We start from the raw sequence: 104,798 nt of genomic DNA on the forward strand, positions 1-104,798 counted from the left end.
CAGGTGAGCTAAAAAGCAAAACGGACAAAAAGCAACGGACAAAAAGCAAAAGTGTCGGACAAAAAGCAAAATTATCGGACAAAAAGCAAAACGGACAAAAAGCAACGGACAAAAAGCAAAAGTATCGGACAAAAAGCAAAATTATCGGACAAAAAGCAAAACGGACAAAAAGCAACGGACAAAAAGCAAAAGTATCGGACAAAAAGCAAAATAATCGGACAAAAAGCAAAAGCGGACAAAAAGCAAATCGCGGACAAAAAGCACCGTATCACTGGGATAAGAAAATCCTTAGTTTTTCGGAAAATTCAAAGTATTGCAATTTTATAGTAAATTATATATGAGCCAGTGAGTAGACATTTGTGTATATATTATTTTTTTTACATCACATCAATTTTGTATCTTTTTTAAGCCAATTCCTACCTTTCCCCTTTACTGGTCAAATCGTGATTGTTATTGTTGAACAACTTTTAAATATGCATTGCAATTATTATTGACGAAAAAAAAACGGATATAGAATTTGATATATGAAAATCAATGACGGTCTTCTCAGTATACTGTAATATTGTGCAATGAAAGGAAAACTTGTGTATGCTTTAGCTATGACGTTGCGCACGATATTGGTGTCACTTTGGAAATATGGGTTAGATGGCGGGTTATTCAAATTCAAGCTCTTATCCTATACAATAAATAGCCATGTTATGCATATCATTAGAAAGGAAATAAACCATAGAAATCAATAACATAGATGAATTTGTGCTTTGTCTATTTCTTAATGAAAAAATTTGCTCATTTCGATGCCTATAACATCATTTTAAGGGTGTCCCGCCGTTACAATTTTGTTTTATGTGCGTCTTTGAAATCCCAGTGCGGATTCATTAGTAAGTAGAATGGTTTAAAATTTTACAACTATATTGTATACATTTAACGTTAAATGAAGTAATAGACGTTTTTAACTATAAGATAAGGAAGATCGTCAGAAAAGTTTAAACAAAAAAGAGAAAAAATGTCCCAATTTGCTGCTCAACCCGAAAAAAACTTTCTGTCTTCAATTTCATAATATATAACATACGAAAATGGATTTTAATAATATCAGAAAAATTATACATGTTCCGAAGAAGCTATCTGAAGTCATCATTATGTAACTGCGGTCTTATTTTAAAAACATCGTCATTTTTCCCGTGTCCAATAAAATGTCCCGATGGACAAAATAACACAAAGAATAATTCAGAGGCTTTTTATCAAACGAAATTCTACTATATCTCAAATTTTTATCACCTTTTAACTGATATGAATGGAAAATACATTTATTTTCCTTTAAAATGATATTATATGTACTTGTGTTTGAGTTGCAGGTAGAAAATCCGAAACGATCTAAGATGTCCAATGAAATGTCCCCGTAACCGTTATTTGACGTTCGTGTTTTGATAACGTTATTTAAACTGTTATACGACTTTTCTTGCATATTTGGCATAACATAATTTAATGAAATGGTCTGATCTATATAAAATAAAGTTCTCATTTAATATGCATTAAAATGTAGATCTGCATTGTTTCAAGGATATAAGATGTTTAAATATTTAACTGGGATACTCCATAAAGACAAGGCCCCTGAGCTACATGTATAAGTATAACAAAGAGAAAACTTACTTATGACCACACCCCCACATTATAAAAGCAAGATACATTGAAAAAGGAAATGCAAACAAAACTAAAATTATAATTATCCTCCTCAGCCAGATAGTATCTGTAATTTCTAGCATTGCTATTAAAAAATTCGAAGCTATACACATGAATGAAAATTCTCACAATAAATCTTATGAGAAAAAGTACTCATAAGTCATGAACATTTCAGTAAAACGTGCAATCATTTTTTGTTTTTGTTGCATCGACTCATTTAACAAAAAGTTTTATCAGAGAAATACTCGTATGCCATAAAATTACAGTATAGCTATACTGTGAGTACATCTACCTAGCAATGTGTATGAACAATACGGTTATTACTGTAGAAGTAGTGTGACGGAATGAAGTTTATTTTCTCGAATCTCCAACAGAACTGCCTGGTAAATAGGCATGTATATGAAAATTAAAACTTTTCCGTTTTACCATTATTTGAGAAAGAACGAAAGAGAGAGAGAGAGAGAGAGAGAGAGAGAGAGAGAGAGAGAGAGAGTAGTTGTCCGATATAAATGATGGATGGCACACAAACATGTAGCAGCTAGCTCTAAGGTATTCATTGACAGACACTCCAAACTCATTCGAGAAAGAAAAAAATAACAAATCAATCTTTTGTGTGCAAATGTTTTTTGTTGTTGTGTAAAGTAGATCTTTTTTATCTTCACAAAACGCCACAAAACATAGCTTGAATATTGATTCTTACATCGCGATGACCGTGAGGGGATTAATTCCGATGTATTGTTGCCATAGAGATTTGACTTTCGTTTTTGACTGGTAACCGATCGTATAAATACGCGGATATCATCGAGTGCAAAATAACATATCTTATCTCTTGTTATAAATTCATTTCTGCAATGAATACTCATAAAAACGGAAATTAATAATACAAAGATATTGTGTCGTTTGAAATATTTATATGCATTAAAATCTATGCACACGTACAAAAGAAATGTGTTAACGCATGCGGAAGAATATCACAAGAAAGTTTTGTAGGAAATTATGAATGTCTACTCAAATCCAATCTATTGAAAAAATCGAATTGTGATTGAACAGTGTCCACCATGCACGTGTACTGCACTTTTATTAGAATCGTAGAATAGAATGATATACAATTGGATGAAAATTATACCTACATGTAACTGCTATATACAAATATTAATATAATATATAACAACACATCAGAGTATACTGATTTGTATCACCACAATATAATAGATATGAAAGCAGTGAAGTTGAATTCCCTGTCATTTATTCGTCATCCACGCAGGAACTTTTCTCAGAAAAAAATACATAAATCTCAGTTTCAGGTATAGAAATGTGATTTTTTTCTGAGACAAGTGCTTGTGACCACGCACAAGAACTTGCGGTCATCCGATGTTCAGTACTTCAGTACTTTGATTATACTTGTAAAACAATGTAAACTCAAACCAAAAAAGATTAAAACCGAAAACATAAAAATAATCGTTTGGAAACGTTTTTTTTCAAAAGTCAAAGAAGATTTAGTGTAAACCGATATACTCTGGTATATGTTGAAAATGGAAGCGCTGAACCAAAAATAACCAATAGTATATAAAAAGTGCATGGAATGCATTCCTGGTCCATAGTTGTTCGCTTGAGAAAAACAACATTTATCCATGTGAACATGCATGCACATATAGCAAATACTTAAAAATACACATCTAATAAAATGAAAATAATTGTATCATTTAAAATCGGATTTTAACCTGCTGGTAATCTGTGAGGTAGGTATTGGTCTATGTAAGAATTTTTTATACTTTGCCAAATTCTATAATTTCAAATATTATTAAAAAAAATATTGATCGCCGACCCTTTTTTGAAGCTTGAATTTGTGAAAAAATATCAGTTGAAAGGATACAACAATACAGAATCACCGTTCTCATAATAAAGTATTAAAAAGAAGATGCGGCCGTATGACGAGACAAACTTCCATTAAAGACCAATTAACAATTTCTATAGGTTTCTCTATTGCAATCAAATATGAGCAAAACCCGTACCGTATAGTCAGCTATAAAAGACCCTTAAATGACAAATGTAAAACAATTCAAACGAGAAAACTAACGGCCTAATGTACAAAATGTGTAAATTCCTACATAACATAATTTTCTTAATCATTTGGTAAAACAACCCTGATTTAAAAATTGTAACCAATGAAAACATTAAATATTTTCTTTTTAAAAAAATAGTTTAGACCGCGACCATCTTTAAATTATTGAAAGTTGGCAACGGCAGCATAAGAGCACGTATTTCTTTTTCAAACTTGATGAACATTTTTTTTATAAAGCTTTTCGTTTAATAGAGATTTTTGTCAAAAATATTCTATTTTTAACGTTTTCCATGAAATCGTGGTTGATGTTAAGATTGTGGTCTTACTTAAACGTTAAAATAAATAATATGCATTATAATGTAAGTATAAGTCACTGCTTAAGGTTATAAGCAAAGACAGCCAATGTGATATGTTGTAAGCACGCTCGTCCTAAGAGTAAAGAGATTCGCCTCAGATTTGTCCTGCATTTGTTTCACTCATAGTATCAAACTAAGTTTGAATGTTTTAAAACATTGAAGACAAAAAAGCGCCAAAAAATATGTACAAAACAGACTCTTTCGTTCATTTCTTTTACAAAAATTAGGGAGTTAGTTTTCTCGTCTTAATTGTTTTACGTTGTCATTTCGGGGCCTTTTATGGCAGACTATGCGGTATGGGCTTTGCTTTTGAATGCCGTACAGTGACCTATAGTTGTTAATTTCTGTGTCATTTTGGTCTCTTGTAGAGAGTTGTCTCATTTGCAATCATAACACATCTTCTTTTTATATATTTCATCATTTAACAAGACATTAAATTGTTATTTTGTGTTATTGTTGCATCTATAATTCTTCGCAAAAATTAAAAATTTGTTCATGTATTTTTGTTCAAATTTAATGGAATTTTGTATTTGCACCGCCTTAAAAAAATAAAACCATATAAAGAAGCAACTTCGAAAATCTCTGTACTTTAAGCTGCATTTCACATGAGTAGAATATAAGGTCAACGTTTGAAACTTTCCGTGGAACAACGTCAAAATCGTCGTTTTATTAGCAACGTCGTGTAACGCTAAGTGGCACCAATACCGTGCGTAACGTCTATATATATTAAGTCTCTTGGGTTGCAAAGTACAAAATATTCCAAATAACAATCACCCTTCCGATAGAGAAAAGATATCAGTCCATCATATATTAGTAAATTTGGTCAGTTTTGGGATGATTTATAAATAACTGTTGAAGATTTTGGTCGTGTCGATCATAACCCACAAATGTCAAAACAAAAACTGCTGCATTCCAATCCCTATATGAATACTAGTGTGTTGTCTTCGGAAGTTATCTTATCGCAGTAAATAATAAGTATACTTAAATACGAGTTATTTTTTTAGTGTTCGGGTAACGAAAGGACAAAATATTGTAACAAATGAAGAAAAAAAACTCAGTTCATGGCTGATGCTTTTAGTATTGTTTGCGTACATGATTTTCTCTGTACAAGAAATCAATATGTGCTTATCATTAGATGAAATATTTCTACTCAACAACCTCTGATTATATATATGTTATTATAGTAAACATATCGCCTAAACCTTTCTTATTTGCATATTTAGTTTGTCGTTTTTTAATCTTTTGTATATTTAGTTTGTCGTTTATTAAAATAAGTAAATTTGTCAAAATTAAGAGTGTTTTAGTGTTTGAAATTATAGTGAAAATTTCAAAGAGTCATACATTCAGTCCTCAAAATCCAGTCTTATCAGGTATATAGACAAAATACAAAGCTAACTAAACTGAGTCAAGAATTTATGCCAATACCAAAATGTCGGTTTTACGGCTATGTCTCAATATGTAATGGAGTGGATTCCAGTATATTAAATTTGAAAAAAGTATGGGTCAATTTCCCATAGATTTATTTCACACTATGACCTTTCTCTGTATTTTTCCAGAAGTTATACGAAATTGAAATGTTGATAGATTTTTGAAATTTAGGATTATTGATACATAAATGTACAAGAAGGACATTCTAAATCAAAACCAGAATTGTTTGAGAAGTAAAGCTTATATTTCGGATACAAATTACGTCATTTTAGTCAGCTGATGAATTTGACAATAACATGTTAAACCACCGCAACATGCAGCGTTGAATAACTTTAAGTTACATTTTTTTTTAATTGTGCGGAAAATGTTAAATTCAGAAACAGTATTTTGAGCACATGTCGAAGACTCTGTTATATTCAATTTCCAGTAGGATTTGACCACTCTAAGATATTGACACTAAGTGAAACGTTAACATGTGAAATTGGCCTAAATGCATTTTAAAGCAACGGGTTGCTCTGTACACAAACATTTGAATGGAAATATGTAGAATTACTGAAAATGTTCCAGATATATGATGTCTACTCGTTATAGTTCAAAAGGAGTTTTATATTTGAACCTCATATGTGATACCAATTCAGAATAAAGTTTCCGCTTTGTTCTGCGTATCAATAACTATCAAACTGTTTTATATATATGTGCAAACACAGATACAAAGATAAAGTCCAACAGATAGTCATTATTTATAGTTCTCAACTACATTTTTCAAAACAATGGCTATCTTTCAATCGATTTTCGAATATTTTGATACGCTCAGAAGCTTTTGTGTACAATAATATAAATTTATATGACTATAAGCCTATCATGCAAAAAAGATATATCATGGATAATAAAAATTCACCTCAAATCGGGAAAATTTTAATTTTAAACTTTTAAAAACTAAAAATTGAAAAGGGATCGTGGTCAACTATCAAAATCACAGTCTATGTTTAAGTATTACTGCAAAACTGTGTGCATCGTGATATATCAAGGATTGCATTCCTTTATATGATTTACTGTCAGCTAAAGAGAAGCGGCATAGTCTTCATTTTGATGATCAGTAGACGATGTACATGTATTGTCTATGTTATAACCAAGCGTCTTTTAGTATACTAGTTATTAACATTGACACTCTGTTGAAGCTAGATAATTTAGCGACAGTTTTATAAGTATTGATCAATATTTTACAGTTCAGATCTGCATTAGCCGTATCATCTCTGATGCGGCGATCCAGTATTAAATGTCTTTAAAGGGACAATAGCTAAGATTTAGACAAAAGTAATATGTCAATTTGTTTTGTTTCAAACATTAATAAAAGCGTTAAATTGATATAATAAATCGCAGTAAGCAGCCAGTCTGGTTAAAATTTATGACAATAGACTCAAAACTATCGCTTATACATAATTGAATTGCAAACAAATACTTTGGTTCCGAGATTGTCTGTTTAACCGAATACGTCAATATATTGGCAATGTCACCTTACGGTAAGTTTTTATAAAGGTGAGATGGTCAAACTAGAACAGTGTGGTCAACATTTTATAAGTGGAAATGTATTTTTTTTTCATTACCTTTCTAATTCGGTTTAATAAATATTCTAGATATGTGCCGAAAGAAATAAACGTGATATGACTTTTAAAATATCTACTTTGAAACAACAACTATCTCGTAACTATACATCACATTATTATGGGTACGAACAGGCAACCTTTAATTTAATCCGTGGTTAAAGATGGGCTAGGCATGTACTCAGAATGTGTTCAGCATGTCCTGTGATTGAAACGAATGTCAGGTGAAAAGGTCAAACTAGAGAAGGCATCAGCAGGAAGACTGAAGGCGAAAATTTTTATATGACTCTCTAACCAATAAGTCTTTTAGAATTCATAAGGGGAAAGTAAAATCACAAAATTAATGAACACCGACGAAAATTCAAAACAGAAATCCCCTAATCAAATAACAAAATCAAAAGATCAAGCATGTCATACGAATGGATAACAACTGTCATATTCCTGATTGGTACAGGCATTTTCTTATGAAGAAAATGGTGGTTTAAAACTTGTTTTATAGCTAGCTAAACCTCACTTGTATGACGGTCGAATCAAATTCCAATATTTGGAGAACGATGTTTTCACAAAATAACCAGATATGATAGGCAACAAATGTCAAAAACAGAGCTGCAGCAGTCAATATTGTGTCTTTAGCAATCTAAATTACTATAAAAACAAACAATTACGTAACAAAGAAGCACAAAAAGGGATATAGACAAAGCACATAAGCAAAAGAAGAAAGACATGAATACAGAAAATTTAAAATAGCACAATTACACAATGACGGGGTATATAAGTACAGTCACGTCATATGTATCAAAGAACACAAAAAAGGGATATAAGCAAAATTTAAAGACAAGATTACAAAAATGATCATAGAACAATAACAGAATGATGGGATGTATAAGTAAAGGGCCACGTATCTAAGAAACACAAAAAGGCTTATAGAAAAATCACATTAGCAAAATTGAAAGACAAGAAAACAAAAATTATCATAGAACAATAACACAATGATGGGATTTATAAGTACAGAGTCACGTAGTATTGATATCACCAAAAACAGAATAAACAGTAAAAGTCATATTATATACATGAGACAAATAAAAGAATATTTACAACGTTATTAAGATGATAACAGCGTCAGTACCCAGTATTTATATTTTAAGAGCATCGTATATTATTGAATAATTTACATTGTATGTTTTATCCATGTTATAATACCAAACAGAACTAAAAAAATATTATACTGTTTAACTTGCTAAATGTCTACGTGTATTTATATTGACCTGTCTTCCTATATTTATAATTATAACGGCATCAAATGACCATTGACAGTTTTCGTAAGTCATGACAATGGTTAAGTCACGAATACACATTATAATGTTGATATTTTATACCTATTCCGTACATGTATATTGTGTATTATATTCTGTTTTACTTTTGTAGTACTGAATAAAGTGTTTGTAAATATTCAAACAAAGAGAGTTTGAAAGAATTTGAAAATTGTTTACGGTTTCAGACCTGGCCATTGGGTTGCTTTTTTTAATGATGCTTAAAATGATGTTCATTCCTAGTTTTCATCTTTTCGTTTATGTTTGGAAACAAAAACAAACTACTATATAATCCAAAAAAATATCTTTTTTGAATCTTATATTTCTGCTGCGCACCTGGTTAATTTAATGTGTAATTTCGAAGTATAAGCATTTGTTTTACATAACCTAACAGTTAACCCCTCTAATACCTTTTATTTCCTCCAAAAATAGTTTTTCAAATGCTTGCATCTCATAATCAAGCACATGGACTTTTCGGGAAAAATCTTGTTATTTTGAACTTGTACTGCGTGGATACATGAAAAGCACATAAAGTTTGAATTGACGGCAGTCATGCACGGAAACGTTCATCAGTTCGACTAACTATCAGTATATAGGCCAAAAAGTTTTAATATTAAAAAATAAAATCAGTTTCAGGAAGCAAACGAACCAATCCCTAGTATGTAAGGGTTTGTGTAAGTGTGTTTGTCTTTAATGAACGTCTTGTTTTATCTTATTTCAAAAAATGAATGAAATACAATTAAGGAAAGAATTCAATAGATTTAACTATATGACAACCGGAAATTGACAGCGGATTACATCTATGTTGTTATATTTCATTTTCCATAAAATTCTCGCTTACATATTACAAGAACTAATCATATTAAATGTTTAGCTCCGTAACAATTACTTCTTTTAAGTCGGGAAAAAATATTTTCTCTGAGTTCCATTTACAAGAATAGTTTATATTAAGTTGCCTCGGAAAACGGAAAGATCAGAAATATGATTATCTTAAAGCGCTTAGTCTATTTCATCTTAGCTAAATTGCTGTTTTGTTAATACCAAATGCCGTTTATTAAGTACGTCCTGGGCGAAAGTTGTGTTTCTGAGGGTAAATTGACGTCCATCTGATCAATAAAAGTTCTGGTCTGGTTTTCTGCATAATTTTACGCCAGAGAAAAATCTAAAATTAGACGTTAACTTTGAAAAGCCGATTAAAAGTAATCTTATTAACCATTCGAAGAGATATGAATCATACTACTATTAATATTGACTATGAGGAGGAACTCTCTTACATTTTTGAACCTTGACTAAAATTTACACATATCATTCGCAGATATTACCACTTTGAAATTGTATAAAAATTAAATCCAAGGTACAGTAAATGGGCTTAATACAAAAATTCATGATAAAAGAGATGATTTTTCATTTCGTTAATTATCCATTTTTAGATGGTGACGTTCCCTTGTCACCATCTTATGGTGTTTATATATCTTAACTTGTACGATTCGCTCGTGTATGTAACAACGTATTAGATTTTAGCGAGAGAAATTTATGTATTACTGAAAAATTATTACACAAAGGTTTTCGATTTCACAAACTAGTCAATAGTTATAAAAGGTACCAGTATTATAGTTTAGTACGCCAGACGCGCGTTTCGTATACATAAGACTCATCAGTGATGCTCATATCAAAATATTTATAAAGCCAAACAAGTACAAAGTTGAAGAGCATTTACTAAATTTTATCATCGGTATAAGGAAATAATTCGTAAATATAACTCAACATGCAGACATCTTATACGTTCAGGTATTTCGCATCCAATCTTTTATGGTAACATGCTTTAAAAAGCACAAAAATCTCAGTATTCACCTCATAAGCTTATAAAACCTTAAAACAAACTTATTAAGAAGGGATATAGTTACGATACTGTTGTCAGGTCATTAAAGATTGCATATTTTTGCTTTAATATTGATTTTGCATCGGAACTAAAGACATTTATTTAGAAAACAGTTGTTGGCATGACACGGGTTATGTTCTTCTCATATATTTTATAATAGTATGATACTAAATCCCTAACGGGAGGGTTTGTGCCTGATATTCATATGATGACATAATCTTTCAATCAGTTTAATTGAGATCTGGAGCTGGCATGTCAGTTAACTGCAAGTAGTATGTTGTTATTTATGTATTATTGTCATTTTATTTATTTTCTTTTGTTACATCTTCTGACATCGGACTCGGACTTCTCTTGAATTGCATTTTAATGTGCGTATTGTTATGCGTTTACTTTTCTACATTGGCTAGAGGTATAGGGGGAGGGTTGAGATCTCATAAACATGTTTAACCCCGCCGCAATTTTGCACCTGTCCCAAGTCAGGAGCCTCTGGCTTTTGTTAGTCTTGTATGATTTTTAATTTGCGTTTCTTGTGTATAATTCGGAGTTTAGTATGACGTTCATTATCATTGTAATAGTATACATTTTTTAAGAGGCCAACTGAAGGACGCCTCCGGGTGCGGGAGTTTCTCGCTACTTTGAAGACCCATTGGTGACCATCGGCTGTTGTCTGCTCTATGGTCGGGTTGTTGTCGCTTTGACACATTCCCCATTTCCTTTCTCAATTTTATATCATTGATTATACATACAATTTTGTTCGTAAAATTAAACCGATAGAAGAAAAAAAGTATTGCTTCAATTTCTTAATCTCTAAAAGATCGTTGAAGGAATTATTTCAAAAAAGATGTATATTTGTATAGAGAGCACATAAAATCTGGGAAAAAAGTTCATGATTTTAATTTTAACTTTGTCGTAGAATCTTCAAATCTACAATTACCAATATATAGATTTTCTTAAAATTGCCATGTTGACGGTGTGAAATGATCATAGGACTACATACTTTGTTGTGCGCTAAATATCATTCCACGTGGTGCTCTAGGTGAAAACATACCAAAAACCGTCGAAACAAACGAAGCTTCAGCCTGAAATGAACTTTAAAACGTTCATGTTTTACGTTTTCTACCACTAATAAGGCAACAGATTGATAATTACACCAAAAAGCAAAGTCGGTGACCATATTAAAAATATTCAAACAATATTTTTGTGGTATTTTACATGTCTCCTTTTTGTGAAAAGGGGATTGTCTATATATAAAGTTGTTCTTTGATTTATATCTTGATCACAGACTGCATCTGTCATTTTATTAAATCTTTTCTCTGTCCAAATGTATTTTAAAATAATCAATTATTTCATATCTGGATGAGTGACAAGAACGGTATGAAACGTAGAGATGATCTACCTTGTATAATCATTTTTTTAACTTTGTTAACGTTGGCGTTCATCAAGTAGATAACTATTTTGATAAAATGTTGAATGATTCAAGGGTATTAGCTACGAGATATGTAAAAACAAATATTTGTTCAGTCATTAAAAAACGTGACATAGTGAAATAATAATTCGCTTTATTCAGCCAGTATATGGTTCAATTTTGTCAAAATAAGCTAAGAAACATCGATGATGAACTATTCACTTGCAAGTGAATATTTCTACCTCATAGAATCCTTATTCATGTGAATTTCAATTAACTTATTAGCTAGAGATCGATTATGCATGATATATGAGTGTTCAGTTATTATAAGAAAATAATGTCAACATTGAAAGTGAAACAAGGTAAATCATTTGATATATCAATAGTTTTTAACTTTTAGACGAAAACAACATTTTATTAGTTTTATTCGTTTTAACCGGTTTTTTTGGGCCTAAAACTTTAACTTGTCTGAAAGAAATTAGTTCCTAAAATCTTTTTTGTGCAGTTTGATATGTTTTTTAAAGGGGCACTAGCTGTCAAATTCATGGTCACCGATTTGACTCAAATTCTCATGTTTGATTTATAACAATGTAAAACATTTATCCAAACTATTAAAAGTCTAAAATAAACAGTTTACAGAGCATGGGATATATAATATATATATAGGTTCGTTTCGTGTGTATTTTAGTCCAGACGACATCTAATTAACTATCGATTTGACCTCAGACGACCATATAAGCGATAGAAACATAAATAAAGATATGAATAGATTAAACCAACACGCGCAATTGGATTTTTTTTTAGGTCTGTTTGATTTGATTTTATAGATTAAAAATAGATGTTTCCCATTGTTTTTAACCGTATAAGAATGATTTTATGTGCATCAAATTAGTAACAAATGATTTTCACTTTCATTGTTTGCATCCTTTTTCTTTAAATAACCAGTACACGTACAATGCATGCGTTGTCAATCTCAGCTACGGGTTAAATTGAAGTTCACATGAATACGGATTTAAAGAGGTCAACTCATTCACTTGCAAGTGAATAACTAATTATCAATGTTTCTTAGCGTAATTTGACAAAATTGAACCTTTTTGGCTGCAAAAAGCGAATTGTTATTTCACTATTTCACTTTCATTATTGATTAAACAGAAAAAAATCAAACTTTAGATTTTTTATATATTTCGTAGCTAGTGCACCTTTAAACGAGTTTCATATCGGAACAGCTATTTTGATATAAACTAGACTTAAAGTTTCTGAACTGAGGCTATTAAAGTTTTAATTTCTTCAATTTCTTCCTTTAAAATCCATAGAATGAAATTCAAAACAGTGTGGCTGTGGCCACTGATTGATACATTAAATTCATCCATAGACTGGGACAATTTACGCTAACGTTTGTCTGTAACGACCACTGTTCACGACGTACCTACGATAGACATTTAAACTGTGGGGTCACCAAATGTTTCTTAACGCCTTTAATTATAAAATAATTCGAAAAATTAATCAGGAATAACCTTTATGTTTTGATTTATATAATTGATATAAATCAAAACATCGTGTTATTTCTGATTAATTTTTCGAAATACTTTATTAAGGTGGTGAGAACCTTTGGTGACCCCATAGTTTAAGGGTCTTTAAAAAGTACATAGTGAGCAGTGGTCGTTACATACTGTAACGAAATGGGGGTTCCTTGAAATGGAACTTGTTTTCCCTAAAATTGTGTGAAGGTGTTGTTAAAACCTTACCGTTAATTGACTGTTTTTATTATCTATTTCTTGCATAACTATGTTTGTTAACTTTTTATTATTCTTGTCCATGTTTTTACAAACGGAACAGCTGTGAATTGTTTACTTTAAATGACGTTCAACACAATGACGTCATAACCTATTTTTGTTATGACGTCGGCTCTGGGTTTAGTAATTTAGGTGAATAGTAAGCCGAAATGGTAAATGGTAAACCATTTCGGTAATGGTTTACCAAAGTATAAATACGGTGGAGAGAAAGGATAAGGTTCAGTACGACTTTACCCTGGGCAAGTAACACACGCTAATTCCAAGCGATTTAAATATACATGTACCGAAACCATTTACCAGACTAAGTAATAACCAGACTATTTCCGTATAATGTGGGCTTGTTAGTTCCATAACAAGTTGTATTTAGAGAATAACTTCTAGAGAGAAACGTTATCTTTTGACATTGAATTTCGGTTACCATTTGCCGATTACCAAACTGACGTTCGTAAACTTTCTGGGTATAATATAGTTCCGCTATCCATTTTCTTTAATACATGATATTCTAATAAAGTACGGTATTTATTTGTTAGACTAGAATACTGTTAAGTTATATACTATTTGTATGAATTGTAGATATTTAGCGCATCTTAAAGATAATACAAGTTGATTTTTATTTAACGAGTCTGTTATTCTTACAAAAACCTAAACAGAACCCAACTAAGATCTACCGGAATACCACTAAGTACCACAAAACCTATACAGAACCAACCTTAGATCTACCGGAATACCACAAAGAACCACGATACCAGAGTACCACGCTACCAAAGAAGGGTCGCCAGTTACAACTTTAGTTCATATATACTTATACATTGTTATAAAACACATCTTATAGCAAAACACTAATGATTACACATTTATAGTTTAACATCAAAGCCTGACCGCTCGGTTTTCGTTACAATACAAACGTTCACCTAAATTGTCCCAGTCAATGGATGAATTTAATGTGTCAATCAATGGCCACAGCCACACTGTTTTGAATTTCATTCTATTTAACAACCACATATTTATACTCATATTTAAGCATATGGCAAATAACAAGAAATAGTAAAGTGCAATACCATATGACAATGCCGTGGGCTGTTTTAATATTACGTCCATGATTATTTCCTATCGTTGGAGCTCGCCTTGCCTCTCGAGAGCATACATATGTGTGATTCTTAATTTCATTGTCTTCTAATTTATGATAAAATGTATGAGTGAACTGGTTTCTTGGATATTTAGCAACTATTTTAATTGTTGTTCCGAGTTTGTAATGGCCATTATCAATACGGAACACAATAGGTTGCATGGATCACCATGAAATCTGTCAGCAGGATCTAAATGAAATGCAGTTTTACTTTTGGTACATAGTTCTTTAACAGTTATTATAATTGTTGTACTTGAAAAAGCATTCAACTCTTTACAACGAACTTCTGTCTTCTCGAATATCATACACGTGACAGGAACATAACTATCAGACTATTCATGTAAATCAGTTATGTGAGTTGTGGATGTACGGAAGCCGATAAGGGCCATTCAAAAAAAAAAAATTATGTCGTAATTACGACATAGCATGTCGTAATTACGGAAGCCGATAAGGGCCATTCAAAAAAAAAAAATTATGTCGTAATTACGACATAGCATGTCGTAATTTCGACATAACATGTCGTTATTACGACATCGCTATGTCGTAATTTCGACATAACATGTCGTTATTTCGACATAACATGTCGTTATTACGACATCGCTATGTCGTAATTTCGACATAACATGTCGTTATTTCGACATAACATGTCGTTATTTCGACATAACATGTCGTAATAACGACATCGCTATGTATATATAAAAGAATATGTATTATGATTGCCAAGAGACTAAATGACACAGAAATTTACAACTATATGTTATCATAATGCCCCCAATAATTAGAAAAGCCCCCGCATAGTCAGCTATAAAAGAGGGACGAAAGATACCAGAGGGAGAGGCCCCGAAATGCTGTGTGGCAGACAGTGTTAATATTATTAATTATTAGCTCCCTTGGAAAAACTCCAAATTTCATATTTAAAGTATTTCATTGTTGATTAATTTACATGATGCTTAATAAGTATATATTTGTTAATTGCATAGCTTTTGCTATTTGAATTCATTGGTTAAAGATATTTATTCATATTGTAAAGTTTAATATTTGTATCGTTGCAAAATCTTTGGTCACCTTCTTTGGTTATCTTCTGTTAGAAACTTATATAATTTATAGATCCTAATCAAGTGCTTGAAGATACCGACCGTGGAAGGGATGCAGAGTCAGTCAAGGTCTTATAAACAAACCTTCTACTTGTTCGAACAAATTAGTGTGGAATTACGTTAGAACTGACACACAGTCCTACCTATAAACAAGCGCTAACTACATGCCTTCGTGTAATAAGGGTGAATTGAAATATTAATTGCTCTTTTTCTACTTTCAAACGTTGGACACGATGTTCCTACAACCTCTAGGATTTAAAACAGAATCTTCGAAATTTCATCCGCAAAACAAAATAAAAATGTTAGAAAACACGAACCAATATTAAAACAAATTCAATATATGTTTCAAATTATGTTTTTACAGCTCTTGATCATATACTAAGTAATATCTAGTATATTTGATGATTAGATTAGCAAAGCTATGTGAAAAAAACCGGATGTCCAACGTTACATTTATGAAAAACTTTTAAATCTTATGTATAGTGATCCTATTTCTTATTCTCTGATCTTCTTGATACTTGGCAGGAACAACGACAGGTGTCGGTTCTTTGTGGCGTTAAAGCCGTTATTTTTGCCAAATTTTATTTGACTTCGGTGGCTTCATATTAAGCGGGAATAAGAAAAATGTCCAACGACGTTTTTCGTCATCTCAACGACTGAAAGTGAATTTTGTAAGTAGCAGAAAATGAATAAAAAGAGTAAGACAATAATAATATCTAACAAAAGTACAGATATTTGCCTCATTGTTCGTGAGTTCAAATATTGCTGATTCAATAAAATCTTCTCTACACAGTCGTTTTTCAAACGGTAGCCATTTTGTCCAAGTTGATATTTCATTTTTCAAAGCATTTAACGCGTATTTTTTTATAATTATTCAAAACAAAAGTTAGATACACGAAGAGTAAAAAATGCCAAGATTCTTTTCTTATTAACTACATGTTTGGGTCTTAAAGGAATAAAATGCTTCCACACATTACAAAACAGTAGCCAATTTGTCCAAACGTCCAAAGTTTGAAAGACGCTAATTTCCGTCGTTTCATGTGCTAAAGTTTCAATTAAATGATCATGATAATTAAAACAAATCGTGTTATGAAATTTGGAAAAACAGGTTGATGATTGCTGCCGAAAAAAAAAGAATAGCGCATGTTGCTATAGACTCCACCCGGGGACATAGGTTCGACACAGGTTAAATTTTGCAATTTTTATTAATCGTTTATAGCTTTTAACGATTTATTTAAAAGAATGGGGAAATGGGGAAAAACATCTCATTACATGAACTTCGTCCAACTTTTGCAAAGACAAATTTTAGACACCAAGACAGTTCTCTAAATGTAAAATTCGAATTGAAATTTATATTGTGGAAGTACTCCATAGATCATTTAAAGTCGTCACTTCAGTAAGGTGCAATCACCAATATTTAAAGACTTATACCAGTTCACGGAGTGTTTTACTTCGCGATTTGTCCTGCTATTCATGTTATAACTGTCGTGATGAAATAAATTCCTGTACTAGCGAAGCCGGAACTTTTCGTCAATATAAACTTGTGCATGAAATGGAGGTACTAGTAATTGAAAGACAAATCCCAAACAGCGACGAAAACCGTTTCATCGAATTTTAAAAACCCGGGATTATTTAAGCCGTTTTCGCGGACGATCCAGGAGTAGATTACTATATTTTAAAATGTATATCAGAAATTAAACACTATAGATGACTTGCGGAAATAATTCTCAAGCCAAGGTTCAAGTAATTGAAGGGGTGTATTTCGACAACTTATGTACCAGGGAAAATACAATTCTATTCAAATTTAACCAAGGGTAAAAATGTTCGATGTACTTGCAGAGTGTCAGATATATTTGTATTGGGGTTGAGTTAAGATATAGAAATTTTACAATGACAGATGATATGCACCTTGAAAGTTAAACATCATATGATAAAAGTTTCGTACATCTAAAAAAAAATATCTTTTTTTATGGAAAACTGTAACACATCTTCCTATATCTACTTCCGTCCCATCTTTCTTTTCCACATTACTTGCGACAGTAATGCATTTTTGGTTGAAATAACTTAAAGGGTAAACATTATTAAATAGATTTCCACAACTTGAGGTAATTTATGATAAAATGACATCACAAAACGAACAGAACCAGAATCAGAAATTTTAAAAATTTTGTAATATAATGAATAAATCAACCAACATATAAAAATACGAATAAAACTTGTAAAAATTAATCAAAAACCCTTTTTGACGCCGTTTTATTGTGTATTGTCGTGTTTTAGGAACATCGTGCCCATGACAGTAAATGCAGAGCAATCGATACGTCCTTTCACCCTTATTACAACAAACCATGGAGTTGTACGCTTCTTTAAAGAGAGGTGGAGAGCTTTGCTTGCCTTGATAGGACATGACATTAGTTTTTTTTATCTTTATTCACGTTCTTATAGTCCCGGTTTCTTGTTACCTTTAATCAGGATCTATAAAATATATATGTTTCTCACAGAAGGTAACCAAAGAAGGTGACCAAAGATTTTGCGACGATACAAATATTAAACTTTACAATATAAATAAATATCTTTAATCAATGAATTCAAATAGCAAGAGCTATGCAATTAACAGATATATACTTATTCAGCTTCATGTAAATTATTTAACAATGAAATACATTAAATATGAAATTTGGAGTTTTACCAAGGGAGCTAATAATTAATTAATAACACTGTCTGCCACACAGCATTTCGGGGGCTCTCCCTCTGGTATCTTTCGTCCCTCTTTTATAGCTGATTATGCGGGGGCTTTTCTAGTTATTGGGGGCATTATGATATGACCTATAGTTGTTAATTTCTGTGTCATTTAGTGTCTTGGCAATCATAATACATATTCTTTAATATATATAGTGATGTCGTTATTACGACATAGCTATGTCGTTATTACGACATGTTATGTCGAAATTACGACTTAGCGATGTCGTTATAACGACATATTATGTCGAAATTACGACATAGCGATGTCGTTGTAACGACATGTTATGTCGAAATTACGACATGCTATGTCGTAATTACGACATAAATTTTTTTTTTTGAATGGCCCTTATCGGCTTCCGTATGGATGTGATTTCATCAATAGCGTTTAAAAAAAATCAGTTCTATGAACAAAGCCAGAATCTTAAGAAGTACTGGTTGTAAAGGGATAATACATATATCAAAGTGTTTTTCTTTTCTTTCTTAGATAACATCACCAAGCAGAGATGAGGTGGAAGATCAAATTTTTGTAGTACTTTAGACATTACTTAATACTTTCAAGTTGTCTGCGATTTTTTCTTTATTCCGGTTGGCCAACTTGTCATAGTCGAGCATTTATATCACATGCATGCATCTCATGTATATCAGCATTCGACGTCTCACTGCTTCTTTGGGATTGAAGATGTATAAGTCTGCCATGAACGATGACTAGTACTGATCAAAATTCGATCAGTTCTGATATGAATCAGATACATTCATTGGGAATAACTATCTAGTTTTAAGTTAATCAGTATGTTCCTTGAACACTACCTTCATGTACATGAAGATAGTAACCTTAATTACTTATCACAATTTAAGTGTATATCAAATATTAATAAAAGCAAATGTATATCAATTTTTTATAGCCATTTTATTTCACCCATTGTCCAATTTAAAAGGATTAAAACAATTATGACAAGATTAAGGGAACGTGTGTAATTGTTTTCAACACTCCAGGGATAACATGAATTCCCTAGCAACATAAAACGATTAAATGAAATTATGCACTGTTTGGATAATAATTGTTATCCCTAATTTTAAGGAATGACATGGAATCCTTGGTTATACTTATTTTCTGTAACACACATACATATATATATATACAGATGCATAACCTAAACGATATATCGGACATGCAATTCAGAAGAAAATAAGTCCATTCAAGTGCTTAATATCAACCTACGGAAATGATATAATTTCTTTCCTCGTTGTAATTTTCGAAATGTTCAATAATTTCGCCTGCAATCCATGTGTGTTTTATATCATTTCAAGCTTTTCCTTGTTGATTATTAGCACACAATTGAAGGGACCTCTTTAAGTATTTCAACTACTTTATCGTTAGCCTATCAACACTGAGATTGCTAGTTCGAACCCCGCACGTTTTTTTTATGAATTTGCCAGGTGTGTAATTTTGGAGAGTGGGAACAATATGAATCAGATAACACATGATGTATACTGGCTTTCAAAACTTTTCCTTTTTATATTTGTACAAACAAACCGTCACCTATAGAACTTGAATAACCAGAGTACTTTGCTTATACACGTGAAGGAATCCTTCTTTGAAAGTCCTTGGTCCGCCACAGAATATAAAGCATAAAAAGGAAGATACAAGTGCAAGAGACAATTTAAAGTCTTAAGCCGAATAAAGTCAGAACATATCATTGTCTTAACAAAAATAGAGCAAAAACAAAAAGACAAATACTTGTTCACAGAAACATTTCAGACACCTTGAACAGAAGTTGACATCGGGTGCATCTCCATGCATTCTGTTGGTTATCGAAAAGACAAACACGTGATCACAGAACATTTCAGAGACCTTGAACAGAAGTTGCCCTCGGGTGCATCTCCATGCGTCGTGTTGCATTTAATAATTATAAATCCGCAGATTGGTCTTACTCGGAAATAAGACGTATATTATAACAAGAAATGAACTGAACGAAGAATGTGGTTATTGTAAATGGAACATATCATTATCAACTATGACATGATATTCCATATCTGTAAATTAATTCATAATGGCATTTCTAAAAGTCTTAGAGGCGATGCATTTACCGGTTCGAACACGTCTAATGCAATTACAATCGTTGGTCAATTTCTATCTGTTATTGCTCTATTACATAACAAAGAAGATTTCACTGATCTATAGAAAAAGATCATAAGGTCATCCACTATATCTTTCCATGAGTGTTCGGTTATAAATAGCCCACCCTAATTAAGAACAACAAATAAGAATATATCTGAAAATGATTTTATAACATACTCGAAACGTTTTATTGACAGATTTCCACTTTGCTAAAATTGTTTCCATCGTAAAATAAATTAATTCTCATAACACGGAAAAGGGACATTCATAGTACAGATGAAAATCTCCAAGTTCCTAATAACAAGACCTAATTACTTTCGAACACATGAAAAATAAATATTAAAAATATTTCAGATATATAGCTTAAAAGGTGAGTAAGTAGATTCCAATTGATAATGCAATAATAAAGGGTTGAAGAAAAAGATATGATTCGTTGTGTGCAGAAAATTATATGGAATAAGAAAATCTAGATTGATAATCATAGCGATTTCCTCCTTTTTTTCTTATGGTGATTGTGGGTCTAGTTTATTTTCCATGAAAATACGTATGTATGGAAGGTTGAAACGTTCAGGGTTCTAATGAAAAAATAGTGTGTGGACAAATGTAGACCTTGTACTTCTTCAAAGTTAGAACCATTATAACTCGACAAGAGCTTGGATATTATAAAATTAGCTTGAGGATGGGATCAATTTCACAAAACATCGTAAGTTTAAGTCTTACGTTTTACAAATCTAATCTTGAATTTCATCTTAATTCTTCCTTAATTTTCGGAACACGTTTGAGAAATTTATATGTGATGTCACTTTGGGCGTTGCATTGACTATAGCTAACAGGGCTGTGATTTTGTAATATATTCGTTTTTATTCTATAGCTAGTCTCCACTTTAGTTAAATCATGTATATCTATTATATAGTCATTTTATAAAATTTACTGTTTGCAAAACAATGTATTATTCTTGATAATAATGATGTTTTTGTCCCATCGGATAACCCTGGCCTCATAACTTTTTGAAACGTTTGGTCCTCGGCGATCTTCAACTTTGTAGTTGTTATGGCTTTCAAACTTTTTACATCTGAGCATAGTTTTGTGTGGACGCAGCGCGCGTCTGGCGTATAAAAATATTTTTTAACCTGTTACCTTTTGATGGCTATTATTCGTTTGTTTCTCTGTCCTAAATTTTCTCCCATTTATCTGTTTATTTATTGTAAACCTGTCGTGTAATGTTGTCATTTTAATGTTATAATTAACAATGCCATTAAAGCGGGAGGTTTGGCATGCCACAAAACCAGGTTCAACCCATAACTTTTTTCATAAAATGCCCTGAACCAAGTAAGGAAAATGGCCATTTTAAGCTTGTAGTTCCTTTCTGTGTGTGTTACATTTCGATGTTGTGTCTCTGTTGTGTCGTAGTGCTCTTATATTTGATACGTTTCCCTCAGTTTTAGTTTGTAACCCGGATTTGTTTTTTCTCTATCGATTTATGAATTTTGAACAGCGGTATACTACTATTGGCTTTATTTATACTTAAGACTTTCCTAAGTGCTCCCATAAGACAATTTCACAAAACATGTCGTACGTATTTCGTAGAGACTTTTATATGTGGGTAGATGCACTCTTAAGTTTACGATCAAAGTTGGTCGTATGTTTAGACGCAAGTTCTTTTGTGAAATTGGTTATTGACTTAAGACTTCTCTTAAGTGTGATCTTACACTTACGATGTTTTGTGAAATTGACCATTGGATCACTGCTTGATTACTGGTGCAAAAAGGAAACCCGACCAGAATTAAATCAGGTTAAATATAAACTCAGCCACTTTATAAGGAACTAATTAGAGTTGATATTTTTAAAACAAAGATTTCAAGATGGCGTGAATATCGAATGAAACTACTAGTTTCGCACCGTGATGCAAAGCGCATACACATTCCTTATCAATTCAAAATCACCAATTAAGAACAATTAATTGCCTGAATATATGTATCAATATAAAGTTGACGTCCCATTAAATAGAAATCTAACCCGATAAAGGCAAAGTATTCTTTTATCAGGTATAAATCAAATGAATCAAGTAATTTTATTAGTGTTAAATTCAATACATTATAAATACAAGCTGACATTAGAAAATATAAATACAACAATAAACAAAAACAATTATACAGACAAAATTTCTCAGTGATGACAAGGACGTATATTAGATATATATGTTAGTTATACGTCCTTGGTGATGAGAAACAAACATTTTATATCAATATTGCTTGGAGATGATATTCGGACTATATGAAAGGGCATCAGCTGTAAAAGTTTTCTTCAGCGATTCGACTAAAATTCTCATATTAGATTTATAACATACTTAAGGTAGCACAATACAAAGATTTTTACACTCCCAATCAGATAACTTTAAACTGATGTAATTCATTTCATCCTTCTTTATATTTTATAAATGAGGTACCAAAAGAAAGAAGAAAGATTAATCTTTCAAATTGTGATAATTTCATTATGACATAATTATTACATAGTCAATTTGTTATGTAATTAGTTGCTATATTGTGATGTCCACACTTGAACGAATTTAGTGTCTTTGTTCTTCATAGCATCCCAAAATATTTTATAGATTCCTGTACAACACAGCTTGACCTCCAAAACTGTAGCCATTTCTTGCCAAAATATAATTAAATTTGTCTTGCTCAAACAAAATAACAAAAGATACTACATCACTTAAACAACAAAAGAACATATTTCTATTAAATTCTCTAGCCTTACGTGTAAAGAGGAAAACTTCGTCCTACCTTCAACCCCCCTCCCTCTCCTTTCCTTTCCGAAAATCAACTAAACGAACCCTAAATCTTAATTTGTTTAGGCCTCCCGCATAACTAATTCTAGGACATATCAACATACGAAGATGTTATAAGGGAATAAGACAACTATCTACGAAATACAAAAATGAAGTGGATGTTAACAAGTATGGATCTCTGTATAATCTATTTTAATGAGAAAAACCCCATACATTATAGTAAGTTATAAAAGATTATGGCTTTTCGAAATGTAAAACAAAAACAATCAAGAAAGAAACGGTCTGATTCATAATAACAGACAACAAAATGACAACTGCAATAAACGACATCCACTGAAATACATACTGCTGTCTGGTGGGTCTAAACATGTTTGTGAGTGCTTTACTTTCCCCACAACATTCGACAGTGGAGTAATGGTCCAACATAAGAACATACTTTAAAAACCAGTTAGTTATGACTTTATAACAGATCGACACGTAGCATCATATACAACAGTTACTGACAAAAAATAATAGGGTTCGTGTGCTCACAGTTATTGGAAAATATTTCAAGAGCCAAGTAAACTGACAAATATTTGATAATGCTTCCTTATCCGTATTTGGCACATTTTTTTGGAATTTTGGATCCGCGATGCTCTTCAACTTTGTATTTGTTTGGCTTTATAAATATTTTGATATGTGCGTCACTAATGTAGACGAAACGCGCGTCTGGCGTACTAAATTATAATCCTGGTACCTTTGATAACTACTACCAAGTTAAGTTATAATATATAGTATACATAATTTGCTTGCAACATATGCATAAGACGTTGTTAGTTCCTAGAAAGATAAAAGAAAACGCATACATATTTTTTCAAAACATTTAATGCAAGTATATTTGTCCATGAAGCACCGTATCCCGGTTTAAAGTATCATATTCCCATGTTCAGTGAACCATTCAACTAAAATTTAGTAAAAAGAATAATAACAAAAATACCGAACTCCAATGGAATTTCAAAATGAAAAACGGAAAGTCCTTTATAAAAGGCAAAATCAAAAACTCAAACAAAAAATAATTTCAAAAGTTTGTAATATGATTCGGGACGCACGGACGAATAGACATACATAGTAAGAAAAAATATCCGCCTACTATTATAGGCGGGTCATAAAATTCCGACAATAGGATCCTATTTAACAAAACTATTGATAATTATTCCTGACACTTGCCTGTGTTTTTTTCTAGACGTTATTGTCTAATATAAGTCAAACTTCAGATACATTTGTTGTATTTCATAAAAAAAAAAACAGTGTGTGTACCGTCTTATCATACATGTTATGATTCTTTAAAGAGTTGAATTTAAAAACAAAAAGTAAAACAACAAATGATTTGGTACATTTATGAATTATTCAATATACTTAGCAATTTCTTATCCAAAGCCTAGATTACCTTAGTCGTATTTGGCACAACTTTGTGTATGTTTAGGTCCTTAACAATGCTCTTCATCGTTTTACTTGTTTTGCTTTCTGATTATTTTTATCTTAGCGTCACTGATTAGTATTATGTAGACGAAACACGCGTCTGTCGTATCAAGTTATAAACCTGGTACCTTTGATAACTATTGGCAAAGTGGCTTATAAAGAAGTATTTTAAAGAACTAAGTCATGTACACCTTTTACTTTATTCTTGTTTGACTACACCTGTCATTGCATACACATACACGAAACCTTTTGCTACAAAATCGGTGAATAGTATCGTCTGATTCGTAATTTTGCTGAATGTGTCCTATTTTCAATTACGACATTTCAAATTAGTGTTAAATCGCATGGTTATTGATGCATGTATACCGAAGCCGCTTACCCTATCGGAACAGCTTTCAGTGTCTGTTGTTGTCTTGGTTTGTCTCTTTATAAACATCGGTAAACTACAGTCGCCTTTATTTACAAGTATTCTAAGAAAAGGTGAACTTTTTTTTAAATTGAAAATTACAGTAGTAGTGTAGAAGGTATCCGACATTTTCTGTGATGATGTACACAATCTATAATTATTGGATTGTATGTCGTTTTGATTATGTTTACTTTCAATAATAAAGAGCTGTATTCAAATCTTTACTATTTCCTTTTTGTCGTATAAAGAGGGATAAATCATATCGAAAATCCAAAACTGGTATTTTTAACGACAATTTCAATTCCCCTGCAATATTTTACTTTAAAAAATATATTTTGCAAAGGTATATACGATATTCGTTCAGTACAAAATATGTTTCTCCACAATGACTGGCGTTATTTTTATGTATCATTCATACGAAATCTGAAAGAAACCTTTATAATTTGTAGACTGTTGTAGGACAAAATGTTAGTCCCTATCCAACATATTTATTCTATCTAGTGGCAGTCGAAGTACCGGTTGTTAAATAGAGATGGACACACTCTCCAGACCCTACCTAGATAGTGTATATTTGTATCAGTATGTACCAACGCATACATCTGGTTTAAATTAGTACATAATTAAGGAAAGGAAGAAAACCATTTGGGAGATGTATTATCAATTACACAACACAATTAATTGTGCATCTGAACTTAAATTTATCATGAGTTTGAAAAAAGAGTTATTATCAACATTTCTTAGTTATTTTAATTTAATATAAATATTTTTTTGATTCAGAAGATTTCTATGAACTTGCACGATTAATTATGAAATCTATGTTTTTTTATAAAATATCTCCTGGTGGAAAAAGATAACACTGATCATCTACCGGTATAATGTAATTGTTCAATATATGCAAAGTTGGTAACATATATATGATCATTGATATGCTCTTTTTCTGTGTTTGAAATGTTTGAATTCTTCTAAATACTAAGGGTTTTCTATGTCAGGTACAGATTGCCTTTACCGTTCAACTTTTCAGAAATTTTGGTATAAAAAGGTCTCCAACTTCGTATCAAACATTTCAAACACAGAAAAAGAGCATATCAATGATTTCATATCAACATGAAAGTGCTGACTACTTAGCGGGTGATTTTCCACCGGGAATGGCATCAACCCAGTGGTTGTAAAAACTCACAGAGATATCTGATGATAATTTGTGCACCAGTCGCTCGTTGAGTCTCAACCTCATTAGAGAATAAAAAAAGTTGGTAAGACATGAATGAGGAAATGAGTATGGGATTATTGTAACTAGTATGCCAAATGTAACATATCAACAGTGACGGACAATTCACTTCGGCGTCCATAAACTTTTTATATGCATTTCAAATCCTCCGAATCATGTGCCAATCTATTTCAGTAATTTATCTGTATCATAAAAAGCAAGATTCCTTTGCTTTCAAATTTATCACACGTAACTTTAATAAAGATCAGATCAATAGGTCATTCATTACTTAAAATTTTCACAGTGTTTGGCTATAAACAGTCAACACTTGACATGCACAAAAATAAGAAAATATCTGAAAATGAGTTTATATTATACTTAAAGAGTTGTATAGATTTCAAAGGTACATTCAAACTCATAAGACGAAAATAACTGACAACGCCATTTCTAAAAAGGACAAACAACAGGACACAAAACACAAAATAGAAAACTTAAGGCTGGATAAGACGAACCCTACCAAAGCCTGGCAGCGATCTAATATACTACGGAAGAATAGGCAGATCCAACTCCATATGTAGCACTCGTCGTGTTCCTCGTGTTAGTACAAATGCGAAGATACGTCTTATTCAGTACGTCGAATTCGGGAAAAAGGGAAAAGGGTTCGGGATTGTAGTTACGACAATGGTAGCATATATGTCGTCATCTGTGAAACAGATATTCCATAACGGTCAACATTTCGTCCGTAAAAACTATTAAGGGGTGATTTCTACTTCACCAGTTGGAACTCTTGTTTAGGTAGCTTCCTTCTGAGCAGCAACCTTCTATCAATGTTATCATGATAGGCAAAACAAGCCTAACAATTATGTGTCAACTTAAAGACATATACTTCGTATGAAGGCGCTGTCGTAATATTGCTACATAGAAATGAAAAATTCATAATTGAGAAGCTGAAATCATCTCTTATGTCGTAAAATAAGGAAAGCTGACTATACGGCTGAATTTTTATTTTTTAAATTATAACAGAATTAACATAATGATGGATTAACATCAGAATTTAAAAGAACTAAGCAAATAAGTATATTAAATTCTGAACTTTTATGTGAATCTCTTTCTCTGATACCTTCCAAGTTCTGTTCTCACTGATGATGATTTGCATGATCCAATATTACTCTAACAGAAAGACGAAAGTGATTTTTTAAAGCATGATTTATCTGTAAAAGTTAAGAGTGTAAATAAGAAGGTGTGGTAAGATATAATTATTTTATCTCTTTGCAGGTTGGTCTGCTCTAATTAAAATATAAATACACTTTTTAGTAAATGGCTTCTGGTCTTACTTTACAATACAAAGGCTCATTCCACTTAATTACAGATTATTTAAAATAACCAGTATATTTTTTATTAGTCTGTATCATAAGAATCAAGATTCCTTTGCTTTCAAATGTCGTTCTCCTTCAGTTTTTTAACTATGAATTAAAATGCAATTAGTTTTCAAACGATTTCCCGAATCAATAAGATCTCCACTCAAATCCTTATTGTCGTATAAAAAGAAACAATTCAAAATCCAATACCATTATAGCAAATAAATAACTTTAAATTTTTGAACTACCCTGTTCTTTGCCCCCTGCACTATACCGGGTATTACTGATAAAATAACAATACATTGCATGATGGACTGTGTCATTTACATTAACTTTGTCCAAGGTGAGACATCCAAGACATTCAATTTGTAAAAGTAGCCATCATCTGATCAAAGTACGGACTTCTACACGGAGCATTGGTTCACACCGAACAGCAAGATATAAAGGACCCTCAAATGGCTACTGTAAAACAATTCAAACAGGAAAACCAACGGTTTATTCTATTCAAAAAACAGTAAACTAGAAACACTTATGATTCGAATTACATCAACAAACGACAACCACTGAACATCAGGTACCAAAAACATTAAACAGAATTGTATTAGTTTTGACGCGAACCATATGCATGAGCTGCCATACCAAGAATTTATCAAGTTCTTTAATTGATTTTTCATGATTTCTAATGCAACGCATATGGTAGCTTATTCTAAATTAAAGTATCCACATACGTTTGAAATTGTAGGTCATATTGCAGTTTGTTTTCGCGTGTGTGGTAGGTCTGATGTGTTCTGGTATCTAAAAGAGTAAACGTTTTCTTTTAAAAGAATTGAGATTATATAAACATGAAGATAAACAAGACTTTCTCTGTTAATAATTTCTATAGCAATTGATCTCATTCTTCCTATAATTTTTAAAGATGGTAATTTTGATTTGCACAATAGATCTTGATAACTTGCTGAATAGTCTATACAATGTTTACAAAAATGCATTATCTGTATTTTATAACTTCTGACAAGATAGGCACACCTCCAGAAGACACACCTCAAGAGTCGTGTCTAAATTTAGAATTGTTTTCAACAAGATTTTTTTTTTTAAAGCATTGCTGTATTATGCACACTCTTAAAGTACATATATTTTATATCATTGAATATCTAAAAATACCACATTTCCAATACTAATTTACACATATAACCTTAGATTAGTGTAGAGCGAGGCAGTCCATAGCTTTTTAGAAAGCTTAAACTTGTTCATCATTATCGACTCCTAGGAGTCAATATTAAGAATTGAACGATAGACACTCAGTGCGTGAATTTTTCTTGCTACCTGATTGGAAGATATTACGAGACGTGAATAGTCAAAGTTTATTGATTGGTTAGGACAATCCAAACCTAGTAAATGTCCTTCAATCCCGTAGAGTATCGGATTCGTCCTCTCTATTTTAGCAATTAGATCATCTGCCTGGTCATTAATCATGCATATTCATGTTATTGGTACACAGGTAACTATAAATAGTCGAATCTTCTGGAGTTTCGTAAACAACAACGTTAAACGATACTTCATAATGTGTGACCTCACGTGTGTGGTAAAATTTGTTGATTGATGCACGTGGCTATTCTAGTAAATGAATAAATCAACAAAACGAGAGCACTTTCCATTTTCATCAGCTAAGAGTCGACTTAGCCCTTTTTGAAAGGCTAATGCTTGTCCATCTGTCGTATTTGATCACAAGACGAACGTCGGTCCGTATACCATTACTACGGAAGCCTATAAGGGTCACACACAAAAAAATATCTCGTAATTACAAAAACTATCGCGTAATTACGAGAAAACTAACTCGTTATTACGAGTTACGATATTTTTATCTCGTAATTACTCGATAATTATCTCGTAATTACGCGAATTATCGCGTAATTACGAGATAAAAATATCTTAACTGGTAACTACGCAATAGTTTTCTCGTAACCACGCGATAATTATCTCCTCATTATGCGATAATTATCTCGTAATTAAGAGATAAATATTTATTTATTTTTTGTGAACCTAATAGTCTTTCGTACATTACTGCATCTACTTGAATCTTATATTTTAATTTTTAGCCATGGCGTTGTCAGTTTATTTTCTATTTATAAGTTTGACTCTCCCTCTGGTATCTTTCGTTCCTCTTTTGTACATATTTTTGAATTCCATTTGACAAAAGATTGAACGTTATCATTTGATTTGATCTGCAAAATTCAACAAAGGATGGCATTAATTCTAATAAATTGAAATACAAAATAAAGCGCAGAAAAAGCAGTCAGAAAATAACTGAAATGTATACTATTACACAGTTTAAATTTGCAGACCCACGACAAACGAAAGTGATAATTCTCTTGCCAGGAGAGCTATAACATTCGTGAGAACAATGTCACATCTTAGCTAAAAGGCTATAAACAGTAATATAAACAGGATGTTTTAATGGGCAAAATTCTCCTAAAAATTCCAATTCGAATTAATCTATTATTGATAATGTCTAATTGCAGTTTTCTAAAACACACACGTTAAGATCGGAAATTTGAATGAATTAAATAATAGAAATGGATCAATTAGCTTCGATTGTTCATAAATATTTAATATCTAAATTGTAAAGATGATGAAAATATCTTAAGTATAATCACTTGATAATTAACCTAAACAAAAACGATCTTGTATCAATGTTATGTTGTTATTCGAGTTAATTGGTTGTCGTGAAGATTTTTTTTAACCAAAATACGATAGAGTTAATAGCTTCTGGATATGTCAAGTTAAGGATCTTTTAATTTTATCAAACGAGTATTCCAATTAAGTTACAAATTACTTTGTTTAAACATTTTCGTGCAGAGAGACATCTTTACAATTCTCACAATTTTCTCCACTTTTACTTCGAATAGACACTATAAAAACAGGGCACGCATTTTATTATCCTGAGGGATTTTCTGTAAACAGGAATAATTATAATGAGAATGACAACAATTTTGCAGTTGAAATAAACAGTATGTAAAAAATCATCAGAGGAGTTATCATTGATTTAAGTTTCGTTTAAGGAAAGCGTCGTTAGGGAACAAAATGGAAAAAATGCTTAGCATACCAAACATTGTCCGAAGTAATAGTTTTGCGCCAGTAGCTGAACCTTCTTCGGCTTTTATGAATTGGTCACCAGTTACACCTCAATACGATCCTGGCTGTTTACCTCTAAATGCTTCCAGAATACAACCCGAGGCCGTACGAAAACCGTATTCATTTATGGATATAATGGACAGTGGTTCCCCAGTCACATCAGTTTTTATGGGTCTGAGTAAGTATTAGCTATCATGCATAAAGTTTCGAAACTTTTTAGAATAAGACAGTAAAAAAAACCCACAAAGACAATAAAACAGATGCTGAAATTTCATTTTGTAATTTATTTTTTACCATACCGATAAAGGTTGTACAAATATTTGCAGAGTTAACAAGTAACCTTATTTTCGGTATGTTGATAATTATTTGTAAGTATCAATAATGAGAGAATTCCAAATTTTGATAAAGTTTGATATTGTTTTCCTTTTTTTTTTTTTGTTGGGTTTCGTCCAAAATTTAAATCAGAAGGACATTCTTACCCATATTCAAAACTCGCTTTAAACAAACTCTTGTATATATATGTTACAGGCATTTTCAAAAATTTATAAAATAAAAGCACTAGTTATACAGAGCATTGTATCCTATAGTAATTAACAATGTTATGTTTGGATAGAAAGGGCTGTTAACATTTATCTACATATTTTGGCAAATACACCTATTATAGCTGGATTTATGGCACTAAAAATTCAACATCATCAAATGAAAAGCTAATCATCACACATTCATCTTTCTCGATTACTTTCATCATTAAATATTTTTAAATCCCGCCTTTCCTAAGTCAAGAACATCTAGCCTATTAGTCTTGTGTGGTTATTTTTTATTTTGGTTCATTTATATGTTTCGGATTTTGTGTGACGTCCTTGTCGCTAACTATACAAATAAGAAGATGGTTGGTGATGGTCAATGAGACAACTTTCCACAAAAGACCAAATGGCATAGGAGTAAACAACTATGGGACACTGTACGGACTTCAACATGAGTTAAACCATTATCATATCGCATATTTATAGTATACATTATATTTAGGGACCATCCGATGTAAATTAATATATAAATAAACAAATAATCTTTATTTCAAGAAGATATTCCAATTAGTTCAAACTTATCTTCTTCTTCTTCTTCTTTAGGTTTCTAGCGATCCTTCAATTATTGAAGATTATTCGCCGGAGAGTTCTTCCTGAGAGTTCTCAAAATAATAATAATAACATATGTATAAAGTACAATTATATAATAATATACACACAATATACATTATACAATTGTAAATAGATATTAATGAAAAAGCATATTAATTTGTATAATTTATTAAAAAATTGTAACTTTTTGTCCATCTTTGGGATTCGATATTTTCGGTGAAGACCATGTGTGTTGTTTTCTCCGACGTCCTTGGTCGGGTTGCTGTCTCTTTGACACATTCCTCGTTGCTATTCTAAATTCTACTTTTTTTAATCCCACACAAAAAATATATCTACGTCCATTTCCTGTGATCTCAATCTTTGAATCACACGAAATATAGCCTTGTATTTTGAAATTAAGTTAAAAATATTTTCAATCTCAAGGGCTGACTAAGCCGGGTAGAGAAAATAGATTTATCATCGTCAGTTAAACTCAAGCTAGAGTAGAGGATCTGATTGAATTTGCAATTGTGACTTCGATGGATAGTTGTCTCATAGGCACTTATACCACATCTTCTTATTTCATGAAGGCGTTCAAAGGAACCCATTTACCAAACATAGCTGTCCTACCACTCTTAACAAGTGAGAAATTCACATGAAAAAAATATAATAGACAGAAACTTCGTAGCATAAGGTATCTACGTACAAGATATGACATAGTAAGTCTTCTTCCTTCTGAAATGTTAAGCTTTACGCAAATAATTTAAGCCGCAGAAAAGTAATATGTCTCGCTATGCAGGCGAGCCAAATAATTTATTTCCTATATTTTCCTTTTTTTGTGAATATTTTTTTTTAAATTTATTCACAATTTGATTCTGAAAGGAAATCTGTGAATAACATATATAATGTGCGCACGCTCATAGCTTTTAAAATCCTATCAAAGGAGTAGGTCCGGTAAGGACCGATTTTGGCCTCAAATTTCAGGTTCATCTGACGAAAGATTTTGACCACTTTTTAAACACTTAAGTGTCTATTTCATTTGAATCAATTAGTTTATGTGAAAGATTTTAACTGATTTAGTCATTAAAAACGATCCGATTCAAGCTTAAATATGAAAAATCTACCAAATATGCCGAAAAATGTCACTTTTCAGATGGTTTTTTGTCAAAAATGAAAGTGGCCGCATCCGTGTTCATCCTCAACCTTTATATATGTTATGTTTTATCATAAAATACAACTTACATTTCAATATTAAGGATGAACACGAATGCGGCCACTTTCGTTTTACACGAAAACCGTCTAAAATTTAACTAAAATGCTAGAATTGTGAAGATTTCAGTAATTTAGCATGACTTAATGGTGCTAGTACCCGATATATGTGCATTGTATTGTCAAAAACAGCCCATATTTATGTAACAGAAGCATTCTACTGTCCAATAAATAACTAAACGTTTACATTTTAACAATTTTGTAAAACTGCTATATTTTGGGGCCAAAAAGGGGTCTTACCGGACCTTTAGAAAATTACAATTTTTATAATTACATTTTTATGCTAAAACCATAAAAATCAAGCGTTGAAGATTTTTTTTCTATGCACTTAGTTTTTACGCTGCCATTGAGATCTACCGATGTTGAACTTTATTAGAAAATAAAAATAGAATTTTCAATGTTTCTGCAAATCAAAATTACGAAATCGTTTTGAATTTCTATGTAGAGTATCTATTAGGGAATTGAATGCTAACCTGCTTTTTATTGGAGTATAATAGCGTTGGCCGAGGTACATTTTGTATGAAGCGTGGAAGCTTTTTTTTATTATTTTATCAGAGTATAAAAATTCGACAGAAGCATATTTTGTCTGGAGCTGAAAAATGTGCTTGCGATCAACCCTTTTATAACCTTACTAAATTATATACAAGAGGCGATTCGGTCTACGCGCTATATCCCAATACAATTATAAATAGAAGCATTCAGTTCTTTTTCACCTTTTTGTTTTCAGTGCAACGAAGAAAACGACGTGAAAGTCGACCGAGGCGACAAAGAACAACATTCACAAGTGAACAGACATTAAAACTTGAAATCGAATACAATAGGACGGAATATATTTCCAGGCCTCGAAGATATGAAGTCGCGAAACTGCTAAGCCTATCAGAGAATCAAATCAAAATATGGTTCCAAAATCGGAGAGCAAAAGAAAAAAGAATAGAGAAAGCCCATATCGATCAACAAATACGGTAAGGGAGTAAGTAATGGTTTTTTTTAAACCTATGATCAAAAGACAACATAAAATTTTCAAAATATTTATTTTCATTTTCCCGTATTTTACTGTTGAAAGGAATTATATTTATTTGGTTGTAATCATTCAGATAAAGTCTGGAGTTTATCAATTACTATGTCAATCTTCCTTTAAGAATTGAATGCTTCTTTTTGTAAATTCATTGGGGTGTAAAAGCGTTGACCGAAGTACATTTTGTATGATGCACGGAAGCACTTTATTCTGAAAATGTACGCACGGTCAACGCTTTAACAACCATATGAAATTACTAAAAGAAGCATTTAATACTTATAACAACATTTTTTCGCTATGATCATGTTAACACGATTACTATAAAGTTTTTCTTTTATTTACCCGTGCACTTTATTGTGGAAAAATGTGTCATCATGTATGTTACAATTCCTGCAATTCGTTTTGAAATGAAGAATGACGCGAGATTGCTGTTAGCCAATCAAAACAACGTATAATAATGAAAAATACAGCAAATGTGATTATAGAATCATATGAAACTTTGGCAGAAGCTTTAGATCTGATTTCGAAAAAAAATATTAGAGTGATACGTTTGGAAGAATAGAGAGTAGATGGCTTTGTCCTTTCACTTCAAGGTCCGCTTTAAAGATGATGTCTTCTCACTAAATAATTCATTTTCCGAGCTCAACCCGATGTTTGTTGTTTAGTATTAAGTATTTTAATGTTGTGTTTTGAAGATTCATATTTTGTCTTTTGATCGCTTTTCGTTTTTGCTATGGTTGCCAGTTTGTCATCGACTTTAAGTTTGAATGTCCTCCGAAATGAATCAAAGCCTTTCGGTTATTTTTTAAATGATTAAAAGCAAATAAATTGAATCGGTTATGCCCGCGTCACACTGTCCCGATTTTTATATACGATGGACACCCGAATGCGAAAATTGTAAGTTCGTACGAAGTTGGTCCCGATCTCGTTAAAATACCAAAAAGTGACCGAAGCAAGTACGATGAATAACGAAGTCTATACGATGGTGCCGAAATTATTTACGATAGCATAAGATGGACATACGAAGGTTAACCGAAGACGGGTATTTAAGCTTCATATCTCAGCCGAAGCCTACACGAAAGATCACGAAGGCTACACGAAAGATCACGAAGGCTACACGATGGATTACGATGATGACGCGATGGCCATACGATGTCTAATTCTTATAAAACTTAGTTTATTATCCCCTCGCCTACTACATGTAAGTTGCGTGTAGATAAAATTGTCATGGACACTCTAGAACCAAAATGCTCAAAACTTGGTATGGTGTTACTCGTTAAGAATATCTTAAGCGCTATTGACTTTAAAGTTCAAAGGTCAAGGTCACAGTGGCAGTTGTAATACAAGGCAATATCACCCTTGTGGACACTCTAAAACATTTGGTATATTGTTCCTCTTTGTAATGATCTGACATTTTTTTAAGTTCAAGGCCAAAGGTGAAGGTCATGCAGATGGACATGTTTTTTCTCCTTAAAACAGCATAATACATAGGAAATTGGTTGCTCATTTTTTTACCTGCTGGTTCTAAAGACAATATTAAAGGTATTTCCAGTTACTGAATGTTTTAGTTGATTTCTAAAAAAATAGTTTATGTATCAAATATGCATATTCAGTTTACCATTTTCTGCATGTGTCATATACAAATATAGTGTCCATATTTGTCCCCAATATGTTACATACGAGGGGATGCCACGCTCGGCATTGCCTTGTTTGCACTGTAAAACGTGTGCACTTGTTTGAATAATCACCCATAATTATGCCCATGTTTAATGATCTATCTTAAAGGTAAGGTAATGGGTTCGTTGATCCCTTTTATTCAAAAAGAGCTCTTTGCAGGAGATGATATCATAATAATATAGTCAAAAGGAAGGATGTGGGGAAAGCAACAAATGAGGCAAAATATGACATATAGGAAACAAAAAGGTTATGGAGTAAACATTCGTGTGACAACAACTCAGACGATACATAAAAAATCAGAATAATAAATAAAAAGTTGGTTTCCCTATATACGTGTACCTGCAGTGTTGGTGTACGAGGCGCGTTTATGATTCTCATTATGTTACTTGATATGAAAAATTGACAAAAAATAATATTTTACTTGTAAAAGTAAATCCTGAGCCTGTAGATAGCTGCTCTTCGTGTTCCATTTGAATAAATAGAAACAACGCTGTCGCCTTTCTTGTTCTCATTGAATTATATGATATGAGCTCCATGTTTTGTGAACGTCTTTCTTAACTGTCATAGACTGACTAGTGCATATCGCGCATGACACTTTAAATGTATTTTAGCGCGAAAATTAACTGGATTTATAACCGTCGTAGTTCCATCTTGTCGCCTTCGTACTTTTATTCGATGACAACACGCCGGGATTACGAGGTCTTCACGAAGTCGTGTTGCCATCGTAAGACCTTCGGGTAACTTCGTGATTCATTCGTGTAGACATCGTAATGTCAAAACTGCCCGATGGAAACGATGGAAACACGAATGCAATACGATGTTCAAAGATTCATTCCCGGTGACATTACGATGGTGAGGATGGTGATACGAACTCAATACGAACCCTCAACATCGGACGCACCTTCGGGGATTTTTTAACATATTAAAAAATGTAGAACCCTTCCCGAAGTTGTCCCCGAAGCTAGAAAAAGTGGCTGATGGTTCTACGATGGTTAAAGATGGCACTACGAATAGCCCGTTCTGGATACCATCAGTCCCGATTTCGAAAATTTCCATAATCGTGTTGCTATCGGCGTAAAAATTGGGACAGTGTGACGCGGGCATTAATCTTGTATATCTTCCACCAGCTAGTCTGTGCAAAATTTAATGAAAATTCATGATGCATTTTTCGTTCTGACTTTTTCAAAATCCAATCAAACCTGCTGTGTTTAGCCAAACCGGTGTTAAAATACCACCAATTTAAGATCCCTCTGTAGTACATTTCATTTAAATTGAACCTGTATTAAAAGACCACCTGTCTTAAGAAACCACTTTTTTGTTCTCCCTTAAGTGGTCTAATAAAACAGGTTTGACTGTATACTTATTTGTGATATATTCATGTCATTTTGTCTAAACATAGTTTTCGTCACTATAAAATATGAAATGGACTTCTTATTACAGGAATTCCACTCTACCCAACACGAAAGAGACGCAACCAAACAACATGTATTCACTGTATAATCCATATATGTGGTCATATACAGCCGCAGCGTTTAACAGAATCCTCACAGATGAACAACACAAAGTGTGATCAAAGAAACCGAAGGGAAGACAACTTGTCAACAATTATTTTGTTGTGACAACAAAATGAGTTTTAAACAAGACAAAATGGTCAGAAACCCCGACGATTATTTTTGTTTCTTATCATTATTATTATTGTCTACCGCTTTCACATGCGATCGCCTGGGAAATAAACACTTTTGGGATATTAAAGAGGCTATTGTCCGGCTTCGAGTTTTGAAGTTATTGGTGTCCAAGAAGAAATATCAAAGGCGATGACAAACATTGTAAAATTGCAATGTATTACCGTTTTTATAAATTATTAACTTAACTTTAAACCAAACCCATTATGAACTATTTTCCACAAAGTCATTACTTTCTGAATTTATGAGTGAGGATAAAATATCTGACAATACTTCTGTTAGTGAAGTGTGCTTGCATATACAATGTTATTTGTTTTAAAATAATTCTAATATTAAAAATAAAATTTAAAGACATTAACTGTCAAGAAGTAACCACACTGAAATAACGAATGATGATAGTGATGATAACTTGAGATTGGTCTGAGCAGCTCTGCCAATGATAAAGGAAGGGTACATCAAAAAATAATACTACACAGCTAATTCGGGGGTTTAAGTTTACGTTAATATTCATGAATTTTCATTAAAAACTGGAATCACCTGAAGTTATCAATAAATTACATTAACGGTTTTATTTTAATAACAAGAGTCTATTTCATTAGGTGGCATAGGTTTTAAAAACACAGCAATCATTTATTTACCAACAGCTTTTCGAGATAAATTTTTCTCAATACTTAAAATATTAAAATTATGAGCTTAGGAATAATAGCCAATTATCCACCAGACCGAATGATGTGGATTGTGGGCAGCTATAAGCCATGCTAGTTTGGCCTTCAACAGTTTGTAAAATCCATTCAGTATAGTAAGCTATACAAGGCCCCGACATGACCAAATGTATAACATTGAAACAGAGAAAAATAACGACAAACCACTAAATACAGGCACAGGACTTTAGACTGGCACATACATAATCTAGTCTGATTAAACTTGGGATAATGGTGAAACAGCAAAATATAAGAACAAACAGTATCAAGAGGCACGTCTGTGAGCGCTACATAAATGGGGACAATGTTGAAACAGCGAAACATCAGAACACAGTACCAAGAACACATCTGTGAGCTCTACATAAATTGGGACAAAGGTGAAACAGCAAAACATAAGAAAACACAGTACACAGAGGCACATCTGCCAGTTACACAGAGGCACATCTGCCAGTACACAGAGGCACATCTACCAGTACACAGAGGCACATCTACCAGTACACAGAGGCACATCTGCCAACGATACATAAATTGGTAATACCGGTGAAACAGCACAACACTAGAAAGTACCAAGATCGATGACAGATTTTTCAGAATTTTTCAGGTTTATTTGATATAGTTGTGCTGATCAGTTTTGCAATTAACACTTGTTACCTAGCTCTCAATAGTTTTCATTACATTCAAAAACTGCAAAAAAAAACATTCCAGGGGAAACAAGTCTAAAATTTTCAGGGTAGATACATCTGTCACTTTTGTAATTCACGCTTTTTTAACCTTGCTCCTACATTTTTAAAGGTAACAGTGAATAACTGCTAAAAATTGGACCAACTAGATATTTCAGGGACAATATCTCCAAAATTAGTAGTTGTTTTTTTTCTCTCTCCAATTTTCAAAGTATATGCTTTTCATCGGGCTGACCCTTTTTCAATTAACACTTTTAACCTTGCTCCTACAGTTTTCAAGGTTACAGTGAACAACTGCTCAAAATGGAACTAACTAAATATTTCAGGGGCAATAACTCCAAAATAAGCAGTTGGTTTTTTTCTTTCAAATTTTCAGAGTATATGCATTTTATCAAGCTGATCCTTTTACAATTTATGCTTTTAACCTAGTTCCTAAAGTTTTCAAGGTAACATAAACAAATGCAAAAAATTTGACAAACAAACATATTTCAGTGGTACTAGATATCATCTCTGTGGGCCCCTCTGTGAATAATTTGTGGTAAAAAAAATATATCTTTACACTCGGACATGGGGTTGTCAACTGAAACCAAACTATTTGACCTTGACTTTCGACACAACCTCTTGTGTTGGTTAATATACATGTCAGGTAAAAACTTTGAAAATCATAACAGATCTCAAAATATAGATAGGACACAATTTATACCATAAAACATGGGGTTGTCAACTGAAACCTAAGTTTTTGACCTTGACCTTTGACCTAGTTAGTTGTACATACATTATGACAAACCCGCTGGTGTTGGTTAATGTACATGAAAGTTTAAACTTTGAAATCATAATGGTTCTCAAGATAAAGAGCAGACATGATTTTTACTGTAGGACATGGGGTTGTCAACTGAAACCAGTTTTTTACCTTGACCTCCAACCTAGGAAGTTGAACAAACATTATGACACACCTTCTGGTGTTGGTTAATATACATATCAAGTATAAAGTATGAAATTATCAAATAATTGTTACAGACAGACAGATTGATCACTATAGGGCAACTGCCAATTGGAGTGGGCCCTAATAACTCCAAAATAAGGAGTTTGATTTTTCTCAAATTTTCAAACAAATTATCTAGTTGATTATTGCTGCATTTTACACTTTTAACCTAACAAACAACAGCAAAGAACATTCTTTATAAATGACATCCTTCTAATAAAGCAGACAAACTTTGGTTTCAATCCATCAAACATTTCCATGGAAGATTATAAAAGAAAAGTTGACTGAGTGACAATGGATTGATAGACGACAGATGACGAGTGATGGCAAAATCTCACATCTCAAATCAACTCATCAGACTGTTAGAAAGCTTTAACAAAAACCAACAAGAAGACAATCAGCAAAAGCTACTAACTTAAGAATTCACAGTTATTGAAAGTTAGGTAAAAGTCAATTACAACTGTGAACTAATAAATAAATCATGTTTTCCCAAACAGAAATTCTATCTGTACACAATCAATAACATAAACATGTCATTAGATCTGAGGGCAGGGGATTCTTATTATATTTGATTAAATATGATGTTAAAATAAGGTGGTTAAAACCTGTTAAGTCTATGCAAAAAACAAAGTTTGTTACACTAACAAAATTTATGGTTGCAATAAAAATTATAAGTTGAATGACTCAATTCTCTAATCTGACTCAATATCTGGCAATACAACAGATAACACATGTGAGCCTCTGGGTGCAGGAATTTCTCACTGCATTGAAGACCTGTTGGTAACCTTCTGCTGTTGTCTGTTCTATGGTCAGATTGTTGTCTCTTTGACACATTCCCCATTTCCATTCTCAATTTTACTCTGTAACCTGTTCATTCCATTGGCAGGTCTGTATTCAATGAAACACAAATTGATAACTTTTAACGGTACAGAGAATGTACATATATGCAACTTCAGGGGCTAGATAATAGATCTTTACAAACCCTTTTTCTTTGATATTGTTAAAATTTGCTCACCTAAAAAGTATGCAATATTTAAATTCAATAGCACAAGTGTTCCTGGATCAAACCATGTAGCAATCTTACCTGATGGGCGAAACCATATTAGATAAAATTGGACAGGGGCTAAAATTTTGAAATAATAACCTGTATAATTATATTTCCTAAAATTCATGAAATGATTCCTTATATGAGATATTGCCTTTAAAGGAAGTACACCACTAATTCATGGTCCCATTGCTTTCTATGTTAAATTCCTCCGTTTCAAGTAGGCACACCTCTTTTGTTTTAAGTTCAAATAAAGTGGCAATCATTGCATTTCAAAGCAACACTTTATGGTGTCTTGTACTGAAAAAATCAACATACCTTTAATTGCATATAAGAAAGAACTGGTTCCCGGAACTTTGGATGTACCAAAACAGGTACTTCAGATCTGACAAACATACAAAATGTACCCTCTTTTTAAAATTTGGTGCATTTTTTTTAATATTCAAAATTGAAAGTCCAAAAGTGTTTTACAATGATCACCAGTCCTTTAGCTTTCATTTGATACCAAAAATACCTAAATATTCTACATATTTTGAAAGTTACACTCATGCGTAGGAACTATTTTGTGTTAAATATGTACTACTTTCTGGTATGTGCTTTCTGGCCGGGTCTGAATTAGTGGTGTTACACCTTAAGGAAAATTTCATCAAAATTTTTGTATTTTTGGCAATTGACCTGAGAAGAATAGATGAAATTACTGTCCTTGAATAACAAGATTTGCCAATTTTCAGACAGACCCTGATGGATGGCAAAACTCACCACGACCTTTCAGACAAGATCAGTAAAAAATAGTCAAGTCATCTGGCAATTTCTATCACTTGGCTTTTTTGTAAATCCTTTTGCTGTTTGAAATGTTTTTTGCTATCTTTTTATTATATTCAACAATATAGCAAATAACACCTCATTAAATAGACTGGAAAGTTTTATGTTGAGAAATTAAGGCCTATATATCACTGAATCAGAACAGAAACAACAAATAAAAATCTGGAAATCAACATATTGTCAAAAAGTCAACATAATTAATTTGATCACAAGCATCATAATGGTAAGGGATGGTTTAACTTTATGTACATGTATGTATTCTTAATAAGGGCGAAGTACTGTGGATTATATATGTTTTGGTGGATTGAGGGATATTTGTATTATTCCTGGATATTTGTTTTGGTGGATTGAGGGATATTTGTATTATTCCTGGATATTTGTTTTGGTGGATTGAGGGATATTTGTATTATTCCTGGATATTTGTTTTGGGGGATTGAGGGATATTTGTATTATTCCTGGATATTTGTTTTGGGGGATTGAGGGATATTTGTATTATTCCTGGATAATTGTTTTGGTGGATTGAGGGATATTTGTATTATTCCTGGATATTTGTTTTGGGGGATTGAGGGATATTTGTATTATTCCTGGATATTTGTTTTGGGGGATTGAGGGATATTTGTATTATTCCTGGATATTTGTTTTGGGGGATTGAGGGATATTTGTATTATTCCTGGATATTTGTTTTGGGGGATTGAGCGATATTTGTATTATTCCTGGATATTTGTTTTGGTGGATTGAGGGATATTTGTATTATTCCTGGATATTTGTTTTGGTGGATTGAGGGATATTGTATTATTCCTGGATATTTGATTTCGTTGTTTTGCCAAAGTCTGCATACAACCCTAAAAAAAATTTCATAGATTGTTGAACATTTGAATTTGTGGTTCATGCTTACCCATATAATACATGTAAATAGGTATCCCATGAAAAATAGTGATTTTGTACTATATAAATGAAAAGAAATCAAGCAATATTCTAGATGTTTTCTTGTTTAAAAATACTAGAACTAAGTAATTTAATTAGGTTTGTGTTTTTATTAAGAAACCATTAGTATGTGTTTTGACAAAAAAGATAAAAACAACAAAACAATTGATAAAGAATTCTTTAAAATAAAACAAGAACTTGCACACGTTGTTGTAGTATGTGATTTGACAAAAAGATAATAACAACAAAAAATATCAAAAAAGAATTCTTTAAAACAAAACAAGAACTTGCACACAATTTGCATTACTGGTAATAAATGTATCGGAAAACAGGAAGTAGTTGACTGACACATCAGAAAACCGATCACACTTTACAGCTCATCACTGTCAAACTTCTAACAAGGTAAAAATATTTGTTTTTATTCAACATCGAAAAATTCAAAGTATTGGGGAACAGGAAGTAAGTCTAATGACAGATACAACAAGTTTACACAAGTAACAAGTCATCACTGTTAACCTGCTTACCAAATATACAATAATTCTGGAAAACTGCGACAAAAAAAATAGATGAATTGCAATATAGCCCATAATACTGTAAGTACAAGCCCGTACTAAATAAGTGGAGGTATAAATAATAAGGCAAAAATCAAAACAAAAATAAATTTCATTGATAAACTTAATAAACTGACATCTGTAATACCCTAGATTTAACAATTATTTCATGAATAAATTTCTCTATGTTTAACCTCTTTTTTAAGGATAAAATAAAATTAAATTTGGAGAAAAAATGGCATTTCTTTTGGACAAAAAAAAAAATCAATTAAAAAATTGCACCTGCTCTTCTCAAAAAAAGATTCTTACAGCTTAGTGTACCACTTTTAGGACAAATAATAGACATATTATAGAAAAGTATACCAGCTCTAACTCAAAATATGAACAATTCTATCTTAAGGGGGTCTATAATTCAGGTTGTTATCTTCAGACATACTAATTTTTTTATCTTTTTAACTGGACTAAATCCCTACTTTTCATAAAAATTCATCACAGAAATTTTGTTCACATGTAATTTCTTCTCCTTTCTTTAATAATATTTCATGCATAAAAGAATAATCTGGAAAGTGTTTGATAAAATTTGCAAGTTATACAGAGTCCAAACTAGGGACTAAATTTGTTGACAACAAAAATCCTTGTACCAAATGCACTATAATTTATTCCTGCATGACAACACTGGTTAGATATATATGTAAGAGATGGCATTATGGACGGACTTTTCTACAGACCTTCAGACCACCATTTCTTATGATAACAGTAAAAGCAAAGAAGTTTAGGAAACTGAAAAAATATTAAAACTTGAATATATAAACCTGAGGCTTTGGCAACAAGTCTGAAAAATAGTTCTCAGATTGCTTGAGACACAGTACCTTTGATTTAATCTGTGATCTAGCCTATGACCATTTTATAATTATAAATAGAATTAGGCAGGTAACATAAAATACTTATAGACGGTAAACACATTAATAAAACTCAACAAACTCTGAAATTAAACTGTAAATTCAAAAAGTTGTTACTTTCTCAGTCCCTTTTATTCTGTTTTCAAATATACAAAAATTAAACCATTTACTTATAACCTGAATAAGACTTATTTTTTGGGGTTGAATCAATCAAAGATATTGGTTTTCCAGCTGCTTCCTTCCCTAGTTTTACTTTCACAGCTGATATTTGTTTCAATCACTAGACATGCTAAGCACATGTGTAACCAGATGCTCTGCAGGGCGCAGCTTTATACGGCCGCAGAGGTTGAACCCTGAACGATTGGGGCAAGTATGGACACAACATTCAAGCTGAATTCAGCTCTAAATTTGGATTGTGATTAAATAGTTGACACAGCGTAGGACACAGAAATAATTTTCAATGTTTGCGGTATAAAAATCCTTCCAACTAAGGGTCAAACTAAAGGTTGCATGCATACATACCTAAATGAGGTCAAATTATTGTTTTGCATGAAAGATTAGTTTTTTACATGAGGTGTTATCAATTTGCTAATTATAATCAAAACCATTCTAAGTATAATTATTTAGGATCTAAATGACTTGCTGCAGTTTATCCCTATTTATTGTCAACAGGTTCACCATATCATTTTAAAAAATCCTTAATTTGAGATCTTGAGTATTTTAAAAATTCTAGATTCTTATACATCAAAGACGTAAAATCTCTTGTTTAACTCTTTTGTACCTTTGAATCTAACTACAATAAAAATGTCTAAAGGGTCATTCTAAACAACCTACAAAACTGTCCAGGGTGGTTTAAAAACATAGATTTCAAATCAGTTAATGTTTAACAGGCACTTTTTAAGTGATGGTATTTGTTCAAATTCCTGTTGGCCAGCTAAAACCAACTTTATAAATTCAAAGTTAAAAACACCTCTTTATTTTTTCACCATAGCTGACTATTTGGTCTTCTACTATAACAGCCATTTCTTACAAATGTGAACAATTATGCCTGAATTCATCATGATGTTGGCACAGCCATTAACACTGATGAAATTATTGTCCAGTTTAAAAAAACAAAACAATAAATATATAACAAATCGCCAACTGTCTATAATTTAAAAAATTTTATAACAAAACTAGGTTTCAGGAATATTAACCCACACTCTTGTTAAACTTTGGCAACATTAGTCCAAACTTTGCCTCCATGCCTGCAAAAGTTGCCTTTGCAAGTCTATAACCACCTATATGATCTGGATTTCGAGATAATTGTTCTTCAATTTTCGTTGCACTAGCTTCAGATCCTTCAGGTCTCCTGCAAAGAAGCACATATAATGTACATCAAATATGCTGAGAAACTAAAGTAATCAAATTATCACATACTAAATATTTTTTTTTAATTGAGACAACATTCATATGAATATATAATATTCATTGAAAGTGGCTTTAAACAACAACAAAACAAACTTATATAACTTAAAGACTCATTTATATGTTTAGGAGTTTAGTGTGGCATCCATTTTCACTGAGAACTAGTACACAACTTTATTTAGGGACCAACTGGCGACCTCCTCCAAATGCAGGATATTCTTGCTGCGTTCAAGACCCATTGGTGGCCTTCAGCTGTTGTTAGCTCTTTGATCAGGTTGTCTTTTTGACATATTCCCCATTTCCATTCTCAGTTTTATCATATAAGCTTGAATTGTTCATGTAGTAAATAAAACATGTCAATTTGATATTTTTTCTAATTTTTTTCACATTCATATTTTTTCTCTCTAACACAAACAAATTCTAAATACATACTACAAACAGTTGGACTACAGAAACAATCAATCTCAAAATCACCAAAAATTAAAAAGAGTTTCTCTTCATATAACCAAACATTATGTAAAAATTCAAAAAGGTCCATGGGATGCTCATTGAGGGTAAACCACCAGGACAGACAGACTGATAGATGGACAGATGGTATATCATAATATGGGGATCAAGTCCCCTATTACGGTAGGAAAAAAATAAAAAAAAAAATTGGGAAATTCAATATACTAATGAACTGAAAATCGTTCAAACTTTTTTTTTCAGACTTTTTTAAATCCCCGCATTTGCGCAGAAATTAACTTCCTTTTCCTGTCTTGTTTGGATAAGAGTTTGAATAAAACATATATTTATCAGTCTAGTAAAATATGGGATTGGCACTCAATACCAATTCATTTTAAATAATTGTTTGATATGAATAAAACGTTACCTGATGAAAGCGTTTCTTTGTTTACATTGAATATGACGTCATAACTTAAATAACGTCACAACTAAATCCCTAACAACAGAATCAAAATCTGAAACGTTATGGTATTTTCATTTTTATCATGTTTGAAGAAAAAAAATAATTCATACAGACTTTGTCCCCATTAACAGGTAATGCCTGCCTTATATTATGTAACAGTATGTCAACTAGAGGTATATAATCAAAGTGCTTGTAAGCACTGAAAGGTAAACATTGCGTTAATTTATCAATGGGAAGTAAAATTAACTAGAGGCTCTAAAGAGCCTGTGTCGCTCACCTTGGTCTATGTGAATATTAAACAAAGGAAGCAGATGGATTCATGACAAAATTGTGTTTTGGTGATGGTGATGTGTTTGTACGTCTTACTTTACTGAACATTCTTGCTGCTTACAGTTATCTCTATCTATAATGAACTTGGCCCAGTAGTTTCAGTGGAAAATGTTAATAAAAATTTACAAATTTTATAAAAATTGTTAAAAATTTACTATAAAGGACAATAACTCCTTAGGGGTCAATTGACCATTTCAGTCATGTTGACTTATTTGTAAATCTTACTTTATTGTACATTATTGCTGTTTAAAGTTTATCTCTATCGATAATAATATTCAAGATAATAACCCAAAACAGTAAAATTTCCTTAAAATTACCAATTTAGGGGCAGCAACCAAACAACGGGTTGTCTGATTCATCTGAAAATTTCAGGGCAGATAGATATTGACCTGATAAACAATTTTACTCCTGTCAGATTTGCTCTAAATGCTTTGGTTTTTGAGTTATTAGCCAAAAACTGCATTTTACCCCTATGTTCTATTTTTAGCCATGGCGGCCAGCTTGGTTGGATGGCCGTGTCACCGGACACATTTTTAAAACTAGATACCCCAAAGATGATTGCGGCCAAGTTTGGATTAATTTGGCCCAGTAGTTTCAGAGAAGAAGATTTTTGTAAAAGATAACTAAGATTACGAAAAATGGTTAAAAATTGACTATAAAGGGCAATAACTCCTAAAGGGGTCAACTGACCATTTCGGTCATGTTGACTTATTTGTAGATCTAACTTTGCTGAACATATTGCTGTTAACAGTTTACCTCTATCTATAATAATATTCAAGATAATAACCAAAAACAGCAAAATTTCCTTAAAATTACCAATTCAAGGGCAGCAACCCAACAACCAGTTGTCTGATTCATCTGAAAATTTCAGGGCAGATACATCTTGACCTGATAAACACTTTTACTCCTGTCAGATTTGCTTTAAATGCTTTGGTTTTTGAGTTATAAGCCAAAAACTGCATTTTACCCCTATGTTCTATTTTTAGCCATGGCGGCCATCTTGGTTGGTTGGCCAGGTCACGCCACACATTTTTTAAACTAAATACCCCAAAGATGATTGTGGCCAAGTTTGGATTAATTTGGCCCAGTAGTTTCAGAGGAAAAGATTTTTGTAAAAGATTACTAATCTTTACGAAAAATGGTTAAAAATTGACTATAAAGGTCAATAACTCCTAAAGGGGTCAACTGACCATTTTGGTCATGTTGACTTATTTGTAAATCTTACTTTGCTGAACATTATTGCTGTTTACAGTTTATCTCTATCTATAATAATATTCAAGATAATAACCAAAACAGCAAAAATTCCCTAAAATTACCAATTCAGGGGCAGCAACCCAACAACGGGTTGTCGGATTCATCTGAAAATTTGAGGGCAGATAGATCTTGACCTGATAAACAATTTTACCCCACGTCAGATTTGCTCTAAATGCTTTGGTTTCAGAGTTATAAGCCAAAATCTTCATTTAACCCCTATGTTCTATTTTTAGCCATAGCGGCCATCTTGGTTGGTTGGATGGGTCACCGAACACATTTTTTAAACTAGATACCCCAATGATGATTGTGGTCAAGTTTGGTTAAATTTGGCCCAGTAGTTTCAGAGGAGAAGATTTTTGTAAAAGTTAACGATGCAGGACGACGACGGACACCAAGTGATGAGAAAAGCTCACTTGGCCATTCGGGCCAGGTGAGCTAAAAATTGCATTGCCAATAAAGCATTGGTTGTAGTTGATTCAACTACATTTCTGGACAATGGGAGATAACTCCATTTTTTTTTTAAAGAAGTCTTCAACAATGACATCATTTATATTTTTAAGAACATATAATAGATTCATACACCTTGCAAAAGCTATGTATTTTTTTTGACAACTGTTACATCTTTTTGGTACTTGAATATCAGTGTATATTACATTGATAAATTTCTTGAAATGTTCATGGATAGAATGTATAGAATGTTATGATCAATGCACTATATTTTGTGTATCAAAAAGGTAGTGAAAAGCCTTGGAAGATTTAGATATCAAGTCAGTAACATAGGGTTTTGATTGCATTACATGCAATCTTTCCTCAAAAACTTTTGAGAAATTATGCCTTAATCTAATAAATCTACAAAATTCTTACCTTCCTCCAAAATCAATTCTAAATGTTCTCTGTAATAATTCATATGTTAGCAATGTCACACCAAATTGAGGCGACGACCGTAACACTCGAGCTGAAATAGAATAACATTGATACCAATATATCCTTTAATCTTTATTTTCATGTGTGGTTAAAGAGAGATGTCTCAGGTGTGCAGCACTACAGTGTATAAGACATCCCCACGTCCAACCAAAGAGATCTATGAGTTACAATGAAGCATCAAGTTATTTTTAATTTACATTTGGAGTCCTGAACTAGTGTGAGCCCCCATTGATTTTAAAAGTGATTGGCATTGATGGGGCTATAGAACCTAATTAGAATTTAGATGTACTGATTATAACAATGTTAACCTTTTTTAACCCCATAAAAGTCTCATTTTATATACTTCAGCATTGAATTCCTGAAGACATCGCCATAAGTTGTCAAACAATACCTGTAGACCAATATAAAGCATTTCCAAGCAGTAATCCAGGATGTTTTCATCTTTTTTAAGTTTTAATAATGATTACTGTTAAAACTATCCTTAAGCTTTATTATCTCTATCTTGTCTGAGAATGAAAATTATGTCTTCCATTTCCAGAACTTATGCATACTAGACAAAAGTGATATTGTATATACCTGGTGTTCCTTTCCAGAAAGCTGAGAATCCTTCCTCCCTAAGTATAGTTTGAGCACAGTGCATTAAGCCTCTGTATGTTGTTTGACCTTTTCTAGATGCTACCTGTAACCTGGTTTTAATAACATCAGCTGGTGTCGGAATAGCTGCTGCTGGCATACCTGAATTATAAAAGATATTTTGCCATCAAAACACATCAATTAGCTTATTTACCCTATTGAAATTTCTTTTAATGAATTGTCATGATCAGTACAAACAAAAATGTTGCTTGAAAATTGTTCTGTACACAAACATATTTTAAACACTTAGGCCTGCAAATTTACATTATACCCACAAATGCCTCTAGAAACCATATTAAAACAATTAATGATGTAAATGTGGCATCTGTGTGAGAGAAAAAACATGAATGGTAGCTATAGGTCATAGCGACTTCCTTTTATAAAATTTTAGGACTGAAATTTACCAAACAAATTAATCAAATAACAAAAGTGTTTAATACTTTAAATTAAATAAATTAAATAAACATATTTTCATTTTAATGCCTCCAAAAATGTAGTCTGTCTACCAAGTTTATAATTGTTCATCAAGACCACCCTGAAAGAAGTATGTTGGGGTAGAATAACAGATTTTTAAAGTGAATGGTATATATGAATGTAATGAAAAAATGTTTTCATCCAAATTTTGACAAACATAAAAATTCAATGTGATCTTTGATAATTACCTGCAATAGTAGCTGCCAGTAAAAGAGTTCCAGGATGATTATAACCATTTTCATCAGCCAACATTTTCTTTACATGAGCATAAGCAGGGAAATAAATAGCTGAAAATGGTATGTCCCTAAGGAAACATGCTCTGGAACCCTACAAAATCAAATATTTTAACTAGATAGTACTCAATATAGATAGCTGTAAATAATAGTTGTCGGTTAAACAATTGATTTAAAAAGATCGAAATCAACAGATATAAAAATTGTTAAGATTTAAAAGAATTATTAAACTAACTAAGAGTAACTGTCAGGGGCGGATCCAGCCATTTTAAAAAGGGGGGGTTTCCAACCCAGAGTAAAGGGGGGGTTCCAGCTATATGCTCCCATTCAAATGCATTGATCGGCCCAAAAAAAGGGGGTTCCAACCCCCGGAACCCCCCTCTGGATCCGCACCTGACTGTAATGGTAAATTGGTCTCACTATTGGAAGAAAATAAAATATATCAAGACAGTGGATCTCTTTAAATTGCATGATCCAATTTCCAGAGAAACTTCTGATGTATACAAGAGACATGCAAACAAAGTTTGTATAAATAAACATACTAGAGAGGGAATCTTGATCTTAAGGTAAACAAAGCAAAAGAAAACAAAAATCTTTTCTTAAAAACATAATTTGGAGTTAACTTTATTTTGTGTCAAGTTCTAGTTTTTTTATCACTAATAAAACCAGATGCTCCGCAGGGCGCAGCTTTATACGACCTCAGAGGTTGAACCCTGAACGGTTGGGGCAAGTATGCCCACAACATTCAAGCTGGATTCAGCTCTAAATTTGGATTGTGATTAAATAGTTGACACAGCATAGGTTTCTGACACAGAATAAATGTGGTCTAATGAACTTAAAATATTTTTTTTTGCCTTTGAGCAACTATGCTGTTGAATATTTATCCTCTCAAAAAAATGTTTGAAGAAATTTTCTTTTTATTTATGAAATCTGAAATGAGAAAAATTTACCCCCCACCCCCCCTCCATTTTTTTTCACATCCCCCTTTCCCTTTTTCCAAAACTGATCTCAATTCAAATTTCTAATGGAGTTTGCAACAATAACTACTCATTCAAATACATCATAAAATATTAAAATGTAAAATAAAGTGCTTGTTATCACTGAATGGTAAAGATTGTTTTAATTTATCAGTTGGTAGTAAAAGTGAATATACATTGTATATTGTATAAAACAATGATTTAAGTTGATTCAACTACTATTCTTGACAAAGAAAGATAACTCCAATTGAAAATTTCTTGCTATTGCACAATATTGTGCAATTAGATATTTCTTGCTATTGCGCAATACTGTGCAATTGAAAATATTTGCTATTGCACAATACTGTGCAATTGAAGATTTCTTGCTATTGCGCAATACTGTGCAATTGAAAATTTCTTGCTATTGCACAATACTGTACAATTGAAGATTTCTTGCTATTGCTGAATACTGTGCAACTGAAAATTTCTTGCTATTGCACAATACTTAATATAATAATTTTGGATCCTGATTTGAACCAACTTGAAAACTGGGCCCATAATCAAAAATCCAAGTACATGTTTAGATTCAGCATATCAAAAAAGCCCAAGAATTCAATTTTTGTTAAAATCAAACTTAGTTTAATTTTGGACCCTTTGGACTTTAATGTAGACCAATTTGAAAACGGGACCAAAAATTAAGAATCTTCATACACAGTTAGATTTGGCATATCAAAGAACCCCAATTATTCAATTTTTGATGAAATCAAACAAAGTTTAATTTTGGACCCCGATTTGGATCAACTTGAAAACTGGGCCAATAACCAAAAATCTAAGTACATTTTTAGATTCAGCATAGCAAAGAACCCCAAGGATTCATTTTTTGTTAAAATCAAACTTACTTTAATATTGGACCCTTTGGACTTTAATGTAGACCAATTTGAAAACGGGACCAAAAATTAAGAATCTACATACAGTTAGATTCGGCATATCAAAGAACCCCAATTATTCAATTTTTGATGAAATTTTGTTCAATTTTGGACCCTTTGGGCCCCTTATTCCTAAACTGTTGGGACCAAAACTCTCAAAATCAAACTCAACCTTCCTTTTATGGTCATAAACCTTGTGTTTAAATTTCATTGATTTCTATTTACTTATACTAAAGTTATTGTGCGAAAACCAAGAATAATGCTTATTTGGGCCCCTTTTTTGGCCCCTAATTCCTTAACTGTTGGAACTAAAACTCCCAAAATCAATCCCAACCTTCCTTTTGTGGTCATAAACCTTGTGTCGAAATTTCATTGATTTCTATTTACTTATACTAAAGTTATGGTGCGAAACAGGGATGGGCACGATTACTGACAAATGTTATCGATTAATAATCGATTACATGAAGGATTTTTGTGCAATCGATTAATAATCGATTACTCAAATTTTACTATGTAATCGATTACAATCGAATACTTTATCAAAAGTAATTACATTACTTTTCGATTACTGTCAATTACATACTTCAACATTTCAACAAAAAATAACAGGAGTAAAACACAATTATATTGCTCAACATTTGTATTGTGGAAATTAAGATCTTTACCAAATGCATCATTCAAAGCATTGTTTCTAAATTATAAGTTAATAGCTGGTTTTTTTTAGATCAAATCTCTTGATGAAGATTAGAAATGTTTAAAAAAATCTTGAAATTTTGATTTTCAACATAAATGAAAGATGTCATCGCATTGCAATACTCACTTATTCATAACTAATTGTTTTTCAAAAATTTAGCTTTCTTACTGACTTAGGTTAGCTTTTTTGTTTTTACCCTTTAAAATAAAATATTTTAGCATAGTTAATTATAATGTTTAAGGAAATATAAAAAAAGTAAAATTTTTAATTAGTTCAGCTAATTTTTAAGAACAAAATCTATTTTTATAATGACATGCATGATTTAAACCTTTTGTTTGGATAACCACCCTAATTACAGATTATTTAACTGCCACTGGAGTACAATTTATAACATGGGGCTAAATATTGTAAATTTCCTTCTTAATTAGACAAAATGAGAAACAAGAGGCTGTCACAACGACAGCAAACCGGATTTATTAACATTTATTTGTGTCCTGGCAATATCACAAGAACCATTACTGATGAATGGTGAAAGTGAAAATCGTCAATATCAAATTTGACCTCCATTTTGTCATCAGTATCAACATATTAAAATTTGAAAAGCTTAGATTGAATGGTTCATGAGTAAATGCAACAACGTGAATGGAAACGCCATTTTACTATCTTTCAAGAACCATAACTCCTGAACGGTAAAAGTCAAAATCGTCATTATTGAACTTGACCTCTATTTTGTCATCAGTAACAACATATTAAAATTTCAAAAGCTTTGGTTGAATGGTTCATGAGAAAATGCGAGGACACGACTGGAAACTCCATTTTTTAATCTTTCAAGAACCATAACTCCTGAACGGTAAAAGTCAAAATTGTCATTATTGAACTTGACCTTCATTCTGTCATCAGTAACAACATATTAAAATTTGGGAAGCTTTGGTAGAACAGTTCATGCCTAAATGCACGGACACGACTGGAAACTCCATTTTTCAATCTTTCAAGAACCATAACTCCTGAACGGTAAAAGTCAAAATCGCCATTATTGAACTTGACCTTCGTATAGTTGTCAGTAATAACATATTAAAATTTTAAAAGCTTTGGTTGAATGGTTCATGAGTTAATGCACGGACAACATTTGATTGCCGCCCGCCCGCCCGCCAGCCCGACCGCCCGCCTGCCTGCCGTACATCCCCAAATCAATAACCGACATTTTTGTCACAAAAATCCGGTTAATAAAAACAAAGTATGATTGTTATTGACTAGAAGACTTTGATCATCTCATTAGTAAAGGCGAGAATGTTGTTAAGATTTGTTAACTTCTTCAATCAAATTATATACAAAATATATTTATAGTGTCAAGGGATACATCTATTTCTAAAAAGAATTGCTATGCATTGCCATTGGTTCATTGTTAAAAGGATTTTGTGTTTTTTTAAATTTAATTTATATACATAAAATTGAGAATGGAAATGGAGAATGTGCCAAAGAGACAACAACCCGACCATAGAAAAAAACAACAGCAGAAGGTCACATGTATATCATAACATTTAAGAAATCAACTGTTTATCTATTCTAAGCTTTAATTTCAACTCTGATTAAAAATTATGTTTTCAGGAAATTTAATACAAATAAGCTTACTACTTTTAAACTAGAGGCTCTAAAGAGCCTGTGTCGCTCACCTTGGTCTATGTGAATATTAAAGGAAGCAGATGGATTCATGACAAAATTGTGTTTTGGTGATGGTGATGTGTTTGTACATCTTACTTTACTGAACATTCTTGCTGATTAAAATTATCTCTATCTATAATGAACTTGGCCCATTAGTTTCAGTGGAAAATGTTAGTAAAAATTTACAAATTTTATGAAAATTGTTAAAAATTGACTATAAAGAACAATAACTCCTAAGGGGGTCAATTGACCATTTCGGTCATGTTGACTTATTTGTAAATCTTACTTTGCTGAACATTATTGTTGTTTACAGTTTATCTCTATCAATAATAATATTCAAGATAATGACCAAAAACAGCAAAATTTCCTTAAAACTAACAATTCAGGGTCAGCAACCCAACAACGGGTTGTCCGATTCATCTAAAAATTTCAGAGCAGATAAATGTTGACCTGATAAACAATTTTATCCCATGTCAGATTTGCTCTAAATGCTTTGGGTTTTGAGTTATAAGCCAAAAACTGCATTTTACCCCATGTTCTATTTTTAGCCATGGCGGCCATTTTGGTTAGATGGCCGGGTCAGCGGACACATTTTTCAAACTACTAACCCAAAAGATGATTGTGGCCAAGTTTGGATTAATTTGGCCCAGTAGTTTCAGAGGAGAAGATTTTTGTAAAAGATTACTAAAATTTACGAAAAATGGTTAAAAATTGACTATAAAGGGCAATAACTTCTAAAGGGGTCAACTGACCATTTCAGTCATGTTGACTTATTTGTAAATCTTACTTTGGTGAACATTATTGCTGTTTATAGTTTATCTCTATCTATAATAATATTCAAGATAATAACCAAAAAGAGCAAAATTTCCTTAAAATTACTAATTCAGGGCCAGCAACCCAACAACGGGTTGTCTGATTCATCTGAAAATTTCAGGGCAGATAGATCTTGAACTGATAAACAATTTTACTCCATGTCAGATTTGCTCTAAATGCTTTGGGTTTTGAGTTATAAGTCAAAAACTGCATTTGACCCCATGTTCTATTTTTAGCCATGGCGGCCATCTTGGATTGATGGCCGGGTCACCGGACAAATTTTTCAAACTACTAACCCAAAAGATGATTGTGGCCAAGTTTGGATTAATTTGGCCCAGTAGTTTCAGAGGAGAAGATTTTTGTAAAATTTTACTAAGATTTACGAAAAATGGTTAAAAATTGACTATAAAGGGCAGTAACTCCTAAAGGGGTCAACTGACCATTTCAGTCATGTTGACTTATTTGTAAATCTTACTTTGCTAAACATTATTGCTGTTTACTGTTTATCTCTATCTATAATAATATTCAAGATAATAACCAAAAACAGCAAAATTTCCTTAAAATTACTAATTCAGGGGCAGCAACCCAACAACGGGTTATCTGATTCATCTAAAAATTTCAGGGCAGATAGATGTTCACCTGTTTAACAATTCTACCCCTGTCAGATTTGCTCTAAATGATTTGGTTTTTGAGTTATAAGCCAAAAACTGCATTTTACCCCTATGTTCTATTTTTAGCCATGGCGGCCATCTTGGATGGTTGGCCGGGTCACCGGACACATTTTTTAAACTAGATACCCCAATGATGATTGTGGCCAAGTTTGGTTTAATTTTGCCCAGTAGTTTCAGAGGAGAAGATTTTTGTAAAAGTTAACGACGACGACGGACGACGACGCACGCCTGACGCCAAGTGATGAGAAAAGCTCACTTGGCCTTTTAGGCCAGGTGAGCTAAAAATGTAGTACAGAACTTAGCGAAAGCCAGACACATTTCTTATGTAAGATCGATTTTATTATTTCAAATCTATTTTCTTGTTTTAATATTAAAGCTCTTGAATTATTGACAAGCACATACATCAATTTGTTTCAAAAGGTAGATATAAAGTAAATTTAGGTAGGGATCTGGTTGCTCATAATGCAGCTTCACACAATAGATAGAAATAAGGCAGTTGCTTAACTAGCAAGTATTGTTGATGCATAATATTTTATATGTACTACAAAGTGATAACATACATATTTTCCTCTGAAATAGGATATTTTTCATCAAACTATTTTACTAAAGTAATCAAAATGTAATCGAAAAGTAATCGATGATTACATCCAAATATTTACTGTAATCGATTAAATTACGATTACATGTAATCGAAAATGTCTTCGATTACAGCTTACTGTCGATTACTTGAAAAAATGTAATCAATTACAATCGATTACGATTACAGATTACGATTACCCCATCCCTGGTGCGAAAACCAAGAATTATGCTTATTTGGCCCCTTTTTGGCCCCTAATTCCTAATCTGTTGGGACCTCAACTCCCAAAATCAATCCCAACCTTCCTTTTGTGGTCATAAACCTTGTGTTTAAATTTCATTGATTTCTATTTACTTATACTAAAGTTATTGTGCGAAAACCAAGAATAATGCTTATTTTGGCCCTTTTTTGGCCCCTAATTCCTAAACTATTGGAACTAAAACTCTCAAAATCAATCCCAACCTTCCTTTTGTGGTCATAAACCTTGTGTTTAAATTTCATTGATTTCTATTTACTAATACTGAAGTTATGGTGCAAAAACCAAGAATAATGCTTATTTGGACCCCTTTTTGGCCCCTAATTCCTAATCTGTTGGGACCTCAACTCCCAAAATCAATCCCAACTTTCCTTTTGTGGTCATAAACCTTGTGTTTAAATTTCATTGATTTCTATTTACTTATACTAAAGTTATTGTGCGAAAACCAAGAATAATGCTTATTTGGGCCCTTTTTTGGCCCCTAATTCCTAAACTGTTGGAACCAAAACTCCCAAAATCAATCCCAACCTTCCTTTTGTGGTCATAAACCTTGTGTCAAAATTTCATAGATTTCTATTTACTTAAACTAAAGTTATAGTGCGAAAACCTAGAAAATGCTTATTTGGGCCCTTCTTGGCCCCTAATTCCTAAAATGTTGGGACCAAAACTCCCAAATCAATCCCAACCTTCCTTTTGTCGTCACCTTGTGTTAAAATTTCATAGATTTCTATTTACTTTTACTAAAGTTAGAGTGCGAAAACTAAAAGTATTCGGACCATGACGACACAGACGACGACGCCAACGCGATACCAATATACGACCAAAAATTTTCAATTTTTGCGGTCGTATAAAAATTAAAATGTCCTTTTTTATCCCTTTATCAGACATTTCTGTTCAATAAATGTGATGTTGAATAATGAAATGTTTTAGAAAAGACATGAAATGGCTATGTTTTTACATTCTTACATGGGATAATGAAATCATTTGAAGCCTAATGCACACATGTATTTGGTAAAGAAGAAGAATATACCAGTAAGTATCAGATCTAAGAATGTCTTACACAGCTTACACATATGATACCTTTACTGAAATATCTAAAAGCTATGAAGCTGCAATTAAAAGTGATTGAGAAAAATGAGACAAAATTTTATATGTGTGGATTGTCTTCAGGTATATGGTTTGTTAAGATGGAGCTTCATACAAAGGTAGGAGCTCTGACTAATAATTGCTGAGAAATATGCAACATATTAACAAAGGACATACATGTTTTCAGCAAACAGAGGCTTAAAGGCTTGAAATCTTAAAGCATATCAAACCACATTACATAACAACTAAAGCTTTCTACCAAATATCAATAAAGATTAACATGTGCATAAAATACATGCAGTATGGTATGTATCTATATAATTATTCTTTGCAAGTCAATTTTGAAATGTCCTTTCAGAAGACTGAAGGGTTTACATCTATGTTAAATGCCTACACAAATTAATTTTCAAATTCAATCTTTTGATCATGAAAAATACTTTTTTTGTTGGAAAAGAGTGGATGTTTGAGGGTGTATTTGTTACCATAAATTTACAGCAATTTTTTTTTTAAATCTTCAAAAATTTTGAATTTCATGTCTGCAGCCTGATTGTTGATTGTTATATTTTACTAAAATTTCAAATGTTATCAGGAAAAGGTATCTTTTATTATAATTGGATGAATTTAACAAAAACCATATACATCATGTAAAACATGTATAACAGTAGAGAGCCCTCACTATGATATATTATACATACCTTGTAAAGTCCCATTATTCCAAGCTCTTTTATTACTGTAAAAGCACTAACTCTAGCACCTCCCACTATTTCACCAGCAACTTGCAGACGAATCTTAACAATTTCTAAAGGATTTGTAAACATAACTTGTGAAGCACCTGCCTGAAAACAACAAATAAAAAGTTACGTTAATAAGATAATACTTTCATAAAAAAAAAATTAAATAAAGGAAAAGATATACATGTATTAAAAGGCCAATTTTTGGCAAATGAATTTACACATGAATACGGTATTTACAATCATTACTACCAATGCCATCACTGTTTTGGGAAAGTGTAAAACTTTTAGGGAGGAATTTTAAGCCATTTTTTTTAGTAATTGGGAATTTTCTCTAGGGGAAAAGGTCGAATTTCGGCTGTAATTTGAGGCAAACAATATCACTGATATCTAACCAGTAAGTTCCAAGTTTTTGAAAATAACTGGGTTTGTAAAAAAAGATCACTGTTAAATGGGCAATAAACACATTTTATCTTATTTTACTGACATGTTTTGCCTTTAAATCTCCTTTATTTTCACTACAGTTCTTACAAAAGTTAAAAAAAAAACATGGGTAAAAATCAGTGCTCCAGGAAATAATCAATGTATGGAGCCAGTTGACAATTACCGTCATGTTGACTTATATGTAATCTTATTTTGCTGAGAATTTTCAATTTTTGCGGTCGTATAAAAATGGGGTCACCATTTATTTAGGCTCACAATCTGCCTTCAAAAGAAGCATGCATTTTTGTTGAGGTAAATTTTTTTGTTGAACTTTTGAAAAAAAAGGTAATGTCGAAATAAAAAAAAAAAATAAAAAACTAAATTACAGAAATCGCTTAAATTTTACAATAGTTAAGTTTCAGTACAAAAACAATGTACAGCCTATTTAAAAAAAATAATTAAATGAGTTAAAAAAGATATTTCAATTTTAATGCAAAACTAGAGGCTCTTAAGAGCCTGTGTTGCTCACCTTGGTCTATGTGCATATTAAACAAAGGACACAGATGGATTAATGACAAAATTGTGTTTTGGTGATGGTGATATGTTTGTAGATCTTACTTTACTGAACATTCTTGCTTCTTACAATCATCTATTTATAATGAACTTGGCCCTTTAGGTACAGAAGAAAATATTTTGTAAAAATTTACAAAAATTTACAAAATTTATGACAAGAGCTGTCAAAATGACAGTAAACCGGATTCTTTAACGTTTATTTGTGTTCTGGCATTTATCAATATTACAAGGACCAAAACTCCTAATAGGTAAAATTTATGATTATCAATATCAAACTTGACTTCCATGTTGTCAACAATAACAACATATAAACTAGATAGAAAATGACCCTCTAGCAGGACAAACAACCGTAACTCCTGAACGGTAAAAGTCAAAATCGTCATTATTGAACTTGACCTCCATTTTGTTGTCAGTAACAACATATTAAAATTTTAAAAGGTTTGGTTGACTGCTTCATGAGTAAATGCACGGACACGACATTTTTTAAACTTTCAAGAACAGTAACTCCTGAACGGTAAAAGTAAAAATCGTCATTATTGAACTTGACCTCCGTTATGTTGTCAGTAACAACATATTAAAATTTTAAAAGGTTTGGTTGAACGTTTCATGAGTAAATGCACGGACACAACATTTTTTAAACTTTCAAGAACGGTAACTCCTTAACGGTAAAAGGCAAAATCGTCATTATTTAACTTGACCTCCATTTTGTTGTCAGTAACAACATATTAAAATTTTAAAAGGTTTGGTTGAACGCTTCATGAGTAAATGCACAGACAACATTTGGTTGCTGCCCGACCGCCCGCCCGCCCGCCCGCCGTGTATCCCCAAATCAATAACCAACATTTTTGACACAAAAATCCGGTTAAAAATTATTAAAAATTAACTGTAAAGGGCAATAACTCATAAAGGGGTCAACTGACCATTTTGGTCATGTGACTTATTTGTGGATCTTACTTTGCTGAACATTATTGCTGTTTACAGTTTATCTCTATCTATAATAATATTCAAGATAACAACCAAAAACAGCAAAATTTCCTTAAAAATTACCAATTCAGGGGCAGCAACCCAACAACCGGTTGTCCAATTCATCTGAAAATTTCAGGGCAAATAGATCTTGACTTGCAAATCAATTAAACCCCCAAGTCTGAATTGCTCTTAATGCTTTGGTTTTAGAGTTATAAGCTAAAATCTACATTTTACCCTATGTTCTATTTTTAGCCATGGCGGCCATCTTGGTTGGTTGGCTGGGTCACCACACACATTTTTTAAACTAGATACCTTAATGATAATTGATGCCAAGTATGGTTAAATTAGGCCCAATAGTTTTACAGGAGAAGATTTTTGTAAAAGATTACAAAAATTTACGAAAAATTGGTCAAAAATGACTATAAAGGGCAATAACTCCTTAAGGGGTCAATTGACCATTTTGGTCATGCTGACTTATTTGTAGATCTTACTTTGATGAACATTATTGCTGCATATAGTTTATCTCTATCTATAATAATATTCAAGATAAAAGCCAAAAAACGGCAAAATTTCCTTAAATTGCCAATTCAGGGGCAGAAACCCAATAATTGGTTGTCCGATTCATCTGAAAATTTTAGGGCAGATAGATCTTCACCTGATAAACAATTTTAACCCATGTCAGATTTGCTCTAAATGCTTTGGTTTTAGAGTTATAAGCCAAAATCTACATTTTTCCCTATGTTCTATTTTTAGCCATGGTGGCCATCTTGGTTGGTTGGCTGGGTCACACAACCCATTTTCTAAACTAGATACCCCAATGATGATTGTGGCCAAGTTTGGCTATATTTGGTTCAGTAGTTTCAGAGAAGAAGATTTTTGTAAAAGTTAACAACTACAGACGACGACACAGGACGAACACGCAGGACAACGACGATGACAACGGTGGACGCCAAGTGATGAGAAAAGCTCACTTGGCACTATGGGCCAGGTGAGCTAAAAAAAATGACATTTTTTTCACCACAGGGAGATAATTTGGAGCTTTTTCAATGATACAAACATTTTAAAAGTCATCAGGGGCCTAAACAAATTGATTTTTTTTTTGGTTGATTTGTGTACCATATCATAAAGTAACAACTAAAAGTATTGAATAAAATTTGTAATGAAATTTTTTTTTAAATATTTTCCTAATTTTTTGTACCTTCAAAAAATTAGCAACCTTAAAAAAAATTAGTAAAAACCATCTTTCAATTCAAATAACTACTGTAAGGGATCATGGCCATGTTAATTGTAGATTCTAATTAAGCTTAACCTTTGCTAATTAAACAATTTCTCTCTACATATCATGGATAAAACGGATACAAATCATCTTTAAGACAATAACTCCATTAAGGATTTAAATGACAATTTTAGTAGTCTCAATTTTCAAGCTCACATAGTCATTTGGCAAAGAGATAAATGGTTGATGGACTACACATTTGTTTATAGATGTAAGATCTACAATGCACAGCTAATTGAGGACAGAACACGATGTGTCAAATGCCCCGTCCCAAAAAGTTGAAAAATCACACATGTGGACACAAACATGATGGTTGTCTCACATATAAAAAATCAGCTCAAAATCTGGAGGAGTATAGAAAAAATATCTGTATAACTATGATTTTCAACAATTTCTAAAAGTCCAAAATTTGTAATTTCGGCAAAAATTAGTGGAGCGGAACGAAACTTAAAATGATCTGTAACTCATCATGGTCAACTTAAATACCAAAAATTAGCCCAATATCTGAAGGCGTTTAGAAAAAAAACTCTGTATAATGGTTTGTTGCAGAATGACGGAATTACGGAATATCGTAATTACGGAATTTCGGAATTTAGGACAAGGGTAAAACTATATGGCACCAACAACTTCGTTGCGGGGGTCATAAAAAAAGAAATATACTAACCGTTCCACCAGCAACCATTTCAGCCCAAAGAGGCAGAGAACCATCCTTATTCATCAACTGGTCTCTCATAAAATCATTCATCTAAAATCAAATCAAAATGTATAATCATTATTTACTAGTCTCAAAATATTTAAACAAATATTAAAAATAACAATAAATAATTCACTTACAAAACAATGAAAAGATTAATGTTTCTAACTACCAGAACACATGGTTTTTGTGTAAGAAATATAAGGAATAAGATTTGCCCTACTGATTACGAAAAAAAAAAGTGATAATAATAACATTAGCAGTATATGCTTCAAGTAATTTCAGTTTTCTGTAAATTTATAGTTTCTTTGATAGAGCAAATGAATATACCTTAAAATTGAGTACCCTCAAAACAGTTACTTTTAACCAAACCAAAAAAAAAGCTTCCTATCTATATAAATGAATCCATAGTGCAATATGTTTATATTTACTTACAGTCAGTTTAATAGCCTTTTCTGGACATACTCCTACTAGTTGTGGTCCCAGGCCACGGTAAAGACCTCTAGCACCTTCATGTCGTAACACTTTATTAAAACAATCCCAGCTATTTTTGTACATTAATTCTCCCACCATTGCTGATCTCTGATTCTGAAGTCTGGTTTTGACAAGATCAATTGGATACACAGCAGTAGCACCAGTAGCTGAAGATAAAAAATGTACATAATTTCATACACTAAAATTGATATTGGAAATTGGGAATGTGTCAAAGAGACAACAACACAACCGAAGGCCACTAATGGGTCTTCAATACTGCCAGAAAATCACACACCCCAATGCATGCTTCAGCTGGCCCCTTAACAAAAATGTGTACTTGTTCAGTGATAATGATCATAATAAACTCGGAAAAATATAAATGAATTAAAGCAAAAAATCATACAAGACTAACAAAGGTCAGAGGATCCTGACTTGGGACAGGCACAAAAATGAAGCTTGGTTAAACATCTTTTTTTTTTCTTGAGATTTCAACCCTTCCCTTATACCTATGCCAATGTAGAAAAAATATAATACCAACAGGCAATTAATCAGGGTCAGAGTGATCTTTTACTGAGTGTAAACTCAATATCATATATTAATATATAGAAAACTGACCTCCAGCTATAGAGCCAAGAAAAAATCTGTACCCAGATTCCAAAACACTCAGTAGTGGAGTTCTTTCTGTTCCTTGTTCAAACCGTAGTTTTTCCTGTAGACAAAAAACAAAATACAAGAACAGTAGATATGCTGCCATATGCAGCTATAACTTTATTAAGATTTAGATATTATAAAATTTAAATAGTTTCTGAAAGTAAAATATATCTTCTTTATAATTCTTTCCTGCTTCAGTTGAACGGAATGGTGCTGAAGTGGTAAAATGAGCGGTTTCCAGGTGTAGTCATTGAGAATAAAATTCCAAATAGAATTTAATGGGCTGATAAAAGGATTTTGGTAGCCAACCAATTCAGAAAAAAATGCTGAAGCTGTATGGTACATCCAGAAACTGAAAAGAACTTTTCAACATATGAATGGAATTGAGAAACTACTATAATATTGCATCTTGAATAAAAAAAGTTTTGTTAAAAAAGCAAAGCCCAAGGATATGCACATTAACAGGTATGGATTTCATGGTTTTAGGTAAAATTAATGTTTAAAAGTTCAACAAAGTATAAATTTTCTGTAGGATTATAGGCATAAATCCACAGTTACAGTAATAACTTTTTTGATAGAAAACAAAGCAATACTTTGATATTCATTGAAACAATGCTTATAAAAAATTAAAAACAAATTGTTCAGAAGGTCTTTCCACATCAATTTCATAAATTATAGATGAGAAGCTACTTTTGGTTTACTCAAAGTTATTTGGCATCTAAGCATCGGATTCTTCATACTGATTCAATAAATAAATGTTTCTATATATTTTTGACTGAAGTAAGGGAGATACTTGTCAACTTCCAGTTTGAAAAATTTTATTTCTGGTCTGACATGATAGCTCTATTAACACTGATTCAAAAAAATATATGGTTTCTATATAGTTTTGCCTTTAAAAAGGGAGGTATTAGGTACTTCTGGTTTATTGAAATTCACTTCAGGCCTCACGGTCATAAAACTTTCGAGCATAATTTTTGTTCTCAGACTTGAAAATCAACCAATCAAATTGCTGGATTTCATGTTTCAAGCATGATTTTTGTGCTCCGAGCACTGAGCAAAGTTTTATGCCTTCAAGGCCAGGTCTCAAATGATAGGTTTATTTAAAAAAAAATATAAAGTTTCTAGTTACTTATCCATGAAATAAGTGCAAAAATAGCTAGTCACTTCCAGTTGATATTTTTTTCAAGGTCACATGTCAATCTACAGTTTTCAAAAAACCCAATGGCTAAGTTTGAGTAATAATCAATTAACCTTAAATTGAAATATTTATGGTCATATAACTCTTATAAGATGGCATTGGATTGATAGGCAAACATTTTGAACTAGTTCTTGTCTATATATATATCTTTAAAAGTGATAGAGGAGATCAAGGAACAAGGAAAACTAAAAACAAATGACCTTAACCTTTGACCTTGACCTAGTTTTCTATTCGTTTGACCAAGGAGCTCAAATTAACAGACCCTAGGTCTCTATCATTTATGGTTTACCAGTTACAAATGCATATCACTTATTTCAAATGCATTAGGAGAAATAATTCTCACATGGAGTCCGTATTGATTCCATCAAAATTTGACATAAAATACTGAGAATATTGCGAGCAATTAGTTAAAATAAATCTGTGGCTTTAATTGCTGTAACAGAGGAGATTTCACTACAAAGAAAACAGTGTTTGGGGAGATAACTCTTACAATAAAAATTTTCAACTAAACAGGGTTGGTCTTTAAAGCGCAATAACTGTTGTTATCATATGCAAAAATATGTAAGCAATGTCTTGTGAAACCACAAAACAGGGCACGAAATAAATTTGGGGGAAGAGGAAAAAAAGTAATCAGAACAAATACAATAGGTCTTTCCACTATTATGTGGAAAGATGAACTGTAACGTGTAACTTACCTCAGCAATCTGCATCTGTAGTGTAAATGGAGTCTCTCGTCCTTCTATTGGTGAAATTACCTCTAAATCTTCAAAATTAATTCGACTACAAAAGATAGGAATGGATAAAACTTAATGTTAAAGAAATATAAATACTTGGAGTTTGGTCTCAATCCCACATTTTTAAATTTAGTCCCTTTTGAGCCCCTGTAAGAACTGAAATGATTCAAAGCACCATAATCTCCATTGCCAAGAAATCCAAGCATGATTTTGAGAGGGATTGTGGTTGTGTAAATTAGGATTTTGTATTTTAAGCACACATTTTTTTACTTTCAGTTATGAATACGTTTTATGAAGGTTTGCCCAGGTCAATCTAATTTTAATATAGACAGAAATAGGGAAAGAGGTATTGTTTATAACTTCAAATGATGTTCTGAATAAATGTCCTCATATACTGGCTAGTTTGGGAAAATTTCTTATACATAATCCTCATGGGAACAATTATATACTGTAAATTCAGTGATTATAGCGTGCATTTTTTATTGCAATTTTGTCATTTTAGACTAAAATGCAATTTTAACTTTTGTGATTTTGAAAAAAAACTGTTTAAATCATATAAAAAATTTCAAAATGCGAGTTGATACCTAATTAGTATTGAAGATTTCCTTCTGGAATTGCATTATTAAAATCTTAATGATTAGTAGTAGTCCTTAACTGCAGAAGACCCAGGAACTATTTTCAGTTGTAGTGCACAGTTTTCTTCCTGTATAATTAAATAATCATTTGGCCAGTTATAGCTATTCCAATGATCATATATAAGAGCTACACTTTATTTGCATATAAAAATAATTAGATGTGATATGAATGTTAATGAGACAACTACCCACCAGAGACCCAAGTTTTACTCTAGTAATTTTTAGGCCCTTTATAGCTTGCTGTACGGGGTGAGCCAAGAAACTGTGTTGGAGGCCATACTTTGACCTATAATGGTTTACTTTTATAAATTGTTACTTGAATGGAGAGTGGTCTCATTGGCACTCATACCCCATCTTCCTATATCTATTAACAACTATACATGCTATACGGCACTGTATTGACTTTAACAATGAACAAAACCCATACAGTATAATAAGCTGTGGTATGACAAAATATTGTGTTGTTGGGTTTTCTCTTTCTCTTTTGGTTGTTGGGTTTCTCTCTTTCTCTTTTGACATATACCCCACATCTGATTTTTTTCTCCCAAAAAATTGTAGCCAAGCCTATGATCTGCAACATTGCCAAGTTAGTGTCCAGAAAAATCCAACCTTGTTTGTGGCACACCTTGGAGTGGTGGTTGGACTCTATATTTTAAGTTTTAACAATACAAAAAAAAGATGGACATTTCAAGGCACAGTTAAACTAATCATTATTGGATGACTTCACAACAATATACTGCCTCAATAATATTGAGATAACAAAAAACATTTTTGATATGACAATAATTTGGGTTATAAAGGACCTTCATTTCCAATTTATTTCCAAATATAAAAATAAATAAGTGACGTTTGAAATATTTCTTCCCATTTCAGCTTTAATGGGTTTGAGATATACAAGCTTTGTATCAAACTTATGTTTATAGATGTTCAGTTTATATAAACATTATTAGGAAATGCAAATAAAAAAAAAGTTGAAACATACCCAGTTTGGTGCTGTATACCAACAAGTTGGCATAAAATATCTATTTCTAATGGTGTAATCTGTGCAAATTCTTGAGCTTGGTACAACATTTCCTCTGAAAAAATAAAAGGCAGATACAAAACAGGAATTATTCCAATTTGTTTTCTTTTTTAACCTTCAATTCTATTAAAATTTGTCATGAATAAACAGCTGCATCAGGCGCCCCTTGTTTACATATTGGAATTGATGAATGAATAAGGTGGAAATTAGACAGTATGAGAACAAAAGTCAATAAAATGACCCTACAGAAAAAAAATTCTTGAGGATATCCCCAAGCATATAAAAATTGCCTCTAATCTGACAGTTCAAATGACATTATAATAAAATGATATGAATAAAGAGAAGTGGTATGATTGACAATGAGACAAAAATCAACCAGAGATTAAATGAGGTGCATACTAATAGATAGGTCAATGTACAGCTCTCAACAATGAGCAAAATCAACCAAAGATCAAATGAGGTGCAGACTAATAGATAGGTCAATGTACAGCTCTCAACAATGAGCAAAATCAACCAGAGATCAAATGAGGTGCATACTAATAGATAGGTCAATGTACAGCTCTCAACAATGAGCAAAATCAACCAGAGATCAAATGAGGTGCATACTAATAGATAGGTCAATGTACAGCTCTCAACAATGAGCAAAATCAACCAGAGATCAAATGAGGTGCATACTAATAGATAGGTCAATGTACAGCTCTCAACAATGAGCAAAATCAACCAGAGATCAAATGAGGTGCATACTAATAGATAGGTCAATGTACAGCTCTCAACAATGAGCAAAATTCAACCAAAGATCAAATGAGGTGCATACTAATAGATAGGTCAATGTACAGCTCTCAACAATGAGCAAAATCAACCAAAGATCAAATGAGGTGCATACTAATAGATAGGTCAATGTACAGCTCTCAACAATGAGCAAAATCAACCAGAGATCAAATGAGGTGCATACTAATAGATAGGTCAATGCACAGCTCTCAACAATGAGCAAAATCAACCAGAGATCAAACGAGGTGCATACTAATAGATAGGTCAATGTACAGCTCTCAACAATGAGCAAAATCAACCAGAGATCAAATGAGGTGCATACTAATAGATAGGTCAATGTACAGCTCTCAACAATGAGCAAAATCAACCAAAGATCAAATGAGGTGCATACTAATAGATAGGTCAATGTACAGCTCTCAACAATGAGCAAAATCAACCAAAGATCAAATGAGGTGCATACTAATAGATAGGTCAATGTACAGTTCTCAACAATGAATAAATCAACCAGAGATTAATTGAGGTGCATACTAATAGATAGGTCAATGTACAGCTCTCAACAATGAGCAAAATCAACCAAAGATCAAATGAGGTGCATACTAATAGATAGGTCAATGTACAGCTCTCAACAATGAGCAAAATCAACCAGAGATCAAACGAGGTGCATACTAATAGATAGGTCAATGTACATCTCTCAACAATGAGCAAAATCAACCAGAGATCAAACGAGGTGCATACTAATAGATAGGTCAATGTACAGCTCTCAACAATGAGCAAAATCAACCAAAGATCAAATGAGGTGCATACTAATAGATAGGTCAATGTACAGCTCTCAACAATGAGCAAAATCAACATCCCATAGCAAACTTTAAACATGTCATTTAAAATTCTCTCCATCTATTAAAAGATTTCAATCAAGTTGACCTATTTGTAAGTCTGTCTTTGCTAAACTTTTTGGCTGTTTTGAAAAACTAAATAATTGGGTAAAATTAACTATCAATTGACAATTTCAGTCGTATAGACCTATTTTTAGGTCTAACTTTGCTGATAATTTTTGCTGTTGAAGGTCTATGTTGAATTGATTGTTTTCCATTAACATATAAACCTATCTCTATTTTCATTCTACAGAAAAATGCCTCGAGTGTGTAGGTAAATGTAATACACTTGGTTAGCTTGCTTGTTAGTTCTGTAAACATTATTAGGCTAGGTATACTACCCTCCTTTCGGAGTAGTCTAGTCCTACAGACAGATAGATTGGATATCTAGCGGGCTTGTCTACTTTTGAAGGAGAGTAGTATACCTAACTTAATAATGACTGCACGGTTAGCTATCAAGCAACCTAACCAAACATATATCCTTTACCCACACATTCGAGGCATTTTGCTGTAATGTATTAATGAAAAAGTGCCTTGATGACTAATCTAGCTTAAACAATAATACCTTTTGTGACCTCAACATTTCTGTTCCCTCTAGTTATGGCAAGGTATAACTTCTTTACCAATTCCATATTATTTAGCAATGAGACAAAAGCTGAAAAATAGGCATAGCTGACGTGTCGGTGTCCACCCCCTCCAACAGTTACCTATTAATAATTATAAAAGACAAATAATTAATTATATATAATAAAAATCGATTAATATCTATATCAATATGCTCTGAAAAAGTAGAAGAGATTTGAGAGAAAAAAAATCCAGTTGTCAAAATTAAACAAGACAACCAAGTATAAAATGTGGATAGTTAGGACTAACTGCTGCTAAACAGTTTCGTACTGTAAAAGAAGTCTGCAGCAGTGAAATATTTTTTTCTGAGACATACATCACATATGATTTTACCCAACACACTCAAGCATTTATTTTTATGTGAAAAATGGTCAGCAAGACATCTTTTTTGACAAGAATCTTTTTTGAATGTTTATATAGCATATGAGGTCAGTATTGACAATAATTTAAAAAGCCTGTTACAGTATAGACAAAACATGTATCATAATAAGCCTTATACGATCTTTAAGAAAACAATTAAGGAATGGCATATTGATGAACATACAAATTGCCCCATAAGATAACTGTAAAGAAAGAAAATTTGCAAATGTCTTCATAGGACACAGATGATGCCCACGCTTGCATTTTATATTTAATGTTATAAAGGGACATAACTAAAGAACTGTAAACTTGACCCTACACAAATTTGTACTTGATCTGAGATTTGTGGAAATAAGTTTTGTGTTTATTTTCCAAAGCAATTGGTTGAGGCAAACTAAAATTAGAATAGGGAAAACCAACTTTGGGACGTACAGACATACAGACAGACAAGGGTAAAACTATATGCCCCCTCTGCTATGGCTTGGGCATAAGAATAATACACAGTGACTTTCTTAAATGAGTCAATTTAAAACTTACTGTAATAAGGTTGTCTTGAACAAATTCAGACAACAAAAAACTCTTCAATGTAACCATCAAATATTCAAAATCTTTGGCACTTATGCTACCAGTATTTTTTTTGTCAAATTTTCGAAATGCCTGGAGTGCATGTTCTTCATGGAAATCCTGAAATCAAGAAAATGAGTTCTTCCATTATAAACATATATAAATAAATGAAAATAATTTAACATGTGCACTTTAAAACATATATATAAAAAAAGAAGATGTGGTATGATTGCCAATGAGACAACTTTCCACAATAGACCAAAATGACACAGACATTAACAAATATAGGTCACAGTACGGTCTTCAACAATGAGCAAAGCCCATACCGCATAGTCAGCTATAAAAGGCCCTGATAATACAATGTAAAACAATTCAATATGTCTATTTTTATGGCATTGAGTCATTAAAAAACATCTTCAAATTGACTAATTTGACTTGAAATGGCCATTTTCTATGATATTTTTTTGTTTGGCAAAATTAAGATACAAGAAAAGGCCTGGGAGCTTATTCACAAAGCATCCGTTAGCTAACGGACCCGTTAACATTTCCGTTAAATTTCCGCTAATTTTATTTCGTATTCACAAAGCTTCCGTTAATTAACGCACCCGTTAACGTCTCAGTTAAATGTTCCGTTAAACCCGATAACTAACGGGTACGTCAACGTATCCGTTAAAAGAGCACTATGCACATGAATACAGATTATTTCAATTAAATCTCAGTCAAGAGTCACCATAAAATATATTACTTGTAGCGGAAAATTCAATACTGTTTAGGGAAAAACCCAAGCGTTAGCAATTTCTTTTTGTTATGTATAAAGCAAAACTGTAAGCTGAATGGCAATTCGTCAAGACCCTAACAATTTTTTTTCACCCGTTAGGCAAAGCTGTTTACTTTTTTTTCTCAAACCCCTTGCTCTGATCATTGAACAAATGAATTACAATTCTATTTCTGTTTACAGTAATAGAATATATGATTGGTAATATTTTTTAAATATTTTATACACGAATTGTCACTTAAAAGCATTTTCAAAAAGGTTTAATAAAAACAAATAGATATTAATGTATTTTTGTGGAAATAAAAAATGTTTTTCATCTTTTTATCAATTTTTGTTTAGGTGCACCCGAGACATACAATTTAAACACTTTTAATGTGTTTAAAAATGAAAGTGTTTAGAAATAACTTATTTCTAAGCTAAACACGATTATAAACACAATCCTAAACACATTGTACAGAGACGAAAAAGTGCACAAAAGATGTGCTTAGAAATTTATTTAGGATCTAAACATCATTGTTACAGTGTAGATAGGTTTCATTGTATGGTCAAACATATTGAGGCTTTTTGTCGAGCTTGCAACATGTATGTAGCGATTTTAAGCGAGACATAGAGATTCTATATTGCGTCATCGTCATCGGCAGCGTCAATATTTAAGTTTAAGTAGATATAGAAAGATGTGGTTAGAGTGCCAATGAAACGACTCTTCATCCAAGTAACAATTTAAACCATTATAGGTCAAGATGCCTTCAACACGGAGCCTTGCTCACACCAAACAGCAAGCTATAAAGGTCAGTCTGGTAAAAAAAATATAGACATCAATAACTTTCTCAAACCTTTATGGAGTTTAGACAAATTTAGACATGCATAAGCTTGTTTGTGACCAAAATATAGAAATATATATATGCAGATCAAAACCTTTAGAATATATATTCTCATTTTTTCGTATTATACTGATAAATGAACTGCACTAGTACACATTTGTATTTAGGGGCCAGCTGAGACCCACCTCCAGGTGCGGAATTTTCTCGCTGCATTGATGAGCCATTGGAGGCCTTGAGCTGTAGGGTTAATTTTGCTATATGGTTTATCACCAGTTTCAAAATCTGCAGCATCTAGCGCTGTCTCTTAAAAAATTAAAAAAACAAAACTTTAACAAATTCAATTGTACTGAAGTACTGTCTACTCGTATGGTATGTAATTATACGAGAATATTCATACAGTGGGCTGAAGAATGAGATGGTGTCACACTCTTTGAAAATATCGTGTAATTTACTAATGGGTATTTGACCCAGTTTACATAATAAATGAAGCCTACCATTGTTTTTAAATATAGATAGGAAATTACCAAGTGTACAATGTATACGATGTTTAACTCGTTGATTTCGATTGATACGTTTCCCATGAGACCTATTATTTCGTTGTTTTTTTATCAATAATATTCATGATATCAATAGAAGAAGTAGTATATATGTTCCCTTGTTCCCTTGTCCAAGTATATTGTCATTTAGACCCAGGGGATAAGCTGTTTGAAGTCGTTTAATCCAAGACAGTTCGATAATTTTACGGGAATCTTCAAATTGTTTATGCGACTGCCCTTGTTGTTTCTGGACCGTTTCGAGCGGTTGAAATCTAATAAGTTTAATATTGTGGTTGTGTTTACCTAAATGTTGATAAATTATAATTTTGAATTTCTTAGGTTTTCGGAAGCGGTATAGATGTTCCTGTGTTCGTTTAAAAAACTCCCGTCATGTTTGTCCTACATATTGTTTACCACACTTTGGCTTTGTTCATGTAACCAGATAAATGGGGCTTTTGGTTTTTCATGTTATGTCACAGGAAAAGGAAAGCGAAAAAGCTCTCCCGTTCACTGTTTACCTTATAGTATTATCAGAAATTATCAGAAGATAATCTAGAACAGGTTTGTCATTTTCGGGCATTGCACGGAAATATTTGTCTAGATTTGTGTACTATGCAAGTTTTTTGGAAACATGCTTCGTTTAAACTCGTATGTTCAGTTTTAGATTTTTATCACCGGGTCCTTTGGACATTTACCTGTTATGGTCCAATATAAATTTGTTCTATTATATTATCAGCATATTAAAGAACCCCAATAATCCTGTTTTTGTTAAAAAAAAAAAAAAAAAAAAAGTAATATTTTTACTCTGAAGGCCTCAATGCAATACAGATACACTATAACTATTTCATAGACTAAAGTTAAGATTTTGAAGTTTAAATAATGCCTATCTATAGCAGTATATATACCTAGCATATCGGTTTACTACCGATTTGATTGGTTATTAATATCTATTTTAAAACATGGCATTATCAATTTATTTGAACATTTGGAAAGAAAAATCCATCAAACTTGATTTAAAAGAGGGACAAAAGATACCAGAGAGACAGTCAAAATCATAGATTGAAAATAAACTGACAATGCAATGGCTAAAAATAAAAAGACAAACAGAAAAATAATAGTGCAGAAGACACACCATAGAAAATGCAGACGACATCGTCAATCCACGGCCCATGAGAGATTTATCTTGTATAAAGAAAGTGAAAATACGCCTTTAAAAGAGGCATACGGTTGGTCACTTGTAAATAAACGATTGTCTCTTAATTGTTGGGTTTATCGTTATTTGGAAACTGGGGTTTAAAGAATATCTTTTATTGCTCCTGTTAAGTTCATCTTTAGTTTGTTTTTAATAAATTGGGACAATTCAGAGCTAAACAGGATGACACCTCTCATGTGTAACTAACTGAATATTTGCTTCTATATGTCCTTTAGTTATTTTTTGCTGTTGGGTTGCTGTCTCATTGACATATACTCCTTATCTCATATTATCCATACAGTTTGGTGTACCCAAAGGGTCATGGAGACTAGTTCACGAGCTTTTCTTTCTGTCAAAAAAATTTGCAAAGGATGGATGAGTTCAAACATGTTGGACAAAGACTTAGTAAAAGAAATACAAAAAAACGTAATATTTTGTTTTTATTTTTTAACACCATCCATTATATTTCAAGTGTATTCAGCTATCAAATTTGAAGACATGTTGCACGCATATGAAAAGATTTTTCCTTATTGTTTAGGCAAAATATGCTCCTTATTTGGTCTCTGGTGGAGAGTTGCTTCATTTGCAATTATACTGCATCTTCTTATTTTTTATCCTAATTAAATTTAGTTCCAGAAAAAGGCCCTTAACAGTACTAAATATGAAAAAACGAGAATGTGCACATAGTACATAGTACACGGGTGCCCGGCCCACTCGCGCTGTCGTTTTATATCTTAAATGTGCCGTGAAATTGGGATAAAAATTCCAATTTGGCATTAAAATTAAAACGGACGAACGTAAATGGGGCATAAAACACCTTGATTGTAATTCAAAGTAGATTTGGATAATTGGAAAATTTTCAAAGATTACAAGGCATAATTATCTAGTTTGACTTCAGGAAACTGACACTTTTTATTATCTTCGTAGCAAGGAGCTTATTGTTTGCTTCACGTTCAGTGACAAATATTTAATAAATATCCAATGAATGAGTACACATATATGTATTATAAACGCCGACAAAGTAGTACTTTGTCAAGGACGAAGGGCTAGAAATTGATTGTATTTGTATTATATTACATATGTTCCTCTGTAAACTTGAACTTAGTTTTCAGAGAATAAAACATCTATCTATCTAACTTGCATAGAGCATAACACTTTCCATACACGATGCATCAGGTTTACTGCCCAAATTTTGACAGGATATTGTGTGTGAGCGTATATATACAGCAAATTAAGCCAAACGGATGCCATACTTAATATACATTTTGTTGTATATAGGGGGTCATACCCAGCACAGAGACAGTGGGATTATTTGAATACACCTGGATACTCCAAGTGGATAAGTTAAGAGCCCATCTAATGCCCTTCAACATCCTTAAACATATAATATATACAAAAGATTCATAGCTAATACGAGAGATAGGTTAAGGGGGCTCGCGGGTCTAAATCAATTTTTTGTCCTAATATAGGATTTCTCTATATTTTTTCATAAATGAACTTTATCATATAATAGAACTAGAGGCTCTAAAGAGCCCGTGTCACTCACCTTGGTCTATGTGAATATTAAACAAAGGACGCAGATGGATTCATGACAAAATTGTGTTTTGGTGATGGTGATGTGTTTGTACATCTTACTTTACTAAACATTCTGCTGCTACCAATTATTTCTATCTATAATGAACTTTGCCCAGTAGTTTCAGTGGAAATTGTTAGTAAAATTTTACAAATTTTATGAAAATTGTTAAAAATTGACTATAAAGGACAATAACTCCTTAGGGGGTCAATTGACCGTTTTGGTCATGTTGACTTATCTTTAGGTCTTACTTTGTTGTACATTATTGGCTGTTTACAGTTTATCTCTATCTATAATAATATTCAAGATAATAACCAAAAACAGCAAAATTTTTCTAAAATTACCAATTCAGGAGCAGCAACCCAACAAAGGGTTGTCCGATTCATCTGAAAATTTCAGGGCAGATAGATCTTGACCTGATAAACAATTTTACTCCATGTCAGATTTGCTCTAAATGCTTTGGTTTTTGAGTTATAAGCAAAAACTGCATTTTACCCCTATGTTCTATTTTTAGCCATGGCGGTCATCTTTGTTGGTTTGCCGGGTCAAGCCACACATTTTTCAAAGTAGATACCCCAAAGATGATTGTGGCCAAGTTTGGATTAATTTAGCCAAGAAGTTTCAGAGGAGAAGATTTTTGTAAAAGATTACTAAGATTTAAGAAGAATGGTTAAAAATTGACTATAAAGGGCAATAACTCCTAAAGGGGTCAATTGACCATTTCGGTAATCTTAACTTATTTGTAAATCTTACTTTGCTGAACATTATTGCAGTTTAGAGTTTATCTCTATCTTTAATAATATTCAAGATAATAACCAAAAACAGCAAAATTTCCTTAAAATTACCAATTCAGGGGCAGCAACCCAACAACGGGCTGTCCTATTAATCGGAAAATTTCCGGGCAGATATATCATCACCTAATAAACAATTTTACTCATGTCAAATCTGCTCTAAATGCTTTGGTTTTTGAGTTATAAGCCAAAAACTGCATTTTACCCCTATGTTCTATTTTTAGCCAAGGCGGCCATCTTGGTTGGTTGGCCGCGTCACCGGACACATTTTTTTTTAAACTAGATACCCCAATAATGATTGTGGCCAAGTTTGGTTTAATTTGGCCTAGTAGTTTCAGAGGATTTTTGTAAAAGTTAACAGACGATGGAGGCAAAGTGATGAGAAAAGCTCACTTGGCCCTTCGGGCCAGGTGAGATAAAAATGAAATAAAAACTAGAGGCTCTCAAGAGCCTGTGTCACTCACCTGTTAATGTGTTTACTGATGTCGGCCATCTTTGTTGGTAGGCGGGGTCATTAGACACTCTTTTTAAAAATAGATACCCTAGTATTATGATTGTGGCCAAGTTTGGTTAAATTTGGCCAAGTAGTTTTAGAAAAGATTTTTACACAAGTTACAAAAATGAGGAAAAGTTGTTTAATATTGACTCTAAAGGACAATAACTCCTTAGGGGGTCCTCTAACAATTTTGATCATGCTGACTTATTTGTAGATCTTACTTTGCTGAACATTATTGCTGTTTACAGTTTATCTCTATCTATAATAGTATTCAAGATAATAACCAAAAACTGCAAAATTTTCTTAAAATAACCAATTTAAGGGCAGCAACCCAACAACAGGTTGTCCGATTCAACTGAAAATTTGTGAGGGGATATATCTTATTCTGATGGACATTAAAATCTTGAAAGATTTGCCCTAAATGTCTTGGTTTCAAAGATATAAAGCAAAAACTGCATTTTACCACTATGTTCTAATTTTAGCCATGTCGGCCATTTTGTTTGGTAGGCTGGGTCAACGGACACATTTTTTAAACTATAAACCACAATGATAATTGTCGCCAAGTTTGATTAAATTTGGCAAAGTAGTTTAGAGAAGAAGATTTTTAGAAAAGTTACAAAAAATGATGAAAAGTTGTTAAAAATTGACTATAAAGGGCAATAACTCCTTAAGGGGTCGACTGGCAATTTTGGTCATGTTGACTTATTTGTAAGTCTTACTCTGCTGAACATTATTGCTGTTTACAGTTTATCTCTATCTACAATAGTATTCAAGATAATAACCAAAAACTGCAAAATTTCCTTAAAATAACCATTTCAGGGGCAGCAACCCAACAACAGGTTATCCGATTCGTCTGAATATTTCAGGGCAGATAGATCTTCACCTGATAAACAATTTTACCCCTGTCAAGTTTGCTCTAAATGCTTTGGTTTTTGAGTTATAAGCCAAAAACTGCATTTTACCCCTATGTTCTATTGTTAGCCATGGTGGCCATCTTGGTTGGTTTGACGGGTCACGCCACACATTTTTTAAACTAGATATCCCAAGGATGATTGTGGCCAAGTTTGGTAGAATTTGGCCCAGAAGTTTCAGAGGAGAAGATTTTTGTAAAAGTTTACGGACGACGGACGACGGACGACAGACGATGGACGCCAAGTGATGAGAAAAGCTCACTTGACCTTTCAGGGGTCACTGTTCATTTAAGCTCACAATCTGCCTCCGAAAGAAGCAAACATTTCTGTTAATGTCCGTTATTTCTGTTGAACTAATAGAAGAAATCATTTAAAGTAATATCGAAATAAAAAAAGAACTAAATTACAGAAATCGCTAAAATTTTACAATTATTTAGTTTATCATGTTTATGTAAAGCTTATTTGAAAACAATAATAAACCAGGTGCTCCGCAGGGTGCAGCTTTATACGACCGCAGAGGTCGATCCCTGAACAGTTGGGGCAGGTATGGACAAAACATTTAAGCGTGATACAGCTCTGAATTTGGATTGTGATCAAATTTTTGACATTATATGGGTTTTTTACACAAAACAAATGTCAAGATTTTACAAATCAATTAAAGATTTCTTCTTCAAACTTATTTAAATCTAAAATTAAATAGTTGACACAGCATAGGTTTCTGACACAGAATGAATGTGGTCTAATGAACTTAAAATTTTTTTTGCCTTTGAGCAATTCACTATGCTGTTGAATATTAATCCTGTCAAAAAAATGGTTGAAGAAATTTTCTTTTTATTTATGAAATCTGAAATGAGAACAAGTATGGACACAACTTTTAAGCTAAAAATATTTTAGATAAGATAAGGGAAAAAAAACTTCATCAGCAACATTTTATATTGGCAAATTTCCAATGAAGTTATTTACATAAAGTTATTGGCAAATAAAAATAGAAAATGACATCATAGTCATGTCTGGCAAATGTCCAACATACATTATCTAAAAACATTTTAGATAAGATAAGGAAAAAAAGCTTCATCAGCAACATTTTATATTGGCAAATTTCCAATGAAGTTATTTACATAAAGTTATTGGCAAATAAAAATAAACAAGAGGCTCTCAAGAGCCTGAATTGCTCACCTTAAATTTTTTGCTTAAATCTTCCATCAATGATTATTTTGGGTTTTCAATTTATATAAATGGTTCTTCGATTCTGTCATATCTTCTTCAAAAGCAAAAACAAGAGTGGACACTTTGAAATGTCTCATTTGTCTCGTGTTCATAATATAATTTATGATGAAAGTATAAAAAAAACATTGTATACCCCAAGCATTACATTATTGCTGTTTACAGTTTATCTTGATCTATAATAATATTCAAGATAATAACCAAAAACAGCAAAATTTCCTTAAAATTACCAATTCAGGGGTGGCAACCCAACAACGGGTTGTCCGATTCATCTGAAAATTTCAGGGCAGATAGATCTTGACCTGATAAACAATTTTACCCCATGTCAGATTTGCTCTAAATGCTTTGGTTTTTGAGTTATAAGCTAAAAACTGCATTTTACCCCTATGTTCTATTTTTAGCCATGGCGGCCATGTTTTTTTGATGAAATGGGAATTAAAACACAAACTTTATTCTAGATACCCTAGGAATCAATCAGATGAAGTTTGGTTTGAATTGGTTCAGTAGTTTCAGAGGAGAAGATCTTTGAAATAGTTTACGACGGACGGACGAAGACGACGGACGGACGACGACTGACGCCAAGTGATGGCAATCCAAGATTTTGATATGATTACAGTTTGAAGATTCTGATGATCTTTAATAGTTTATACATATGTAAGACATACCTGTAGCCGTTCGGACAAACCCCCCCCCCCCCCCCTTGATAACAAATAATGACTGTTAAAGTAAACGTTCTGTTCGAATTGTGACTGTAAAAGTAGAGTTTTTGAGGCCAAATAACCCCCCTTTGGAAATTCCTGGCTACGGGCCTGTAAGGGTTTATAGCTCCTTGAAAAACATTAGTCAGTACTAATTTTTCTGCACCAGATGTGCATTTAGATAATAAATATATCTTCTGAGCGATGCTAAATGGACAAAATACTTGAAAATCCAAAAACTTGAATAAGTCAGTAAATAGTTAATCATATATTGAAATTGGTCATTGAAATTTTCATTGATCTTTTATTAATCTTTATGCTGATATTATTTCAAGTTTCTTTCTGTCTTTTTATTTATTTTTAAAATCAGATTTCAGTAGCATTAGACAAGAATGTAATTTGAAAAACATTACAGATAAGTCATGTACGTGGTAACAAGTGATAATTTTTTTTTTCTTAAATTTTTATTGTCACATAAAAATACATTTCTTTGTTGAAATTTAATTATAGATTTTGGAAACTGAAGTGTTTCTTCTCAAGTTTTTTTTTTTGCATCTTAAAATAAGCTCTTGATTAAACTAGTGGTATATTTTTTTTGTACAGAATTGTCTTCCTAATCTCATTTAGACAAAATTCAGTGTTTCCTGTAGACAAATTGAATTCCAATTTTTATTTCTCAATCATTTTTGATTTTTACAGGAAAAAAATTCTATAGCAAATAATGAATTGAACAGATACTAAAATTAAATTAAATTTTAACAATTCCATCCCCCTAGACAATTAACGTGAAGTCATAAATTATGCACAAGTATTCCAACTTTGTGACGTGTGATCAATTTTAATTATACACATAGAGACAACTCCACTTTCATAACGTTAGATATCAAATTTAGATTTACACAATCAAACAAATGCTTTTTTGTTGATATTTAAGCATGTAATATCTGTGTCATAATCATTTATCATAGAGGCCATGATGATGAAATATAGTTTTGAATGTTCTCTGTAATATTTTTATAAACAAGAATGTGTCCAAAGTACATGGATGCCCCACTCGCATTATCATTTTCCATGTTCAATTGACCGTGAAATTGGGTAAAAAATCTAATTTGGCCTTAAAAGTTAAAGATCAACCAAAAGGGAACATGTGTACTAAGTTTCAAGTTGATTGGACTTCAGCTTCATTAAAAACTACCTTGACCAAAAACTTTAACCTGAAACTCGCACTTTTAATTTCTATGTTTAGTGGACCATGAAAATGGGGTCAAAAGTTTAATTTTGTTTTAAAATAAGAAAGATCATATCATAAGGAACATGTGTAATAAGTTTCAAGTTGATTGGACTTCAGCTTCATCAAAAACTACCTTGACCAAAAACTTTAACCTGAAACTCGCACTTTTAATTTCTATGTTCAGCTGCAGTGGACCATGAAAATGGGGTCAACAGTTTAATTTTGTTTTAAAATAAGAAAGATCATATCATAAGGAACATGTGTACTAAGTTTCAAGTTGATTGGACTTCAGCTTCATCAAAAACTACCTTGACCAAAAACTTTAACCTGAAGTGGGACGAACGGACGGACGAACGGACGGACGGACGGACGGACAGACAGAAGGACACACAGACCAGAAAACATAATGCCCCTTTACTATCGTAGGTGGGGCATAAAAACATACTATCAAAATGATCAATTAGTAAGTATATAGATCTTCAAACAAAGGTTTATACATCTATACAATCATCATGATATATCCATGTTTCAACACAAGGAAAAGGTGATCGAAAGAAGATGATAGCGGAACAAATAATATCTTTTTTGTCAGTAATGTAAATTTTTATGTGTATTTAATACAATACAGAATTATTTTATTTTGATTGTTCAGTAGTACAATTTTTTATATAAAAGTATGCATTATATATACTACAGGCTTGAAAGCAGCAAAATTATTAAAACCCTTTTTTCTTAAACTGTGCAGCTTGTAAAAATGTCCAACTACCTTCCCTTTTCAGAATATTTAGTCTTACAATAGTTAATGAATACCCCTTATCATTATCAAAATTTTCAAGTTGTGACCATTTGAAATAAAAAAAAAAAAAATTCTCTCCGAGTCTCAGACTTGTATCCCCTATTTTTGGTCATAATTTAATTGAATGACAGGGTCATTAGATACATTTTTCAATCAAGATATTCAATTGAAAATTGTGACAAAGTTCAATGTTAATTGGCCCACTCTGGATATTAAGTAGAGAAGATTTTTGTTATCTTCAAAAATTTACGAAAATGGACTATAAAGGCAATAACTTCTAAACGGGTCAATTGACAATTTCGGTCGTATTGACATATTTGTAGATCCTACTTTGCTGAAAATTATCATCTGTGGCATTTTGGTCTCTTGTGGATAGTTGTCTCATTGGCAATCATACCACATGTTCTTTTTTATAATTATTGCTGTTTAATTTCTGTATCTATAAAAATATTTTAGATAATAACCAAAAACTAAAAATTTCCTTAAAATTACAAATTAGGGGCAGCAACCCAACAACTGTCAACATCTGATTCATCTGAAATTTTCAGGGCAGATAGATCTACCCTGATAATCATTTTACCAACAGTCAGATTTTCTCTAAATGCTTTTATTAGTTTCACAGACATTAAGCCAAAAACTGGATTTTACCCCTATGTTCTAATTTTAGCCTGAAGCATCTACATCTGCAGTTTTGAAGGACTCTCAGTCACTAAATGTTTGCATAATATATCACAATTATTGTTTCACTTTAAGAAATTAAAAGCCATAAAAAAATTCAAATTTTAATATATCCAACCATTCAATTGTTGACCTTTAATTCATCTATATATAGATATGTTTTATTCTCAATAATTGTACTAGTTATTGGACATTTTACTTCCCTGTGGAAATTCCTTTTCTAGAGCACAAGCATTTAGAATATTACTCAGGTAAGAATTTTGTTTTTTAGATAAGTGGTATACACTTATGAGACAGCAATCCAGCAACACAAAAACAAATAAAATCTGCAGGACAACAAATAATCTTAAAACCTCAGAAAAGCAAATGTCTATCCTATCTTTGTCAAGTTCTTAATCAAGTCCAGACAAGTAATGAAAAATTCTATAGATCACTTTCAGGTCTAACATTCTAAAAGTCATGTTTTATTTGATATAATTTTACATCTAATACCACTTTTTATTATGTTTTCTCTTTTGGTCAAATTTATTCTTGCTGTTGTTGCTTTGATTAACTATTTTTTTTCTTCAAAAACACTATTTTTTTATTTTACACTAAATTTCAGAAATAAAGAGAGAGAATATGGCCTCCTTAGTTACAGACTATTGTACCCTCTGTAATGATGATGGAACATCTACAGAAGCTGTCAGGTGGTGTATAGAATGTGAGGTGTACCTTTGTTCAGATTGTGAAAAACATCACAAGAAGTCAAGATCCTCTAAAGCCCACAATACAATGTCTACAAAAGACTACCACAATCTTCCCAAATTTATGCAAGAAATTAGTAGCCAGTGCAGAGATCACAAAAAGAAGTATGAACTGTACTGTTCTTTCCATGCCTGTCCCTGCTGTGTCATGTGCATCACAGATAAACACAAAACATGTCAAGAAATGAAACCACTGTCAGATATCCTAAAGCAAGTAAAATCATCTGCCTCAGTTCAACTTTTCGAAAAAGATTTAAAGGATGTAAAGAAAAATTTAGAGGAGATTATAAAATATCTAAACCATAGGATTAATACAAATACTAGTCAGAAAACAAAAGCTGCTGAACAAATTCGATCTATGAGGAAGTCCATAGATAATTTCTTAAACAAATTAGAACAAGAAATATTGAATGATCTAGATTCAAAACAATCAAAGCTGAAATCTAAGATGGACACTTTACAACAACAACTGAAAACACAAGCCAATCAGATGAGCCAATTGCAAAGTGATTTTTCAAAAATGACAGAATATGCAACTGAACTACAAATGTACGTTGGTCTGAGAGAAATTGAGAAAACTACATCTGAAGCAGCAAAATACTTAGAAGATTTAAAATGTGGAGGCCCACTGGATGAAATTAATCTAGAACTTACCATCTCTTCTGAACTTCAATCAATTCTAAAAGATGTCAAAGCATTTGGAGATATAAATATCAATACCCGCCCATTTACTCTTCAACTTAAGGCAGTAAGAAAAGATCAAGCACAGTACCAAGTTACAACAATTGAACAAACTAAGCCATCCTTATTAAGACAGCTGACTATTCCACAAGATATGAAGAATTTTGATATACAAGCCTGTAGAATATTACCTGATGGTAAATATTTAATTGTTAATATCCACAAGGCTCAAAGTAACCTGCTGCTGTTCAGTAATGATGGCATTTTTTTGAGAGAAGTAGTGAAATTTTTAGGACATGCATACGATTCTTGCTTCGTTAAAACTAATACAGTTGCTGTCACATTAGGAACAGCAAATCAGACAGCATTGGTGGATGTAGAAAAAAATAAAATTTTAAAATTGATTAAAGTTTCTCACTACTGTGAATCAGTGGCAAGTGATGGTCAAATGTTGGTTATTAGAGGCAAAAGTGAAAGTACACATGTGAATCTAAACGATATGTCTCATACAATCTTAAATGGAGGTGCGTCATATCGTGCATATCGTGTTGCATTATTTAAAGGAAATATCTATGCTACTGTCTATTGGGAAAAAAAAGTCTGCTGCTACAAAAGTACTGGAGAAGCTCTTTGGACATTTCAGCACGATGATATTAGCCATCCACAAGGAATAACCTTAGACAAGAATGGCTTTGTTTATTTAGTTACTAATTACAACAATAGAGTTGTAGTAGTATCACCAGATGGTAAAACCTGTAAAACCATACTATCACAGGCTGATGGAATCAGATCTACATACACAATAGACATTGACAGAGAATCAGGAACTATGATAATGTCTAATAAAATAAGGGTTGATAATGATTATAGAGAATATGAAACAGCTTTTGTTTATAAAATCTGAAATGTGTCTACATTTTTCATTTTACAAATTAAAGTCTTTATATATATATGTGTGTGTGCAATCTCTAGGGTTTACTGCTAGTAACAGTTTAAAATTTGAAAAAAAGAAGATGTGGTTTGATTGTCAATTCATGAAAAACAAAGTTAAAATGAAATAGATGTAAGCAATTATAGTCAACCATACAGCCTTCAATGATGAAAAAATCCATAATGTACAGTCAGCAATCTTCCAATTTATACATCTCTGACCTGTACCCTAACCTGGCGCCTTTCATAACAACTATATATCTGTTTAGAATTTACACAAACTTAATTATTTTCTTAGTAATCAAAATTACAAATGCAAAAAGTCTGAAAAAGAAATTATAACAAAAACAATTTGGAAATTGAATAAAATACGATCAAATAGACTAGTTAGACATCATGTCAAGAACAATGTGAAGAGACCCCTCATTCTGATGGAAATTTTCAGACCTAATTCAAACTTAATTCAAACAAGTGTTCCTGATAATGTGATAGATTTGTTCCAACCTTTTCATGAATAACAACAAAGGTGAAGCCACGTTACCTGCTACATACATTGTGACATAGATATAAGAAAATGTGGTATGAGTGCAACAAGACACTCTCCATCCAAGTCGTAATTTGTAAAAGTAGACCATTATAGGTCAAAACAGGGTCTTCAACATGGAAACTTGGCAATTAAAAAATCAGACAGCATAGGTGGATATAAAAAAAAAAATCAAATCTCATTCCTGTTATTTGGTAGCAATTGATGGTCAATTGTTGGTCGTCAGCAGTTTTCAAGAAAATACAATTGTAAATCTAAATGATATGTCTCATACAATCTTAGAAGGAAAGGTAGCAGATTATGTTGCATTGTTCAATGGAAATATCTATGGTGCCATCTTCGTGGAAAACAAAGTCTGCTGCTACAAAAGTACTGGAGAAGCTCTTTGGACATTTATGCACGATGATATTGGCAATCCATTTGGACTAACATTAGACAAGAATGGCTTTGTTTATGTAGTTTCTATGTCCAACAATAGAGTTGTAGTAGTATCACCAGATGGTAAAACCTGTAAAACCATACTATCAGAGGCTGATGGAATCAGATCTACATACACAATAGACATTGACAGAGAATCAGGAATTATGATTGTATCTAGTAAAATAAGGGTTGATAATGATGATAATAAATCATATAAAACAGCTTTTGTTTATAAAATCTGAAATGTCATATTTTCCATTTTACAAATTAAAGTCTTTATATACCGGTACATGTATATAATCTCTAGAGTTAACTGCTAGTACAACTAGAGGCTCTCAAGAGCCTGTGTCGCTCACCTGTTAATGTGTTTACTGATGTCGGCCATCTTCGTTGGTAGGCGGGGTCTTTAGACACTTTTTTTTTAAAATAGATACCCTAGTATTATGATTGTGGCCAAGTTTGGTTAAATTTGGCCAAGTCGTTTTAGAAAAGATTTTTATACAAGTTACAAAAATGACGAAAAGTTGTTCAATATTGACTATAAAGGGCAATAACTCCTTAAGGGGTCCTCTAACAATTTTGATCATGCTGACTTATTTGTAGATCTTACTTTGCTGAACATTATTGCTGTTTACAGTTTATCTCTATCTATAATAGTATTCAAGATAATAACCAAAAACTGCAAAATTTCCTTAAAATCACCAATTTTAGGGCAGCAACCCAACAACAGGTTGTCCGATTCAACTCAAAATTTGTGAGGGGATATATCTTATTCTGATGGACATTTAAATCTTGAAAGATTTGCCCTAAATGTCTTACTTTCAAAGATATAAAGCAAAAACTGCATTTTACCACTATGTTCTAATTTTAGCCATGTTGGCCATTTTGTTTGGCAGGCTGGGTCATCGGACACATTTTTTAAACTATAAACCACAATGATAATTGTGGCCAAGTTTGGTTAAATTTGGCAAAGTAGTTTTGGAGAAGAAGATTTTTAGAAAAGTTACAAAAAATGACGAAAAGTTGTTAAAAATTGACTATAAAGGGCAATAACTCCTTAAGGGGTCAACTGACAATTTTGGTCATGTTGACTTATTTGTAGGTCTTACTTTGCTGAACATTATTGCTGTTCACAGTTTATCTCTATCTATAATAGTATTCAAGATAATAACCAAAAACTGCAAAATTTCCTTAAAATAACCATTTCACAGGCAGCAACCCAACAACAGGTTGTCCTATTCGTCTGAAAATTTCAAGGCAGATAGATCTTGACCTGATCAACCATTTTACCCTGTGTCAGATTTGCTCTAAATGCTTTGGTTTTTGAGTTATTAGCCAAAAACTGCATTTTACCCCTATGTTCTATTTTTAGCCATGGCGGCCATCTTGGTTGGTTTGACGGGTCACGCCACACATTTTTTAAACAAGATACCCCAAGGATGATTGTGGCCAAGTTTGGTAGAATTTGGCCCAGTAGTTTCAGAGGGGAAGATTTTTGTAAAAGTTTACGGACGACGGACGACAGACGACGGACGCAGGATGACGGACGACGGACGCCAAGTGATGAGAAAAGCTCACTTGACCTTTCAGGTCAGGTGAGCTAAAAATGACATCATAGTCATGTCTGGCAAATTTCCAACATATATTATCAACTACTATTCTATACAAAGAAAGATAACTCCAATTGAAAATTAATTGCTATTGCACAATATTGTGCAATTAGATATTTCTTGCTATTGTGCAATACTGTGCAATTGAAAATTTCTTGCTATAATGATTGCACAATACTTGATATGGAATCCTGATTTGGACCAACTTGAAAACTGGGCCCATAATCAAAAATCAAAGTACATGTTTAGATAAAGCATATCAAATAAGCCCAATAATTTAATTTTTGTTAAAATCAAACTTAGTTTAATTTTGGACCCTTTGGATCAATTTGAAAACTGGACCAAAAATTAAGAATCTACATACACAGTTAGATTTGGCATATCAAAGAACCCATTTATTCAATTTTTGATGAAATCAAACAAAGTTTAATTTTGGACCCCCATTTAGACCAACTTGAAAACTAGGCCAATAATTAAAAATCTAAGTACATTTTTAAATTAAGCATATCAAAGAACCCCAAGGATTCAATTTTTGTTAAAATCAAACTAAGTTTAATTTTGGACCCTTTGGACCTTAATGTAGACCAATTTGAAAACGGGACCAAAAATTCAGAATCTACATACATAGTTAGATTCGGCATATCAAAGAGCCCCAATTATTCAATTTTTGATGAAATCAAACAAAGTTCAATTTTGGACCCTTTGGGCCCCTTATTCCTAAACTGTTGGGACCAAAACTCCCAAAATCAAACCCAACCTTCCTTTTGTGGTCATAAACCTTGTGTTAAAATTTCATTGATTTCTATTCTTTTTTACTAAAGTTAGAGTGCGAAAACTAAAAGTATTCGGACGACGACGACGACGAGGACGCCAACGTGATAGCAATATACGACCAAAAAATTAAATTTTTGCGGTCGTATAAAAATATAGGTCACCGATGAGTTAAAGAAAATATTTCAATTTTAATGCCAAAAAAATGGCATTACTGTACCAAAGGGAGATAATTTAGAGCTTTTTCAATGATAAAAACATTTTAAAAGTCATCTGGGGCCAAACCGAATTGATTTTTTTAGTTGATTTTTGTACCATATCATAAAGTAATAACTAATAGTGTAATAAATAAAATTTGTAATGAAAACACAAATTAATTTTTTGCCGAAATGTTTGTACCCGCGAGCCTCCTTAAGCATGTTAAGCTTGAATTAATGACACGTACAATATTTAGAGTTGTCAATGCAGGAGTTTATTTTTATTTACCCCTAGAGTTCAAAATAATTGAATAATATGTATTTCTTCTGACTACTTACATTTAAATTATTAAGCATGCGAAGTTAAACCTTTAATCACATTTCATATAATCCTTGACCAATGATGTCGGAATCATGCGAACCCTACAGACAAGGTTATCATGGGATCAAAACAGAATCAAATTACTGAAGTACTGAACATAGGATGACCGCAAGTTCTTTTGGATGGTCAAAAAAATAACATATCTATACCTGAAAGTGAGGTGAAGGTATATAAATATATTTTGTTTTCTGAGACAAATTCGTGCGTTGATGATGAATAAATAAGAGGGGATTCAACCTCACCGTAATAACTATTACATTGTAGTGATACAAATGAGTTGGTTTGTTGTTATATAGTAGATATAAATATTTGTATATAACAGTTACATGTTTATATAATTTCATCTATTTGTATATCTTTCTATTCTACTATAGTATTATAATAGTGCAGTCTTATCGCATGGTGGACACCCTTTTGTAATAATTCGATTTTTCTAATAGATTGGACTTGAGTAGGCATTTATATTTTCTCGCAACTTTCCTGTGATATTCTTCATCATGCGTAAACACAAATTTTCTGTAATTTTGATTTGTTATAATATTGATATATATGTATTTCTCACGACAAGACATTTTCAATTTGTTATCTAAGTTTTCAAAAATAATGGTCATGCATATTTTTTGGGGAAATTTATGTATACATGTAACAAGCGATAAGGAATGTTATTTCAGTCAAAAACGAAAGCCACGATAGCCACGAGGGTTGAAATGTAGTTAAATGAACAAATTGAACCGAAACTAGATGTAGTCTTGATTGATTGTTTGTTTTCGACTGAGGTTTTTGACGTATTGTAGCATATTTTCTAGAATGCACAGCCACTGGAAAAAGTAAACACTATAACTATAACAAGAATGTGTCCATAGTACACGGATGCCCCACTTGCTCGCACTATCATTTTCTATGTTCAGTGGACTGTGAAATTGGGTAAAAACTTTAATTTGGAATAAAAATTAGAAATATCATATCATATGGAACATGTGTACTAAGTTTCAAGTTGATGTAACTTCATCAAAAACTACCTTGACCAAAAACTTTAACCTGAATTTCGCACTATCATTTTCTATGTTCAGTGGACCATGAAATTTGGGTCAAAACTATAATTTGGCATTAAAATTAGAAAGATCATATCATGGGGAACATGTGTACTAAGTTTGAAGTTGATTGGACTTCAACTTCATCAAAAACTACCTTGACCAAAAACTTTAACCTGAAGCGAACGGACGCACAGACGGACGAACGAATGGACGCACAGACCAGAAAACATAATGCCCCTCTACTATCGTAGGTGGGGCATAAAAATGTAAACAAAGTCTTTGACCATTGTAGTGTCGAGTCGATTTATAAACCAATGAAAACACCCGACATATCAATTACGTCTAATGTGCATACTAACGCACCCGTTAATAGCGCACCCGTTATCACAATGTTAACGGAAACGTTTGTGAATACCACGTTAAATTTTAACGGACGTACCCGTTAACGTCTCCGTTAAGTTAACGGGTCCGTTAGTTAACGGGTGCTTCGTGAATAAGCTCCCTGATCATCTTCAAAAAAGATATTTTTTCCACATCAACATTTTGGTGCAAATGTTAATAAAACTGTAACACATATGGTTGATGTAGGTGTAATACCACCATTGATTTTCTTCTACTAGTCTTTGTTAAATTTGCACTTTTCAAAAAAATGTGCAGAATTCATCCTTGTTTCAAATAAAGAAATACTTCGTATGAGAAAAATTTTCTCCTGTCCAGTACTATAGACAAAATTTCACATACTGTTTCATTGCACATTATAAAATTACCATCACTGGAAGTTAAACAATCATTTAAACCATTTAACCTCAAATTTCCAAAATATTCGAAAACACCAAATAAAATACTAATGGTGCTTTGAAACAGCCAAGATATATGTCTATGACACAGATGTTGTTTACTGCAATGAAATGTAGGATTAATTTTCTACAACTGTCAATTTCAAAGGAATATTTATTTTTCAACCCTTTTTTGTATGCAACGAGATTTGGTGATATTAAACCTGTAAACATTGTTGACATCACTGCAGAAACTGTTGCTGTCTAGTAAATTTCAAAATTATCAAGTAGAGACAAAAATTTAAGTCTGTTCTAAATGCAATTGAAAGCATATCATATCAACATACAAAATTAACTTACATGTATTAACTGTGTAAATTCACTGTATGTTACTTTCCTGTCCTTATCTTTTCCAAAGTGTAGCTTTATAAAATCGCAATTAAAATCAAAAGGAATTTCACGATTCAAGGTTGTGTGGTTAATAATATCTTGAAATTCATCTGAAAAATATTAATTCTAAACTTAATTATCGGTTATTGTATCAATAACAAATATTAATATCTACATCTTAAAATATATTCTTAAAACATGTAACTATAATAAGTTTCCATGGGAGATAATCTAAAATTATTGATCTTTTGAAATCGAAATATTGATTTTATCTCCCTTTATAACTTCAAGATTACATATTTAAGCTTTTCTTTGAATTAATCTGTAAAAGAAGTGGTGAAATGTTTCATTGGCACCAATACCACACAATCTCTCCCATGTATCTAATTTTATGGGCTTTATAAACAATATCACAATAAAAATTTAGATACAGCTGTTTGGATATGCAGGTTGTAAAAAGATTTCTACAACAACAGCCAAACTTATAAACACAATTTTTGGTTACATGAAAACAATTTTATGAAGATATTAGTAATTTGAAGAGAAAAATCCCTGGCTTAAAAATTTACCAGTTATAAAGGAATTAGGTTCACTGAAATCTAAAATCTCACTGCAGGCACTGCAATTATCAATATTCAGAAAATAACCAACAAGTTCTTGCTCAAGTGCAATAGTGCTACAACACTAAAACCTAACACAGCGATACCTACCTCCAGTTATATAGCCATTACCATTCCTGTCAAAGATCTGGAAGGCTAGAGCATACATGGCATCAGGTAAACAGAGCAGTGCTTCAAATGCCTGGAACTCAGTATACGAGATCATGCTGAAAAGATGGAAATGGAAAATTTAAAAAGCCATGTTTAAATTATTTTACATCATCAAAACAGAAATTTATATATGAACAACATATAATTTTTTATGAAAAATCTATGGACTTAAATTTGGAGATATTTGAGCCCCTTTTTGGCCCCTAATTCCTAACCCCCCAAAATCAATTCTAACCTCCCTTTTGTGGTTATAAACCTTGTGTTTCAATTTCATAGATTTCAATTTACATATACTAAAGTTATTGTTTGGAAACCAAACGTCTTTGGATGACAATGACTTGATACCAATATACAACTGTAAAAAAATAAATAAAAAAATTTTATTATCTAAAAATGTCAGTAAGTCACAAAAGGAAGGCATAAAGAACTCACAATGAAACTACCTCTCAAAAATTGACAGAATAATAATTAAAAGAGGCAACCTCTAAACTATGCACACAAATAATTATTCTTAAAATACAATGTTATTGATAAAAAAAACACAATGATATGAACTCTTTCAACAAGTTAAAAACTTTTCATATACATGTAATATGTAAATAATGTAAGCTTTTCAAATGATCCATATGTGTTTCCTAAAAACCCTTCTCCCGACATTAAATGTCAAAAATCTTCATTGAGGGGCAATAACTCTGATAAGATGTCATCAGAGATACACAGACTTTTGAGATACACAAAGGATATAAAAATCTTGCATTGTCATGAACAGAATCCAATAGAAATAATATGCATATCAACAATGTCATATCTGAACACATACTTATCCCTACTGGTATCAACACTGGAACCAAACAACGATAATGTGTATTCATCATAGTTATTAATGTCAAGAAGCTGTAGATATTTCTGTATTAAGTCTGAGTATGTCATAAATTGTTCTCCACTACTGGTTGTACCACTTGCATACTGAAAAATACAAATACCAATATCAAAGGCTACAAAAAAATAACTTGTTGATATTTTATCGTGTGTTTTTCTATGTTGTGATGTAAGGCCAATTAAAATTAATTGCTAGATTTTCATCCCCGCCCGCCCCTCTGAAATTGTCCCGCCCCGATTTTTTTTATTTAACAAAAATACGATTTCCGGATTTTATCATGTCCGTTACCATCGATAATTTCGTTTCTTTCAACACTTCCTGTTTCGTTTTTGTATTTCTCCGCGTAGTCTAATAACGATATGATTGAGACGACATATTCTGCTGCTCTATTATGACGACATCTACCGAGAATAGAGATTGATAACGAGAAGGGCATGAAATATTCGAGTAACAAGTAAAACGCCTTGTCATTTAACGCAAATTGCGGTAGTCACAAGTGAATCGAAAACCGTGTTTTTTCTTTATTTATACGATGACTTTGTGTCAGGAAATTTGGACTGTAATTGATATCCAAAGCGCAAGAATCGTAGAACAAATTGGTACAAAAAACATGACTGGATTAAAGAAATTGACACAAGCACGAATTTGTTTGATTTATGACCGTATATTGAGAAAAAAAAGTCGACAAACACGCATTTCAATTCCCTTATAGTTACCCATGTCTGTTGTTTTTGTTGACAAACAGCAAACACCCTCTGTAACTGTCCAAATACCCTCAATTTGGTCATTAAAAAACTACTTTTTGGTTAAGTTCATGTTTTACATCACATAATTACTTTCCACACTGAGTTTACATTATATTTTGTACTCATAATACTTGTGTTGCATAAATACTTGTGTTGCATACAATTGTACCAATACATTTTATTGATTTTATGTGGACTACAAACCATTGCTTAAAAAGCAAAATAAATTTGGTGTAGGTCTAGTCCAACTGAAGAGAGCATTTCTCTTCCCTTTGATGTATACTATAAATAGGTTTCTAAAGCGGCAATTACATGTATAACAGTGGTTGCCAATCATGGATTTCTTTTAAGAGTTTAAAAAATAGTGTCAGATTCCTTATACAACATGTATATACATTATACAAGCTTGTTTTCCACTAGCATATACCCCGCGGTATGAAGAACTTGTGACAAGGGTTTCATATGAAATAAAATTTAAAAAATAAAATCCTCCCACCCGCCCCATGTTTTTCGAAAATTTGGATGAAAATCTACTAATTAATTTTAGTTGGCCTAATACTATTGTTTCCGTGGCAAATGTTTGCACCTGTCCTAAGTCAGGAATCTGATGTATAGTAGTTGTTGCTCGTTTATGTAATTTATATATATTTCTAATTTCTCATTTTTTATATAGATTAAACCGTTGTATTTTTTTCTCGTTTGAATGGTTTTACACTTGTAATTTTGGGGCCCTTTATAGCTTTTTGTTTCGGTGTGAGCCAAGGCTCTGTGTTGAAGGCTGTACATTGACCTATAATGGTTTACTATTATAAATTGTTATTTGGATGGAGAGTTCTCTCATTGGCACTCACACCACATCTTCCTATACCTAGTTACAACTAATCTGACCTGACAATAATGACTTTGTCAATCTTCAAGTTGATCATGTCTTGCTGATATTTTTTACTGTAGTCTGTATACGGTTTCTTTGGTTTTTTAATCCATAAAATCAGCAATATTGTAAACAGATAATTTAGCAAAATAATTTAAGAAAACAAAAGTGAACCAAAATTTGTTTTTGTGTGTTTACAACATTGACATTTACAAAAATTATAGCATTAATACTTTTACTTCACAAAGTTTTGTGTATGACCACTCCAGCCTAACATATGGTCAATGTGCAAGCAATAAGAATGGAATCGTCAGCTATTTACAAGTACTTAAATGATAAATACCTTTGCAAAAATTTCTCGCAGTTGTTCATGTTCTGACCTTTTCAGCAACTCTACCTAAAAATACAATAGTAGAATTATGCAATACCACACATTTGTCAACCAATACTGATTTTTAACATCCTTTATACATGTACAGAAATATTAAGTTGTGTAGTGACAACTCTGACTGCACTGTTATGACAAAAACTATCATCCTTGATCCTAAAAAAGTAACAAGTGACTAACAAATTAATCTGAAACATAACCTGTTTATTTGAAAGGGATATAGTGCTTTTTTGAGTTGGCAATTTTGATAATTGACTTATTTTACTTGGTACTTTGTTCATGACATCAATACTTATTAATGATTTACTCTGCAAAAATGGAATTAGAATTTAATCAAATTGGAATGAATGTAATGCTTTTTAAGTCATTTGGAACTAACCTCAAAATGTGTTCACTTTTAAATAGTTCTCTACATGTATATTCATTGTGCACTACTTTTTTAATGTTATTTCTTCATAGACAGAAAAATCTTAAGTCATACCTAATACACAAAATTTTGTCACAATTTTGTTTGCTTTTTTTTGCAGAACCTACCTTTTTGAGGTGCTGCTATACACCTTATTGATAATCCCGGCTGACCCGGCCGCTTGAACTTTTGACGCATACAACAATCACTTTTCCATTGTGGCGTCAGATATTTTGCTTAATGACGTCAAAATTTTATGGGAACCTGTGTGATATCCAGTAATGGCGCACAAATAGTGATAAGGTGTATAGCTAATCATCTCATTGATGGATAATTCATTTTAAAGCTAATTATCATTTAAGCAGCATCAGTGCATGTGAAATAAAATGTACATGTTACTAATATGCACAATTGAAATACATTTTTTGGTGCACTATGGCAAATTTTCCTAAGGTTCAATGTATCACCCAACTGGTGTGACCCGTGTACATTTTTACTTGGGATGTTGGAGAATTTTTTTTTTGCAAATTTTCCCGCGTCCTGTCAAATATTGTTACGGTTGAATAAAACAAAATATTTACCAAAATGGCATTGGTTTGGACAACAAGATTTATTCAAATTTCATTGTACATGAAATAGATGCATGTTCATGACAAATAGTGCAGAAGGGGAGATAACTCAATGTCCTTGGCAATACTTTTTGAAAGTCAACGTTTCAAATTTTTCATGCAAAATATATATAAGCAAAAAACAGAGTTAGATTTGTAAATTGCGAAATAAAATATAGAAAATCACCTTTTTGCTTTTCATGTCACATTGGACATGTTGAACTCGTACTGGCAAGATTTTCGAAAGTGCTGCAGCCGGCGATTTGATTTTAAAAACATCATCCTGGAAAAAAAAACGATAACATGTCAATGATAAATCATACTTTTGCTATAAAACAATACTTTATACAGAAAAAATATAATCAGATTGATATAAAGACCGTGTTTTGCTCACATTTAAGTTGACCATTATTTTTTGGAAACTTTGCCAGGGTTTTCTGGACTTTTCGGACACAAATAGATGTAAACATAAACCGAAAAGGTCTGACTAAAACCCAAGGCAATGTAAAGCAGTGAACATTACCGAGAGGTTCCAAAAGTCTGTTGTTATCCGTGCTACTTAAATGTCAATTTTTTAACAAAGTCAAATTTTTATTGTAATATACATATAAACTTTTAAAAGAGACAGATCCACCATATGTGTCTGTTAACAAATTTGAATATTTTTCTTCCATTAATTTGCACTGAATACTCGTTTCTTTTTTTAATTAGTATTGTCCTATTCAATTACTGAAATTAAAGGCAATATATGATCAAAATGTCCATCCAATGATTTCACCTGCTGACATGATTGCAGATACTAAAGAGTAAGAAGTCATAAAGCAACAAAAAAAAAACCCTATTAGAGGCTCTGAAGAGCCTGCATGTGTCGCTCACCTTGGTCAACAAAGGACACAGATGGATTCATGACAAAATTGTGTTTTGGTGATGGTGATGTGCTTGTAGATCTTACTTTACTGAACATTCTTGCTGTTTACAATTATCTCTATCTATAATGAACTTGGCTCAGTAATTACAGTGGAAAATATTTTGTAAAACTTTACAAAATCTATAAAATTTATGAAAATTGTTAAAAACTGACGGGGTCAATTGACCATTTTGGTCATGAGGACTAATTTGTAGATCTTACTTTGCTAAGCATTATTGCTGTTTACAGTTTTATCTCTATCTATAATTATATTCAAGATAATAACTAAAAACGGCAAAATTTCCTTAAAATTACCAATTCAGGGGCAGCAACCCAACAAAGGGTTGTCTGAAATTTCAGGGCAGATATTTAAAATGTTGACCTGATAAACAATTTTACCCCATGTCAGATTTGTATTACTGTGTGTCCTCCTTTTATGGACACATCACTGTATTTTGAATATATAATAGTTTGTTCTACTTGTCGGGCAGTACAACGGTAGTTATATCCCCTAGCTGTATCTTTATTTTTTATAGAAATTACATTGTCACTGTCCACTTCTGTCCTTTCTTTATCAGACTCTTTGTTTATGTCATTTTTTACAAAGAAATTCTCAGATATTAAAATTACACTGTGCATACCTGTTTCAGTCTGTATACCATTATTTCTTATTTTTTGTCTGTATGTTAAATAAGAAAATAGTGCACTATGGTATCTCCAGATACATTTATATCCATATGCTGTATCCGGCAAGACTTGCATCCAGCTGAAGTGTTTACTTATCTTCTTAGAATAAATGATATTGTTTCTTTGTATCAATTTTCCGTTTTATGTTACTAGTATGTATTACAATATGTGTACGTGTATCCCCGGACATGCAATTCATGTCAACTATATATCATTGCACTGAGAACAGGACATCCTAAAGGAGGATAACCAAATAACTTTAACGACCACCAGAGACATATAATCCACTATACAAGAAATTTGTAAACCTTTTTTAGAGTTTTAGTCTTGTTTTTAAACTCTCTGAAACTCTTATGGATTTTATAAGAAATTTACCAAGTGATCATTCATTTTAAGGAGTTACTATACTGACTTATCAGAAGTTAAAACTATATCAGAAATATATTTTCCTTTTGAAAGAAAAACAGCTTAAAATTGTATATTTTAATAGACTTAGAAAATGATAAATTTTGCCTCAGTTTGTGGGGGCTTAGAAACTTCGTTAGCCTATCGTCATCTTTTGTACATATGTTTTTGTCATCAGTCCTTGTATTGGCAGACATATTATCTTCTTTACCAATTGCATATTAGTTAATGATGTTTGGCTGCTATAAGCTCCGATTAGTATTTGATTTCTTTATTATAAAGATAGGTGAAAGACTCAAATGGCCTGGTAGTATACAATAATTATCAAACAATCGAAAAATTTAATAGTCTTATAATGTATTTTGAAAATACAATGAGAAATCTGGAGAATAAATCTTAAATAACTCAGGAATGGGAGGTTCGCAGATTTGATAGATGAACACATTTCCTTTGCAGTTAAAAGATCTTGGATGAAAAATGTCAGCGGAATTAAGTACACAAAATAGGTACCGTCTTTTTGAAATTTATTGAAATATACTAAGCTACCAAAGTCGGCCAATTCTTGAAAAAAGGGAATTCCTCATCAATTTCATTGATGTTGACACATTTGAGTCGTTGTGCAACCCGGTCAAAAGTGGGTTGATTAATATTTTTTTAGCTTTTTTTCTTCAGAAAAAGCATAAAAACTACAATAAACAATAAATCACTACCAAACAAGGTAGAACTGTGAACCTTGTATGATGTCAGGTGGAGTTACCATCCTGTTGTGTCATCTTTGTGTGGCAGTCTATAGTAATAGTTTGACATTTTTAAAGTATCTTTTCTAGTCATATAAATATTTTAATATTCTTACAGTTCTTTTGAAGTAACGTTTGGCTTTCCAAATAATTTGATTCGGCAAACATTTGATAGTCTTCTGTAAACGAAACACGCACTTTGCCCGGTGTCTTGGTCTTTTCTATCTAAATTTTCATGTGACATATTTTTTTTATTAATTAAAATTATACAGGTACAGTAAGTCGAGCTTTCTAACCAAGTCTTTGTATCAATGAAAGAATTTGGTAAAGATTATAAGTTACTTGTGGAAACGAAATCATTGAAACTGTAGTTTACCAGTATTACGTAAATTACGTTTACTTAAAATTCCAAAACGTCACTAGCGACCGTGACATTGAAAGCAATCGAGTTTGGGGGAAATAAACATCGTATAAGACGAGATAAAAGGAACATCACAATCGAAAAAGGGAAATTAAAAATATGGAATAAAAATAGTCCCTTTTGTCGGAAATGTTTATGTGCAGTTTCCCGTGAGAAACTGAAATATCTTTTTTTTTTTGTATATTCAATTTATCTGTAGGAAATTCATTTGGCTAATTTAGGCATTCTGTATGTGCATGCCTGTCCAAAGTCAGGAGCCTCACAGTATTAATCCAATGGTTGTCGTTTGTTACTGTATATCATAATTGGTTCGTTCATCAATTTGTACATTAAGGTATATAGGACTTTTTTCTTTTTTTTTCTAAGTGCCTGTGGTAATATAGATACAATTAATAAGCGTTGATTCTTGAAAACCCACGAGTCCATTGAGTGTTTTAGGGAACAAATACAGAAACTGCAGCTGTATAATCTTTTACATTCATTTGTTAAAACTTACGCATTATCTGAATAAAAAGCCACACTAACAACAGCTTCTGACACTGAGCAATGGACTTCACATTCGTTGTTCTTATCTTCCTCGTTTTCTGAGCAAAAGACCCCATGGCAACCTCTTCTAGCAGCAATGCTCAATTCTGCAGATATACCTAACTTACCGCTTACATGTTTAGAAGGTTACATTATTAACCTCTTCGTGAATCAGCTGCCTTTATACAACAATGGACTACATAGGCCGGTCTTCCTAACCTACTTGTGTTCTGGTTAAAAATCACAATTATCAATCAACATCTCCGTGCAAAAATCTTCTACACTGCAAATATCCCCCAACTTAGCAATTATCTAGGTAAAAAGCTACATTATTAACTTCCATTTGCCGCAATGTTCTTCACTGCAGGTATCCCCAACTTCGCCATTATCTGGCTAAAAAAATTACACTAACAACCTCTTAGAAGTAAGCTTTTTAACTTACTTTAAATAAAGCTAATACTATTAATGACCACTGTCTTTTCCTCGATCTTGATATCTATATCACTAACGGAAAGCTTAATACTAAAATTTATGATAAAAGAGATGAGTTTTCATTTCCTATCGTTAATTATCCATTTTTAGATGTTGACGTTCCCTTGTCATCATCTTACGGTGTTTATATATCTCAACTTGTACGATTCGCTCGTGTATGTAACAATGTTTTAGATTTTAACTAGAGAAATTTATGTATTACTGAAAAATTATTACACCAGGGTTTTCGATATCACAAACTATTCAAAACATTTACTAAATTTTATCATCGGTATAAGGACATCATTCGTAAATATAGCTCAACATGCAGACTTCTTATACGTTCAGGTATTTCACATCCAATTTTTTATAGTAATATTCTTTATAAAGCACAGAAATGTCAGTATTCACCTCAGAAACTAACAAAACCTTTAAATAGACTTATTAAGAAGGGATATAGTTACGATACTGTTGTCAGCTCATTAAAGATCGCTTATGCTGGCGTTAATATTGATTCACTTATAGGGTCTTTGCATCGGAACTAAACACATTTATTCAAAAACCAGTTGTTGCATGACACGGGTTATGTTCTTCTCATATATGTTATGATGGTAAGATACTAAACCCCTAACGGGGAGGATTGTGCCTGATATTCATATGATGAAATCATAATCTTTCAGTCAATTTAATTGATGTCTGGAGCTGGCATGTCAGTTAACTGCTAGTAGTCTGTTGTTATATATGTATTATTGTAATTTTTTTAATTTTCTTTGGTTTATACATCTTCTGACATCAGACTCGGACTTCTCTTGAACTGAACTTTAAATGTGCGTATTGTTATGCGTTTACTTTTCTACATTGGCTAGAGGTATAGGGGGAGGGTTGAGATCTCATAAACATGTTTAATTAACCCCGCCGCATTTTTGCGCCTGTCCCATCTTTGTTAGTCTTGTATTATTTTAATTTTAGTTTTTGAAATTTTAATTTGGAAATAAGTATGGCGTTCATTATCACTGAACTAGTATATATTTGTTTAGGGGCCAGCTCAAGGATGCCTCCGTTTGCGGGAATTTTTCGCTACAATGAAGACCTGTTGGTGACCTTCTGTTGTTTTTTCTATTGTCGGGTTGTTGTCTCTTTGACACATTCCCCATTTCCATTCTCAATTTTATTCTACACTGCAAATATGACTTAAGCAAATAAGGAGATGAAGTACGATTGCCAACGAGACAACTATCCACCAAAGTTCAAATAAAGTGGATGTTAGCAATTATAGGTTACATCTGGATGAGAAGTCACACTATCAACCTCTTTAGACAGCAATGTTCTACGTTAAAGATAACTATAACTTATACAATAAGTGGTTAAACAGCCATTAAATATGCTTATCTTAGCCATAATATGGTTTAATAGCCACTATCAATCTCCGCATGCAGAAAAGTTCTAAAACTTGCACACTGTTAAGTTTAAAAACAATATCAACCACTTCGTGCAGTCATGTTCTTCACTACACATATCACTAAATTCATTTTTCTGGAGATGAATCTCATGTTTTGCTTTAACAAGAAGTGCCAAAACCAGCTTATAGAACGATGATACGAGGCATTTGAGTGAGTAACAGTGAGTAAATACTTCGTGTTATTGTTAGCAACTCCTGCTAGTTTTCAACCCAGAACCAATGAATCTTCGCACATTCCGGGGTTGGTCCCCCCTTTTTTTTTAATGATCAATGCATTTGAATGAGGACATGTATTTGGAACCCCCCTTTCAAAATGACGGGATCCGCCCCCGATTTATTTTGTGTAACCACACATATCCTACACTTTTCAATCCAGTTCCTTGAAAGTTCACATAAAGTTTGCATACATTTTGAAGGTGTGTTCTGCCCATTATGAAATTAATTACTTTTTTATAACAAATTATTACAGTTTTCATTTCTATATAGCTGAATGTTCATCGTGGACAGTTCTCCGTGGTTTAAGACTGATATAGAAGTCCTAAGTTAGGATGAGGGTTGAAAAATACCAAAGATCTTTTAGTGTACATACAATCTTATGCTCTTCCATCTTGCAAAAGTTTTAAAACATTTGACTTTTCTTCTTTTTTACACGAGTATTCGCGATTCAAACTAAAAAACAACCTTGAAGTGGTACTGCTTTGTTTCATAAAAGAATGACCAACGATAAAAGCATTTTGTCTATTAAGAGGGATAAAAGAGGGACGAAAGATACCAAAGGGACAGTCACACTCATAAATCTAAAACAAACTGACAACGCTATGGCTAAAAATGAAAAAGACAAACAGACAAACAATAGTACACATGAACATAGAAAACTAAAGAATAAACAACACGAACCCCACCAAAAAATAGGGGTGATCTCAGGTGTTCCGGAAGGGTATGCAGATCCTGCTCTCCATGTGGCACCCGTCGTGTTGCTTATGTAATAAAAATCCGGTAAATAGTCTAACTCGGTAGGTCACATTCATGAAAGGGATAGTAGATACAACGTAAGGAACATATCCGATATCATTTGTGAAACGGTTATTCCATAACGGTCAACCAACTCGTGATGGCGTCCGTAAAATTTACGAAGGGATGATTTCAACTTCACCATTTGGAACTCTTGGTTTAATAGCTTCCTTGTGAGCAGCAACCCTTTATCAAGAAAATCATGATAGGAAATGCAAGCACGGGAATATCGTATCAATTGGGAGATATATACCCCGTATGCAGGTGCTGCTGGAATGTTGCTACTTAGAAATGGAAAGTTCACAATTGGAAAGCTGAAATCATCTCTTTTGTCGTAAAGTTTTGTTTTCAACCAACCCTCGTTGTCAATATCTAGATGTAAGTCAAGATATGAAGCCGACTTAACTGTATCTGTAGTATCCTTTATCTCCAATTCGATGGGATAGATGCTTTCCACATAGTCACCAAATTTTGAATTGTTTAGTGAAAGAACGTCATCTATATAGCGGAAAGTAGAGTTAAAGGATATTGCTAACTTCTTATCTTTCTTCCTAAGAAGTTCCTGCATGAAGTCAGCCTCATAATAATAAAGAAACAAGTCGGCAAGTAGAGGGGCACAGTTTTTATTAACAATGATGAGGTCACCGGTAATAACGTGGCTAGCAGGATTATATGTGAATAGGGAACTAGCACAAGTGCAATCAGGAGGTTTAGACTTCAAGTCGTCAATATCGAGATCCTGCAAAACGTGTTTGTAATTGAAAATTTTAGTTGCAATAGGTTTGGTATAGGTATAAGAAATGATTGGTACAGACTGGTCTTTGAAATAAGGAGGTATTTTCGATTGAACTAATTTATGTTGAAGGATATTGCCCAAGTTGACGCCATCGAGACATTTGTTGGCAAAGGAAAGATTAAGGAAAGATCTTTTCTCATTTTCATCTTTTCCAATGCGGACTGGCTAGAAAAGTCTGTGACTTGCAATATCCGAAATTATAGCTTCAAGTTTGTATTGGTTTGAATGAGGGTTTGTAACAGTGGATTCCAAACATAAATTGAACAGAGAATGAAGTTTTGAAAGGGGAAATAAATAAAGTTTCGTGCGAATGTGATGAATATCTAACGGCTTTTGTATAAATGGCAGCAAGTCATTAATAGAGACATCATGCAGAGAAGGTGATGTATAATGACAATGACCATGACTGCGTCTGCGTCGAGGAGTCGAGTTGAAAACATTCCGATGATCACATTCACCGAGCTACATGAAGGACTAGACAGAATACCTATACCATCAATTTTGTCATTGCAACCATAAGGTGTCGCAGTTCCCAATTGTTGGTTTAGTCCTCTTTTGTCTACGAAGAGTCGTTGAAAGATTAGGATTGTTAGAGCTATGGTATATCTTTTATATCTTTTCAATAATGCGAACTGTCATAGAAACGATGGAATGATTGGGCTGATTGAAATGCTGGTACAGAATGTCGTTAAATTGAGGTTAATGTCTGATCTATGACCGCACATACGTTGGTTCTGCCTTCCTTTCGTTCCACCGACGTATACCAATCCACAAAGGTTGCACTCTAATCTGTAAATCGTACTTTGTGAAAAATCAACCCGATTCCAACAATTTTTTTTTCTGAAACAGACATTATCAAGTTGCATTTCTTGCCAACATATTTTTTTAAATTTGGAGGATGTGTTTTTCAACAAATAATTGGCATTCCAATGGGAACTTGCTGTGCCCTCTTCCTTTCTTTATAAGAGACTGGCTTTTACAGGAGCTTCTTAAAATGAGAGAAAAAGAAGTAAGGGGTAATCATTATCCTTTAACTTAACTTAACTTTCCACTATATACATGATGTCCTTTCCCTTAATAATTCAAAGTTTGATGAATCTGATGAATCTATCTATCCCTTTGAACTTGGGATAAAGGCTCAACAGAAACAATGTACATGTGTAGTATGCCTTATATCTTGACTTACATCTATAAATTGATAATAAGGGTTGCTTGAAAACTAAACTATGCAACAAAAAGAGAGATGATTTTTATGGACATCATCACAAGTTGGTTAACCATTTTCACAGATGACATATGTTCTGATTGTCTTCACCTTATCCCCTCCTCTTTTCTCTGAATATAACCTACCAATATGAGACTAACCACCAGATATGTTCTTACATGAACAACACAAACCATGCCATATTTGGAGCAGTATCTGTTTACCCTTCCAAAGCACCTGGGACCACCTCTGGTTTTTGGTGGGGCTTTATGTTGCTCAGTCTGGTTTTTTTTTGTGTTTTAATGTGTATGGTTGTTTATCATTTGCTCTTGTCATGGTGTTGTTGTTTGTTTGTTTTATTTATATGGGTTTGAATGTGTTTTGGTAGCTATTGCCTCTTTTTGAGTATTCATAAACATAATTAACCCCTACTATATTTTTGTGAAAATGCTTTGGGTTTTTTCTCTTTGTAAACTGTATTATTTTGTATTAGCATTGCCACACTTCCTCATACAAAGAAATTCATTTGTTGCTTTTAGAAACTGCAAAAAATCAATATGTAAGAGAGAACAGAAAATTGAAGATCATTGAAGTGAACAAATGAATGGTTTTACACTAGTAATTTTTAGGGCCCTTTATAGC

At 32.4% G+C, this 104,798-nt stretch overlaps 1 protein-coding gene and 1 long non-coding RNA gene across 3 annotated transcripts; one reads left to right on the forward strand and one right to left on the reverse strand.

Annotated features, from left to right (window-relative positions):
• The first annotated feature begins 30,614 nt into the window (after nucleotides 1-30,614).
• Nucleotides 30,615-38,025, forward strand: LOC143062264 (uncharacterized). The gene is made up of 3 exons (XR_012974649.1): nucleotides 30,615-31,113; nucleotides 34,047-34,281; nucleotides 37,452-38,025. It is a non-coding gene; the product is annotated as an uncharacterized LOC143062264 (long non-coding RNA).
• Nucleotides 38,026-42,937: 4,912 nt separating this feature from the next.
• Nucleotides 42,938-97,251, reverse strand: LOC143063677 (electrogenic aspartate/glutamate antiporter SLC25A13, mitochondrial-like). Of its 2 annotated transcripts, none has more exons than XM_076235983.1 (18): nucleotides 97,082-97,251; nucleotides 95,721-95,816; nucleotides 94,475-94,528; nucleotides 92,455-92,600; nucleotides 91,575-91,690; nucleotides 90,835-90,974; nucleotides 70,635-70,781; nucleotides 69,679-69,820; nucleotides 67,435-67,528; nucleotides 65,779-65,863; nucleotides 63,850-63,943; nucleotides 63,196-63,401; nucleotides 62,731-62,811; nucleotides 58,793-58,933; nucleotides 50,415-50,553; nucleotides 49,696-49,854; nucleotides 49,060-49,150; nucleotides 42,938-45,648 (listed from the first exon to the last, which is right to left on the reverse strand). In XM_076235983.1, the coding sequence occupies exons 1-18, from the start codon at nucleotides 97,100-97,102 to the stop codon at nucleotides 45,489-45,491; spliced, it is 2,112 nt and encodes a 703-aa protein (XP_076092098.1). In that variant the 5' UTR covers nucleotides 97,103-97,251; the 3' UTR covers nucleotides 42,938-45,488. The 2 variants fall into 2 exon arrangements, with proteins under 2 accessions (XP_076092098.1, XP_076092099.1); XM_076235984.1 differs by lacking the exon at nucleotides 97,082-97,251 and adding an exon at nucleotides 95,928-96,054.
• Nucleotides 97,252-104,798: the final 7,547 nt, after the last annotated feature.

The sequence above is a fragment of the Mytilus galloprovincialis genome, chromosome 2 (genome assembly GCF_965363235.1).
Source record: "Mytilus galloprovincialis chromosome 2, xbMytGall1.hap1.1, whole genome shotgun sequence".
In the NCBI taxonomy this organism is placed as follows: domain Eukaryota; kingdom Metazoa; phylum Mollusca; class Bivalvia; order Mytilida; family Mytilidae; genus Mytilus; species Mytilus galloprovincialis.

Bases quoted from the DNA above. Each gene is read 5' to 3' on its own strand.
- LOC143063677 (XM_076235983.1), bottom strand. From the start codon at position 97,102: ATGGTATACAGACTGAAACAG. The intron at 58,934-62,730 runs GTTAGTATATTT...TGTTGTTTTCAG, and splicing joins AAATGGTTGCTGGTGGAACG to GCAGGTGCTTCACAAGTTAT. The intron at 49,151-49,695 runs GTATATACAATA...ATTCTATTTCAG, and splicing joins TTTCTGGAAAGGAACACCAG to CTCGAGTGTTACGGTCGTCG.